The sequence below is a fragment of the Eumetopias jubatus genome, unplaced genomic scaffold (assembly GCF_037043125.1).
Source record: "Eumetopias jubatus isolate StellerSeaLion01/CBP00866 unplaced genomic scaffold, mEumJub1_p1.0 scaffold_5, whole genome shotgun sequence".
Taxonomy (NCBI): domain Eukaryota; kingdom Metazoa; phylum Chordata; class Mammalia; order Carnivora; family Otariidae; genus Eumetopias; species Eumetopias jubatus.
The window spans coordinates 2,403,021-2,546,257 of NW_028274811.1; the positions used below are offsets into that span (position 1 = coordinate 2,403,021).

At 43.8% G+C, this 143,237-nt stretch overlaps 6 protein-coding genes and 1 pseudogene across 11 annotated transcripts in view; 1 reads left to right on the forward strand and 6 right to left on the reverse strand.

Annotated features, from left to right (window-relative positions):
* Positions 1-671: 671 nt before the first annotated feature.
* ZNF354C (zinc finger protein 354C) lies at positions 672-16,681 on the reverse strand. Of its 3 annotated transcripts, none has more exons than XM_088023209.1 (5): positions 16,602-16,681; positions 15,100-15,186; positions 10,107-10,233; positions 9,536-9,631; positions 672-5,050 (listed from the first exon to the last, which is right to left on the reverse strand). In XM_088023209.1, the coding sequence occupies exons 2-5, from the start codon at positions 15,130-15,132 to the stop codon at positions 3,636-3,638; spliced, it is 1,671 nt and encodes a 556-aa protein (XP_087879335.1). In that variant the 5' UTR covers positions 15,133-15,186; positions 16,602-16,681; the 3' UTR covers positions 672-3,635. The 3 variants fall into 3 exon arrangements, with proteins under 3 accessions (XP_087879335.1, XP_087879334.1, XP_087879336.1); XM_088023208.1 differs by having other exon boundaries at positions 9,536-9,634; XM_088023210.1 differs by lacking the exon at positions 16,602-16,681 and adding an exon at positions 14,550-14,800 and having other exon boundaries at positions 9,536-9,634; positions 15,100-15,188.
* A 12,104-nt stretch (positions 16,682-28,785) lies between these two features.
* Positions 28,786-38,842, reverse strand: ZNF879 (zinc finger protein 879). The gene is made up of 5 exons (XM_028092605.2): positions 38,741-38,842; positions 37,448-37,502; positions 35,715-35,841; positions 35,279-35,374; positions 28,786-30,254 (listed from the first exon to the last, which is right to left on the reverse strand). Exons 2-5 carry the CDS (start codon positions 37,478-37,480, stop codon positions 28,807-28,809), a joined length of 1,704 nt encoding a protein of 567 aa, XP_027948406.2. The 5' UTR covers positions 37,481-37,502; positions 38,741-38,842; the 3' UTR covers positions 28,786-28,806.
* A 19,045-nt stretch (positions 38,843-57,887) lies between these two features.
* On the forward strand, positions 57,888-70,053 carry GRM6 (glutamate metabotropic receptor 6). The gene is made up of 10 exons (XM_028092599.1): positions 57,888-58,397; positions 60,812-61,028; positions 61,270-61,405; positions 62,098-62,252; positions 63,294-63,434; positions 63,539-63,739; positions 65,022-65,167; positions 65,269-65,892; positions 68,610-68,921; positions 69,856-70,053. The coding sequence occupies exons 1-10, from the start codon at positions 57,888-57,890 to the stop codon at positions 70,051-70,053; spliced, it is 2,640 nt and encodes an 879-aa protein (XP_027948400.1).
* Positions 70,054-77,239: 7,186 nt separating this feature from the next.
* ZNF454 (zinc finger protein 454) lies at positions 77,240-100,331 on the reverse strand. Of its 3 annotated transcripts, none has more exons than XM_028092601.2 (5): positions 100,174-100,331; positions 99,044-99,141; positions 97,930-98,056; positions 97,411-97,500; positions 77,240-80,305 (listed from the first exon to the last, which is right to left on the reverse strand). In XM_028092601.2, exons 2-5 carry the CDS (start codon positions 99,074-99,076, stop codon positions 78,990-78,992), a joined length of 1,566 nt encoding a protein of 521 aa, XP_027948402.1. In that variant the 5' UTR covers positions 99,077-99,141; positions 100,174-100,331; the 3' UTR covers positions 77,240-78,989. The 3 variants fall into 3 exon arrangements, with proteins under 3 accessions (XP_027948402.1, XP_087879339.1, XP_087879338.1); XM_088023213.1 differs by lacking the exon at positions 100,174-100,331 and adding an exon at positions 100,014-100,089; XM_088023212.1 differs by lacking the exon at positions 100,174-100,331 and adding an exon at positions 99,981-100,084.
* Positions 100,332-105,541: 5,210 nt separating this feature from the next.
* On the reverse strand, positions 105,542-126,422 carry ZFP2 (ZFP2 zinc finger protein). The gene is made up of 4 exons (XM_028092602.2): positions 126,363-126,422; positions 124,003-124,099; positions 113,175-113,317; positions 105,542-107,092 (listed from the first exon to the last, which is right to left on the reverse strand). The coding sequence occupies exon 4, from the start codon at positions 107,013-107,015 to the stop codon at positions 105,621-105,623; it is 1,395 nt and encodes a 464-aa protein (XP_027948403.1). The 5' UTR covers positions 107,016-107,092; positions 113,175-113,317; positions 124,003-124,099; positions 126,363-126,422; the 3' UTR covers positions 105,542-105,620.
* A 2,508-nt stretch (positions 126,423-128,930) lies between these two features.
* Positions 128,931-129,695, reverse strand: LOC114200478 (charged multivesicular body protein 5 pseudogene; annotated as a pseudogene).
* A 13,408-nt stretch (positions 129,696-143,103) lies between these two features.
* LOC114200476 (zinc finger protein 354B) overlaps positions 143,104-143,237 on the reverse strand; it is an 18,809-nt gene continuing 18,675 nt past the window's right edge. For both annotated transcript variants that reach the window (XM_028092600.1, XM_028092604.2), the window contains exon 5: positions 143,104-143,237. This exon is cut by the window's right edge and continues 2,010 nt beyond it. The gene's annotated coding sequence lies outside the window, so the exon portion shown is untranslated.

Genomic DNA, 143,237 nt, shown 5'->3' on the forward strand with positions numbered 1-143,237 from the left:
GCATACACAACTCTAGGAGACTACTTTTTCTCTCACCACCTGACATATTCCAGCTCCCAGGGGCTACTTCTTTTTCCTGGTCTTCCGGTTAAAAATCCAAGGCTTTGGGTTCTCTCTGCTCTCACTTCATGGATATATTTACCTCCAGGTCCAAGTAGCAGGAAAGTAGTGCCTCTGAACAGAGATAAGGGTTCCCCTCCCTCAAAGGTTTAGATGCCTGCTTAACCACTACTGTCCTTACCACAGGAATGTCTGGGAGTACCAGAGTGGTCTTACTTCAAATTCTGGTTTCCTTAAGTCTGTCTTCTACCATACTAGTCAGGGTTCTCAGATGGCTGCTCCATGCATTCTCTCTAGGGTTTTTATTTATATTTGGTGGGAGAGAAAGGTGGCAGGTGCATACTCCATTTAAACTGGAACAAGAACAGTTTAACTCAGTCGGTTAAGCATCCAACTCTTGATTTCAGTTCAGGTCTTGATCTTGGGGTCATGAGTTCAAGCCCCACATTGAAAAATAAAGTGGAACAAGAATGAACCAAAAGTTATTTTATTTCCAATGATTACATCCCCAGAAGATAAACTCTCAAATAGGAAATTTATGTGAGTACAAAGGAAAAATTCTTTTTTTTAATTTTTATTTATTTTTTAAAAGATTTTATTTATTTGACAGAGAGAGACACAGTAAGAGAAGGAACACAAGCAGGGGGAGTGGGAGAGGGAGAAGCAGGCTTCCCGCGGAGCAGGGAGCCCGACACGGGGCTCAATCACAGGACCCTGGGATCATGACCCGAGCCGAAGGCAGACGCTTAACCATCTGAGCCACCCAGGTGCTCCTAAAGGAAAAATTCTGACTGGAAGCTTCATCACATTATGCAATCACTTTTTGCCTCAATTTTTTATTAAAATTATAAGCATACAGAAAAATGTAAAGGATGACCAATGAACATCTCTATATCCTCCACAAAGTTGACTAATTTTTCACAACAGTTGACTAATTTTTTACATATTTATCTGAAAATGTGCTGCAGACACCATGACTTTTTAAACTTGAAAACTTTTACATGCATCTTCTAAGAATAAGGACATCATCCTAAATACCTCAAGACCACCATCACTTCTAGGAAAACTAAACATATGACATTATCTAAAACCCATTCCATCCTCATAGTTCCCCCAAGTACCCCCTCCCAAATGTCTTTTATAGTTGCTCTAATTTTTCTGAATCAGAAGCCAACTAAGGATCACAACTTGCTTATGACTCTTGAGTGCCTTAATCTAGAAGTCTCCTTTTTGTTCTACTATGTTGGCTTCTTGAAAAATCCAGACCAGTTGTCTTGTACAAAGTCTCAAACTCTGGGTTTGTCTATTTCCTCATCGTGGAATTTGACTTGTTGCTCTCTTGTCTTTCTTATGAATAGGAGCATAAATCTGGATAAGAGGTTTAATTAGATTTTCATTAAACACTCTTGGCAAGAATACATCACAGATGATCACGTGTGCTTCATACTGCATATCATCAGGAGCCACACAATGTCAGGTTGTCCCACCAGTAGTGAAACTCAGTTTGACAGCCAGATCTCTCCATTAGAAAGGTGTATCTTTTCTTTGCAATTGGTATTTGTGAACTTTGAGACCATATAATGTTCCTTAAATTTTTTTTCACCTAATGGGTTTATCATCCATTCAATTTACCTAGTTTAATCACATAAAGGGTTATAAAAGTGATTTTTCTAAATCTGTCATTCCATATACAGTTAAAAGATGGCATTCTTCGGATTAGTTTATAGAGAGCTTTCCTTTTTTTTCCACCATTTTTTTCATTATGGGCTCATTTTTACTTAGTATGTTATAACCAGTTACATTGACTGTTATTTTTGATGTTTAAATTATCTTAAATTTGACCAGTGAGAGCACCTTCAAGATGGCTCCCGTGTCCTTCTGACATTATCTTTTGAGTGCTTTGTCTTGAAGTGCTATCTTTTTTATCTGTTTCATAAAAAGATACCTCAGACACACTGAGGTCTTTTTAAAAGCTCATTTCCTTGTAAGTATACTTAAATATATAAAAAGATGTTTTCAAATGAGCTAAGGCAAGTCAAGAAACATGCTATGCTGAATGCCTGCATTTAATTCTAAAACCTTTCTCAGACAGAAGGTTCTAGCTACTTTTATTAGAACACTTTTTTAAATGATACCAATTGTGAAAGTGAGATATAAAATTGTGGGAAGTGCAATGTATGTTAAAAATATGGAAAATGTTTGGAAAGCCAATTTTAACTGATGACTAGAATGTTTAATAATAAAATATTCACATATCACTTTACACAAAAGAATTCCTAAAAGATGAATAACAAAAACAAACTAAAAGGCAATCTTATATGTGAAAACCCCAAAAGCATCACCATCTGGACCTAAGCTGAGTCTGAGGATTTATGTACAGTTATTATAAAAGCAGGTATAATTAGGGACATAGAAGAAAAAGAAAGAATGAGACTGTACGATTGCAGTTGGGGGAACCTGGTAAACATAGAAATAAAGCTGCTTAAATTACTGCAATTGTGCCTAACCAGTTTACAAAATAAACAGTGACTAGTACTCTTAGGACTTGAGGTTGGAAGCCAATGATTATAATTCGTATCTATAATTATCCTAGAAAACCAGAGCTGAAAACTTAGATTCTAGCCTTGACTCTGCCCAATAGGCCCAATTTTGTTAGTAAATGAAAATTCCTCCTGGCTCTAATAAGCTACCAGGTATACAGTCAGATTCTGCAAATACATACCCTTCTGCAACAGATGAGAGAGTATTTGCGCGACAGTCTCCCTTGCTTTCGTTCACTGCACCTTCTATAATACTATCCTAAGACTCTATTCAGTAGTGTCAAATCCTATCAAATTAAGAAATAATATAAGGAAAAGGAAAAGAGATTCCATTTGGGCAAAATTTTAATTTCCAAAACGAAATTCTAAATTAATTTTTTATTCATCAGAGACTTTTGGAAAAAATATACATATATTCTAAAGCTATGTGTGTATGTCTGTATGTCCTATGTCCACATACATTTATATATACAACCTGCCGCTGAGGCAGTTCATAAAAAGTGAGCTTCATTATTTCCACATGAAAATTTGAATTTAAAGAATTCCTTTTTACCTTGAGTTTCTCTTTACAGAAAAAAGCGTGTCCTATGCTTGCTTGCCATTTTAGCAAATACGGCCTCACGCTTATTCACATTAACTCAATGACTAATTTAAAAGAAAATTCATATCAAAGCTTGCTCTTAGAAAGGGAGTAAACTCTAATGAAACAAATAAAATGTATATGCCATTATTTTCATGTTTTTTTTGTTAGGCCTTTTATATTTTTTCTACGAATTAAACATTTTTTCTATGTTCTTAGAAACCTTATTAGCATTTAATGTTCTTAGAAATTTTGATAAATCAGTACTCTTCATAATCCTACTGATCAATTTCACCATGACTTAGTGGGAACTATCATATTTTCTCCAGAAGCAAAAAAAAAAACAAAAAAACAAAAAAACAAAAAAAAACAAACCCAAACATTTAATCTAATCCGGAGTCTGTGCCCTATTTATTATTCTTCGGTGAGGAGTCTTGAATTATTTGAGAGAAGAATTAAACTTCACCGGGCTTATCTGCTCTAAGAAATCTCTGATACTGAGTAAGGGAGGAGCTGTAGATAAAAGGCTTCCCATACTCCTTCCATTTATAGAGTTTTTCCTTCATGTGAACTTTCTTGTGTCTGCACAGGTTGGATCTGTAACTGTAGGCCTTCCCACACTCCATACACTTGTAGAGTTTCTCTCCGGTATGGATTCTCTCGTGTTCGGTGAGGAAAGAATATTGGCTGAAGGCCTTCCCACACTGATTGCACTGGTAGGGCTTCTCTCCAGTGTGAATTCTCTGGTGCCTGTACAGGTTGGATTTGCAACCAAAGGCTTTCCCACATTCTCCACAGGTATAGAGCTTTTCCCCGGTGTGAATTTTACGATGTTCATTGAAGGAGGAATACTGGTTGAAGGTTTTCCCACACTCGTTACATTGATAGGGTTTCTGGCCGGTATGAATTCGCTGGTGTTCGAGAAAGGTTGAGATGCGTGTGAAGGTTCTCCCGCATTCCAAGCACTTACACAGCTGCTCCCCAGTATGAAACCTCTGGTGTTCAGCCAGGGATGCAAACTGGCTGTAACGTTTCCCACACTCACTGCATTTATAGGGTTTCTCCCCTGTGTGGATTCTTTGGTGTCTATGAAGTTTTGCTCTACAATTGAAGGCCTTCTCACATTCAGCACATTTATAGAGTTTCTCACCGGTATGAATTCTCTGATGTACGGTGAGGGTTGAACACTGGCTGAAGGCTTTCCCACATTCCTTGCAGTGATAGGGTTTCTCTCCGGTGTGCACCCTCAGATGCTTGATCAGGGTCGAACTGCTGCTGAACGCTTTCTCACATTCATTACATTTGTAAGGTTTCTCTCCCGTATGGATTCTCTGATGGGCAAGAAGGGATGATCTGTGGCTAAAGGTTTTCCCACACTCATCACACCTGTAGGGTTTCTTGCCAGTATGAATTCTCTGGTGTTCAATCAGATGGAGACTCTGGGCAAAGCTTTTCCCACATTCGTGACAAATATGAGGTTTTTCTCCTGGATAAATCTGGAAGCATCTCATTAGGTCAAAATTCTGTCTAAACTCTTTCCCAAAGGTGTAATATACATTGGGTATCCTTTCTATAGGAACACTCTGCTGTGTAACAAGAATTGTATTTATAAGTAAGCCTTTCCCCAATTCAAGACTTGTCTGCTTTACATCTCCACTCACGGTTTTTCTGTGGGAGGCCACCATTTGCCTAAGAGGTTTCTTTTGTTGCTCCTGTTCTGTCCCGCTCTCAAATCCCAAAGTTTGTCCAAAATTGGTGTCCCAGAGACCACACTTAACGGACCTTTTCTTTATTATTCCCTGAGATGTTTCTTCTCTAGAAATGCCCTGCCTGGGAGGCAAGGCTTCCATTTCGGGCCGAGTCTTGAGACCTGGAATGAGTCAGAAGCATGAATGATGGCACCTCTAACGGGATAGACATGCATTGGTAGAACCCTAAAACTGGCAGTAGTCCATAAAAAAGAGCTCTGAAACCTCTTTTGATCTCAAATATGGTCTTGCCTCTGGGGAAAAAGAGAATGGGATGGAAAGAGAGGTGAAGAGGGGAAGGAGTAGTGTGGGAGAGTACAGTGGACAAATTAACACTGGAAACGGAAACACTGCAACTTGAGAGAAGTAAACACAGAGGCAAGAACTGGTTGAGCAGAAGGCATGAGGCTACAGAAAAATGTCGGCTCGTAAGCTCCAGTTGGATACCATGGGATACTTCAGTTAATCATTTTCTACTCTGTATATGGAGCAATGAAGCAGGTAACCTGCCTTTTTTTTTTTTTTGAAGTTTACTTATTTTTTTTTAGTAATGTCTACACCCAATGTGGGGCTCAAAATCACAACCCCAAGATCTAAAGTCACACGCTCCACCGACAGAGCCAGCCAGGTTTTCTCCTTTCTATTCACATGTGGCTTTTATTAGGTTTTTCCCCATGCTTTCACTGAAAGTCTATACACATTAATTTAAAAATCGCTGCAATGTTTTCCTTAAGTTTTGTGAATCTGTATGTGAATCTGACTTCATATCACAATCTGTGAAAAGAGGACGTTCAGCTTTTAAAACTTGCGGTGACCCTGAAGCAGGACTGTGTTGAGGATATCTGATCTAAATTCAAGATGCTGACTATAAAGAGGAGGAAAATACGGAATCAATCGGCCATGTGCAACAATCTATCCCTGGTGATTGGAGGAATAAGAGTTCTTCATACCACCCTGTCATCACTTTTCTCCTTCCTATTTGATCCCAAGGAGAAATAGATATATTTGTCTCTTCTAGTAAGCTGCAACCCAGAAGATTAACCTCCTTTGTAGGAATCTTTTTAGACTAATGAAAGTCTGCAAGAAATGTGGAGTCAGTATGCCCCAAGCCCCAAGCTCAGATCTAATGGTAAGTGAAAGGGTTTAGCTTGAGCTGATTCTAAGGAAGTGTGGGTTAAAATCTGGCTCTCTTTAATCAATCCATGATTGAAAATAGATTAAAACCAGGCCTTTGTAATGAGGTAATTGTTTGTACTTAAACAATAAAACAAAGTATAACTAGGTTATTTATATTAATAAAATCCATTGAGTTTTAGTAATAAAATATAATTTATTAAAATCAAATAGTAAGAGGAAGAAGACATACAGGCTATAAATCTATATAAAAATACAGATTTTTCTTCATGATGTTAATGGGAAACCCAGCAGTTTGGATTTTAAAGAATCAACCAGGGTACCTTCTCTCTTTTCATCCTTTGCCACAATATGGCATTCCCTGCCCATCCAGAAACTTACCAGTCTACTCTAATCTCATTTTTCTAAAGAAGTTTATCTAGTAAAGCCTAAATTAGCCATCTCTTTCTTAGAATTTCACAACGTTTTACTTATATATTCTAACATTTAACTAATATATATTTATATGAAACCTGAAAATAATTCAAGTATTTGTTCAAGGAGAACAGTGGATATGTCTTACAGTTATTTGTTAGTCCCCTACTGTGCACACAAGTACACAGGTACATTAATGCATGTACATTAATACATTAATTACATTAAAAAGATAATGCATGAATGGGCAGAAGAAGTTGGAAAAATTATGAAGGGCAGGTGACCTGAAAAATGAAAAGAGATTCTCTCCTCTCATGCTGGATTCCTGAAACCTAATCAGTCATTTATTGAACAAATAGTGAATAATCAGCAAGGATAACATGAAACAAACAAATGACTAGACAGGAATAGCATGTTTCCCCTTGGCATGAGAAGTCTTGAGTGTATAATTCAGGTCTGAGGTTCAGAGAACCAAGATACCAGCATTGACAGTATTAGCGGGGAGTGGTTTTATGAAGGAAGCTGGATAGTAAAGAGGGGATGGGTTTCAGCAGAACAAGAAAAGAGGACCCTGTGAGTCAGGACGCCTGATCAAAGTCATCTGGGGGGAAAGTAAACCTATTTAGGAGAGGGCTATTTACTAAGTTAGGAAATCTAGGAGCGCCTGGGTGGCTCAGTCATTAAGCGTCTGCCTTCGGCTCAGGTCATGGTCCCAGGGTCCTGGCGGGAAGCCTGCTTCTCCCTCTCCCTCTCCCCCTGCTTGTGTTCCCTCTCTCGCTGTCTCTCTCTCTGTCAAATAAATAAATAAAATCTTAAAAAAAAAAGAAGGAAATCCAGGTTGGAATTCATTAAAATTTTGATTCAACAGGATGAGGCCGAGCACCGGGTTCCTGAACAACAGGCCGAGGAACTCGAAGTATAAATACAGTTGTTGTACATTCTTCGGCAGGTAATAATAAGATGAAATGGTCATATTTGGGTTAAGTGGGCAGCTTGGACCAGCGCGAGGACAGAGTCGAAGCCGAGCAGTGAGGCAACTGCTGTAGTTTTTTTTTTTTTTTTTAAGATTTTGTTTATTATTTGACACAGAGAGAGAGCAAGCACACGCAGGGGGAGTGGCAGGCAGAGGAAGAGGGAGAAGCAGAATCCCCGCCGAGCAGGGAGCCCGATGTGGGACTCGATCCCAGGACCCTGGGATCATGACCTGAGCTGAAGGCAGACACTTAACGGACTGAGCCACCCAGTCGTCCCAGGCTGCACCGAGTTCTTAATTTTGAGCCTATCAGCACTGAGTTCATCATATAGGCAGCTCAATTAAATTCAAACACTCTTAGCTCAATGCAGGGTATTTGATGCCAGAGGCACAGAATTCAAAGAAAGACCTGGTCTCTTCCTTAAATATATACACTCCAGTTAGGAAAATAAATAATAACAAAGTAACTATAATTCCCTACAACAGATGCTGTCACGGATGCGTTCAAGGCATGGAAAAAGTGCCATATGAATGCGAGTGATTGAGAAATGAACAGTGACTGGGAAGTAGGAGAAATAAGGAAAACCGACAGGTCAGGGAGACAGGTGGGTCTTGCACCACAAGAGGGTTTCCGGGGGGACAAGATGGAGGTGGTGATCCAAGAAGGAATGACAGACAAACTTAATGAGTGTGCAGGTTTGGCGGGAACATGAGCTGGTGTGGAAGGGGTCACCAATTCCTGTAAAGCAACATGGAAACAGGCTATGAAGTAGGTTTAAGGTCACAGTAAGGAATGGGACGTGCCTCCGTGGATAACCAAGAAACAACAAAGTCTCCTAAGGCACAGGATTAATACACCTGAGTTTCGAAAAGATCGCTCTGTGGATGGTGCAGAGTGGGAGAGGAGAACAAAGCTCAGAGAGGGTGGGTAACTTTCCCATAGCGCAGACCACTTGCGAGCTGTGGCAGGCGTAATGTGAGCTTAGGAATGTCTAAACTCAAACCGTGATCTTAAGTTCTATCCTGTACTACTCACTAGCCTTTTGGAGAAAAATATATTTTAATAAAGGTGAAAAGTATTTGTGGAAAAAAAAGCCAATAAAGGCAAGAATCATAGATTAAAGGCCAAACCACAAAGACAGAAGCAAAATACTGCAAATCCATGTCACGAGGTGAACAGAAATGACAGAGGTGATCTAGGTTTCTGTCACTGCTCTTCAGCTCTCTGGCTCTGTGAGCAAAGTGTTTTACAACCTCCGATTATGCTGTTTCTTCTGATATAAAGAGCGGTATCTAAACTTGACTGTCTTCAAGTGATCCTTCAACTCCAATGACCTACAGTTTTAGGATCAAGACCAGTGAGGTTAGCCGGGGCTAGGAGTGTGCAAACTCCAGATCTCGGGGCCAACTCTAGCTCTGTTGCTGGAAGGCAGGCACACCTATCCACTTACCACTGTCTCTGGCTGCATTTGCATTACAAAAGGGGAGTTAAAGGGTTGCAGTAGAGACCCCATGGCCCCCAAGCCGAACTATTTACCATCTGGCCCGTTGTAGGACAAGCGTGCCAACCCCTGGTCTGGAAAGGCTACGGTGGTCAAGGAGAGCTGGTCAACTCTAACAGTGGGATGTGACAGCCCAGTCTTCAAGGAGATAAAAGGGAAATGTTGAGTTAAGAAATCAGAGACACGGGAGCATTGACAACACTCTGAAATATGTGGTTGGTGAGAGAAATTACAACGAATTCAAAACAAGACAGAAGGTGTAAAGTATTTAAAATCTGTCAGGCATGAACCCGTGTAAACGCAGATGGGAAGAAATACCATGAAGGCCAAGAGGCCAAGATGGCGGAAGGGAGTGGGCGAAGCCGCAGGAAAGGAAAAGAGGTAGAGAATGCGGGGAGTGTTAAGGAGGAGAAGAAAGAGGCCTACCTAAGGGCCTTCTTGATGCCAAGAAAACCGTTCCAAGCACAGAGCCTCTGGTCAGGAGGCCCTGGCTCAGAGTTTCCAGGAAGTTCTCCCAGCACTGCTTCCTCATGGCCAGCTCATGTATAAAAACCCCTGCACCCATTTCCCAGCCACTCACTCACCTAGACAGGCATCCCAAGGGAGTTCCCTGTCCACCACACAGGGATCTTCTCCTTCCTGCAACTGGCAGATCACCTTCGGCCTTGAGAACGGAATCCCTGCTCGTGAGGAAGGGAACGCGGGTTGAACAGGTGGCATGAAGGGCAACTCCAGAGCTCACAAAGCAGAACCCACAGTGCAGAGGGGGTAGCCTGGGGAGGCAGAACAGGTAGCACCGGCGCTTCTGAGGGGCCTGGGCTCTCAGGGGTTGGATCCGGAGGCGGGGCTCGGTTCAGAAATGAGGCGGGCCCCGGCTATGAATGCCTCTACCCTGGCAATCCTGTATGTTTCTCAGACTCTAAACGGGGACCCAGGGTTTGGAAGAGGAGGACACTGGTCAGGAGAGGGGGAGGTGGGAGGAAGGCAGAGGGAGAAGAGCACAGCGTGAAGGGTGGCCTGACATCAAAACACACACTTTCCACTCCACAGAGATTCATCCTTTCCCAGGGGCACAGCAGGAGAGAAGCTGTGGACTCTGAACCCCAAAGAGGTAGCTCCCCCGGCAGACTCTCCATCATGAGGAAAGGTCCTTACCCAGCGAGACGAGGGTGCCATAGTTCTCCAGCATCACCTCCCGGTACAGGGTTCTCTGCGCGGAATCCAGGCGCAGCCACTCGTCCTGGCTGAAGAACACGGCCACGTCCCTGAATGTCACAGACTCCTGCAACGGGAACCCACTCCTGCTCAGCGGGACCAACCTCACCACCACTAGGGAGGTGCGGGGCTGTGCGGGGATGGGTAGCAACTGATCCTGAAAATGTCCCAGGATGCCAGGTATTTCACATCGACTATTTATGTTACTTTGGGGACCACCCAGCAACTAGGTCACAAATATCTACTGAGAGCCCACTGGGAGCCATGTGCTGGGAGGGTAGCAGGGAAAAAGGCAAAGTCTCTGCCAACGGGTTTTTCAATTCCCTGCCTGGGACTTATCAGAGTAACTGAGCACATACATTCACCTCCCTCTCACTCAAAATCCAAATTAAATGAAAGGGGGAAAAAATCAGAATACACTTAGAGCAAATGCCAGAAAACTGTGGAAATGCCCTTAGCAGAACCGAAACAAAAAGGAATTTCTGAGCTGTAAAGCAAATGATAAGAATAATATTAGTTTATGTTTACTGGATACTTGTATGTTAGGGACTATGACGGGAGCTTTGTACACAGTATCTTCGCTGAGTTTCAGAGAAATCCTATTAAGAAGATATTATAAGTAAATCACTTTGCAGATGACGAAACAGCTCAGAAAGGTGACGTCACCTCCCAAGGTAACCCTGTTAGAAATTGGTGGAGATTGGAACTGAATTCAGGCAGACAGATGTCTAAGTTATACTGTCACATGGGTTTCCATGGTCTATGGAAACGAAAAGATCCAGAGGACCTGCAAGACTGTACAGGTGCCAAAGGGAACTGTGAGAAAAGGAAGTTCTTTCAAGAGAACCCCATTAAACCCCAAACTGTGAGAAAGCAGAGGTTGACCAGATGGCAACTCTTGTATGACAGAGCTGAAACTCACGAAAAATGATACATTTTGACCTTGTGATTCTACTTTTAGAATTCAACTACAAGAAATCCTCACACAACTGGGTAGGGATATTTGTTCAAGGATGTTCACCGGAACTTTACTGATAAGCCAACAGTTGAGGTAGGCTGAGTAATGAAACTGTGAACACTATATATATGACTAAAAGGACTCTGGGGGCACCTGAGTGGCTCAGTTCCTTAAGTGTCTGACTCTCAATCTCAGTTCAGGTCAGGATCTCAGGGTCGTTGACATCAAGCCCCACGTCGGGGCTCTGTGCTGAGCAGGGAGTCTCCTTAAGAGTCTCTCTCTCCCTCTGCCCATCCACCGCCCCACCCTCTGCTTATGCTTTGTTTTTTTCTTAAAAAAAATTTTTTTTTAATAAAAAAAGGACTCTGAAGATGTTTTTTTTTCAGTAGGTTCCACGCCTAGTGTGGAGCCCGATGTGGGGCTTAAACTCACGACCCTGAGATCATGACCTGAGCTGAGATCAAAAGTCGGATGCTTAACCAACTGGGCCACCCAGGCTCCCCTTAAGGATTTTGAGATGGGAAGAGCCTGGATTATTATCCAGGTGGATCCAGTGTAATCACAGTGATCCCTGTTAGGACCCAAGAGGAGTCACAGTCAGAAGAGGACAAGGTGGAGACATGAGGACAGAAACAGACTGAAGTCATGCACTTTGAAGACGGCTGAAAGGGCCCCAAGACAAGGCACGCAGGCTGCCACCCGAAGGTGCAAACAAGGCCTGGAAACAGATTTCCCCTGAGAGCTTCCAGAAAGAGCCAGCCCTGATAAGAACTTGACCTTAAGCCAGCGAAACCAATTTCAGCCTTTGGACATCCAGAACTGCAGGAGAAGAAATTTATGTAGTTTTAAGACACTGTGTTTCTGGCAATTTGTTACAAGAGCAATAGGAAACTAATAATACAATGGTGAAAAATTGAAGACCGCCTACAAATCTATCAACAGGGGAATGGGTAAGCAAATTATAGGACACTGATTCCATGAAATGTTTTATATATAACACCATTAAATAGAATGAGGTAGATCTGTATGGCTGACCTTGGAATTTGACCTTGACACACTGTTGATTCATATGAAAAATCGAGCTGCAAAACAATCCGTATTTGTTGAAAAATTTTTTACCTATCTACCTTCTATACAGATACATTTGGAAGAATACAACAAGCCGTCCACCCTCATTATTCTTTCATGTTTGTGGAGGGACAGAAGAGCAATCTTTTATTACTTTGTACCCTTACATTGTTTAACAGGGTGTGTGTGTTTGTTTTGAAATTTTCTCGATTCCATTTTCACTTGTGTATTGAGTTTTCAACTCCACCTCTTTGCGTTTGTAGTGGTTGCTCTGAGAATTATAATATACATTCTTAGTTCTTTGTGGTCTAGTTAGAGCTAACACTTGATTTCACACAGAATGCAAGAACCTGCGAGTATATGGGAATGTCTACCACCCCTTCCTCATGCTGTCCCTGTTAGAAAGATGCTTCCGGTTCAGACAGTTGACAGGACTCACCAGACCTCACCAGGTGTGCTCACGGGAGGCAGTGGGTACGATGCAACAAGATAGAGAGTGCACTGAGGCCCTGGAGGACCGAGAGATGTTCCACGAATCTCCCCTTATTTGCACACACGGATGAGGCTGTGTCCTTGGACTATATGATAAGAGTTCAAAGGCGAAACTGTGAGCAGGGGCCTTTTGTGTATCAAGCAAGGCTTGTCAAACCATGTAGGCCAGCTGCCAACCGTCAGTGAAGAAGATGACCCTGAGGGTAGCCAGGGGCATTGGGATCTTAAACAGTACATCCACTGCCTTTATCGTGCCCAGGGGTCAAAAATCAGCCATCCGGGCATCCCCAGAGATAAAGATAGAGCTTTTCCAGTCCAGACACAAATGAACTCTAGATCCACGGCTGTCATATGCACTATATTCACCTACATTGTAAACTCCATCATTCAGTATAGTTTTGCTCTAAACAATCGTAGACATTTTAAAGAAACTGAGAGGAAAAAGTATTTCTATATTTATATTTATAGCCTCCATTTCTAATGCTCTTCACTTGCTTGCCAACATGAGAATTCCCATCTGGTATTATTTCCTTTCAGCCTGAAGAACTTCCTTCTGTCTTCATTCTTAAAGACTACCTTTGTTGGTTATAGAATTCTGGGTTGACAGTTTCTTTCTTTCATATAAAATGTTATTCTATCGTTTCAAATGAGAAGCCAATGGGCATTCAGACGCTGATGCTCTGTATTTTGTATAGCATCTTTATTCTGTCTGCTTTCAAATCTTTGGTTTTCAGTAAATTAGTGGTCAAAAACAAAACAAAACAAAACAAAACAAAACAAAACAAAACACTGGCTCTGGGTTGCAAAGACCCTCCTCTCCAGCTTCCCTTAGCTACAACCAAGACTGTCTCTCCAGCTCAGACAGTGAAGAGTCCTCCCTCTCGGCAGAGGGCAGCCCAGTCATCGCTGGATATTGCTTTGCACTGTGTTTGCTGCTCTTTACATTCTGGTTTTCTGAAACACCCATCTCCTTGTAATTCGAGAATCAAAGCAAAGCCTAGCCTAGTGGGCAAGAGGCATACCAAATTTGGCAGGTCCTAAAATAAAGCTGTTGCTGCTTATGATGATAATAACAATCGTAGGAGCCAGTATTTACTGAGAATTAACATGCACTGGTCTCAGCATTTTACATATACTTTCTCGGAGTGTAATGTTAACTGTATAGATGACCTTGTCTGGGGTCAAGGCTAGCTGTGAGACCTTGGTCAAGTTATTTGCTTCTCCATGCCTCAGCTTCCTCACTTGTAAAATGTAAAAAAAAAAAAAGTAAAAGACAATGTAAAATTAACAGTCCCCTTGAACGAATCAAACAAGGTACGCGTATTATTAATCTCATTTACAAATGAGGAAATGAGGCACACTGAAAATGACTTGCCAAGGTCACATCCCTAAGCCTGGATGTGAACTTAGGAACTGAGGGTCCACATTTATAACCTGTAGGCCACCACTACTTTTGGGGAAAGCGGCCAATGAAAACAGAGGCTTTGGGGATGGCAGGATGGAAAATCCATGGAAGGAACAGGAGCTGGTGTTGGGGAGAAGCTGTGATCTCCATGTGGAAATATTCCCTAAAAGTTTGGGAATGACAGACTGTGTCTTTAAGGGAAAGCTCCGGCCTGAGGACAGAGATTTGGGAAAGATCTTCAGAAGGTTAAGGTAATGAAAAAGAATGTCAAAAGGGCAAAGAGCAAGAAGGGCCCAGGAGGGGGGACAGGGGGGCAAGAATCAGAGGAGACAAAGACATCAGTCGGGTCCAGAATGGGGACACGTGGACAGTGTGCCATCCTAGCAACCCCCAGCCCTCTGTCCTCCCCAGTGCCGGCCTCAGGGCCCAAGTGTAGCTGGACTCCTTCTGGGATGCCCACCACCAGCAGCTCTGGCCTTCAGTGTCAGCTCGAAATGACCCCGCAACCAGGATCTTTTCCTGCTCTTCTTGGATGTTGAATCATTTCCTAAGGTCAGTGCCATGAACTCCCCGGAGACAGAAATATCGCCTTTCCTCTTTGTGACTCCGGTGCCCTTGCAGAGCATCCTGTGCACAGTTGGTGCTCGATAAATGTTCGCTGAGGGTGTCTTTGCTCCTTCCATGTCTTTGTCCCAAGCGAGACTATATCTCCTGTGAAGACAAAGACTGCCTAATACCTGATACTCCACACCAAGCATTTACTCTAGCCAGAAGCATATATTTAGGGCTGACTCAATCTTGGGTCATAAAGTGAGGTTAGGGTGAATTAAGAGCAACCTGGAAACAGAGGCGGCACATTCCTCAGCACTCCCTCCCTGCATCCTGGGGAAAACTTACAAAGCTCTGGATTCCCCAGTTTTTCTTGGAGAGAAAATTACCCAAAGAATGGAAATACATCCACCATCCCTAAGCCCAAAAAGCAATTTATGAAGAAGACAAACTTCACTTACTGTCACCTTCGTGGGCAGCAAATCCACGGCCATTCTTTCCTTGTCGGTTTTCCTAGCAAGGGAGTGCAGACTGCTGACAAGGTAGGTCTGGAGAGGAAAAGGTGTCATGAGGAACTCTGGTGTCAAGGGATGGCTTGGAGAGAGCAAGTTCCAACCACCCATAATGTCTACAGGGTCCCAACGAACCAACAGCACATAAACCACGCAGACCAAAAAAAAAAAAAATGCGTGCTTACAAAGCCAATGAAGCTCTAAGACAATTCGCCCATCTCCGTCTCCTTGTATTAATGATGTTCTAATTGCTATAAAGTCACCTAAGGTCTTCTAGCTGTGACTCCACAAACTGCGACTCACCCCTAGATACCTGGAGGCCTTAGGGAAGCTTTAAAGGGTACACGCTGTAAAACCCACAATGAACATGAATTTTCCCAGCTGCCACTTTCCAACACAGGCAGCCAATCCTAGGTCGGCCTGCCCCACCTAGCCCCTTCCCCAAGAAATCACGCTACAGGCGCTTGCCCATATTTGCCTTGTCTCTCTGCCTAAAGACCCACCCAGGTGCTTTCCCTGAGTGGCCCCTGCCTGGAGTGCTGCATGGGTCCTCCATATAACACAACCTGCAAACCTTCCTCCTCCAGCCCCCGCCCCCGTGTCCGGCCAGACCTTACCGCACCCACCGGAACGTGGTTAAAACACTCCCTCTCGCACAGATGCACACCAGACTGTTGCTCGGCGGACCCTCTTAAACACACATCCCACAGGGGTCGCCACCGAGAGCACCCACAGCGGAAAACAGCCCTCCTTCTCACACACAAACCGCAGCTGGGAGGACACGGGAGGAGGGCGCCTGGAGCAGCCAGACCAGTGTCAGAGGGGGGCCCGGCCACAGCTGCCTGCCCTGGCCACCTGGCTTTGCCGAGGGCTCTTCGGGGAGCAGCACCTGGCGTGAGAGCTTGGCTAGCTGAGTGTGGGGTGTCATCTGGGGCTGGGGCGCCTCAGCCAGGTGGGGGAAGCTGCTGGAGGAGTAACCATAGACACTCCGTGATGCATACCTCCTCCACACCAGAATCGGGGGTGCTTTGCATGTATTGTTTCTAAACCTCACGAGGACCCTAAAAAGTATTGCTACCCCATTTTACAGATGCGAGGGAGGCTGAGAACTTAGGGAGTCGGACCGACCTGCCAAGAAACAAAAAATGTGAAGTAACGGGCAGGAACGGAATCCTTGTTCCGGTCCAGGGCCCTCGCTAAATGTGGCAAATTACCTGGCCGCTCTGCCCCAATTTCTCCGTCTGTAAAATGGGGGCAGTGTGCAGCCACCTTACAGGGCATAAATCCCGAAAGATGAAATGAGTTAATTCATCCAAGGCGCTAGCCCTCTGCCGGGGACACCGAGTGCTCGGCGGGCACGAGCTATTGTTTTCCCATCACAAAGAAGTCTCCCAGCAGACAGGCCCCCACCGACCCCCCGCCCGCAGCAGTCCCGGCACGCCCCAGCTCACCTGGCCGGGCGCTCCCTCCCCGCGCGTCTCCCGCCGACCTGCGACGCCCCCAACGCGCGGTCGCCCGGGCCGCAGGGACCGGCCCCTGACCCACGGGCCGCGCCGCGTCTCCCGGAGCCCGCGCGCGGCCCCGCCCGGCTCCGCGCTCCCCACCCAAGCCGAGACAGGCGCTGGCTCCACCGCCGGTGGGAAGAGGCCCCCGGGAGGTCTCCGCCCCAGGCAGGCCGCCCCAATGCAGCCGGGGCCACCAGCGCCACCGGCCCCAGAAAGGCCGGGGAGCAGTCCCGCAACCCCGCGAGCCCCAGGACTACCACTCCCGGCATGCCTCGGCCGCGCGCGGACTACATTTCCCAAAAGGCGGCTGGGCGACCCCCGGGAGATGGCCGCTCCCTGCCCCCGCGAGCTCACGGGACCCGCTGCCCGTCCCCGCGAGGTCCGCGGTAACGCGAGGGCGCGCGCGAGCCGAGTAAGGCGGGTGGTCTCCTGCGAGTGCCGGCTGCCTGCATCCGCCCGGGGGCTTGTTGGGCTAGGCAGGCAAGGTGATCTGCAAAAACAAAACCTGAATTTAGATGCCTTTAGGGGAATCCGTGCGCCACGGCCCCCCACCAGCTAGTTGTGATTATTTGTATTTCAGTGCGTACCATACCCATAAGACATGCATAGGTACAGTTTAAGCAAGAAACCAATACCCACAGACCCAACACTTTGCTTAAAAAAAAAAAAAAAAAAAAAGATATTTGACCAGAATTTCTGAAGCCCTGTCCACAATGCTCCCCTGTCATTTGTCTAAATTGTGCTAAGCATTTGACTTGCTTAGCTTGATGGTATTGTATTCCACAGTAGGTGTGGCTTTCTTTTTTTTAAGGTTTTTGATCTTTATATAAATGGAATCTGCTGTATGTTCTCCTGTGACATGCTCAACATGAACGATGTTTGAAAAAAAAAATCAACTATGTTTTAAAGATCTTATTGGCTTTATTCAGTGATTCATGAACCAGGTAGATTCATGAACCTACCCATCTAGCAGGTAGGAAGGAGCTCCAAGAAGTACTACATGCAAGCCTCTTATAGGCAGAAGGGAGCAGGAACAAGGAAGTTATACTTGGCAAGAAGTGGATTGGTTATTACAAGGTTAGTTTCCCTACAGAAGATGGCAAAGATTTATCAGCCAGATTGCTTAACTAATGATGATCACGGGGCTCCTGGTTGGCTGGTTTAAGATTCCATTTCTGGAAGAGCTGAAACTCTAAGTAAGTCTTTGTTTGGTGAAGGGGCAATTTGGCCTGAGAGATCCCTTTTTTGAGCCTGTTATCTTTAACAACTTTTAGATTCGCCTATCTTGATACATTCAAAGTTCATTCATTATCACTGCTGCATAAGATTCCATTATTCATTCATTCAAGAACAACAAAATATTCAACACCTCTCTTGCTCCTGGCATTGTTCTAGATGTTAGAAATACACCAGTTGAACAAAACTCTCAAAACCTCTGCATCTGTGCAGCTTAAATTCTCTGGGAGGGGAGAGAAGAAAGATGATAAACAAGTATGTTTTTAGTAGTGATGGGCACTAATAAGGACAAGAAAGGGGGAACAGCAACTCTGGGAGGGGGTACCGCAATGTTATACAAAGTGGTTAAGAAACGTCTGACTGAGAAGGTGACATTGAAGAAAGATCTGCAAAGATGAAGAGTGAGCCCGGTGGAGGATCTGTGGGAAGGCTTTCCGGCAGGCTGAAAAGCAGATGCCCGGAGGTGGGGGCACACCCGGCCTGTTGAAGACACATTAATACCGTTGCCGAAGCAGAAAGAAGGCAGAAAGAAGTATGTGCGAGATCAGAGGCAAGAGGACTAGAATGTGCAGGCTCTTATTGGTCACCGTCACTGGATCTTACTCTGAAAGAGAATGCTCTGAGCAGTGGAGATGTAGGAGTAGGCAGTTACCTAGGTGTTAATAGGATGCTGGAGGCCAGCAAACGGGGACTCAGGGTCAGCTACGGGGGGGGGGGGGGGGGGGGGGCGGAGTTAGAAACCTGTCCTGACAGCGCTCCCAAAACAAAGCCACAAAAAGCCGGATCAAGCCAGACAGGCCCAAGACAAAGAAGGCTGGAGACCCTGATCAGGTAAGGGAGAAAAGGCGGGAAGCCCCTCCCCAAGTAATATATATTCCACTCCCTAGCTAAGAACTGTCAGTAAAAGATGTAGAGACCCGAACCCAGCTTCCCCTTGAGCTCATCTGTTCCCACGACTGGAGAGCATACTCTCACTTGAATAAGATTTCCCACTTAACACCGCTCAACCGTGTGTCCCATCTCTCCTTGAATGCCTTCTTGCGACAAGACCAAGAGCCTCCCGCAGCATCCCAGGGATGGGCGGGACAGAGGCCTCAGAGCCCCAGGGTCTCCCCTGTCCCGCCTCTGATGTCCATTTCTAAGTGATCACTCTGACAGCTGTGCTGAGCGTTAACCGAAGGGTCAAAGGAAGCAGCCGAGAGACTGGGACTAGTTAGACATCCATGGCCGTAAATTCTGAGAAGACAGCAGTAGTTATAACTGCTTTGGACAGAGTAGTTATAAGTGGTTGGAAAAGCTCAAAACTCAAAATATGGAAAAGATGAGGATGTTAAGAACATTTCAAATATAATGTTTTTCAACTATTAAGTATATCTTTTTAAATAGTCCTGGCAATAGTGTTTTTAAAAATACTCTTTATGCCCCATTTTTCTGATGGTAAAAATCAAGAATTAACTTTTCCTTTGACTTCCTTTATTATACATTAAGCCAAACGCAAATTTATTCTACTTTGTCCCATTTAAAATGTTTACAGTATGAGCTAATAGGCCATGACCACCAGTATCCAATTTTAATACTTCCATATTCCACTTTCTCAGCTACGAATTTTGGCAATTTCCTCGACTTTTATCATCTATATTTATTTATAAGTAAATCTATTTTAACCTTTTTCTTTAAGATTATTTATTTACTTATTTGAGAGAGAGAATGAGATAGAGAGAGAGAGCATGGGGGGGGGAGGGTCAGAGGGAGAAGCAGACTCCCTGCCGAGCAGGGAGCCCGATGTGGGACTCGATCCCGGGACTCCAGGATCATGACCTGAGCCGAAGGCAGTCGCCTAACCAACTGAGCCACCCAGGCGCCCTAACCTTTTTCTTTTGTTCACGTCTGTGACCACTTCCTTAGGTTTCTCTTTGGGTCTTGGTATTTCTGTTCCTTTTTCACATTCTCACAACTGGTTTATATCAGTGCCCTCCCAGTAATTCCACAGCCTCCTGTACTTGGTCTTCTGAAGAAACCTGAGGCCGATTTGAACTTCTTCTTCCCTTGCAGGTAACTTTCATTTCTCTACTTTGACTTCTATATAAATCTCACCTCCTCAACCCCAGTTTCCTTTAAGTATTTCTATTTTTCCCCCCTGTATCTAGCAACTGGTTTTTCCATTGTTTTTGTCTTGGACACACACAAAAAAGGGAAAGTCTCAGTTCTGGGTTTTTTTTTTTTTTCCTGCTTTCTTCATTAACATCTTCATTAACATAACATTATTCTTGAAGTCTGGCTTTCATATCTCTGATAATCTCACTCTGCCATTCTGTGTCTTTTCCTCTATTTTCTGAGAGGATTCTTCAAATTTACCTCCAAGCTTACAGAATCCAATTTATAAAGTGTTATTTTCCCACTGTTTCTAATGTAGTTTATTCTTAAAAAAAAAAAAAAAAAAGCCCACGTGGAGCACCAGGATGGCTCAGTTGGTTAAGCACCGGACTCTTGATTTCGGCTCAGGTCATGATCTCAGGGTCGTAAGATCAAGCCCTGCGTTGGGCTCTGTGCTCAGTACAGAGTCTGCTTGAGATTCTCTCTCCCTTGCTCTCTCTCAAATAAAATTTTTTTTAAATAAAAATTTTAAATGGCCATGTATTTGAAAAAAAAATGTCTACACTACCTAGCGCACCCTTGAGGTAGTACAAAACCCACTGTCCCAATGCAGCAGGCTCCATGGAGCCCGTGTGGCGGAGAAGCACTGGAGATGCACTAGTCTTCTTCCCTCCCATCCTCCCTTCCTTCTTGCCAGCCTTCCTCCTTTCTCTTTACAGTGAGGAAACAAAAACAAAAACAAAATGATAGGAAAAGGAGAAATAGGAATTGCTCCTCCTGTTCAAGATTACAAAGGCTAAAGTGAAGTATATGCAGTGTTTAAAATTGCATGACGGGGGCGCCTGGGTGGCTCAGTCATTAAGCATCTGCCTTCGGCTCAGGTCATGATCCCAGGGCCCTGGGATTGAGCCCCGCATCAGGCTCCCTGCTCAGTGGGGAGCCTGCTTCTCCCTCTCCCACTCCCCTGCTTGTGTTCCCTCTCTCGCTGTGTCTCTCCCTGTAAAATAAATAAATAAAATCTTTAAAAATAAATAAATAAATAAAATTGCATGACAGCACCGCTTCAACCTTCCTCTCTCCAGCAGTGGATGATCTAAATGACGCCCATCCCTGTACAATGTGGAATGGAGGCTGATGGAGCAGCTGGATCTGGGGGACACTGGGTATATTGTGGAAAATGCCACCCACATCCTACTGTGAACCTGAATGTTCTCATAGAAACATGCCATAAAGTATTCACATCTTCTTGCCCTATATAAACTCCCTTAGAAGTCTGAAGTGTATTATAACATTCAAGAGGGATTGCAAACATTTGTTTAGGAAAAAGAACCCAAATGACCTAAGCGAAGAGGTGCGTGGGCAGGATGGTGTTGGAATAGAGTGGCCCAACGGGTAATTCCATCCGGGTCTTTCCATTACAACACTATAAATTTATGGAGTAATGAAAACGTTTACAATTTTTTTATTGTATACGATTTGCTTAAAAGAAATTGAAATCTTGCCAGCTTGTTTTCTTTTGCTCGTACCTTTTTTTTTAAGTAGGTTCCACTCCTAACATGAGACTCGAACTCATGACCTTGAGATCAAGAGTTGCATGCTCTTCAAACTGAGCCCGCCAGGCGCCCCTTGCCGATGTCTTTCCACTGAAACAGAGCTCACAAAGCAACCGCTGATGATCACAGAGCAGCTTTTAGACCTCTTGCCACAGGCGTGGGACAAGGGTTTGTTCTGTCTTGGGCACAATGAAGTTCTTGGGTATGGCACACAGTAGGCACTTAAAGATAGAAGTAAAAATGGGGTAGACATGATGTGTAGTTGTTTGAGAAGATAACCAAAATGTTTCTTCGGGTAGGTGAGGTGGTGATGGTGGTATAAGCCTGAAACTCCCAACATATCCTTTGGAAAAAACAACAAAGGATATGACAGAGGAAAGAGGCAGCAGTGTTCCTAAAATGGATATAAAACCACCATCAGGAAGAGAAAGTACGCTCTATGCGTGAAAATATGCAAAACTGTACAGGTGTGGAACAGAAGGGAACGTAAGTGCTTCAAAGTACATGCAGCATCGAAGCAGCTCCTGTAACTCGGCAACAGAACAGCCCATTCCAATCCTGGGCAAAGGATTTGAACAGACATTTCTCAACAAAAAGATATAAAATGACCAAAAAGCACATAAAAGAAATGTTCAACATCAGTAGTCATCAGGGCAATGCAAATCATGACCAGAATGAGACACCACTTCACACCTGTGTGTGTGACTATTAACGCAAGCCAGAAAATACCAAGCATTGGCAGAGATGTAGAACCACCCACATTGGAAATGGATCCTTTGCACACTGCTGATGGGAATGTAAAATGGTGCAGCCATGGTGGCAAAGGGTTTGGCTATAATATCCACTCCTCATATGACTCCACAATCCCACTCTTAAGTGTTTACCCAAGAGAAATGTCCACACAAACACTTGTATGCAAATGTCCGTGGCAGCATTGTTCACGATTGCCAAAATGTGCAAACGATCCAAATGTCCATTACCACATTAATGGTTAAATAAAATGTGGTGGATATTTGCCATGGAACATTACTCGGCCTTAAAAAGGAAGGAAATCCTGACACCTGCTATAATGTGGATGAACCTTGAAGACATCATGCTAAGTGAAATCAGCCAGACACAAAAGGACAAATATTATGTGATTCCACTTACGTCAGGAATCTAAAATAGGCAAATTCAGAGAGGCAGCAAGTAGAATAAGAGGTGACCGGGGCTGGCAGCCGGGGAAATGGGACATTACTGCCTAATGGGTGCAGAGCTTCTATTTGAGATGATGAAAAGTTCTGGAAACAGATTGTGGTGATGGTTGCAAAACATATCCTCAATACCGCTAAATTGTACACAAAAAAAATGGTTATAATGGTAAGTCTTGTGTATATATTTTATTGCAGTTAAAAAAAATACATGCAGGAGGTAAGGAGACATCCATGGGAAGGTAATGCTTTACGGGGAGAATCTTGTTAATGGAAAGATAGAGATGTGGAAACCATGTGTCAAGGGGGAAAGTAGCAAGAGGAGGAAAGAGAAGATCCTGAAAGAGAAAAAAAATCCCCCAAAATGTTTTTGATCCCACAATTTCTCCTCCACCCCCAAATCATCTAATCAAGAAATCATATTTTACTACACAGACAGAAGTAGGTGTACGTGACTGACAGATTTTGGATACGGACTCAAGCTTGTGACAGAAAGGACCAGAAATGAGCTTGCAGGGGCTCTCGAGGCCAAGTCTGGGACAATTTCAGCATCAACATACACAACGATATTAGCAGATTACAGTCCACTGACTAAAATAAGAAACCATGCTTCCAGTCATAAGAACAGAAAACACTTCCCTAAAGTGGAAAGCCAATTAATAAGAGTATAAGAAATGACAGAATTATGAGATCTCCATGTGGAAACCATTGTGATGATAATCAAGATGCTAAAACTGGTGGAGGTGAGTTTGTCTAGTACAGATACACAGGCACGCACTCATCAGATCACGTCTCAAGATACTAATGAATGCGAAGAGAAAAACCGTGACTTTAGAGTGGGAGGCCAGGCAGACACCACCTCAACCAAGGTAAAGCTGAAATTACCAACATCACAAGGCTCCCAATGTGATAAGACCATGAACTGAGAATACAATATTGCTTTGGTGGTTTTCTTACCAAAAAAGCACAGCATAAACCTAACTATATGGAAAACACTGGACAACGCCAATGGAGGGACAGTCTAGAAAAAAAAATGGCCTATTCGTTTCACAGAACTCTTCATGAGAAAACAGCTTTGGTAATGCAACAGCCAACAAGAGAAGGGCCGAACCCACCTGAAAAGGTGGACATTTTAAATAATAATTTAATTACTATGAACACCATAAATTCAATGTATCAGGCATGTCAATCATATCACAAAAGGTAAAGCATATTCTTTTTCAGGTTGTTTTGAAAATGGCCTATGAGGAAGCTATAAAAATGGACAGTATTCTCTTCTGCCTAGATTCTGAACAAGCCTCTGAGAATAAGAGAAACCAGGCAAGGCGAATATGTTCACAACTCAATGATGAGTCTTTCTTTGCCTAGTCCTCTTATGCACATGTTTTTAGTTTAGTTTGTTTCCTGACTCAGGGTAGGAACCAATCTCTCTTCTTCTGGTGATCTAGGGAGATGAATGAGAAGGGAAAGTATACACAGGAAAGGGAGGTGTTGATAGTTTTCTTAAGGAGACATGTTTAAATTCAACAGTGGCCTGAAGAATGTTATAACCTTGGGGGCACAGTTGGCTGAGCACCTGACTCTGGGTTTCGGCTCAGGTCATGATCTCAGGGGATTGAGCCTTGAGTCTGGCTCCACGCTGAGCATGGAGTCTGCTTGAGATTCTCTCTCCCTCTCCCTCTGCCCCCTGCTGCTCTCTCACTCCCTTCTAAAAAAAAAAAAAATGCTATGACCTTGAAATGGCCCTTGGATACAACCTCTTAAACTTGATGTGCACTTCACCTAGGGTGATCAGGCAGTAAGATCTGTTTTATCCTACCTCAAATGATCCAGTTTAGAGTTGGGCCAAAAAACTCTATAATCATTTTTACTGATATACACACACAGTAGGAATACTGATCCTCATTCTGGCTGGCCTGGGCAACCTCTTCCTGAGAAGGCAGGGTCTCTCAGGCATCAGGCAAGCTGAGGAACCCCGGGCTCCTCCCCAGGTCACTTTCTTGCCTCACAGCCAGAGGTAATCACCAACCTGAATTGTGTGGTCGTATGGTAGCTAGTCTCCAAATATGGTCCCCATGACGAACCACGACCCTGGTATTCACACCCTGGTTACCACCTTCTCCCCTTGAAATCTGGACATCTATAAATCATTTTTCACCAAGAGAATACAGAACTGATGTCATGTGGCTTCCAAAGCAGAGTTCTAAGATCTACACGTTCAATGTAGATCTTCTAGGATGCTGGCTCTTGGGACACTGCCTCTCAGGAACCAGCCACCCTTCTGTGTGAAGCCCAACCAGGCTCTCAGCAGCGGCCATCACTGGGTGCCCGCCACCCTGGACACCAAGCTCAGAGGAGCGGCAGCTGCCCACTGCAAATGCATTAGAGACGCCAAGTACGAATTCCCCAACTGAACCCAAATATGCAACCAACGGCATTAATAAATTGTTGCTTTAAGCCACTAAACTTGGGGATGAGTTGTTACACAGGAAGGGATACCTAGACTATCTTGTCATTCAACCACTTGCTATTTTTAGTATCTTACCACATGTATAAATCACTTAGAATCAATTTAATATTGCAGAACATCTTATACCATATGTTGTTTCCTCTGACTTTTGAAAAGTCAACAGGCTTTGAAATTCATCTGTGTTTGCTTATAGCTTTGGTTCATTCTCCCTGCTGCTCTACATTGTTAACATTCCAAAATTCTCCATTTTCCTATTAACATTCAGACTACTTCCAAACATTAGCTTCTATGATCAGTGGTGCTAAGAATATCTTTATATACCTGTCTCGTACTGCTCATATGCACACATTTATCTATCATATATACATAGGACATGTTCAACTTTATAGGATGCCAATGGTCTCTATCAATTTACACTCCCACAGTGATGGATTCCAGTTACTCCACATACATCCCAAAACTCAGTAATGTCACATATCTTTGTTTTTACTCATCTTAAAAACAAAACAAAACAAACCCATGAAATTTGGGGTGCCTGGCTAGCCACGTCAGTGAAGTGTGTGATTCTTGATCATGGGATCGTGCGTTCAAGCCCCAGGTTGGATATAGAGCCTACTTAAAAATCAAAAATAAATTAAAAAAAATAAGGTCTATTTAAAAAGTCATAAAATCTCATAAAATCCTGTGATTCTAATTTCCATTTTTAAGCATCTTTTCATGTTTTTTAAAAATCTGTATTTCCTCTTCTGTGAAATAAGTAGTCATGTATATTTGGACCACTTTTTTTCCTACAAGTTTGTCTTTTTTTTTTTAAGTTGATTTGTACAAAGTGTTTAAATTTTCCAGACGGTAAGCGTTTGTCAAAAATGTTGTGGAAAGATCTCCTGTTTTATGTCTTGACTTTTCATCTCCATTTTGGTATATTTTGATAACCAGATGTTCTTTTTTTTTAATGTGAGCAAATATAAAAAAAGATTTCATGGCTTATTTGTATCCTGTTTAAAAAAAATCCTTTCCCTATTGTGAGGTCACAAAGTTTTTCTTTACATCTTCTTCCAAAAGATATACAATTTTGCCTTGCACACAATTCTTTTTGTGGTGATGGTAGGCATCCAATTTTTCTATGTGGATGAACCATTTTTTCTCAGCCATTATTTATTATTGAATAATCTGTTCTTTCCGTATGTTCCTCCTGCCATGACTACTTCTAACATTAATATTTTTTCCAGCAGGTTTCTGGTAAAAACCCTTTTACCAGGTTAAGTAAACTATCTCCTCTGCTTAAGACTTTTTAAATGAATGGGTGCTGAGTATTGTGGTTGCTTTGTCTGCATTTACTGAGATGAACATATGGATTTTGCATCTTTAACCTGCCCAGGTGGTACACAGCATCTGTAAGTTTCCTAATGCTAAATAACGCGCCAATTCCCATGAAAAATCTGCATTTATCATGATGCATTAACTATGTTGAGGTACTTCTGGATTACATTTGCTTTGTTTAGGGTTTTTACATTTTTGTTCATGGATGATATAGGCCCGCATTTTTTAATTTCTTGTACTTTCCTTGTCAATTTTGGTACTGGGTTATATTGGAATCATTGTGCTTGTACACGATCTCCTCTGGAAGATCCTGCGTAAGACTCAAATGGCCTGTTACTTGCAAGTTTGAGAGACCACAACATAAACATAACTGGGCTTGATATTTTCTTCGTGTAACTTTATTCAGATTTATTTGGGGGGATTATTTTTAGGACTATATTGTTACTTGGAGATGCAATGGTCTGAATGTGTGCCCCTTCAAAATTCGTGTTGAAACCCTAACCCCAGAGGTGATAGTATTAGGAGGTGGGGCCTTTGGGAGGTGACTTTCATGAGGGTGGAGCCTCAGGAATTTGATCAGTGCCCTCATAAGAGGCCTCGGAGAGCTCCCTCACCCCTTCTGCCATGTGAGGTTCCAAAAAGGCACTGGCTAGGAACCAGAGGATCCTCACCAGAACACACCCATGCAGGCGCCATGATCTTGGACTTCCCAGCCTCTGGAATTTTAAGAAGTAAGTTTCAGTGGTTTATAAGCCACCCAGGGCTGTGGTATTTATTATGGCAAATAAGTGGAAAATTTCCTAGAAATTTTCTCAGAAATTAGAGAACTTAAAAGAATGGTTGTGGGGAAAAAGGCACAGCAGTGGAGGATTACATGACTCAAAAGTCTGTTCCTCATGAGTCTGGAACAGTAAGACTGATTAATTGGTCCCAGGAAGCAAAAGTTGAATTCGGTGATTTCTGCTTTAGCTCAGTCTCCACCCCCAATAGTACCTTTTCTGAGGTATTTTTATTATTTTTTTAACTCTTTGACAAAGAGAAAGAAACTAGTTGTTTGTTGTTGTTTTTTTTTTTTTTTAAACAAAATAGGTAGTTCAGTCCTTTAGTGCTTGCCCACTCTTGATGATACTGGACAACACTAAAGGATGTTGCTCCATAAAGTTCAACAATTTTAGTTTGACTTGGGAGATAACTTTTTACATGGCCGAATTATTATTCACATTTTAGAAATGCTGAAACGTGCTAACTTGTTGAAGCATCTAACAGCCCATTTACTGAACTTAGAGTCTGAATTTCTGTCTCATGGCCCTCAAACTGTGGGAGGGAGTGAAAGTTACCTGGTTCATTTTACCAGCAGCTAGGACGAATGGTGATCCACACTCTTCCTGGGCCTTCCTGGATGATAACCAGGGAGCTCAATGAAGCAGGCAAAGCCTTGGGTGCCAAGAGGCATGCTCCCATCTTACACTGTAAGGTCATCACTAACATTTACCAGTGGAGTAACTTGCAAAAGCAGTAGTTGTCTGAATAACCTTTAATTCTCAACCTCACACAGCAAAGGTAATCACTTTATGATAAAACCAAGTGAAATACCATGCATTTTGTGATTTAAAATAAAGTGACTTTAGATCTGCTTCAGAGTTGGGAACAAGTCGTCAGGGAGAAAACTCACAGGCCCGTATGCCTGCAGAGTTTACAGAGTGATTTTCTTTTCAGGTAAATGGCTTGGAAAGCAAAGAAGAAAGAATCCAAAAAGTTTTCACAACCACCAAGTACACGATTTGCCTTTAAACTATTAAAGAACACATTTTAGCAACAGTGAGGTAGCTACAGGTCACCTGCTTACATTTCTTCTCCAAAACATTCTTCTTAGGATAACTGGCTTGCATAACACTTAAATGTCGTTTCAAAAAATAGATTCCTAGATTAAACTAAAGTCTGGATTTTATGGCTACACTTTTACACAAATCAACACGCTTCCCAGGGACGCTTGCAAAAGCTGGGGGCTCTTACTGCACGTCACCAGGGAGAAGATAAAAGAATCTTACACATTCTCTACCTTATAGTCAGTAATAACTTAAAAACTATGAAAAACCCATTTCATAGAAGCTTTCCTAATACACCTAATGTTACCTGCATCATGAAGTCTCTGATGTCTGAGGAGGTCTACATTCTGAAGTTTAACTCACAATTAACTACTCTTCATCACTTCCTGCCCAGGATGAATTTTTCGAAATTGAGTATGGAATGAACTTCAGTTGGAAGACTTTCCACCACATGTGTTTTATTTATAGTTTTTCTCCAGTATGAGTCCTCTGATGATTGGTAAGGGATGAGCTCTGACTAAAAGCCTTCCCACATTCTTTACATTTATACGGCTTTTCTCCCGTATGAATCCTCATATGCGTCATAAGGGATGAGCTTTGTCGGAAAGCTTTCCCACATACTTTACAGCTAAATGGTTTCTCTCCAGTGTGAATTCTCTGGTGCTGAATGAGAGCTGAGCTTTGGTTGAAGGCTTTTTCACAGTCATTACATTTATAAGGTTTCTCTCCAGTGTGAATTTTTCGATGAGTATTAACCGCTGAGTGAGAACTGAAGGCTTTTCCACATTCTTTACAGTTATACGGTTTCTCTCCGGTATGGATTCTATTGTGTATATTAAGCCGTGAAATCCAGGAGAAGGCCTTCCCACATTCGTTGCATTTGTAGGGTTTTTCTCCCGTATGAATTCTTTGATGCTGTATCAGAGCAGAGCTTTGGCTGAAGGCTTTCCCGCATTCCTTACATGCATAAGGTTTCTCCCCAGTGTGGATTCTCTGATGTATGATAAGGGCTGAGTGATAACTGAATACTTTCCCACACTCATTACAATTAAAGGGTTTCTCTCCAGTATGAATTCTATGGTGTCTACTTAGCCGCGATATTGAAGTAAAGGCTTTCCCACACTGACTACATTCGTAGGGTTTCTCTCCAGTATGAATCCTGTGATGTTGAATAAGAGATGAGCACTGGCTAAAGGCTCTCCCACACTCGTTACATTTATAGGGCTTTTCTCCAGTATGAATTCGTTGGTGATTATTCAGGGATGAGCTTCCTTTAAATGTCTTGCCACACTCGTTGCATTTATAGGGTCTCTCTCCGGTATGCATCCTCTGATGTCCGATGAGGGATGTGGTGAAACTGAAGGCTTTCCCACATTCGCCGCAGATGTAAGGTTTCTCTCCCGTGTGAACTCTCAGGTGCTGAGTGAGAGAGGAGCTTTGGCTGAAAGCTTTCCGACATTCCTTGCACTTGTACAGCTTCTCTCCGGTGTGGATTCTCTGGTGTTTACTCAGGGAAGAACTGTGGAGGAAGATTTTCCCACAGAGGTTACATTTGTAACATTTGCGCACCGTATTGACTCCCAGTTGTTTAAAGAGAACTGAATACTGCTGGGAATGGGGTTTCCTTCCTCTGGAAACGAGTCTGGGTTTTCTAATAAGGGATGATTTCAGACTGACATTTTTCCCGAGCTCAATACTTGTAAAGCTCCTCTCCCTCATGTGGGTGTTTTTGATGGTGACTAAGACTTTCCTGAAAGGTTTGTTCTTTTTGCCTTGTTGCTTCTCTAGTTTGTCCTCATTTATATAGGCTTTCCCTGGCTTGAAATCAAAAGGACTGTCACCTAGGAGTTTATTCATTACTTCCTGATTTTCTTCTTCAGAAACTGTAGTTTCAAACAAGCGCTCCCAACCTAAAATAAACAAAATGGGTAAGTCTCCCTTGCACTGAGAGTAAAGAAAAGTGACACCAAAATATACAAGGACTGCTGACAAATAGTTCCCGGATTCTTAAGAAAGGATGGGGAGAAAAAAAGAGCAAGAGATGGGGCGCCTGGGCGGCTCAGTCAGTGAGGCGGCTGCCTTCAGCTCAGGTCGTGATCCCAGGGTCCTGGGATCGAGCCCTGTGTTGGGCTCCAGCCCTGTGTTGGGCTCCCTGCTCAGCGGAGAGCCTGCTTCTCCCTCTCCCTCTGCCTGCTTGTACTCTCTATCTCTCTGTCAAATAAATAAATACAATCTTTAAAAAAAAAAAGAAAAAAAGAAAAAAGGGCAAGAGAAAGAAGCAGCATGGGAGACGTGCCTGGGAGGAGAGGGTCTGAGGAAAGCTCGGGTGAACTCCGAGGGAAGCTCCTCCAACAAGGGCAGCCAGGCCTGCTCTAGGAAAAAGCTCAGGTCAGCAGGGGACAGAGCACTTCTGAGTTCAGCGGGTTGTGTTACTCCTCAACTCCCTCTCCTGCATCAGTCACCAGTGCACTCAAGGTAAATCCACGAGGAAACTGCAGAGGAGCTACAAGTAAAACCTGGAAGAGCTGTGGGTCTTAAAAAGCTCTCTGAAACCCAGGGCCTCGATTAGTGCTGTTTTAGAACTCCTCCAAGTGCCGTATGTGGTGTTATGATGGCCATTCCCTCACTTGTTCAGGCAATTATTTACTCAGTAGCCGCCATGCAAAGCTCAAGATTAGGAGTATGGGGAACATATCAGACAGGAATCCAGTTTTTGCAAGGTTTACATTCTAGCAGCAGGGTGTTAACAGTGACCAAGTGGCCAAATAAACTAGGGATGATGAGTCCTGGGGGTGACAAGAATGAGGAAAACAAACAAAAACAAGGTGGTGTGCAGTATGAGTAAACGAGCTGACATTTTAAACTGGGTGATAAGGAAGTAGAATTAAAGATGGGATCTAAATAATGAGAGCTGGCCAAGCAAAACTGTGGGTGTAAAGAGGATTCCAGTCAGAAAGAACATAAGGCAAGAGTCAGCTTCGAGTTGTCCAGGAACCCAGATTTGTCCAGTGTGGCCTGAGCAAGAGGGAACAAGCCAGTGTTACGAGGTGAGGCCAGGAAGTAGGCAGGAGCCGCGTCACGCAGGGTCTTGTAAGATACAGGAGGACATCTGGAACTTCTTCAGAGGATCACTGCGAGTTAGGAAGGACAGCACAGGTCTGTTTAAAGAGGATCGCAATGGCAGTGTGACAAATGGACGGTAATTCGGGGTGGGCAGATGCAGAGCAGCCACTCAGGGGACTGGATGGAGGCGATGGCGGTCTGCACTGGCATGGCAGTGGAGGGGGGCACATTTGGGATTTCTGAAGACAGAGATGACAAGTACCTTCACCTATGAATGGGACGTACAGAGTACGTGAAAGAGAGGACTCGAGGATGATGTCCAGCTTCTGGCCTGGGCAGCTCGATGGAGACGGGTGCCATGTGACGATATGGGGACTACTGGGGGAAGAGCACATTCTTGAGAATAATTTTCAGTCCACTTTTTAATCACTCAGAACACAGTGCAAGGAATGGTGTCATTGCTTCAAAAAGAATGAATGTATTTTCTTAAAGAGTTTTTATTTTCTTAACTAAAAAAGAGATATATAATCATTGTAAGAAAAATAAAGAATACAGAAGGCTGTAAATATGAAAATCGAACTTAGCCATACACACGACACACAAATATAATCATTGCTAGATGTGGAATTTAGCTCACCAGAATTTTTCTGGATATTAGAAAACACTTTTATTTAGAAAATAAAAATAGGTTGAAACTACGCTTCCCCCTACCTACTGTGCACTTACAAAAAAACTGTGGGCTTCTCGCCATGACAACAAATGAAGGTTGACACCATCATTTTAATGGCAATGTAAGATTTCAAAGCACAAACATAATCATAATTTAATAAATCCCCTTCTAAGAGTCACTTAGCTTTCTTCTTCCCAGTGATCCCTCATGTTATAACAAACATTCTTTATACCACCTTTGCAACTCTGCACAATTATGGAATTATTGCCTTAAGATAAACTTCCAAACCTGGACCCGATTTTAATAAAGCCAGACCATCCTGCAGAAAGATTACACCCATCAACATCCTACGAAAGATACTCAGGTATCAGAGCGATAGGAAAACACTGGATATGTATTTCTTAATTTGGGGTAATACAGTAAGGGGAAAATGGCATCCCATTGCTTTAGTTTGTAATTCACTGATTATAATGAAGTTGAATCGTTTTTCAAAGAATCCTGGGTGAATTTTCAAATTCACATTCCTTGAGTTTTTAATGGTTATACTCATGCCTTTGTACTACAATTATATATTCTCTGGACCTTTTCTCTGTTTCTCTTTATATTATACCTTTGTATTCTAGAGCCACTACAGCTATCTTAATAACAGGAAAAAAACTAGAAATTAAAATTTCCAGAAGATTATTTAATAAGATATGGTTTAACAATACAATAGAGCTCTTTCAGAGACACAGGCCTCTATTTAATGAGTGCTGAATAACTGAGGAACATTCACAATTTAAAATAGGTTTGAGAACAGTCTGTATAATCAATCTCTCTCTCTGTGTCTCTCCCTCATGCACAAACACACTCAAATACTCACAATCTGAGAAGACAAATAGTAAAATATCAACAAAGGTTCATCATGGTTGGTTGGCAAAATTTCACGTGAATCTCTAAGATTTTATTTATTTTACAGAGAGAGAGAAAGAGGGCACAAGCAGGGGGGTACCTGAGGGAGAGGGAGACTCGATGTGGGACTCAATCCCAGGACCCTGGGATCATGACCTGAGCCGAAGGCAGAAGCTTAACTGACTGAGCCACCCAGGAGCCCCTCTTTTTTTTTTTTTTAACAATACTACACATACCTTGTATTAATTAAAAGTAGCTAATTTTTTTTCAAATGCTTGCAAAAGAAGAACAAGTCAATTTGATACTAATGATTTCTTTACCAACCAGAAAGCTCAGAGCCAAATTCGAGACTCACCCATGGCTACACTGCTGGCCCTTACCACAGATATATTCACTTTTTGAGGTTCTGACCAAACTTCTATTTTATTTTACCATTAGTCTTACAGTTAGCTTCCTCGGATTGTTGGTGGAATGTGGCAGAATATATGTTAGTATGTAGTAGAAAAAATATCCCTGAAGTGAAAATGACTTGGCTCTTCAAAGCAAAGGGCCCCGTGATGCCAAATAACAATATTAAACGAAAACTCCTTGGTATCTGATACAACCTAATGAACCTTCTGCATTCCAAAGATAAAGAAAATATCCTATAATATTCTAGACAGAAAACAAAAAAAAAGGGCGGAGGGACTAGATTTCTACACAGAAGATAAAGGAAAAAGAATCATGCTAATGGAGGACTTTTTATCAACGACACTCAATGCTCAGTCACTACAGCCAAGTGTGAAGAAAAAAAAATTGATGCTAGAATTCTAGATCCATAATTCTCACCAGAGAGGTAAAAGAATTGATTTTATTTATTTATTATTTATTTTTAAAACCTTTAAAGGTTTTCAATATTTGACAGAGAAAGAGAACACAAGCAGGCGGAGTGGCAGAGGGAGGGGGAGAAGCAGACTCCCCACTGAGCAGGGAGCCCGATGCAGGGCTCAATCCCAGGACCCTGGAATCACAACCTGAGCTGAGGGCAGACGCTTAACCGACTGAGCCACACAGGCATCCTAAAAGAATTGATTGTAGACATGTACAAATAGAGCACACATGAACCTTTCTGAAAATATTATTCAAGAAAACACTCTAGTCAAAACAAAGGGGAAAATCTGAAGACAAAGCTCATGAATGGAAACACAGGATTGAGCTGACCCAGAAAGCCTGTGTCCTGCCATTGAGAGAAATAAATGCTGGATAAGTAGCAAAACTCAAAGGAAGAGAGCCACCCTCTGGTGTCTCAAAGACAAAACAGAACAAAAGCAAACAAAGACCAAAAAAAAAAAAAAAACAAACCCAGAGATGACAACAACAACAACAAAAAACAAAGACAAAGCAGAACAGCAAATGAGAGCTTATGGACCCAGCAACCCAGAGGAGGTTTAGAGATTGAGAGATACGTCCTAACAGCCAGGGTCTGGAACATATTATTTTGAGTATTTTCACACAAAAGATTTAGGAGAATGCCATGTTGAATATCTGTGAACCTTCTGCATAAATTCTATTTATCACCATGTTGCCACCCCTGCTTTCTCGCTCTCGTGTAGTATGTAAGTGCACACACATGTGCGTTTTCTTGTTAGCTGAACCATATGTAATAAGTTGCAGACCAAAAAAGTCAAATAAAAACCCAAGCTGGAACAATGAGGGATGTACTGTAGGGATAGAAGGTTTGTTCAAACCACAAAGGGAAGATAATTTAAGAAAATAATCAGTCCAAAAAAGGAACGGGAAGTCCTCAGAGAGGGAGAAAAACCATGAAAGACTCCTAGCTATAGGAAACAAACTGAGGGTTGCTGGAGGGGAGGCAGGTGGGGGGATGGGATAATTGGGTGATGGGCAGTAAGGAGGGCATGTGACGTGATGAGCACTGGGTGTTATATGCAACTGATGAAATACGACATCTGAAACTAATGATGTACTATATGTTGCCTAATTGAATTTAAATAATTTTTTTTTAAAAAAAGGAAAATAATCAGTCCAGAAAAACAGGGGAAGACATGACTCACAAACCTTTACGCATTATATACGGTGTCACATTTTCTGCATTCACATTACAAAGGACATCAGAGACAAGTGGGCCTTTCTTGGGAGAATTCAACTCTCCCTCTGAACCTGCCGTATCAAGGACTCAAGGACTCAGAAAGGTAGAGAGAGAGGATATGCCCTTCCCAGCCTTCCCCAGGCCCTGCTCAACATCTCCTGATCAGCAGCACCAAGGCAGTGAGAAAACGCTCTGTCCACTTCCCAATCATTGTCACTCACCTACACATGGGCCTTGAGAAACTCCATTTTCCACCATCCAGGGGTCTTCCCCTTGCTGTAACTGGAAGATGACCTTTGGTTTGGAAAACAGGATTCCTGTTGGTGAACAAGAAGAAGAGAATGAGTCCTCTGTGCAGACAATAGAGGGGTTAGGCTCCTAGAGGATGGCCAGAGGTGGTCTCAGGAAGAAAGTCAGGGTGCTGGTTGTGCACGCCTCCGAACTGGAACCTCTCATGAGAGAGGGACAGAGTTTGGGGACAAAGAACAGTAAAAGCACACAAAGGCTGCCCATCACCGACTCTACCAACCCAAGGCCTTTCTTGGCAGTGGACGGGGGGAGCAACTGCCACCCTGTGAGCCCACCTGCGGGTCCTCCTCAAAGAGGGCCCCACAATGCTCCCCCGGCAGACTCTCCATCATGAGGAAAGGTCCTTACCCAGCGAGACGAGGGTGCCGTAGTTCTCCAGCATCACCTCCCGGTACAGGGTTCTCTGCGCGGAGTCCAGGCGCAGCCACTCATCCTGGCTGAAGAACACGGCCACGTCCCTGAATGTCACAGACTCCTGCAACGGAAACCCACTCCTGCTCACCTGGGACCATCCCCTTGGGGATGTCGCCTGTCGCCACACAAGGTTGCAAGCATCTCCAGGCGAGTCTCTGTCCTTTCCAAATGTACATACAGTTGTTCCCACTTCTGCAAGGGGATATGTTCTAAGACCACCCCCCCAGAGGATGCCTAAAACTTGGGGAGTACCGTACCCTATATAAACTGTTTTTTCCTATAAATACAATCCTATAATAAAGTTTAATTTATAAATCAGGCACAGTAAGAGATTAACAACTAATAATAGAACGATTATGACAATATACTATAGCAAAATTATGTGAATGTGGTCTCTCCCTCTCAAAACATCTTATTGTGCTGTACTTACCCTTCTTCTGCTTGTAATATTGTCACCAGCTAGACCCCAAGACCTGACCTTTACTGCCCACCTGCTTATACTCACTGACCTTTGTTCCACATTTTTCCTTAAGCTCTTCTTCCCAGTTTATCTCTTAACTCAGGCAAATGGAAAGTGAAACTGCCCCTCCAGAATATTGCACCCCCTAGTTAACAACCGTCAATAAAAGATAGCAACTCAAACCCCAGGGCACAAAGCTCGCTCGCTCTCTCTTTCTCTCAAGCTCATCTGCTCTATCTTGAGAGTATAATTTTTGCTTTAATAAACTTCCCTGCTGTGTCACTCATCTGCTGTGTTGTGTGTCCGTCCTTGAATTCTTTCTTGAGACAAGACCAAGAACCTTCAGCAACTCCTTCAGGACAGGCTTGGTCGAGGCCCCAGGGCCTCCCCAGTTCACCCGGCAACACTGAAACCCTGCATTGTTCAAGAGTCAACTATACTAGAAGTACCTCTGATAACACTTGCTGATTCAGAGGTCTTCTTTCTTGGATCTTCCTAGACAATCACCTGGACTCCTATCAGGTACTACTCTAGTTGATTGGTCCTCAATTCCTTGAGGGTAAAGACCATACATTTTCTCTTTGAATTCCTAATGTTACAGACAGAATTACCTGATTCCCCAAATTTCCAACCTTCACAGGGGAAAAAACATACCTAGATCCCTCACAGAGCCCTGGGTGTGGCTCTAGCACAGGGCTGGGGAGGGGGGGACATTCAATTCCTAATCAACAAGAACTTAGCTGTTAGGTGGGGGAATTCCCAGTGAGACTAGCCCCAAGCACTAGGGAAACAGCTTGATGTGGTCCATATATACAATGGATTATTACTCAGCCATTAGAAAGGATGAATACCCACCATTTGCATCAACATGGATGGAACTGGAGGGAATTGTGCTAAGTGAACCCTAATCCAGGACCTAATCCAGAACTACTTGGATTTCTTCACATGCTTGAAGAAAAGAGCTAGAATCACAACTAACGAACCCTTGAATACTACATTGAAAACTAATGATGTACTACATGCTGAACATAATAAAAAATATTAAAAAGAGAGAGAGAGAGAGAGAAGCAGCTTCTTTCCTGAGTTACCCTACCAGGCCCTCAGGTCCCTCCATGGGCTTCACTGCCTCGTAAAGCTCAACAATGGCGTCAGTGTGTTCACAATCTCTGAACCGGGAAGGCAGGTGAAGAAAGAAGGCTTCACTCACCTGAGCTTGGGCTGGCAGCAACCTTGTGGCCATTTCTCCCTCCTGGAGAAGGCACCTGAAATGGAGAGAGAAACTGTGAGCAGTCTGTCTGTCCATCCTGTCTGTACTCCCACCCTCATGAGACCTGACTAAATTAGAGAGCTCCACACGCTGAGCCGCCTGCAGATGGAAGCCAGAGGGAAACTGGGAGCCCAGGCATCCCTGAGTTAGAGGGTCCGTGGGCATGGCCACCCAAACCAGGAGTGGGCAGCAAGCATACTTCCAGTCACTGGCCTGCTACCTTTCAGCCAGTGGTTTCTGAATAAAGATAAATCAGACTAAGGAATTAGAACCAACTGACGTACATTAACAGAGTAAAGGGCCGTCAGGCCGTGCTCACAGAGATGCTCAATGAAAGAGAAATAACATAAATATTCCGCACATCTATACTTAAGTATTTTGTGCTATATATAATTATAATTATATTGTACCTAACATAGTAAATAATTAGATATAACATATGACAACAAAGTATAATAATACGATAATTATAATAACTCTTCACATAACATTCGAAGGAAACTGGTGTCCTTTTCAGGAAGAGCCAACCAAAAATTAGTCTTCTCTTCCCCTTGGAAATGGTGCTTCCTTTATGAAGAAAGAGTTATCAAATCTCCTTAATATAAACAAAAACATTACCCATCCTCTCCCTGCTCCAAAAAAAAAACCCCACAAGGCTCAAAAGAAAGAGCATCATTGGCTAAAGATGAATTTAAAATTTGGAGAAAAGGGAAGTAACTCAGCAAAAGGACGAAATTAATCCAAAAAAAAAAAAAAAAAGAATAGTCAAATCACTCTAGGATTCACTCACTCTGGGAGAACAGGGCCACACAAGCTCAATATAGCAAGGATAGCAAAAACTAATACACAATAAAATAAAGTTGAAACTCGGGGCGAGGTGGGGGTGGGGTGAGACCCACAAACGCTACCAGCCAAAAACTGCCCCAGGGTGCATGAACCCTCCAACAAGGCAGAGCTCCCTGCAATCTCAGTTCTGGGGCCGCTGCTCCAGGAGCCCTGCCCGAGGCTGGCGCCCGGGGCTCAGGCGGTGACAGCTCCGATTTCCGGGGCTGCGGGACCGCGGGAGCGGAGAGCTCCCGGGGCAACGCCCCCTCCCCGGACCGCCTTCACCTGCCGAGGCCGCAGCCGCCGCTCCGACGCCCGCAACTGGGATTCGCGCGGCGGCCGGCCTTCTGCCCTGGCCCCGCCGCAGGAGCTGCACACCCTGGGCCCGCTCTCGCCGGGGGCCTGTACCTGTGCCCGCCGCGACGGAGACGCCAAGCGGCGGACCGCACTGGAGACAAGCAGGATACCTAGCCTGGGGACATTTTTCGCCGCCACCGCTAGGCCGCCGGGCGCAACTGCGCCTGCGCACGAGAGGTATTCGGGTGCCTCTGCCGAACCGCCGCACTTTTCCTTTCGAACTCTATTTCCCAGACGTCGTCGGGGGACGGCGGCCTACGGTGTCCGAGAAGAGCCAATAGCTGTAAGGCTAGAGAACGCCATCTTGCCGGGAGCCCAAGAAGGCTGAAGCCTCGTCTTTCTGCCTCGCTCACCACTTGTCCTGTGGAGCACCCTTTTTGGGAAAAGTGAGTATGTATTTAAAAATATGGAAAATTCGCCACTCGCTGCTGGTCGTTCTTGATTCAGCAATTCCTCTTCTGGGTATATTCCCAATGGGATTGAAAGCGATGACTTAAACTGGTATTTGTACAACGTTAAGAGCAGCATTATTTACAGTAGCCAAAAGATGGAAACAAGCCAGTGTCAATGGACAGATGAGTGGATAAACATAATGTGGTGTGTGCGTACAATGGAAAATCATTCAGTCGTATAAAGGAAAGAAATTCGGACACATGCTCCAACATGGATGGATCTTGAAGACATGCCAAGTAAAATAAGGCAGACTCAAAGCGGACAAATATTGTGTGATTCCACTTATATGAGATATTTAGAATAGTCAGATTCATAGACAAAGTAGAAAAATGGTTACCAGGGGTTTGGGGAAGAGGGGAATGAGAATTTATTGTTTAATGGGTATAGAGTTTCAGTATCCAAACTGAAAAAGTTTGGATGAAAAAGTTCTGGAAATGAATGGGTGTGATGGTTGTAGAACAACGTGAATGAACTTAGTACTCCTGAACTGTGCACTTAAAAATGGCCAAAATGGTAAATTTTGTGTTATGTGGCTTTTACCGCGATAAAAATAATAGCAATACAAAATAAAGAAGTAACACTTGTGAACTGTTATTGGCAAAACAACATAACATTGAGATTTACAAAGTATAAATAAAGTGACAGACTGAGTACACATGATTGCCTCCTTTTTTCTCTTAATATTCCTTAAAATGACAAAAACACGTACATATTTAATTTTCAAAGGAATAGATCCCTTACAACTCTAGAAAATACCATGAAACCCCCAGAAATTGAGAGAAAATCTTGGAAGGCATGCAGCAGTGTGCCCTGAGGTCCAAAATCCATCTAATAGATTCAGAAGAAGAAACCAGGAAATGAAGAGAAAGAAAAATTACAAATAGATTACAGATAAAGCTATGGAAACGTTCGAGCTGAAGAAGGCTTGGGTCTTCAGATTAAATAGAATATAAGGTGTTGAACATAATGATGGGGTTGGGCCACGGGAGGCCTACAAAAAATATATCCTGGATGAAATTTCAGAACTCTTAAGGATAAACAGAAAATCCTAGGAGCTACCAGGATATAAGAATGAAATAAAAGATTACCTATGTGTCCCTTGCTATAATAGAAGATGGGACTGCTTCAGTTGTCTTAGATGATAAAGGCAGAATGAGAAATTCTTGGGTCGGACTCTAGATCCCTCAGAATGAGTAGTTCAGTGAGGTCATCAAAAAAACAAGTTTCTTCCTTCCCTCCTCTCTGCTGCTCAGGAGTTGGGTGCAATGTGGACATGGATACAAAATCGAGTTCTGTTGGGAAATAGGAAGAGGGGGTTGAATGGATATTGGGTCATCAAGAATGCCCACTATTCCAGGCAAAGCAAAGAGGCTGATATCAGACTCTCAGCAGCAGCACTGGATTCTCGAAGACAGCACAGAGCAATAGTGTCAGATTTCTAAAGTAAAATGACTTAGGACTTGTAATTCTATAAACTTTTAATCTAGCATTCAATTGTGAGTGAAGTAAAGGCATTTGGAAGATGGAAGTATTTGCATAGATTGTAATCCCTAAAATGTCTCTGATTGAATTAATGATAAATATAATCCATTAAAAAAATCAAAGAGGGGCGCCTGGGTGGCTCAAGTCAGTTGAATGTCTGACTCTTGATTTCGGCTCAGGTTATGATCTCTGGGTTGTGAGGTCAAGCCCCATGTTAGTCTCTACACTGGCCGTGGAGCCTGCTTGGGATTCTCTCTCCTCTCTACCCCTCCTCCACGCTTGCGCGCTCTCATTCTCTCTCTTTCTCAAAAAAGAAAAAAATCAAAGAAAGTATAACTTGTGTGGATTATAGGAGAATGTAGTAAGTACATTAGTAAAACATCGGGGTTCAAAATGATTCTTGAGCATATTGTGAAGATAATAGGATTAAAAACACAGATGATGGGGCGCCTGGGTGGCTCAGTTGTTAAGCGTCTGCCTTCGGCTCAGGTCATGATCTCAGGGTCCTGGATCGAGCCCTGCATTGGGCTCCCTGCTCCACAGGAAGCCTGCTTCCCCCGTCCCACTCCCCCTGCTTGTGTTCCCTCTCTCGCTGTGTCTCTCTCTGTCAAATAAATAAATAAAATCTTAAAAAAAAAAAAACACAGATGATAACAAAAGGGAATGGCGGAGAGGGTATGATGACAGGCTAAGGTTCTTGTCTTTTTCAGGGGGATGACACAGATACCAATTGACTTCAGATGTAAATTTCATGTATATTAAGTATTTAATAGAGACCAGTAGGCAAATGGAAACAGGGTATATGACTTCCTAACCAGCTGCAGAGTAATCTTAAACTATATTCTTTTAAGTCAACATTCTTTTTTAAATATAAATTGTTTTATTTTTGTAATTAGATCTTCACAAAGTTGTCTTTTCAACTTTTCAGTTTGTTTTACTAACATGAAATTATACTGTAGTACACAAAAGTTGGTCACCTGGGGAACAATAATTGTATATTCAGCTTAACAGAAATAAAAGGATATTTGTCTTAAAATGCAAGATTTTATCTGCTGCAAAAGCTTTCGTCATGTGATCACATTATAAAAGTTTTGAAGTAACATTTTTTTTAATTTTTAATAAGATTGTTGTGTGGCTACAGGTCCCAATCAGTGTAGTGGAGAGAGACCTGCAGCCCTGTTCTCCATCACCCAGCTCTGGATATTTCTTCCTTCCCTACACATCTAGCGTGTCCTGAGCCTCGGCATCAACCCGTTCTGTGTAGGAATGTGGACCCAGGGCCCTGGGCTGCGCTAGTGGGGAGGAGAGCGGGGCTTGCACCAAGCTGCCTCATTCCCCAGAGTCTGAGTGCCCGCTCACCAGCACTGCCTGCACCTTCTAGCCCACTGGCCATCAGTATTTGGAGTCTTGGACCTGACACATTGGGAGGTAATGCTGGCTCAGCTTTGAGTATCTTGGGGAGAATGAAGACAGCCCCCAAAAGGAGGGCTTTTCTACCAGGACCAAATGCACTAGTGGTCTGGACCACAGAGAGACACTGGCCAAGGATGGAATTGCCACTTTAGCTGTTGGCAGCTCACCTTCCAAACTGTCTAGTATGTTTTTTGCTGTCTGCATCTCTTGGAGTAGTGTTACTGCCTACTTATCCACCAGTATCAACAAGGAGACTTAGAACGAAAATTTAGAAATCTAGCTTACTGTATTTTATTTTGGATTATGCATATGTGGGAATCTGTACTTCCATGATGTTGCCTTACCAGGTCCCTGCAAAGCAACATATAGGACTTCATCAAAATGAAAAGTTTCTACTCATCAAGTGACAGTTTTAGGAGCATGAAAAGACAAGACACGGGTGGGGAGAAACATTTGAAAAGCATATATCTGATAGTTTTGTATCTAGAATATATAAAGAACTTTCAAAAAACTCTGTTGTACTATACCAAACAGCCTAATTTTTTAAATGGGCAAAAGATTTGATCAGATACTTCACTAAAAAGTTATAAGAATGGCAATTAAGCTCAGAAAATGTTGCACAACATCATTAGTCATTAGGGAAATGCAAATTCAGACTATAGGGAGGTACCACTACATACCTACTACAGTAGAGGGAAACATGGCCCCTCAAATACGTCCATTTTTAATCCCCAGGATGTGTGACTGTTACCTCATATGGCAGAAGGGACCATGCCCATGTGATCAAGTTAAGGACTCTGAGATGAGGCAGTTATCCTGGATTATCTAGGTGTGCTTGACATAATCACATTGGTCCTTACAAAAGGTGGGCAGGGAGTCAGAATGGAGGTTAAATGATGATGGAAGCAGGGAGACAGAAAAAAAGAATTGAAGATGCCAAACTGCTGCCTTTGAAGATGGAGGAAAGAGGCTGTAAGCCAAGGAATGTGGGTACCTACCACAAGCTGGAAAAGGCAAGGAAAGGGATTCTCCCTTAGAGCCCCAGGAGGAAGCAGCCATGCTGTCATGTTGACTTGGGCTCAGTGAAATTGATTTTGGACCTCTGGCCTCCAGAATTGCAAGGGAATAAATGCATGTTTTAAGCCCCTGAATTTGTGGCAGTTTGTTACAGCAGCAATAAGAAACTAACACACCTACTAAAATGATTGAATAATTTTTTTTTAAGATTTTATTTATTTATTTGACAGAGAGAGACACAGCAAGAGAGGGAACACAAGCAGTGGGAGTGGGAGAGGGAGAAGCAGGCTTCCCGCTGAACAGGGAGCCTGATGTGGGGCTCGATCCCAGGACCCTGGGATCATGACCTGAGCCGAAGGCAGATGCTTAACAACTGAGCCACCCAGGTGCCCTGATTGAATAATTTTTTAAAGGATAATACAAAATGCTGGTGAAAATGTGAAAAAAGCAGAACTCTCACGCTTTGGAAAACATTTTATCAGCTTCTTATAAAGTTAAACATGCACTTTCCATATGACCGAGCAATCTCACGTCTAGGTATCTACTCAAGGGTAAATGAAAACATATGTCCACACAAAAACCTGTATGAACATCTTTTTTTGGGGAAAGATTTTATTTATTTATTTGACACAGAGAGTGAGTGAGAGAGAGCAGCAGATGGAGAGGGAGAAGCAGACTCCCTGCTGAGCAGGGAGCCTGACATGGGACTCAATGAACCCTGGAATCATGACCTGAGCTGAAGGCAGATGCTTAACCAACTGAGCTATCCAGGTGTCCCTGTAAGAAAATCAATAGATTTTGATACTTTCATGCAGTAAAAAGAAACAAATTGCTGACATTGGTCAACATAGATTCATCTTTTTTTAAAAAAGATTTTATTTATTTATTTGAAAGAGAGATAGCGAGAGATAAAGCATGAGCAGGGGAGAGAAGGAGAAGCAGGCTCCCCACTCCCAATGCAGGTCTCAATCCCAGGACCCTGGGGATCATGACCTGAGCCAAAGGCAGATGCCTAACCAACTGAGCCACCCCAGGCGCCCCAAGATAGATTAATCTTAAAAGCATTATGCTAAGTGAGAGAAGCAGGACACAAAAGGTTACATATTGTGTGCTCCTTTATATAAAATACAAGAAAGGGCAAAGCTAGAAGGGACAGAAGTCAAATCAGTGGTTCCCTAATGCTGGGGATAATGGGGGGAAGGGATTAACTGTAAAGGAGCACAAGAGAGAGGGAGTTCAGTGGTGAAGAGGCTGTATAAACAAACCTTATTCTTTACTAATTTAGTACCCAAGCCCAAACTTCTTTGTCTTGTCCACTTTTCACAAATTTATTATTGCTTTGTCTAAAAGCTGCCTGCTTTGGTCACTTCTCTGAGTCTTATATTTCTATGAGCTCCTGTACATGCAAATTAATCTGTCTTATGTCAATTTAATATTGATTTATTTACTTATTTTAGGTGGGAGGGAGAGGGAAAGAGAGTCTTTAAGCAGACTCCATGCTGAGTGTGGAGCCTGACACAAGGTTCGATCTTATGACCCATAAGATCATGACTTGGGCCAAAACCAGAGTTGGATGCCCAATTGACTCTGCCACTGAGGCGCCCCATGGTCAATTTAATTTTTAGAACAGCCAAAAGAATCTAGAAGGGTAGAGGAAACTTTTTCCCTCCCCTACAATTTGGCAGTTCTATTTTTAATTTAAGGAAACTCCGGGGGCGCCTGGGTGGCTCAGTCATTAAGTGTCTGCCTTCAGCTCAGGTCATGATCCCGGGGTCCTGGGATCGAGCCCCACATTGGGCTCCCTGTTCAGCGGGAAGCCTGCTTCTCCCTCTCCCACTCCGCCTGTTTGTGTTCCCTCTCTCACTGTCTCTCTCTCTCTCTCTCTCTCTGTCAAATAAATAAATAAAAATCTTAGAAAAAAAATTAAGGAAACTCCCTACTGTTTTCCACAGGGGCTGCACCAATTTGCATTCCCAGTAACAGCGCACAAGTGTTCCCTTTTTTCCACATCCTGGTCAATGCTTGTTGTTTCTTGTCTTTTTGATAATAGTCATTCTAACAGGTAGGTGATATCTCATTGTGATTTTGATTTGCATTTCCCTGATGATGAGTGATGTTGAGTACTTTGTCATGTACCTGTTGGCCATCCATATGTCTTCTTTGGAAAAATGTCTATTCAGGTCCTCTGCCCATTTTTTAAATCAGACTGGGGTTTTTTTTGCTGTTGAGTTATATGAGTTCTTTATCTATTTTGTTATATTAATCCCTTATCAGATATATGATTTATAAATATTTTCTCCCATTCAGTAAGTTGCCTTTTCATTTGTTGATAGATTCCTTTGCTGTGTAGAAGCATTTATTATTTTTTTAAATTAGGAAATACTTGATATAAGGGTTGGGAGTTATAACTCAGTTTCCTTCTTTGTAGTGTTAAAAAGAAGACAGCAGGCCCAGGATGGAGTCACTTGTGCTAAACCCCACATCAGCAAACCAAGACTTAATATCCAATCTAATTAGTTTCAGCCCTCCAGGAATGTGACCTTTAACCAGTTAATCTGAAGTTACCTGGTCAGCACTAGTTAGGAGGTCCACCTGGCCTGGAAGAATGCATTCATTCTCTGTTAATAATTTCCTTTTCTCTACCCCCTCTCTGCCTTTACAAACCTTACCTTTTCTGCAGCATTTTGGAGCTCCTCTGTATTTATTAGATTGGATGCTGCCTGAATTATGAATTAATAAGGCCCATTAGACCTTCAGACTTACTTGGTTGCATTTTTATTATTTAACAGATTTGGTGGCAGTGATGGGACTGAAGGAGGCTTCCGATGGCTTCAGGGACAACAAAAACATAGGTGTGGTATCCCGTAAACCTTTTGAGTTTAGTCTTTCTCATGGTTTCCAAGGACCATAGGCAGATCCCCTTTCTGTTCTGAGCTCCACTCTCTGCATTGAGTTCCTGATCTAATTGGCTTTCTACTCCAGGATTTAGCAGGTCAGTTTAAGCAGGTCAGTTTGACCATTAGTTCTGGAAATTCTTGCCCGGTTCAGTTTTATGATCTTAAAATTACCAGCAAAGCCCTTTCTATGAATCTCTCTCAAGATGAAACACTTTTGCAAAAGCATCAGAGTAAAATAATAACTCTGTGAATGACAAAGACTGAAAATTTCCATGGTTAGAGATCTGATTAGGGTTCATTATGAGGCAGTTGACAAGGAAATTTGGTTATTTTTGTGACATACAACTTTTAAGATAATAACTAGGATTATGATGAGAACAATATTTAGTTATCCATTTAACCATACTGACAAAAGATTTCGCAGGCAAATATAGAAGCTTACATAGTCCTGAGCAAAACTTAGCTCTTTCAATGATGAGTGTACCAGGTTTAATGTCAGTGATTATTTTTGACAAGACACAGGCCTTTGTTTTTTCTAGGCAGACTACTTAAAAGGTAAATAAATAAGCAACCTTTCATAATCCCTTATTATCGAGAGCAGACCAATAGTCCAAGAAAATTTTGTCCTTTGAACTAAGAGAAAACCCAATTCTAACTTTGCTCCCACTTATTTTTAATATAAAACTCATTTACTTAAATTTGTTCCAATCTTATCTAATCCAGATTATGTATAAAATTCCTTTCCCTTAGCTTTTCTAGTAGTTTTAATTACATATATTAGAATTGTTATCCTTTACAAACCTTAGTTTTTAGTGAAATAAGTAAACAATCATGAACTGTCTTTAATATTAGCATTCTGTGTTTTTGCAAATGTATTAATACATTTCATAATTTCTAGCAACATATGCTTTCTCATAGTAAATGTTTCAATGGGGTGTCATATATGTTTACTAACAGACCCAAATTTATTTGCAGTTCCTCTGTAATAAGCCAGAGGTAAATAAACATATATTCAATAATAAATGTTTCAGTATCTTATTTGGAAAAGATCTAGCTATTTAATGACCTCATCATTTAATTTAACTTAGCAAAACTTTAAGGTTTTAGGTGACTGAAATTTTCAGGGAAACTAAAAAGTTCACCTAAAAACTTTTATCCCCCTTACATCTATTTAAATCACTTGTTTTCAACAATTATGTTTGGAGTACCTACAGAAACCTCATTAAACATTAGACAAAGTTAGCCATTACCCCCAAGCTATTTTTCTTGCTGACGTATCTTGTAAGAGATAACATGAACTCACTTGGCTAGTCAGCTCAGGTGGAATACAAGTTTTATGTTTAACGTTGATTGAATAAACCAACAACCTTAAACTAGCTTTAATGCCAAATCTTTTTCCCAGATCACATGAACCTGAAATTCCCTTGGGTTAGTTTCTATTATATTCTTGAGAATTTTTATGAAGTTTATATAAGTGCTTATTTGTTTAAACCAACGAAAGAGAAGTCTAATGCAAATTAACTTTAGTAGTACCGTCTGGAGGTAGAAAATACCACACATCCACAACACACATATAGAGACACACATAAACATGCAGACGGAATAAACAGAGACTTTATAGCTTCCGCTTTCCTTCTAAAAGAAGTTGGATCTCAGTTGTTTTTCTGGCAGGTGGAGTAAGTTAAAGCCGCCTGCTCGGATGGCTGAAGCTAAGTTTCAAATGAGATTTCCCCCATTTATTTTTCTTGTGATAGGAATGACCTTCCCGAAGTTTGTGCTTTAACCTTTGCCTCCCAAAGGCACAGGGAGAGAATGCAAGTTACAAGCCTTTTAAGAGAAATAGGGGAGGTTTCAGGATGGGCAAAAAGGAATAGGTGGACTTTGAACTGCCTCTGGAGCTGCATCTCTAGCTTTGCAAGGATTTGTGAGGTCAATTGCTCTCCACTCCCCAAAGAATGACCTCTGAAGTTTATTTCACCCGCCCAACCGCATTATCTTCTATTTGCTTTTGGGGGGGGGGCTAAAAATTTTTCTATCAGTCTCTGAATGTCAGCTTTCAATTTGGCCAGATTTCTGATGGTAGAGTTTTAAATCCTTTTAAATACCTTGCCAGGTTTCAGCGTGGCCAAGCAGTCAATATTTCGGGCAGCATTAAACAACCCCATGGCCCCAGGAGGCACCCTCAAAGAGGGTGCAAGGGATAATGTCTTCACAAGATCCAGAGCCACTCCCAAAGATCAGTAACCAACGTCCTGGATTTGGAAAGGTAAAGGACAATGGGAAATTTGATTTGTCTCTCCGGGTACTACAGACAGAGATCCGGGCAGGAGAGCTGATTCTGGCCCGAAGTCTCCCATCAGCTGGCTTCTGCCAGTTTCCCCAGGATCCCATCTGCAGGCTCTGAATGGGGTTTAAAGAAGAGGATGTAACTCGGCTATTTACCAGAATTTGGCAAGATATTTCATTAATGTTAATTTTATTTTTCCTTGGCTCCAGAAAAATCCCCAAGTCCTATCAACTCCTGAGAGGGACCCTCACAGGGGCCTTCCTTTGGGGATAGATGTGGGGATGTCCATTAGGCCACTAACTGGGCAGACTTTTGTTGACATCTCGTAGATGCAGTTCAGACCAAGGATTACTGGAGCTGAGTATTCAAATAAAGGAGGGTGGAGGGGAGCAGGAGGAGGATGTCAGGCTTATGGCCTTTTGTTTTAGGTACCTCTTAAGTCTTCAGTTTTTCATTAGCCTTTAGCAACAAATCTTCCAATGAAGCTACTTAGGAATTTCGAAGCCCTTTGGAGACTTCTGCATGCCAATTAAAATAGTTACCCCATTCTGTCTATTGATTCGAGAACCCTTGCTTTCAAGTGCACCGCCTAAACAATCTTGTCTGATTGGAATATTCCTTGTAATAGCTGCTGTAATTTTCCCTGAGGGCTGGCGGCAGTTTGCTGGGACCCTGAGCTGCAAACTGAGTTCACCCCAAGTTTTTGTTGAGTCCTATCTGGCTGTAAAGGGGGTGCAACCCACATTTCTGTCTGGCCACATTTTGGGGTCCCCCACTCTGACAGTTACCAAGCCAAGTTCTTGGGACACAAAATTCTAGGCTTTCTTTGGTCAGATGGTGGCCATTTTTATAGAGCTTTATAGCTTCTGGGAGCATAGTTCTTAAGCAGGTGTGGTGGAAGGGGGCATCCTGAACTCTTTAGAATTTTAAGGATCCCATTTCTCTGACTAAGCCTTTGGGTCTCTGGGAGCCGAATTGATCCCCAAGAGGGATGTGCCGTGGGGTCAGAGATTGAGTGGTATTTTACAACGCACCTCGTTGCACGGGAATTTTCTTGAGGTCGGCGGGTGACCTAGGGTTAATCTAACCCTATTCCAACAGATGGTGCTATTGCCCACGTAGCCAGGATTAGAGGACCCAGGAATCAAGGGGTAGAAAAAGAGGTACCACTATTACCCTTAGAGACCCGCTAGAAAAATGTTTGCTTCTGGTTCCCACAACCTCGTGTTCTGCTGGCGCAGCGGTCTTGAGTTCCAGAGGGTGGAATTCTTCCACCTGGAGACACAGCAATAATTACCCTCAACTGGAAGTTAAGGTGGTCACTTTGGACTCCTCGTGCCTCTGAATCAACAGGCAAAGCAGGGGGTTACCGTGCTGGCCAAGGTGATTGATCCCGAGTACCACCCAGGGGAAAGTAGAAAGCTGTGCCACAGTGGAATACAGGAGACCCCTTTGGATGTCTGTAGTGTCACCATGCCCTGCGATTAAGGTCAACAGAAAAGTATAACCACCCAACCAGGCAGGACTATTGATGGCTCATAGTATTTATGTTACAGTATATCAAGGAGACGCATAAACATCACTCAAAAACATTACCTCCCCTTCTGGGGAAGAGGTTAGTGAGTTTTTGGTTGTATGCAGGAGAGTTGTATCACGTTAAGTGAAGTGACCTTGTTATTGCCCTTATATGGGGCTTAAGTGTGGCTTAAGGAGATGCATATGTGTGCCAAGTAGACAAGGGGTGATGTGGTGATGTTTAATTGCATATGTCAACTTGACAAGGGCCCAGGGTGCACAGATATCTGATCAAACATCATTCTGGGTATGTCTGTGAAAGTGTTTTCCAGAGGAGATTCACATTTGAATTGGCAGAGTGAATACAGCAGATTGCCATCCTTAACATAGGTGGGCCTCATCCAATCACCAGAAGGCCTAGACAGGACAAAAAGACCTACCCTCCCTTCTTCTTTTTTTTTTTTTTTAGTTTTTATTTATTTGAGATAGAGAGAGAGAGAGCACATGAGAGGGGGGAGGGTCAGAGGGAGAAGCAGACTCCCCGCTGAGCAGGGAGCCCGATGCGGGACTCGATCCTGGGACTCCAGGATCATGACCTGAGCCGAAGGCAGTTGCTTAACCAACTGAGCCACCCAAGCGCCCAGACCTACCCTCCCTTCTTTGAGCTGGGACATTGGTCTTCTGCTGTTGGACTCGAACTGAAACATTAGCTAGCCTTCTATCTGGAACCTACACCGTGGGCTCTCCTAGTTCTGAGGCCTCAGGCTGAAACTACATGTCTGTCTGTCTGTCTGTCTATCTGTCTGTCTATCATCTATCTATCTTCTGTTTCTCTAGAGGATGCTGACTACAGTAGTTAATCACATCTGCAAATGATGAGAGTGTGTGTCTTTAATTCAATCATGCTTATTTTTTTCTTGCATTGACTAGTGCCCCCAAGAGGGAGTGATGATTGGAATTGTTGTCTTGTTCTGAGTTTAAAGGAATAAATACCTGAAATGATTTCATCACCAAGTATAATATTTTCTGTAGGCTTTTGGTAGCTAACTTTATCAGGCTAAAGAAGATCCCTAGATTACTAAGTTTTTAAAATCATGAATGAATATTAGATGTTATCAAATGCTTTCTCTGCATCCATTTAGATAATCTTTTTTTTCCTTTAATCTGTTAATGCAATGAATTACATTAATAAATTTTAAGTCATTAATCTGCTGAAGTGCATTTCTGGGGCAAACCAGACTTGCTTATGAGGTTTTTAAGTATCTCAGTTTGCAAATGTTTTGACTCAGATTTTGGTCTCTGCACTCCTTAGTTTGGCTGAAAATTTTATTTCTTATTCTAGCTATGTTTTGGCTTCATAAAATGAATGATAAAATACTTTCTTTTTTCTACTCTGAAAACTTTTTGTGAAGAAATGTGTTCTACTGCAGTAATGCGTCTGTATTGTGGATTAATACGGTGTTATACGGAAGGTTTCTTGGTTTGTATGAGTTTTTTCCCCAGAAAATTAGTATTTTACACTTCAGGCAAGAGGATCTGAATGCAGGCAAGCCAGCGCAGCTGAGAGCAGTCCAGCTGGGGAGAACAGGACTATTCCTGACACCACTGTCTCTCATAGCTCAGTGTGGCCACCTGCTTTCAGTCTGAAACGCTTCCGTGTGGTCTTCCTAACTCAGTGACACAAACTTTCCATCATATTCCTTTTCCAAGGTCCTTTCACCATTCCTAATAAGTGAAGCACCCTCGCTCTTTCTCTGTCTCGTGTGTATGTACTTATGTATCTAATAACTTACAACATCTTTTTAACTATGCGATTACTTTTTATTAGGATTGTGGTTTGGCGGGCGCCTGGGTGGCTCAGTTGGTTAAGCGTCTGCCTTCAGCTCAGGTCATGATCTCTGGGTCCTAGGATCAAGCTCCACATTGGGCAGGAAGCTTGATCAGCAGGGAGTCTGCTTCTCTCTCTCTGCCCCTCCACACCGCTCGTTCTCTCTCTCAAGTAAATTAAATCTTTTTCAAAAAAGGATGGTGGTGGAACGCCTAGGTGGCTCAGTCCGTTAAGTACCTGCCTTCTGCTCGGGTCATGATCCCAGGGTCCTGGGATCGAGTCCTGCATCAGGCTCCTTGCTCAGCGGGGAGCCTGCTTCTCCCTCTCCCTCTGCCTGCCTCTCCCCAGCTTGTGCTCTCTCTCTCTGACAAATAAAATCTTAAAAAAAAAAAAAAAAAGGATGGTGGTTTTTGTTAGTGTTCTGGTTCTAAACCTGCTTATGGTTTGAATGGTCTGTTCCAATCCCATTCTTCCCACAGTAACTCCAGTTATCTTTCGTCGGCATTTTTACATGACACAAGTTATCAGGAACACATACACTGTGCTCCAGCAAAAACACCTGCATGCATTCCTTGATTCATTTGTGCCACCTGACTATATCTGGAGTCACTGGGTGGCTCTTCTCTCTGCCTGGGAGACATTGCTCTGTCACACACTTCATTCAGGTTCAGGTCTTTGCCCACATATGACCTACCATAGAGGACGTCTATGCATCCAACTGGATGTCCATGTGCAGAGGGATGCCCCCTACCCACACATCATACACAAAAATTCACTCCACGTGGATCAAAGCCCTAAATGTGAGAACTAAAACTATCAGAATCTTACAGTAGAACCTAGGTGTAAATCTTCGTGTCTCAAATTTGGCAGTGGATTCTTAGGACACCAAAAACATGAGCAATAAGACGTATATGTTATTTGGACTTCATCAAGATTGAAAACTTTTGTGTATCAAAGGACACTATCAAGAAAGTGAAAGACAACCTAGTGAATGGAACAAAATATTTGCAAATCATATCTCTAATAAGGATATATCCAGAATATATAAAGAACTCTTACAACTCTTAAAACCACAAAAAGATTAAAAAAAAAACCTAATATGAAAGGGTCAAAGTATTTTTTTTAAAGATTTTATTTATTCATTTGAGACACACAGAGAGAGAGAGAGAGAGAGAGCATGAGCAGGGGGAGAGGCAGAGGGAAAGAGAGAAGCAGGCTCCCCGCTGAGCCAGGAGCCCCATGTGGGGCTCGATCCCAGGACCCTGGGATCATGACCTGAGCCGAAGGCAGACACTTAACCATCTGAGCCACCCAGGCACCCCAAAAGGGTCAAAGTATTTAAATAGCCATTTTTCTAAAGAAGATCTACAAACAAAAAGCCCATGAAAAGATGCTCAAGATCATTAGTCTCTAGGGAAATGCAAATGAAAATCACAGTATCACTTCACATACGCTAGGAAAATAAAAAATATGGAAAAAAACAAGTGTTGGTGAAGATGTGGAGAAATTGAAATCCTTATGCATCGTGGGTGGGAATGTGAAATGGCTCAGCCACTGTGGAAAACATTTTTGTAATTCCTTAAAAAGTTAAACATGGAATTATCATATGATCCAACACTTCTGCTCTTAGGTATATGCCCAAGAAAATTGAAAACATACTGTATTAGTCAGGGTCTTCACAAAAAACAGAAATCTGTGTGTATGTGTGTGGTGTACAGAAAAGAATGAGAAAGATTTACTTTAAGGAATGGCTCACAGAGTTACGCAGACTGGCAGGTTCAAAATCTGTAGAGTGGGTCAGCAGGCTGGAGACCAAGTGTGAAGGCTGTCTGCTGGCAGAATTCCCTCTTGCTTGGGTGAGACCAGCCTTTTGTTCTATTCAAGCCTTCAGTTGATGGGATGAGGGCCGCCCACATTATGGAGGAGAATGTGCTTTACTGAAAGTCCACCAGTTTGAATCTCATCCAAAAAAATACCCTTACAGAAACATCCAGAATAATGTTTGACCCAGCCACGTGACATATAAAATTAACCATCACCAATCAACCCCTTGTCAACACCCATTTGGGTCTCCTTAAACCATACTTAATCTTCAAATGAAGGTAATAACAAGATTATACTTCCACCTAACATGATACAACTATCCCGAGTACAACCAAAAATGTACTAATCTCTCCCCAAGAAGAGGAGGTGAAGTCCTTAAGTGATGTTCACTTTTCTCCCTGATATCTGTAACTTCAATACAATGATATAAAGTAAAAAAAATACTTAACTATTATGATATAAAGTCAACAAATCTTCTGTTACATGATAAGGGAATAAGAGAAGTGGGGCACCTGGGTGGCTCAGTCAGTTAAGCGTCTGCCTTCAGCTCAGGTCATGATCCCAGGGTCCTGGGATCGAGTCCCGTGTCGGGCTTCCTGCTCAGCGGGAAGCCTGCTTCTCCCTCTCCCACTCCCCCTGCTTGTGTTCCTGCTCTTGCTCTCTCTCTCTGTCAAATAAATAAAATCTTAAAAAAAAAGGGACTAAGAAGAAAGAAAACAAAGCATATAAACATACTCATATCACAAAAAATGAACTCATGATAATCACAATCCTTGTTTATGTTAACTGGTCACGTGGTCGTAGCTGGTAGTTATAACTACCTTCTTCCACTACCCATTTTATAGTCCCTTTGCCCTCAACAAGTTGCTCTTAATATGGTGACCTTCAAGGGTATAAGCCACTAGCAGTCTTGTCTGGATTGGGTTGTTTTCCATTGATGATAGTCACAGGTCATTCACAGTGTTGGACAACTACCACCTCTATATCATTTCAAAACGTCTGACTTATCCCCAAAGAAAACTCTTTGTCCCTTGAGCAGTTACTCCCCAATCTTTCCCCCCACCCAGCCGTGGCAACCACAAATCTACTGTCTCTCTGAATTTACCTATCTTGGATAGTTCACATAAATGCATCTATGTAGTATGTCCGCTTTGGGGGCTGACTTCTTTAATTTAGCATAACGTCTTTGAAGTTTATCCACACTGTAGCCTGTGTCAGTATTTCATTCCTTTTACAACCAAATAATATTCCATTACATGAACCTATCCTAATCATTTCTTTCAGTCACCCACTGATGGACACTTGGGTTGTTTCTAACTTTTGTCTATTAGGCATAATGCCGCCATGAACATCTGTGTAGAAGGATTTTTGAGGGGGTCAGGTGCAGAGGGCCAGGCCTGGCAGGGCAGCAACGGAATGGGAGGCTTCTGAAGGCACATGTGCCTCACATTTGTCCACACAGGACATTCAGGGAAGGCTCAGGGGGATGTCCTCAGATACAACCAGGTGTTTCAACATAGTCGTGCCACAGACCATGCCATTTCTCTCACAAACCATGTCCCCCACTCTCTTTGAACAAACATGAAGGTGGACTGTGTATAATCCAACCCAGGGATCAGCAGCTTTGAAGCTAAATATTAAGTGAACCCCGGGAACACAGAGTTTTAAATGAATTTTGCAATAAAAATCATCTGGTGGTTCAGTCGGGAGGCTAGCCTAAAAATATAGATATATTTAACCTTCCAGCTTTGGGGTTAGAAATGTGAAAACATACTGAGAGTAGCAGCCCGAGCCTTAAATTTCATTTAGTCTTGTCAGTTGAACTAGCTGGAGCTGAAATTATGGACTCAGAAGTAAAAGTTGTTGAAGACCCATTTTATGATGGGTTGTGTGAGCAGCCCCTAGTCTCCTGTGCTGTGTGGACTTGGGGGAGTCACTGTGCCTCGCTGGCTAGGTATGTCGTCTGTTTAAGGTGAACAAGGACCCCTTTGCCACTGCATGGGGCTGAATTAATTATAATGAATTTTCCTTTCTTCATTGGTCCCTGTTTCTTGGCCTCTGTGCCGCCCAATTTTCCATCCCCTCTCACCTCCTTGGCCCCTCCTCCCAGCCTCCTCTCTTCTATTTTACTTCCTACTGTTGGGGAGCCTGGGGCTCGGTCCTGACCCTCTGTCCACATCCTCTGCCTGGGTGAGCTCATCCATCCATGACTTTAAATACCACACATTTGCTGATGCCATCCCAGCTTCATCTCCCACCCTGGCCTCTTCCCTCAATTCCAGACTCACGAATCCAACCATTTGAATGAGATTCTCGGCGTTCCTGTGTCCCAAACTGAGCTCTTGATTTCTGCCCTCCACGGATCTGTTCTGCCCTGGTCCTGGTCTGGACGTTCTCAAGGAATGCTCCCTCTTCCTCCCAGATGCCCCAGCCATGACACCTTCCTCTTCCTCACGCTCAGAGCCAGTCCTTCCCCATGCCTGGAGCCCACCCACTTCCCTTCCCTTCCACCTCCAGCAGCCTGGTCACAGACCCTCCCGCCTTCCTCTGCACCATTGTTTGGGCTCTGCCCCAGTTGCTGATGGTCTGTCTTGCATTCAGGAGCCAGTGGGATTCTGGAACCTGCTTTGTGACATCGGCTGTGGCCTCATCTGATCCATTCTGAGCAGGGGAGGGCCGTGAGGGGCTGTGTGAGCCCAGGCCATCCACCTCCAACATCCAGTTTGTATGGATCTTTGTAATGTCAGGCTTGGGACCTAGCGCCAGCTAAGTGCTCCATCCTTCCCAAGTTGTACAATGGGTAGAGCTGGACCCCGTTCTCCTGGCTCCCAGCCTCTGCCAGAGAGAGGTGCCTGGACAGCTCTGGGAGCAAGACTGGCGGGGCCCTTGGATGTGGTAGGGGAGGAGAGGCTTCTGCTCATTCCCTCTGCCAGCTTTGCCCAAATCCCTGCGGCCACCCTAATCCGCCCTGCCTAATGGAGCCCAAGCCGGCTCAAGCCCCTGTGGGATGAGCCTGCAAATCCCTGGGGCTGGGAGCTCCCCACCTGTCTCCAGGATGCCCTTTGCTCTCTCTCTCTCTCTTTGCATCAGGGAACCAAATCCGGGGCCTCAGACAGGAATGATGGTAAAAGCATATTGTGGCTAAAGCCCCCTCACCGTAGCCCTCAGTGATGAGATGGGGAAACTCAAGTCCAGAGCCTCACGCTGTGGAAGTCACTGCTTCAAGACCCCAGAGCCCAGGAAGGCTTTCCACATGACCAGAAGAACAGTTCTTTAGGGTTCCATCATCAGATGAGAGGGGTCAGGGCAGAAGCTGTAGGGTGAGCTGGCCCTGTCCCTCCAGCCTCCTCCATCAAAGGCAGTGTGGGCGACTGGTGTCATACCAGCCTGAGTGCAAATCCTGATGCTGACCCATGCCAACTATGTGACCTTAGATGAGTCATTTAATTCCTTGAGGTCTCTATTTTCCCATCTGCAAAACAAGACTCATGGTAAACGGCTTCTCTTTGTAGGGTTGTTGTGTGTGTATTAAGCAGAGTCCTTGCTAAAATTAAAGGTCTGCTTGCTGGTGCTTCCTTCCTGGCCAGCCCCGTTCTCCCTCCTGCTGCTCAGATGTACTTGGCTCATTCAGCCTGAGCTCTTTCTCGCTCCATTCCCCCGGGGTACTGCAGCGTTTTGCAAGGACAAAATTGGGGACCGCCTTAGGCAGCTGGAACCAAGGCCCTGGTGGCTAGGAAAGAGAGGAAGAGAGGGACAAAGAGGGAAAGAGAAATTGGCAGGGACAGAAAGAGAAGAGACAGAGATGGGCAGGGGGCAGAGACAGAGATAGAGAAATAAACCAAGAGACAGAGAAGGACAGTGTGGGTGTCAGAGACAGCCAGAGAGAGCTGGGGTCAGACACACACCCAGAGAGGAAAGAAACAGCCCCAGGGGAGTAGGGCTCCCTCCTCTCCCAAGAGGGAGGGAAAGGAGATGGAGAGAGCGCCCCTTCTGCGCACACCCCATGTTCAGGAGGGGTCTCCACCCTCAGGGCGGCCTCTCATCCCTTTCCCAGAATCCCTAAATCCTCTCTGGGCCCTGCACATCTGTCACGGCCCTGTCCTGACCGACAGCGGCTGGCGCAGGTGAGTGTGGCTAGGGAGTGCATTTGCGTTTGGTTGTGCGCTGAGGACGAGGGGCCCGGGGCTGTCCGGGAGAGGCAGGCTGGCGCGGTGGAGTCAGGGGTCGGGCAGGGGGACCTGAGTGATAAGATCCAGAGGGTGTGTGAGCGCGGTGGAGGCTTGGGAGGGCAGGGCGAATTGCTATCCCATCTCCTCCCCAACCGGCTCAGCCAACATTTATTGCGCGCCTCCCCTTCTCCCCGGGACCCGGGGCTCCTTCCCCTTCCTCGCGACCCGGGGTTCTCCCTGTGCCAGGCGCTCAGAGCGTTCCCGCGTTCTGTTCCCCTCCCGGCCCTGTCTTCCTCCCGCAGCGGGACAGCGGATGGCCCGGCCCGGGAGCGCCCGCGAGCCGCGGCTCCACCCGCCGCTGCTGGTGCTGGTGCTGGTGCTGGCGCAGGCGGGCGCGGCGGGCGCGGCGGGCTCGGTGCGCCTGGCGGGCGGCCTCACGCTGGGCGGCCTGTTCCCAGTGCACGCGCGGGGCGCGGCGGGCCGGGCGTGCGGGCAGCTGAAGAAGGAGCAGGGCGTGCACCGGCTGGAGGCCATGCTGTACGCGCTGGACCGCGTGAACGCCGACCCCGAGCTGCTGCCCGGCGTGCGCCTGGGCGCGCGGCTGCTCGACACCTGCTCGCGGGACACGTACGCACTGGAGCAGGCGCTGAGCTTCGTGCAGGCGCTGATCCGCCGCCGCGGCGACAGCGATGAGGGGGCCGTGCGCTGCCCCGGGGGCGTCCCCCCGCTGCGCACCGCGCCCCCCGAGCGCGTCGTGGCTGTGGTCGGCGCCTCGGCCAGCTCCGTCTCCATCATGGTCGCCAACGTGCTGCGCCTGTTTGCGGTGAGGGCACTCTCTCCCTGTCCCCGTCCCGTCCTCGGCCTCCGGGTGGCTGATGTCTGGTCTCCTGGCAGAAATCCTCAAATTCGCAAAGATCAACCGCTGCTTCCCAGAGAAACCCTGTCCCGTGCGCCAGATGCAAGCCTGAGCCACATCAACCCAACCGGTGCACCCTTCCTTGTTTGCTCTGGGCCCTGCCAGAGCTGCCATCTGCACTCACAGCCCTTTGTGAGAATTAAGGAAACCCACCTTCTGCACGGTCAAGGCGGTCCCCTCCCAGGGGAGGCTGCAGCCTTCTCCTGGGGGCCGATTGACTAGAACAGGGCAGCCTCTAGTTTAGCCCCTACTCGGTCGTTTGCTTGGGTGTCCTCGTTTGGGACACACTGCATCCGCCTTGTGTGGTGGTCTCGCCCCGGGCCCTTGGGAGATCTCTGGGTAATGAGGTGCAAGTTTTTCCTGGAACCAGGGCCCTCCTTCTGGTGGGGCAATTAGGACATACCCCTGACTGCTGGGGTGGGGAGAGGGTAATTCCCTCATCTTTAGGAAACCGTCTTAAATGCAGGGCAGCCCCTTCCTTGAACCCTGGGGGACAGTGACTGGGCGAGGGGCATAGGAATCAGGAACTGGGGGGCCTTTGGCATTAAAGTTTGGGGGTTTTCTGTAGTAGTCATTCACTGGGGTTCGGTGGGGGGGGGTGGGGGCATGTCTGTCCTTCGATTTTTCTGTGAAGAGAGGAAGGCTTTGCTTCCATCTGGCTAGGGGAGGGGACTTCTGTTTCTTGAGAGTTTCTCTGATTCTCCCAGGCGTGGCCTCTGTTTCTACCATGCTGGGTAGGGGTTTTATCTGGGCCCCCCTCCATCATCTGCATCCATGTAATTCCCCCCACCCCGGTTCCCACTGAATAACAGCTTGTCGTACAGACAGTACCTTCTAGTTGGGACAGGGAGAGCTTATGTGTGTGTTGCGGGGGTAGTCTCTGTCTCACACGCCTGCCCATGTCAGTCTGTGTTTGTACCTCTGTCCCCTGTCCTGCCTGGAGCTCTGGTTTCTGTCCCTTTCCCTGTGTCTGCCCCTCTAGACTGAGTGCAGAGATCTCAAACTCAGGGGCCTTCAGGGGCCAGGTTTGGGGTATAGATGAGTGAAGCAGGATCCCGCGAGTCCAGGGCTCACTGCCGCCAGCTCAGCCCAAGACTGGGGTGGTGCCCCACTCCCACATTTTAGACACTGGGTGCCAATTCAAAAATTTAGAAAAATGAAGACATTGGTGCATGAAAGGCAACCGGGGGCCAGATGTGGCTCCCTGGGGGGCCTTTTTGCAGTTCCTGGTCTAGGAGCCGAGCTGAGGGTTTCCGAGTTCACCTCCATACGTGTGGGCATCACTGTGATTGCAGGCATTTTAGATGAACTTCCCGGAGGAGGGTCAACCTGTACAGGAAAGTGGTTCTGAAGATCAAACTTTAGCGTCTAGAGTGCCCACAGTAGCTACGCTGTCCATTAACTGCTCTGGGCCTTTCTCTGACCTTCCCTCCTTCTTTGTGGTTCTTCTTGTTTTTCTCTATCTCCCTTTCTCTCTTCACCCTTCCCTCCTTCCCTCTTTCCTTCTCTCTCCCTCTTGCTCTTCCCATCACGTCTCCACACTCCACGCTTTCCTTCTGCCTTGCTTCAGATATCCCTGTCTCCCCTAGACCAGCTCAGCCCACTCCTTCCGGAACATTCCCTCTCTTCTGACCTTCACACAGGCTCCCACCTCATCCCTCTTCTCTGCTAGCCTCCCTCTCCCTGACTTCCTCAGCCTTCTGCTACCACTCTCCATTCTTCTTTCACACTTGCTCTGCCTCCCCACCCCCACCTTCTCCAGGATCAGCTCAGCCCATAATCCCATGGAACTGGACACACAGACAAACCCAGTTCCATGCGGGCTGCTCCATTAGGCCAGAAACAGCTCTGAATCAAATAACCTTTTCCCAGCTCCCCTGCCCGCTCTGACCCTGCCTGGGGCTGCCGCTTCCCTACACAGACTTGTCCCTTTGTGTGAATTAGGAAAATAGGTTGTCCCCTGGGGCTGACAAGGAGCCCCATTCCCCTTGCCATTGCAGCGTGTGCCCAGCAGCTGGATTCCTGCAGGCTGGACTTGAGGCCCCACTTCCCCTCTGCCTGGACACACCCGGCACCTATGTATACGGTGCCTGGCCCTCTCCCCTAGACCCTCATACCTCCCACATTCCGTCAGATCACGTCTCAAATACAGAGCACTTCCCACACCCTTGGGCCTCTCCACCTGGCTCTCCCACATTGGCCCCTGGTGCCCTCATCCCAGACTTCCGTGCCCCGACCTGTGTCCTGGATCCCCACTGCCCTCCCTCCTCCGGGGCTCACTGGCCCTCCATCCGTAGCCCAGGTGTCCTTCCCTATTCCAGATACCCCAGATCAGCTACGCCTCCACAGCTCCTGAGCTCAGTGACTCCACGCGCTACGACTTCTTCTCCCGAGTGGTGCCACCGGACTCCTACCAGGCCCAGGCCATGGTGGACATCGTGAGGGCACTGGGATGGAACTATGTGTCCACACTGGCCTCCGAGGGCAACTATGGCGAGAGCGGGGTTGAGGCCTTTGTGCAGATCTCCCGGGAGGCTGGTGAGCTGGGAGCGGGGGTCCAAGGCATCAAGGAGCCTACAGAGGGCTGAGCCAGGGGCCACTGAGCAGGGCCAAAACCAGGAGATGGGGCGCTGGGTCCATGGTGGGGAGCCTGGATGGTGCCGCTGTGGACAGGCGCCCCTTTCCTTTGGAGCACTCAGCCCCTGCCACAGTATGCGTGGCCACAGTGGGTGGGTGCTTGGGTAGAACAAGAGGTGACTCTGGCATCCCCGACACCCAGGGGGGCTCTGCATTGCCCAGTCCATCAAGATTCCCAGGGAACCGAAGCCAGGAGAATTCAACAAGGTGATCAAGAGGCTCATGGAGACGCCCAACGCTCGGGGCATCATCATCTTTGCCAATGAAGATGACATCAGGTGGGACAGTGGGCACATTCAATCACTATAGTTATCAGAGGCTCTCCTTGAAGGCCCTGCCCCCTCTTCTTACACATCCCCCAGCTGTGCACATCCTCCCTTCCTCCTCCTCCCTCTTCTTGACCGCCCCCCCCTTCTGCCCTTACACACTTTTCCGGCTGCCATCTGTCTGTCTGGTGCACCCAGAAATGAACTGGGCCCAGCCTGGGTGGAGATGCTCCAGGACTAGCCAAGGGGAACACACAGGAATAGCTGTCTGTTCTTATCATTCACAGTGGGGGAGAGACCCATGGGCAGATCTAAGGGCCGAAAATGAGCTGTCAGGAAGGAGGCCCGGGGGCAATTCAGGGGGTATCAGCAGGTGGCCATGGACCCTGACCTGAGGTCTGTGTGGCTCTGAGCAGCAGGAGCCTCTGCAAGAGAAGGGAGGTCCTTCTTCCAGGCACGTGAAGTGGGCTGCAGTGCACCGAACAGGAGGGCAGGCCTGGGGTCAGAGCCTGGCTGGAACCTTTACTACCTGAGAAGCCGGGCGCAAGTGTCCAGAACACCCTTTGCCCCACTTTTCCTGATAAACGAGGGTCTGATGAGTGGTTTGGAATGGGATAGAAGGAGAGAGAAGAACAGGAAGTGGCCAGAGGGAAGTCGGAGGAGGATCTCAGGCCCTTCCTCACCCCTCGCCCTGTTCCTACCAGGAGGGTCCTGGAGGCCGCAAGCCAGGCCAACCTGACAGGTCACTTCTTATGGGTTGGCTCAGACAGCTGGGGAGCCAAGACCTCTCCCATCCTGAACCTGGAGGACGTGGCTGTGGGGGCCATCACCATCCTGCCCAAAAGAGCTTCCATAGATGGTGAGTGCAGGGATGCCCACCCCCACCACGTCCCAGGCCCCTGCTTGTCCTTCCCCACGATGCCCTCTTGGGGGTGCGCGTTTCCCCCATCCGTAAAATGGTATCCTGCTCCACGTCCCTTCCGGGATTCCCGGATTCTAGGATTCTGAGATTCTGTGAATACATCCCTCCAAGCAGTGTTTGATTTGGCAAAGGAGGAAAAGCCCACCCCACTGTACAGGGTCAAGAGTTAGCTGTGTCTTTTCTGTTTTTGTTTTTGTTTTAATTCAGTGCCTATCTTCCTGGTATTCCTGGTTCTGCAAAAGACACAGTAATTTGACGGTGGGGGGAGAGGGAGCAAAACTGAGGATGCAGACCTATTGTCTTGTTGATCAAATCATGAAGCCTGCTTCCCCTCCCTTCCTCCACCGTCCTTTACAACAGGATTGATCGTTTTCCCAAAACCTGAACTGAAGATGCCTTGACAAGGTGCTTCAGGGCTCTTTTATGAAGCTAAACCTTGTAAAGACTGAGAACCCTGACTTTCAGGGGCTCCCAGCCTCCTACCCACCCTTACACTCTTTCTTTCCCTTAGAGTGCACTTGGTTGCATTTGACAGATTAGAATGAGAGTGGGTTTAGCAATAAAGGCATTTCATTGCCAGATTAAGACATCTGAAAATAGGCCACTTCAGGTCTGGGACAGTGAGTTAATGATGTTCTCAAAGTCCCGAGCTCTGTCCCCGTTTCTGTTCCACCATTCTCGGTGGTTGCTCTGTGCCTTCCTGACTCAGGTATCCACAAAGTGGCTGCTGAAGCTCCACCCATTACATCTTCACCGAAGCATCCTAACGAGGAAAAAAGGAGCAGCATAAAAGTCTTCGATGTGGCAAGGCTCTGAGTTTACAACAGGATGCACATTCTACCCTGAGGCCCCCAGGCGGCTTTGAAGTCATGGGCCCAAAGCTGGTCACGTGGCCAGTCCTAGCTGCAAAGTGAGCAAGTGGTGAAGGGACACAGAAGAGTTGTTCAGATGGTTGCCGTCCTCTTTCCTCCCTCTCAGGATTTGACCAGTACTTCATGACCCGCTCCCTGGAGAACAACCGTCGGAACATCTGGTTTGCCGAGTTCTGGGAGGAGAATTTTAACTGCAAGCTGATCAGCTCAGGTACCCAGTCAGATGACGCCACCCGCAAATGCACAGGTGAGAGCTGCCCAGGGTGGCACGGGAGATGAGGGAGAAGGCGGGAGGCCAGGCGGGGCACCCGGGAGGGCCAGGCACACTTCCTCTGGGCATCCCTAGGACAGGCGAGGAACGCATCGGCCGGGACTCCACCTACGAGCAGGAGGGGAAGGTGCAGTTTGTGATCGACGCCGTGTACGCCATTGCCCACGCCCTCCACAGCATGCACCAGGCGCTCTGCCCCGGGCTCACTGGCCTGTGCCCCGCGATGGAGACCACCGATGGACGGATGCTGCTGCAGTATATTCGAGCCGTCCGCTTCAATGGTGAGCAGGAGCCAGATCTCCTCCCACAGGGAAGGGACATGCCTGGGATGGATCTCTCTGCTGGACCTGGGTGACTCAGGATCAAAGGGATGGGAGAAGCAGAGTGGTATCGTGTCCCCTGGTACCAGCAGAGGGCCTGGCACACAGGCAGGGCTCAGAATAAGATCTGGAGAAGGCCCAGGTGGACTCAAGCCACACTCATGGTTTGTGCGGAGAGATACGCTTCTTGTTCAGTGACGATCCTTTATAAAATTAAAAACTGTTCTCCCACCAAATATTGAGCACCTTCTCTCTGCCAAGCTCTCTGCTAAATAGCACAGCTTAACATCACCCCAGACCAGCTTTACGAGCTGGTAGAACAAGCCTCTAAAAGAAATAAGGCTGATTGTTCTTTGTACAAGTCTGAACCCACCGTCTCTCTTGGCCAGCTAAGCCCTTTCTTTTTCTTTTTAAATTGTGGTAACATACACGTAGCGTCATATTTACCATCTTCATTTTTAAGGGTACAGTTGAGTCATGTGCACTGTTGTGCAACCATTCTTGAGAAACAGAACTTGTTTTATCTTCCAAGACTGAAATTCTGTCTCCATTAAACACTAACTCCCCATTCCCCCTCCTGCAGCTTCTGGCAACTTCCATCCTACTTTCTGTCCCTATGATTGTGCCTACTCTATGTAACTGCTACGAGAGGGATCACGCAGTATTTGTCCTTTTGTTACTGGCTCATTTCCCTTGGTATAATGTCCTCAATCTTCACCCATGCTGTGGCCCATGTCAGAATGTCTTTCCTTTTTAAGGCTGAAGAATAACCTTGCACGAATGAATAGGCAACATTTTGTTTATCCATTCAACCCCCATTGCATCCACCTTTTGGCTACCAGGAATGATGCTGCTGTGAACATGGGTGACTCATCTTTGAGAGTCCTGGAGCTGAGTCCCTTCTTTGGGGCATATGCCTGGAAGTGGGGTTGCGGGGTCAGGTGGTAATCCTACGTTCAGTTTTTGGAGGACCTGCCACACTATTTTCCACAGTGAGGGCACCATTTTCCATCCCCACCAGCAATGCCTTGGGGTTCCAAGTCCTCCACATGCTCCTGAGGCTTGTTCTTTCCCGGAGTGGAAAGTTAAGTGATGGCCACTGTTAAGTGGCCATCCTAATGGGTGTGAGGACACTGAGTGTCTTTGTGCATGCTCGTTATACTCTTCCTTTATCCTGGCCGGGCCCTGGGCCTCTCCGGGAGGGGCTGGACAACCAGCTGAGGGTGCCGGGCTCTCGGTCCAGGCAGCGCGGGGACCCCCGTGATGTTCAACGAGAACGGGGACGCACCGGGGCGATACGACATCTTCCAGTACCAGGCGACCAACGGCAGCGCAGGCAGCGGCGGCTACCAGGCGGTGGGCCAGTGGGCAGAGACCCTCAGGCTGGACGTGAGTGGGCGCGGACACACGAGCTCGGGGCGGCGGGGGCGCGCGGGGCGCACCGGTCCCGCGGATGCAGGTGCCAGACCCGCGCGTCTCCGGTGCTGCAGGTGGAAGCCCTCCAGTGGTCGGGGGAGTCCCGCGAGGTGCCCGCGTCCCAGTGCAGCCTCCCCTGCGGGCCGGGTGAGCGGAAGAAGATGGTGAAGGGCGTGCCCTGCTGCTGGCACTGCGAGCCGTGCGACGGGTACCGCTTCCAGGTGGACGAGTTCACGTGCGAGGCCTGCCCCGGGGACATGCGGCCCACGCGCAACCACACGGGCTGCCGCCCCACGCCCGTCGTGCGCCTCAGCTGGTCCTCGCCCTGGGCCGCGCCGCCCCTGCTGCTGGCCGTGCTGGGCAGCATGGCCACCACCACCGTGGTGGCCACCTTCGTGCGCCACAACAACACGCCCATCGTCCGGGCCTCGGGCCGCGAGCTCAGCTACGTGCTACTCACCGGCATCTTCCTTATCTACGCCATCACCTTCCTCATGGTGGCCGAGCCCGGGGCGGCAGTGTGCGCGGCCCGCCGGCTCTTCCTTGGCCTGGGCACCACGCTCAGCTACTCGGCCCTGCTCACCAAGACCAACCGCATCTACCGCATCTTCGAGCAGGGGAAGCGCTCCGTCACGCCCCCGCCCTTCATCAGCCCCACCTCGCAGCTCGCCATCACCTTCAGCCTCACCTCGGTGCAGGTGGGTCTCGGGTTCCCAGGGCCAGGTTGGGGTTGGGGGTGGGGGTGGGGGTGGCGGCGGGATGGACGGCGGCTGGGCTGGGGGGTTGTCCTCCACTCTGAAAATCAGAGAAGCGCTCTTCTATTTTGGCTCCTATGTTTAAAAAAAAAAAAAAAGGTCTGCAGGAGACAGGGCCCCACTGTTCTCTAAGCGGAACTCCTCCTCCCCACCCCCCCATCCTGCTCCATCCTGGAAGGAGCTGGGTCAGTAAGATGGGGAGTGCCAGCCCTCAGCTCCATTTCCGTAAAAAAAAAAAAAAAAATGAGCTCTTCCACAATTTGGCTCCCAAATAAAAATAAGGCAAAGAGGGGCGCCTGGGTGGCTCAGTCGGTTGAGTGTCTGCCTTCGGCTCAGGTCGTGATCCCTGGGTCCTGGTATTGAGCCCTGCGTAGGGCTCCCTGCTGGGCAGGGAGCCTACTTCTCCCTCTCTGTCTGCCTGCCACTCCCCCTGCTTGTGTTCTCCCTCTCTGTGTCAAATGAATAGGTAAAATCTTAAAAAATAATAATAATAATAAGGCAAAGAGTTATCTGACAATTTTTCTCAAGCAGAAAAAGAATCAAGTCTCCATAAAGGGAGCTCCTGCTGCCCGGTCACTGGGGTAACCTGGATGAGAGGCGCAGGCTCCAGCGATTTTACTGTGGAGTGGGGCGTCGAACTCCATAAATGGCCAGGACTTCACAACATGTGTACAGCAAAAGCAAAGTTCCTTCAGGGGTTTCTCTAAGGTAGTAACATTATAGCATTGGAAATTATTCTCATGATCTGGGAAGCACTGGATGTTTTCAGTGCTCAGGTGTGGGTGACACTGTGGCTTTGTAGAACCAGGCCAGTTCTCAGGGCTACGCGGAGGGCCTTCGCTCAGTCTGCTTTGGACATAGCACACTCTGCACTCCAGGAAAACCCCTCCCCCTACCTAGCTCTGCGTATGCCACATTCATTCCCACCTGCAGGCCTTTGTCCGTGCGATTCTCCACAACTGAAAGGTGTTGCCATCTTCCCGCAGAAAGCAGGGCCCAAGCTATCCCTGTGAGGGCCAGAACACCAATGCCCAGTGCATCCCGACCTCTTACCTCCCTGCTTCCCTGCCTGAAACCCCTGTGGTGCCCCTACCCCCAGGACAGAGGTACTTAGACTACAGTCAGTACTTCCTGGCTCATCTATGGACTCCCCACATTATACTTTCCTTTCCGGAAATCCCAGACCCTTCAAAAGAGGCACACCTGCAGTTTTACTAGGTTATTTATCAATATGGTGCACACGAAATGGCATCTCATTGTTTTAATTTGCATCTACTTAGTTACGAGCGCAGCGGGCCTTTGAAATTTCCTCTTCTGTGATGTGCCTGTTCCTGTGCTTTGCTCATTTTCTATTATTTTGTAGGAGGTGTCTTTTTTTAGTTTTTTGGTTTTTGTTTTTAATAGGTACTAAATGCTAGTTCCTTATCAATTACAGGGGTTGTGAAATTGGCAGGGTCCATTTTGGTTGCTATTCCAGTGTACCTCAGGCCTTGGATAGGTTTCTCATAGGCAACTTTTTTCCCTATCTAGAAGCTTGTTCTAAGAGGAGCATCCAGACTGCCTTCCTGGACATTGGGTGGGGTGTTATTAGTCCGTTGTCCATGGAGCTACTGCCTCTGGAGAATCACAAAAAGGTTCTCCTTCTGGGTGTACAAATTATTAAAAAGCATTCCTTACTCCAGGATCACACAGCCCCACTTTAGGTACATAGTATGGCACTGAAGTGTTGGCTAAATTCCAGCCCTACCTGTCCCACAACACACACACAGACACACACACACACACACACACACGGCAGTCTCGTACAGTGAACAACCTGCACCAACAAACTGGACAGCCCTTCCAGGGTCCTGCCTTCAGGCAGGTGTTTAAGTTCCTGCTCCCCAGCTTCCCTTGGCTCAAGGTCATGTCTCCTGTCACTATGAGGGAACTGCTACTCCTTCTTCTCCCTGTTAGTGCTTGCGTTTGACTTTTTTTTTTTAAGATTTTATTTATTTATTTGTCAGAGAGAGAGAGAGAGAGCACACAAGCAGGGGGAGCTGCAGGCAGAGGGAGAACCAGGCTTCCTGATGAGCAGGGAGCCCGATTGGGGCTCGATCCCAGGACCCTGGAATCATGACCTGAGCCTAAGGCAGACGCTTAACGACTGAGCCACCCAGGCATCCCTGTGTTTGATTTTGATAAACTCCCGAGCCACCTGGAATCACCTCACATCCTTACTACTCTATTTCATGCCTCATTCTGAGCTTCACTCTGCATTCCCACATGATTTCATTACATTATGTTCAAAAGTTCTCTGGATCTGGAGAAGGAAGGGGTCCTCAGGAATGAGGTTTGCCATGTTGCTAGACAGGGTTAAGCTAGTGTTTTCACATCTACAGAATGGAGATGGTCCTGCCTACCTGGGGGGTAGAACACAGGAAAAGGACATCCAGGGGCCTGTTACCCAGCCAGCCCTGACATTGCCAGCACATACCTCACTGTCCACCAGCCTTTGCATGGGCAGTCCCCTCTTGAATGGCCCGCCCCTCTCCATGGGGGCTCTCAGGCCTGAGCATCCCACTCAGTAGGCCAGGAGCCTCAAGGCGACCCTAACCTGCCAGAGACATTGGTGGGTGGCCAGGCTGGGTATGTCCCTGATCTGGTGTTGGCTCCTGCAGGTGGTGGGAGTGATGGCGTGGCTGGGGGCCCAGCCCCCACACAGTGTGATTGACTATGAAGAGCAACGGACAGTGGACCCAGAGCAGGCCAGAGGGGTGCTCAAGTGTGACATGTCGGACCTGTCCCTCATTGGCTGCCTGGGCTACAGCCTCCTGCTCATGGTCACATGCACGGTATATGCCATCAAAGCCCGTGGCGTGCCTGAGACCTTCAATGAGGCCAAGCCCATTGGTTTTACCATGTACACCACCTGCATCATCTGGCTGGCTTTTGTGCCTATCTTCTTTGGCACCGCCCAGTCAGCTGAAAAGGTAATCTGGGGTCCCCTGTTGGTTCCACTGCCTCCTTTGTTTCCTGCCTGTCCGAGGAAGGGCTCAATTGTCCCAAGAGCTGGGCCACCCCACATGCATGATTGCTTGTTGGTTAATTCATTCATGTACTTAAAAACTCATTCACTTGTCAGTCTCCCTTTGCTGCTTCAGTCAGTCCCATTTTCCTTCATTTATTCATGTGTTCATCCATGCTTCTAACCATCCATTAACTTGGGTGTTTTTTTTTAAAGATTTATTTATTTATTTTAGAGACAGAGAGCGAGCATGTGAGCCAGGGAAGAGGCAGAGAGAGAGGGTGAGGGAGAATCTCAAACAGAGTCCATGCTGAGCATGGAGCCCAACACGGGGCTCAATCCCATGACCCAAGATTATGACCTGAGCTGAAACCAAGAATCAGATGCTTAACTGACTGAGCCACCCAAGCGCCCCTCCATTAACTTATTTTTATTCAGTTACTTCTTTATATACTTTATACCCATCAGTCCATTAATCTATCAGTCCATTTGCTTGCTCATAATTCAGTGATTTATTTGTGTGTATAGTGGAACATGTTTATTCACCCCTGGCCTTCATATGTTTGCCCACTTGCTCTTTTATTCAATGTGTTCACTCATTTGTACATTTGAAAACATTCATCCATTCATTAACATGCTCTAGCACTTTTTAGGCATATGGACCATTTCCCCAGGTGTCACTTCGCTTCCCTTGGTCACTTGTCCACTTGGTCCTGTGTTATTCATCCTCCTTCCTGCCTACATCAGAGCCACACCATGACCATCACTTCTTCATACCACAGGGCCTTTGCTTATATGGTTGCTCTTTCCATTCACCCGATGCACACAGACTTATGTGGGGGTGGAGGGTGGGAGAGAACAGGGCCGAGTCCCACCCAGTCCCTTCCTCCACGGCTCAGATCTACATCCAAACCACCACACTGACTGTGTCCTTGAGCCTGAGTGCATCGGTGTCCCTCGGCATGCTCTATGTGCCCAAAACCTACGTCATCCTGTTCCACCCGGAGCAGAATGTGCAGAAGCGGAAGCGGAGCCTCAAGGCGACCTCGACAGTGACAGCCACACCCAAGGGCGAGGACACAGAGGCTCCCAAGTAGTGAGTGGGGAAGGAGTGGGGATGGTTGTTCCCTCCCTTCTGTTCTTTCCTTTCTCTTGCTTCACGGTGGAAGCTGTGGAAAGTCCAGGTCTGCAGTGAACAATCAGAAGGAGAGAGTCCACGAAGTCCATGACCACCAGGATGGGACTGGCCTCCAGAGAGACCTGCACCCACACACCACACTTCATCCCTGCTTTTCCGTGCCTGTTGGCATCATGTGTACTTGCGGCAGACCAGACTTTCTACTCATGGTGGGAAACAGCTACCAAGAGGATCCTACTCTAGGGAGGGACTGAACTTACACCCCTGCTCTGAGTTCAGAGAGTGTGATGAAGCCCCTGGGCATGGCCCAGCGTGAGTGAGATTTCTACCCAAATCGCCATCAGAACGTGGGGATTGGGCAGCACACGAAAATGTGTAGGTCTCACTCTAGAAATACAGGGCTGGATCTGGGGAGGGGCGGTTTCCACAAGAGACCTGGGGTTCTGTCTTCTGGCCTGAGTAACTCAGGCTTGGCACTGAGGGATAGAACCTTGGGTGAGAGAGCCCTGTGAGCAAGGATGGACCTGGGACTGGACGTGGGAACCAGCAGAGGAACTGGGACATACCCCGTGGGGTTACTTGTGTTGAGGTCTTTTTCTTGGGACCTTCGCCCATAGGGTCTGGGGCATGTCACACTTAGACCATAGATTTTTGCCTTTCCCGTGCACACCCCCTTAAATGACCCCCAAACACTTGTGTGGTGTTAGTGGTGTGAGAATAAAGCAACAGGGTGGCAGTTGCCCTCTTCTGATGCCTATGAGGGATTATGGTCAGGAGTTTCAGGTTGTATCCCTGGTGATGATTAATTCCAAGTAGACATCTTAGGATGACTATCAAAACTTTCCCAACATTTACTGAGAGGTCCCCTTTGAAAGGCAAACATGAAGCATGGGGAGGAAGATACTTGGACTTCAGATGCATGGACATTATTTTTCAGGGTTTTTTTTTTTTTTCCAAAAAGCTTGGTTTCAGTTATGGAATTGTATTTCCCTGTGGTACAATTTACATTTGTTAAATTGGCTCTTTTCATTTATCAGTTTGAATTCTCTAGTATCTAATGTCCAGAACTGATTCTGAAGGTCAACCACACTTCATACATAAAAGACTCTTTCCTCTTCCTCTCTGTTGCATAAATAGATTTTGACCCTGGGACCAGGTGTTTCTGTGTTCCTTAAGTTAATAGAGCTTCTCAGAATAACATTTTTGTTGTACAGATGCTCCTTCCTCACATTTTTTGCATTCCTCTGGTTTCTCCACAGTGTGAACTATGAAGTTTTATCTGTTGCTCAGTGCTTTCCAAAATTCATTATTTCATAGGACTTCTTTCCTGTGTGGGTTTTCTGATGTGTAATGTGATGAGGTGTGTTTTCTTGCTGAAGGCTTTTCCACATTAGCACTTTGATAGGGTTTTTCTCCTATATGAACTCTAAGAGAGTCGGTGAGCTCTGATATCAGAAGGAAGGTGTTCTTGTGTTTTTGTTGTTGTTGTTTTCTTGGTGTTTCTCCCAGGATGAATTCCCTGATGTGCAGTAAGTGTTGACTTCTAGTTAAAAACTTTCCCACATATTTTATATATTTGTGGTTTTCCCCTCTTTGGACTCTGTGACTTAGAGTTTGGAGGATTTCTTAGTATAACTTTTCTACATTTAGAGGATTTCTCCCCAGTGTGAGGTTTCTGCCTTAGAGTCCTGGCTTCCTACTGAAGACTTTTACACACTCCCCACATTCGTTCATACCAGTCTCTCTGATGTGAAAGCTTTGCCACAAGCAGGTTCTGCTTCCTTCTTACGAGCGTCTCATATTCAGTCCACTTGTAATGATTTCCACAGCAGGTGCCATTTTGTGCGCAGTGGGGAATCCTCTATTACTAAACGTGTTATCATATGTAGCACACTTGTGAGGTTTCTCTCCTTTGTGAGTTCTCTAATGTATGCAAAGTTTGGACTCCCAGGAGAAGGCTTTTCTACGATCAGTGTGTACCAAGGATCATTTGATATTCAGTGCGGGGTTGACAACTTCCTGAAGGTCTTCCCATGCTATTTACAAGCGTAGTTTTGCCTTCTCTGAGGTTCAGTCAATTTGAACTCCTGAATAAAGGCTTTTTTTCCCCAAATTTGTGAAATTTATAAGGCATTCTGCCTGTGTGGTTTCTTTTATGCTGAATAAGAACTGGGCTATGCTTGTTGGCTTTCTCACATTCATTGCCCATGAATGATTTCTTCCCAGTATGAATTCTGTGTTCCAGTGAAAATGGGGCTCTGGATTGGAGGCTTTCCCACATTATGATCACAGTGTTTCTCTCCAGTATGAGTTCTCTAAAGCAGAGGAAGATTACATTTTGATATAAACTTTTATTCACCTATTCGTAAGGGTATCATCTGTGTCCAATGTGTGGAGAGTTGTATAAGGATGGCCTCTCTCATATTAACTATGTGCTCATATCTTTTCACTAGTGTGAATTTTTCAACACATCTATTACATTTATTATAGCTTTGTCACATTTACTACATTTTGTAATTTGGAAATTTGGAAATTTTGGAAATTTTCCCCAAATTCATTACTTTCATTGTATCTCACTCAGTGACTTCTTGTTGAATAAATATACATTTTTCCAGAAGTTTGGCTTGCATTTTCTGCTGCCTTTTTATGTAGTCGCCAATTTGCAAGACTCCTTCTAAACTGGAATAAAGTGCACAATTCCAGGTGGATCTTTCCGACGTAATTTTGTAGGATAAAACCTCTTCAGAAATACTGTTCTATTGACACCCTTTTTTCTAAATATGAAAAATTCCCAAGTGTAAGTGTTTTCCATTTCCTGAGCTTTGAGGAGGTGGGAAGCCTGCTGCCGTGTGGACAGAGCACTGACAGCTATAGGAGGCTGGGAGTTTCAGAGATGACCTTTCAAGAGCAAAGGGTAGGAACCAAGATGGGGTGCAGCTCTGAACACGGAGACACTGAGGGAGGCTTGGATGAAAGGCAGTCGAGTGTGTGGAGAGGCAGATTAGTGAAGGGACTGGTTTTGGACACTGTGAGCCTCATCGCTTCATTTGTGGATTACTCTGGTGGGATACTAACTAGTCTCTGCTTCCTGTGTCTTTCCCCTCCATCCCACACACCAGTATCAAAATCATCATTCCGGGGCACCAGCTCCCCACTCTCATAGGAATGCTGCTATGGGCCCTGCCCTCTTCTGGCACCTGTATCTGGCTGTGATTCATTCTCATATTTGCCTGCAGACTCAGAAATAGAAATAGCAGGAAGGACACATGGGTCCTGCCCCACATGCTGTTCACTGATATAATCTGGCTGATGAAATATTATTAGCTTATTCTACCAGGGCTCCTCAATGTTGAACTTACCCAAACTATCAACTTCTGAGTTATTTTTTTTCCCATCCTGATCTGCCAGACAGGAAAATTTCCAGGGCCCACAGGCTTTGTCTTACCCCAGACACTGTAGACTTCCTTGTCAGCTTTTGTATCTAGAACTTGTACAGTGTCAAGGTTAAGACTTCTTGAGATCAATACCAGCTCTGCCACGTTAGGAAGTGACCTTGGACAAGATGATTAGCCTCTCCCACAGTCGCTGACAGTCAGAGTCTCTTTGATCCCTGCAGATGCCCACACCACTGACCCCATTTCCCAACATCCACCCTCCCAGCCCTATCAGTCACTATCCACGCAGACCCCGCTCATTACACAAACCCCACAGCTGACCGATCCCAAGACCCCCTCTCAGACCCCCCAAATAACATTCCTTCTTCAAAACTGCTCTCTAGAGAAATGTGCACTGTATTTCCCTCACAAAAATATGAATTCTACACGGGTCTGGCTGTGAAGGGTCTTGAAAGGCTTTGCTTCCCAAGGTTGGCCAAGGGGAACCATGGAAGCGTTTACACAGGTGAGTGCCATGACTGGATCTGTCGGGTGGACAAAGTCACTGGTGGCTGGAGTGGGAGGTGGCCCAGAGGGAACCAGAAAGATTGATGAGGAGCCTGAGGCAATGCACCAAGGGGAATCTGGTGTATCCTCATCTGTAAATATTTATAACCCCATTTCCCCCCCATCACAATGACTAGAAATGATAACATTACATAACAGTGAGCAATGCTGTACCTTGGTTGAAGTATATTGCTGAAATAAATTAGCAATTGAACCTTAGGTGGTTTTTAAGTTCCCATATTTAAGTTCTTCCAATTTTGGAATTTCTTATTCACTGCAAGGAAAATTAATTGGGAAAGAACAAACTAATTGGAAAACTTCCCAATAGTTATGCTCTGGTAAAATTTATTCATCAATAGCAACGACTTGAAGCTTAGAAATTTAAAGTACAAAACCTGACACCTGGCAATCACTTGTGCCAAGTTCACTGCAGTGGCTCATTGGGCTGTGGTCCTGCCTCTTCCTGTGGAACCTCATCTTGCTAACGCCAAGTCCTCACTCTGGGTTCCACCCACACCTTTTTAATGGCACATAACTAGCCCCTGATAGTTCCTGCCTTGTGTGTCCAAACCTCTTTCCCTGTCTCACTGAACTCAACATTTTTGTGTCTGTTGTTAATTCTAGAGAAGTCCGATGCAACCACGCAATCTACAGCTGGGTCTCTCACACTCTTTCCTGGTACCCCATCTGTGGAAACACGCATCCCACAAACTACAATTATTTTGCTAATTATTTGTGTTTCATTTTGCAATACCTGTCTTCCGTATTTAAGTTCCATGAAAGCAGTACCTAGATGCATGCATACCATCTGTGTATGTACTATGCTTGACAGAAACTATTAATGGTTATTAAGGGTTATTGCTGTTTCTCTAGCTACTAGCTTTGGCTTTCTGCTTTTGGAATACCTCCAGAAGGGCACTCCTAGTAATTGCTCTCATTTGGCCTGCGTCCCGGACCCACCATGGTTATCAGGCCGTGCCCATGAGATATCCCAGGGCTGATAGTTGTGAACCCATGGTTCTTGTACTCAAGCTAGAGGAGCACCTGAACCCTTTCCACTTTGCCAACCCAGGGCTGAGGAAAGGTCTTTTTGTGAAGGAAGTGGGTATGGAAAACCATGCTTGGAAGATAGTTGCAAGGCTGGGGACTTGCTACAATAGCCCTCCACCCAATAGCCACATCAGCCCCACTCCAATGTCTGGAGCCAAGCGGCCCTTCCAGGGTGACCTAGAATGTGTCCATGAAGGAGGGGGGTGAGTGCAGCAGGGAGGCATGTGTGACCTAGAGCTACAATGACTGGGTCACATCCTCAAATCATGCATGTTACCAGCTGTGCAACTTCCGAAATACTTGTAAACCTCTCTGTTCAACTTTCAAGTGGGGATGGGACAGTCTCACATAATTGTGAGGATTAAATGAGTTATTATGTGCAGAGTGCTTACAACAGTACCTGGTCTGAAGGATGTCCTCACATAGTAGCTGCTGTGCCCAGCAACTGGGGATACAACTCTTTCTATTGCACAGCCTGAACTATGGTTTCTGGGACCAGGTAGGTTTGGGTGCTCATTGTGGGCAGCTAGGACCAGACTGGCCATATAAAGATAAAAACACCCAGAAGCACTACTTTTGGCCATGTCTTAAGAGATAACCAGGTAACACAAATGCAGTTTGTACCTCTTAGAACACTGTGTACTTTCCTCATTTATTTTCAGAAAGACACACTGATGGATCATTCTATGGCAACAATTTTTAAGAACAGTGATGAGTGGCAGACAGGGTCATACACAGGATGAAGAACATGCCCAAGCAACCAAATCCTGGCACTGGCAGAGAATGGTCATTAGCACAACTGAGAAGTTCATGAGTGATGGGAAACAATCAAACCTTGTATTTTCTTTTTCCCTTCGCAAACTGGTATAAAATTACTAAAAGTAAAAATATTACCAAAAATATATTTAGCAGGAGTTGAGGCTGGGACCTCTCCCAACTGCAGGCTAGCATAGGGTGGGAGTGTTTTCTGTGTGCACATCGCCTTGCTTTCTAATCCAGTTAAACGGAGGGGAGGGCAAAGTGCAGAGGGAAGAGGAGTCAGACAGCTGGAGGCTATGCACTTAGACTAAATTCATGTTCAAGGGAATTAAGTTGTTTTCTCGACCAAAGATGAATGCAATTTAGGGCTGTTTTGTTCCAAGACTCTGAGGCTCAGGCACCGTCACCGTCACTGGGAAGCCCTAGTCCGCTGAGGGTCAAGGTGCCATTCTAAAAGCTGTTGCTGAATGTGGAGGAAGGCAACGTCTTGGGCAGACACTGCTGGCAGAGCGAGGCAAGCTCAGTCGGCGGGGGAGAACCCAGGCGCCCAATCTATCACCTGGAGATGGGACGACCTGACAAGAGAGCATTGGAGGAACGTGAAAGAGGAAACTGGAGCAATTATTTTTCCCCCAAGAGCTGGCAGTTTCAGGGGTATTCATGGGAGCCCACAGACAATGATGATTTTTAACAAAGTTTACGGTGCTAATCCTCTTCTCAAACCCTTCCCCCAGGCAGAGCGGAATTGGCCCTTCCACCGGGTTTGCCTACTGGGCGATTCCACAGTAGGCCAGGGGAGCTCTGATGTGTCAGATGTGGGAGGTGGGGTCTAGGTCTGCTTCTCTGGCTCCTCTCTCTCTCTAGTCCCGGCAAAGGGGTGGGGAGACTGGCTCAATCATTATCCTGCGATGGCATAGTCATGGGTGCGCTGACAGGGCAGGGAGCAAACCCAGACTGAGGGCCTCCAGGCTGCACGGACTGTGGTGCAGGAACAGAAGCTGGAGCCGTTCCTGGGATGGAGGAGGCTCTCAGAGGGCAGCCGGTCTTGGCCCTGGCTCAACTGCAGGCACAGGCCCCGTGGCATCAGCTCTCATTAAACACAAACAAAATGAACAATGAACTCAGCTGAGCAGTGTTCCACAGGGATTCAAGGTTTAGGACCAGGCAGGCCCTATGGCTAGTACTGAAGGCAAGGATCTGTAGCAGCAACCGGGTTTTCGGGTTTCTTGTGGAATCTGGGGCCGCCAGCCCTGTGAGGCTGCAGATGAACACGTGTGGGCCCAACGTACAAAGAGCTCCAAGTCACCCCTTGAAATGCTGCTTCACCTGCAGCTTGGTAGGGGAGAAAGTATGAGCTGCTGATCCCCCCCCCCCAACACACAGGAGATGCCTGCCCACACTGGCAGCCTTTATTCAATGGAAGCTGAATTTAGAGAACTTAGGCTTTAGAGTGGCTGGAAGCTTCCAAGTCTGTGTTCAACCTGGAGCCTACTGATTCCACCACGATTCAGACTATCCTCTTCTGCACCTCCGTGGGCTAAGAACTTGCCACTCCGTCTCCCAGAACAATGGTTGACTTGCTCTTCCGTCTTCATGATGTGTGTGTTCATGGTGTGTTCCAGTTTGCAGTAGTGTGGGCTCCCCATCCTTTGGGGTGGGGAAGGGGACAGCGCTACCAGTGGCTGTGTGTGTGAAGGCACACATGTTATCTCTGTGATTTCTACTGAGCAGTGAGGAACCAAAGATGGAAAAGGAACCGTACCTGCAGGAACAGAGTATCGCTAAAACTTTTGGGCATGGATAATGCCCTGCCAGAGAATGTCATGATGCTCTCGACTTCTTCACCCATGGAATTACTCTACAGATAGCTCACCACTGTCAGAATGGGACAGTCTCTAAATAGGAGAATACCCAGATGGAGGAGAGGAAATGCCCACTTTCAAATGCCAAAGCATAAATTCCAAGCTGTTTGTCCTGTGAACACAGTCAAGACCTTCAGAAAACTGGACAGGTCAGGGACCAGGATGCAGCAGTTAATATTCTGGGGTTAACGAATATATACTCTAGTGCAGTGGACACAGAGGACTGCCAGCCAAGGGCAAGAGAGGGGGTCAGAGCCTTTGAGAAGTGGCTTTGGGGCTCTAACTCGTGTCAGTTGCATGTTAAGAAATGACAAGTCACAGAAGCTGAGGGGGCCTAGAACACTGCTAGGGGGTTGGATTGTCACATCTGAAGCCGAGCAGTCCCTTGACTGGGGTAAGTACAGCGAGGAACAATTGGAGGTAATGTCTACACAAACTAAGCCCCTACTTTAAGGTTCCATCCCAGTGTCAGAGTCAAGGTGAGGCCCAGAGGAACTGGGGAACTCAAGAAGTTTGATCGACCTCTGCCTCACAGGGGTCCCGAGTTCTGAATGCTGGGTCTGGGTGCGATATCCCAGAATCACGGACTGTTTATATGAGGCCACATTCCCCAAGGGCAAATGGGGTGATAAGTGACATGATGTCACCAGTTAGGAGGTGGTAAATCAAGAGGGGCACACCATTCAAATGAGTTGTCCCAGGAGGAGAATGTGGGTAAGCAGCCAGTGGACACCTAAGTCAGGGAAATCTGAGAAGATGGTTTGAAGCATAACGTGGGAAACATAATTTAAGTAACTCCGGGGCCAATGCATGGTGACTACACTTTCCTTACACCGGGAAAGTGGGTGGGTGAGAACAAAGGGTTCCATTGAAAGTAGAAACCCTCTTATATAAAAGAAGTGAGTGAAATGCTTATAGAACATTTTCTTTTTTGTTCCTTTGCTTCTCAACCTGGTCTTTTACAATTTTATAATTTCTCTTAATAGTAAAAATGTAAATTTGATCATCTAATTTCTATGTTGTTAATGAAGCCTCATTTTGGTTATGATATTTGATAATTCAGACTAATTAAACATGACCGGTATTCAATCGAGGCAGTTCTGAACTAGGAGGGCATGCCATTCTTAAATTCTTAAACCCACAATACCGTGAAGCTGGATTCTCCATAAATAAAAATTCCATCTTCGGGTAGGCTTTCATGGCTATTCTCTGGAATGGATTCTCTTACATTCAATAATTAATATATTCAGTCTCAAAGCTCTGCCATTTAAACTATAATCCTATCACTTTTCTCCAATATGATGTCTCTGATGCTGAATGAGGTTTGCAGTCTGGTTGAAAGCTTTCCCGCATTTATTACATTTATAGGGCTTCTCTCCTGTGTGAATCCTCTGATGTTGAGTAAGGTGTGTGCTTCGAATAAAGGCTTTCCCGCAGATTTTACATTTGTAAGGTTTTTCCCTGGTGTGGATTCTCTTATGTTGAGTGAGGGCTGAATGGTCACTGAAGGCTTTCTCACACATATTACATGTATAAGGTTTTTCCCCAGTATGAATTCTCTGATGTTGGGCTAGGGCTGATTGATCCCTGAACGCTTTCTCACACAAACCACATCTGTAAGGTTTCTCTCCAGTATGAATTTTCCGATGTCGAGCGAAGGATGAATTATCCCTGAAAGCTTTCCCACATTCACTACACTTATAAGGTTTCTCTCCAGTATGAATCCTCTGATGCTCAGTAAGGGAAGAGTTCACCCTGAAGGCCTTTCCACATTCGTTACATTCAAAGGGCTTCTCTCCAGTGTGAATTCTTTGATGCTGAAGAAAACTTGTACTCTGATTAAAGGCTTTCCCACATTCATTACATTTATAGGGTTTCTCTCCACTATGAATATTCTGGTGTTTGGTAAGATGTGCCCTGCACACAAAGGCTTTGTCACATATGTTACATTTAAAAGGTTTCTCTCCAGTGTGTATTCTATGATGGTGGGCAAGGTGTATGTTTCGGATAAAAGCTTTCCCACATAGATTGCATTCGAAAGGTTTCTCTCCGGTGTGAATTTTCTGATGGTAAGTGAGTGAGGAGCTCACGGAGAAGGCCTTGCCACATTCCTTACATTCGTATGGTTTCTCGCCAGTGTGAATTCTTTGGTGATGGATGAGGTGTGTACTCTGGTGAAAGGCTTTCCCACATTCTCTACATTCATATCGTTTCTCTTTAATAACAGTTTTCTGATTTGCATTCAGTTTTTCAGTATGAACTTTCTGATGTTTATTAAGGGTTGAACTCTTAGTGAAGACTTTTCCACACTCACTACACTCGAAGGCTTTTTTGCTAGATTGAAATCCCTGACTCTGAACAACAGATGAGCTCACAGTGCAGTGCTTCCCAGGTTCATCCCTGGTCTGAGCACTGAGCAGAGAGGGGGTTTTCTGGTGAGCAAGTACCCCCTGGCCTCCATGCTGCCATTCCAACAGGCTATCGTATTTCCAGTGACTATCTCTAGCGAATCCGTTCTTTATCATCCACTGATCCAAGTCTTCATCAGTAATACCCTCCTTGAGAGGAGAGTTCTTACTCACGGGCATAGTCATCCAGTCTGAAAGACATCAAACATAATCATATGTTTTATCTCCTTAGGGTAAGAAGATAAGCCTGTTTATAATGCTGACAAAGAGGCTGCAGTTTTGAAGGCATCTTGAAGGGAAGATAGGGCAGGAAAGGGGAAGAGAGGTGAACAGAGGACGCGGCAGGTAGGGGTTGATTTAATGGAAGATGTCTGAAGCAGGACAGCTTGGGAACTTAGTCAGAAGTCACAGGCTTGGGTTGGGATCCTGAGTACAATACTCATTTTCTTTGTGATTACAGAGAAATTACCTGACTTTCTAAGCCTCAAAAAGCCTATGCAGACCCTACTATGCTAATAGATTAAAAAAAAAAAAAAAGTACCTTGTCTATCTTAGTGGTATGGTCTTTATTTGTTTTTAAAGATTTATTTATTTATTTATTTGACAGAGAGACACAGTGAGAGAGGGAACACAAGCAGGGGGAGCGGGAGAGGGAGAAGCAGGCTTCCTGCGGAGCAGGGAGCCCGATGTGGGGCTTGATCCCAGGACCCTGGGCTCACGACCTGAGCCGAAGGCAGACGCTTAACGACTGAGCCACCCAGGCGCCCCAGGGGTATGGTCCTTAAAATAACCTAGATAACCTAGGCCTTAGGAAACCAGGGAAACTAGAGGTCAACACTTGATAGAGAAGCAATTCAATTCCTTTAACTACTAAAAGCAACATTTTTATGTTTTATAGACTCATTTTAGCATTCAGATGGCTAATAAAAAGGCCACTATAAAGGTTGTGTGAGGGTGCCTGGGTGGCTCAGTTGGTTAAATGACTGCCTTTGGCTCAGGTCATGATCCTAGAGTCCCTGGATCGAGTCCCGCATCGGGCTCCCTGCTCAGCAGGGAGTCTGCTTTGCCCTCTGACCCTCCCCCCTCTCATGTGCTCTCTCTCTCTCTCAAATAAATAAATAAAATCTTTAAAAAAAAATAAAGGTTGTGTGAAACACTCTGCTAATAAAATTAGGACCTCCTACTACTGATGAGGAAGTAAAGTCTTTAAACCTATACAAATAATGTAACATCTATATGAGGAAAATGTACCATGAGGACGTATATGTGAGGATGGAAAATTAGAAACAAAGCAGCAAATCTGCCTGGATAGATGCAGTACATCTTAGAGAGTGAGGCCCTGACTGGGGAAAGCAGTATACTAATCACTAGAAATGGGACTCTGCTACTGGGATATGAGCCCTGGTCCCATGCATTATCTGACAGAATCACTTCTCTCCCCACAGACAAATTCTGTACTTACTCAACAATTGTCTCACTTGGTTTCATGGTACAGGCAGACCTCAGAGATACTGCAGGTTCTGCTCCAGACTGCTGCAATACAGTGAATTTTGCAATAAAGGGGGTCGAATGAACTTTTTGGTTTCCCAGTGCATGTAAAAGTTACGTTTACACTACATTGTAGTCTATTAAGTAGTGCAGCCTTATGTCTAGAAAAACACTCTATATGCCAAATTATAAACCACTTTATTGCTAAAAATATGCTAACCAGCATTTGAGCTTTCAGCAAAATCTTTTTGCTAGTGGAGGGTCCTGCCTCAGTGTTGATGGCTGCTGAATGACGGTTGCTGAAGGCTGGGGTGGCTATGGCAATTTCTTAAAATAAGACAACAATGAAGTCTGCTGCATCGATGGACTCTTCCCTTTCAGGAATGATTTCTCTGTGGCATAAGGTGTTGTTGATAGCATTTTACCCACAGTAGAACTTCTTTCAAAATTGGAGTCAATCTCTCAAACACACTGCCTCAGTTTTATCAACTAACTTTATGTCATATTCTAAATATTGTGTTGTCATGTCAACAACCTTCACAGCATCCTCATCAGTAGAGTCCATGCCAAGAAACCACTCTCTCTGCTCATCTGTAAGAAGGAACTCCTCATCTGTTCCAGCAATTCAGTCCCATCTTCAGGCTCCACTTCTAATGCTAGTTCTCTTGCTCTTTCTACCACATCCGCAGTGACTTCCTCCACTGAAGTCTTGCACCCCTCCAAGTCATCCATGAGTGTTGGAATCAACTTCCAAACTCCTATTAATATTGATTTTTTGACCTGTGACCATAAATTATGAATGTTCTTAATGGTATCTAGAATAGTGAATCCTTTCCAGAGGTTTTCCTATTTTATTGCAAGAATTACCAAAATGTGACACAGAGATGTGAAGTGAGCCAACACTGTGGGGAAAATGGCACCAATAGATTTGCTCGACGCAGGATAACCACAAACCTTCAATTTGTAAGAAATGCATATCTGCACAGCACAACAGAATGAGGTATGTTCATATTAACAAGCAGAGTTCTGGACTGCATACTAGTTTTTCCTATGTATTTGTGAATATCTGCCTTTGATGTTAAGTCTATTTAAGACTTTGTACTAAGAAAAGAAACGATAAGAGCTAGATACTACTGTGGCAGTGATGCAAAGATGCCTGGAAAATCCTATCAAGAACAAGCCTCCTCATCACTTTTTTTTCCTACACACTCCAGAAAATCTACAAAGAGCTATAATCAACAAAACCAAACTAAACTAACCCCTTTACTTATCTGGAAAAGACAGTTAAACAGGTGCATTTTAAAGCTAAAATCCTGGTGAGCTCACAATAATGTTGCTCAAAACAAAAATCGTCAGTTAAATGCCAGGATTGCCAAATCTTAACACCTTAAGGGCTGGCTTTCACTTCTGGACCTGGTAAAGTAGCCTGTGGCAGACATTCCTGCAGAAAACAACTAGAAAATCTTAAACGATAAACAAAAATTCTGTCTAAAGGCATATGTCACTCGAGGCCAATCTGATACTCTAATATTTGAGAGAGAAGGGAAATATAGAAAGGTAATCCCAATACTTACCAGTTTTTTCCTTATAGAATTTGCTGAATTCTAAAACTTCTCAGGGCAAGAGACCAAAGCTAAGCAGAATTTCAAACTTTTCTAATCTTAAGAAAATATGGTGCCAAAAACTGAGATCAGGATCTTCCAAAGAAGGGGGTAGTGGTCACAGTAAACATGTAAAGCTCTCAGTAGTCACTCCTGGAGGGCTACAACCTAGTAGCAGGGCAAACAAGAGATAAGCAAAGCTTTATAAACACCACAACCTAATCGCCAGCTAACACGTCCCTGGTTGGATTAAGGTGGTTCCCGTACACTCACTATCTGCCAGAAGAAAAGGTAAATCTTCTCTGGACGAATATAACATCACCCAGAGCCTCTTCACTTCTTCAAATACAGTATCAGGGATTCAATCAAAATTTACTGGAGTACTAAGAAATTAAGTCAAGAGAAAAACCAGATAATACACAAAGACCCACAGAACCTGGTATCAGATACCAAAGTTATCAAACATGGATTTTAAGATAACCGGGATTAGTATGTTCAATAAAACAAATAAGAATGAGAATTTCAACAGAAGATTGGAACCAATGAATCAAATGAAAGTTCTAGAAAAGAATAATTGAAATTAAGAACTGAAGAGATATATTTAATAGTATATTAAACATAGCAGAAGGGAGCAATAGTGCACTGGAAAAATACATAAGCAGAAAACATCTATGGTAAAACTTGCTGAAAAAAATTAAAAAGAAACATAGAAGACATGATGAGGAGACTGAACATATGTGTGACGAGTTCTAGAATGGAAGAAGGAAAGAAATGGGACAAAAATACTATCTGAAAAATATGAAGGCTGAAAAATGAATTTGAGAAGCACTAGAGATTCCAAGCAGGATAAATACAAAGAAAATCCATCTAAACACAAGACTACTGAAAACCTAAGTTTAATCTTGACAGTTACTTGAGAGGAAAACAAATACATTACTTTTAAAGAAGAAAAAAGTAAGACTGACAGCCATCTTTTCAACAAAATCAATGGAAGCCAGAAAAAAAATGAAACATCAGGAAGTGTTGAAAGAACCTAATTGCCAAACAGAATTCAACAGAAAGAAAATATCCTTAAAAAGTGAATATGAAATGGGTGTTTCTATACAAATAAAAACAAGGGACTCTGCCACCAGCAGATCCATATTTAAAAAAAAAACAGTAACAAGTATGTCTAGGCATAAGAAAATCCCAGGTGGAAACATGGAAATGTAAGAAGGAATGAAAAGCTATAGGAAAAGTAAATATGTTAATACATGTATTATTGCACACAATAATTATGTCTTGAGAGGTTGAAAATATATACATAATTAAATATACATAGCAAAAATAACACGAAAGAGATGACTGGATAAAGAAGATGTGGTATTTTTTTTTATACAATGGAATATTATGCAGCCATCAAAAAACCTGAAATCTTGCCATTTGCAACGACGTGGATGGAACTAGAGGGTATTATGGTAAGCGAAATAAGTCAATCAGAGAAAGACACGTATCATATGACCTCACTGATATGAGGAATTCTTAATCTCAGGAAACAAACTGAGTATTGCTGGAGTGGTGGGGGCTGGGAGGGATGGGGTGGCTGGGTAATGGACACTGGGGAGGGTATGTGCTATGGTGAGCGCTGTGAATTGTGCAAGACTGATGAATCACGGACCTGTACCTCTGAAACAAATAATACATTATATGTTAAAAAAAAAAGAAGATAGCAGGAAGGGAAAAATGAAGGGGGGGCGAATCAGAGGGGGAGATGAACCATGAGAGATTATGGACTCTGAGAAACAACCTGAGGGTTCTAGAGGGGAGTGGGTGGGGGAATGGGTTAGCCTGGTGATGGGTATTAAAAAGGGCACGCACTGAATGGAGCACTGGGTGTTATATGCAAACAATGAATCATGGAACACTACATCAAAAAAAATAAATTAATTACAAAAAAATAACAAGAAAGGTGGGAGGAGTTAATATTTTAAGGTACTAGCAAAAAAGTGTAATAGAGAAGAATATATTAACAAGCATTAGGATGAAAATAAAGCAAGAGAAGGCAAAACGAAAGACAAAAGATAATTTAAAGTAGGTGAGTAAAACACAAAATAAATGTGAAGATAACAGATATCCAATCCCATACATATTATTATTATTATTATTTTAAAGATTTTATTTATTTATTTGACAGAGAGAGAGAGCACAAGCAGGCAGAGTGGCAGGCAGATGGAGAGGGAGAAGCAGAATCCCCGCTGAGCAGGGAGCCGGATGTTGGGCTCGATCCCAAGACCTCAGGATCATGACCTGAGCTGGAGGCAGCCACTTAACCAACTGAGCCACCCAGGCGCTCCTCCCATACATATTAGTAACTGGTTTAAATATCCTATTAAAAAACTAAGATTGTAAGACTGGATTAAAAATAATCCAACTAGGGCGCCTGGGTGGCTCAGTTGGTTAAGCAACTGCCTTCGGCTCAGGTCATGATCCTGGGGTCCTGGGATCAAGTCCCACATCAGGCTCCCAGCTCAGCGGGGAGCCTGCTTCTCCCTCTGACCCTCTCCCCTCTCATGCTGTTTTTCTCTCTCTCTCAAATAAATAAATAAAATCTTAAAAAAAAAATCCAACTAGATGCTTATTAGAAGAGAAATACCAAAACATAGACATAGAAATATAGAAAAGAATGAAAAGGATTTATCATGCAAGCACTAACCACAAGAAAGCTGATATATGTATCAGACAAATCTTATAGTTTTAGAAAAAATAGACTTTCAGATACTTCATATTGACAGAAGGGACAGTTCTCTAGGAACATATTACAAGTCTACATTTGCACATAACTTCACAATGTGTAAAGTAGAAACTGAGAAAATGAAAAGCAAAAATAGAGAAATCTTAACAATCCTAGTAATGTATGTTCACACACCACTCTCAATAACTCAGAAATCAAACCTTTAAGAATGGAGATGATCTGGGCGCCTGGGTGGCTCAGTTGGTTAAGTGACTGCCTTCGGCTCAGGTCATGATCCTGGAGTCCCAGTATCGAGTCCCGCATCGGGCTCCCTGCTCAGCGGGGAGTCTGCTTCTCCCTCTGACCCTCCCCCTCTCATGCTCTCTCTCTCCTATTCTCTCTCTCAAATAAATAAATAAAAATCTTAAAAAAAAAAAAGAATGGAGATGATCTCAACAATCTGATAAACAAATCTCAATTAATAGACTTGAAAATAGTATACCCAACAATGACAGAGTATGTATTATTAGTGCGTACAGAACATTTACCAAAACTGACCTATACTGAACTGTAAATGAATACATTACACAGGACTGAGAGCATTCAGAATATGTTCTCTGAACTCAGAATTAAGCTGGAAATGAACAACAAAATACCAAAAAGATACTTAAAAAATCCACAGATATTTCTAAATTAAGCAATACATTTCTAAATAACTGATAGAGGAAAGAAAAAAAAATCATAACAAAAATTAGAAAATAATTTAAATGATAATAAAAATATTAAATGAAACTGATGCAGCTATAGTCATGTGTAGAAGGAAATGTACATCTCAAGAAATTAGAAAAATAGCAAATGAAACACAAAGGAGAAGGAAAGAAATAATAAAGACAACAAATCAATAACTTAATAAAAACTGATAGACTTCTAGCAACACTAATCAAGAAGATAGAACGCACACAATAACTATGTATGTGCTTTACTAATTACTAATTATCATTAATGACTAATTATCAATAATGATTACTAATATTACTAATTAATTGCTAATATCAATTACTAATATCAATAATGATAAAGATGACACCAGGACAGATTCCACAGAGACTTATAAGACAATAACATAATAAGGCAACTTTATGCTAATAAGTTTGGGCACTTAGACAAAAGGCTCAAATTCCTAGAAAGGTACCAAAAAAGAAACAGAAAATTTGAATGGTCCTACATCTAATAAATAAATTGAATTTCATTTTAAAACTTTCTCACAGGGGTGCTTGGGGTGGCAGAGTAGGTTAAGTGGCTGACTTTTGATTTCAGCTCAGGTCATGATCTCAGGGTCCTGGGATCAAGCCCCGTATTGGGCTCTGTGCTCAGTGGTCAGTCTGCTTAAGGATTCTCTCTCTCCCTCTGCCCCGCCCCCCGCTTGTGCTCACGCTCTCTCTCTCTCTCAGATAAATAAATCTTTAAAAAAATAAATATATAGAAACTTCTCACAACGAAATTTCCAGGCAGAGCTGCCTTCACTAGCGAATTTGTCTAAACATTTAAAGGAGAAATAACACCAATCTTACACAAGCTCTTTTAGAGAACTAAAGAGAACAAACATTTCTAATTGGTTTTATGAAGTTAGCACAACCTGCCAGAATCTGATGAGGACAATTAAAAAAAAAAAAGAATCACAGACCATTCTTTCTTATCAACACAAATGCAAAATTCCTAAAAGAAATACTCAGCAAAAGGAATATAAAAAAGTGATGTAAAAAAGGATAATGGAGGGGCACCTGGGTGGCTCAGTCGTTAAGCATCTGCTTTCGGCTCAGGTCATGGTCCCAGAGTCCTGGGATCAGCCCCGCATCGGGCTCCCTGCTCAGTGGGAAGCCTGCTTCTCCCTCTCCCACTCTCCCTGCTTATGTTCCCTCTCTTGCTGTCTCTGTCAAGTAAATAAATAAAATCTTAAAAAAAAAAAAAAAGGATAATGGATCACAAATAAGTTGAAACTCAACATTGTTTTCACATTTCAATCACCCAGTGTCATTCACCATATTAACAAAATACAGGAGAAAAATGGTATCATTCTTTCAATAGATGCTGAAAAGGCACCTGACCCAATTCAATACCCAGTCATGATAAAACTCAGTAAAGTAGGAGTAGAACATAACTTCCTTAATCTGATAGAGAGTACCTACAAAAAATCTACACAAAACATCACAGTTAATTGCAAAATACTGAAAACATTGCCCTGAGACTACAATGAAAAAAAGTGTCTGTTATCAAAATTTCTTTTTTTTTTAAGTTTATTTATTTAAGTAATCTCTACACCCAAAGTGGGGCTCGAACTCATGTCCCTGAGATCAAGAGTCACATGCTCTTTGACTGAGTCAGCCAGGCGTCCTGTTATTACAATTTCTATTTAAAGTTGTACTAGAAGTCTTAACCAGTGCAAGTAAAGAAAGAAAAAAAAATCATTATTCTCAGATAATATGATTATATTCATATAAAACAACAAAATAATCTAATCTATTAGAATTAATAAGGGAACTTAGTAAAGTTGCTGGACATAAGATCAATATATAAAAACCAATAGTCTATCTATATATCAGCAACAAATAATTGGAAAAGAAAACTTTCAGAAGATTTTATATCAAAAACAAAAAATACTCAGAAATAAATATAATGAAAGATGTGCAAGAACCATACAAATAAAATGACAAAAAATTTCAGAGAAATTATAAAGAAAACCTAAACAAACATAGGGATATAACATGTTCACAGGATGGAACACTACCAATTTTCCCCATTTAAGCTACAGACTCAGGCCAATTCTTATTAAAATCCCAGCAGAAATTTTGTGGAAACTGAATAGTCAATTCAAAAATTCTAAAAGCAAAGAAAAGAATAAAGCTGGAAGACTTATATCATCAATTGTGAGACTCATTATAATGTCAGAGTAATGAAAACAGTATTGTATTGGCACAAGATTAGACAAAAAGAATGAAACAGAATAGAGTCTAGGAACAGTCCTATATTCCAACAGACCAATGCAAGAGATTATAGAATTCAGAATCAGACCCATGCACATGTAGTCGCCATATGACAAAGGAGATACTGCAATACAGTGAGGAGAAAGACAGTCTTTTCAGTAAACCATCCTGGGTCAACTGGATACCCATATGGAAAACAATGAACGATAAATCTTCCATGTTGATTTCAGACCAAAGTACGAAAGACAAAAGAATAAAGCTGCTACAGGAAAACAAAGATCTTCATGGCCTTAAACGTCTTATGTAGGACACAAAAAGCATTAACCACAAGGGGCAAAAAGACAAAACAAAACAAAACCACAAAAACCCACACCCTGATTAACAGGACTATCTTAAAAATTTAGAACTTACTTATCAAATGACACTATTATTCAAAGTGGGAAACAACATTTGCAATACACATACATATACATGACATTTGAGGATTCAAATCCCAAATATGCAACCTTATCAATCAATAAGAAAAGATAGGCGTCTGCCTTCGGCTCAGGTCATGATCCCAGGGTCCTGGGATCGAGCCCCACGTCGGGCTCCCTGCTCAGCGGGAAGCCTGCTTCTCCCTCTCCCACTCCCCCTGCTTATGTTCCCTCTCTTGCTGTGTCTCTCTCTGGCAAATAAAAAATAAAATCATAAAAAAAAAAGATTAGACAACTATATAGAAAATAATGGAATGACTGATAGGTACTTTACAAAAGAGGATATTAGGGGCACCTGAGTGGCACTTAAATGTCCGGCTGTTGGTGTTGGCTCAGGTCATGATCTCAGGGTTGTGAGATCAAGCCCCAAGTTGGGCCCTGCGCTCAGCGTGGAGTCTGCTTGAGATTCTCTCCCTCTCCCTCTGCCCCTCTCGCTTGTGCTCTCTCTCTCTAATAAATCAATCTTCAAAAAAAAAGAGGATATTAAAGAGATTAAAAATAAAGATCATTTTCATCAGTCGTAAGTTAAGATACAATCTGATACTCCATAAACCCTCTAGAGTGGTGGGAAAAAAATTTAAATGGTGATACTAGGTCTATAGGAGAATATGGAACCCTCACATACTGCTGGTATACCCACTTTGGAAAACTACTTGGCAATGTCAACTAAAGCTTGCATACTCATGAACATAGTACTCCTAGCTATATACCCAAGAGAAATATTGGAATATAGAAATATATTTTCTAAAAGACGTATAGGCACGTTTAAAGCAGTACACTTCATAATGTACACTCCAAGCTAGAAATGAATCAAGTGTCTAGCAACAGTAGAAAGTAGAAATGTTGGTAGGTTTACTGAGTGAAATACTGTAAATCGGTGAGAATGACCGAACTATTGCCAGACATGGATGAATCTCAAACATACTGTATGCACAGAAGAGTAGATACTGTATGATTCCATTTATATAAACTTTAAAAACAGGCAAAACAAGCCTATGGTCAGGGTAGTAGTTATCTTCAGAACAAAAGAAAGAAAGGGGATGGGAGGTTTCTGACATGCTGGTAACATTCTATTTCTTATTACAGGTGCCAGTTATACAATATTTACACTGCAAAAATTTGTTGAGTTTTACACATTACTACAAAACATTTTTACTTAAAAAAATCCGGCAGATGGCTTTCAAAAAGCATACTGTGGCACAACAAAAATAACCAATTGCTGGCTTTCTTTTCTAGCAGCTGCTGGATAGTTTTATCTATTAAAGCCTTTTCTTGATTGTGATAATAAAATCACATCATCTACATTTAAGAAAATATTTGTCTTCTGAATGTTTATAGTGTTCCAGGAGAACACTCATCCAATCAAGAGGGGAGTCAAATGCACCCCGGTTTTCCCACACTGAAGATGAACTGAGGTTAGGAGAGACTGGACCCCCACTGAAGATCTAAGCCAGCAGGATCTGCTCTCCTTGGGGCTCCCAGGTCACTTCAGGGTGGGCTGAATTAAGAAGCAATACCCTAGATGCACTGTCCCATGTTACAAAAAACAAAGTATGGTCTTAAACTATGTAACTCCAGGGTTTCATGCAAGGTATGCAAGTGGTGTGATCCAAGCCCCCTTTACAATGTACTCAAAAGGTCACCCCCTTGGGAGGGATCAGAAACTAACTCGATTTACTTCCAAATCACCTAGAGTTTCAGGAACTGGCACCATCACGTACATGCGGAAGTGGGGAGTGGATTATGGAGCACTGGTTTAAGGTCAGTTTACAAAAGCCGTTAGGCCCCCACATCCCTTCCCCAACTCAGAGGAGCTCAGGGACTCCCCTCTCCCAACTTGGGAGAAGACTGGAGGCCTTTTCTCTTTGGAGGGAGTAAATCGAAGGTGCTCTGGACTGAAGACACCAGGGCAGCTGGTGGCAGGAGAGCGGTGTTAGAGACTCAAGCCCCACTCACCCATGAAGAGTTTCCAAAAAGGACCTTGATCCTCCCACCATTTACCTGGGTAGACAATCGGGGACTACCAGATAGCGGAGGAAAGCTTCTAACAGGAAAGAGATATCAAAAGAATCAAAGAGAAAAATTTGAGAACACAGAGCTTATGAAGGGAGAAGAAAATGTTTTTAAAAATCATTTATCTTTAGAGGTAAAAAATTTTAACTATAAAATGTGAATATCAGCATACAAATAAAGCAATATCCAGAGGAACAAGAGTTCTTGGAAATTAAAAAAGGATGGCAGGGGCGCCTGGGTGGCTCAGATGGTTAAGCATCTGCCTTCGGCTCAGGTCATGATCCCAGGGTCCTGGGATCGAGTCCCGCATCGGGCTCCCTGCTCCTTGGGAGCCTGCTTCTCCCTCTGCTTCTCTCTCTCTCTCTCCCTCTGTCTCTCATGAATAAATAAATAAATAAAATCTTTAAAAAAAAAATAAAAAATGATGGCAGGATTTGAAAACTCTGAGAATTCCCGCTGTTAAACAATTAGAAAACCAGGGGGAAAGAAAAGAGAGAGAGAGAGAGAAACAAACAACTTTTTAGGCAACGGACAAATGACAGGGAAAGATGGAGATCCTTGGAAGAAAGGAAACAGACAAGGGAAGGCCTAGGGATTCAGCCCATGGGGACAGTGTCCAGGTCACAGCACAGGGGCCAAGACAGCCCAGGAGGCTCAGTGAATTGAAGTGACAGAGCTCAGTATTTGGGGAGGCTGAGGCAGCTAACATTTGTGGCCCACTGAGGAGAAGCTGTGGAAACTGAATTTGCAGTTTAATACCTTCCCATGAGGAAAATACCTGGCCTAGGAAGCTTCACTGAGTTGACCAAGCATTTAATGAAGAAATAACACCAATTCTAAACAGATTTCCCCAAAAAATAATAGGGAAGGGGAAATGTCCAAATTCATTTTATGAGGCTAATGTTACTCTGATACCAAAAACAAAGATATTGCAAGGAACAGATCAGACTAATCTATCAGGAATACAGATGCAAAAATTCTTAACAAAATGTTAGCCAATTTAATCCAACAATATTTTAAAAACAATAAATCAAAACTAAGTTGGGGTTTTCCGGGAATGCAAATCTGATTTGATATTTTAAAACTAATCAATGTAATTGATCAACCCATAGCAGCAACATAATGATTCAGAAAAGCATTTGAGAAAAATGCAATATCCAGTCATGATAAAACTCTCATCAGATGTGTCAGCTTCTTCAACCTGACGTCAAAAGGGCATCTACAAAATAATCTACACCTGACATACTGAATTGTGAAAGATCGAGTGCTTTCCCCCTAAGATAGGGGACAAGGAGGGATGGCCCCTCGCACAGCTGCTGCTCAGCGTGGTGCTGGAGTCCTACCCAGTACAGTAAGGAGCACCTGGATCTTGCATCTACTGAAAACAGTTTCCCAGTTTAAACACACAACTAGTACACAACACGGGATTCCTGCTTCTAGGCACGTACCTTAGTGAAACCATATGTCCGCAAAGAGCATATGAACTAAAATACATCCACACGAAGAAGCCTTGTACTGGAATGTTCATAGCAGCTTTAGCCAAAACCTGGAAATAGCCCAAATGCTAATTAACGATGACTGAACAGAGCTATTGCCATATGACAGGGCGCTAACTCAGCAACAGCAAAGAATTTCTGACACGTGAAACGGCAAGGAAGAGTCTCAGAGATACTGTGCTAAGTGACATAAGTCAGACACAGAAGGCCACGTGTCCAATCCTATGAAATCCTGGCAGATCAGGGTTGCCTGGGCTAGGGATGGGGGGGGATTAACTGCAAAGAGATCAGAGGGACCTCCTAGGTTAGGGATAGCAAAAACCTGATTATTTGGAAGCAAACACATCAAATAATCAGCTAAAAGAAAAGTGGCTATCTCTCCAGAGGGGAGAATGGGGAAAAGGGGGGACAAAGGGGCCACTCATCTTTTTGTATTAAACACTGTAGTTTCATGAAAGGCATGTATTAGTGTGATAAAATTTAATACCAAATATAAGAAGAACAGAATAAACTCTAAGAAAGTCAGAGATAAGAAATAAAGGGCAAAAAAAAAAAATCAATGACCTAGATCAAGGTAAAATAGAAAGGATCAGCAGAGTCAAACATTCATTAAAAAGTCTATCAAAGGGGTGCCTGGGTGGCTCAGTCAGTTAAGTGTCCGACTCTTGATCTCAGCTCGGGTCTTAATCTCAGGGTTTCGAGTTCGAGCCCTGTGTTAAGTTACTCAAAAAGAAGAAAAAAAAGAAGTCTATTAAAAAGCAAACCTCTGACAAGATTTTATAGAAAAAAAAAAAGACAAAAGTTAAGTACTATTAGAAATTCATGCTTCCATTCAACAAATACACACTGGGACCCGGTGCGCTGAGGAAAAAAGAACAAGCAAGACCAAGTCCTTCCCTCGTGGGTCTAAGGATAGAAAGGACCATTTCAACACGACACAAAAAGCATGAAGATAAAGACCATTAAGGCAAAAGACTGATACATTTTACTCCATTAAGAATTTCTGTTAGTAAAGAGAAAAGAGAAGCTATAGGGTGACACACATATTAACTGATAAAATACTGGATTCGTGAATACATAGAACTTTTTACAAATGAGTAAGACAAAGATAAACTATAACAGAAAAACGGGCAAAGAATATGAACATGTAAGTCACAGAACACAAATTAGCAACACACGAAAAGATGTTCAATTTCACCAGGAAACAAGGAAATGTAATTTAAAACCACAGGGAGATACCGTTTCGTAGGAATGGGACTGGGAAAAAAGTCTAACAGTTCCCAATTTTGAAAAGAATTAAAGTAACAAGAACTTGCATCAACTATCAGTAATCTGGGAAAATCTAGCAGAGTTGAAGAAGCATCTACTCTCAAAGCCAGTGTTTCTACACCTATGAAGACACCTAAAAAAGACTCCGAAAGAAGGCCCGTGTGTATGAGGAAACGTGTATAAGAATATTCAGTCAGCAAAGTCCGGAAACAACCTACAGGTCTACCAGCAACAGAATGGAAAAACTGCGCTATCGCCATTGAGGGAGTATCAAAGTGCAGGGCTACGCATCTCAACAAGGGCTTAAAAAGTGTAACCTGTGGAAACGGATCTATTATACACTACATGGGTCAAACGTTAAAGCATGCAAAGCTGAACATGACTGCTCAGAGCTACAGAGAAATGTGGAAAGACCATGACGAGCAGCATAGGGCTGCCGGTACTACTCAAGCAAGGGGCTCTGGCTGGGGGCGGGGGGCAGTGACACGGGGTGCACACGACTCCACGGGTGCCCCTACATTTTGTTTCTTCAGCTGGACAGTGGGGGATGGGTACTGTTGCCTTACTCTTCAAACTGTCAAAAGATACCATGGATTCTCTTTTGTATACAGAACGTACAGCCATCAAAATACATTTATTTTAAAGTAAAACAAGGAAATGACCACAAGCGTAGAAATAAAATCACAACCTGTAAGAGATATAAATAAGAGCTGGATCTCTGAAAAAAATACCCAACAAATTTAAGAGGGGGGGAAAAACAGCAGATAAGGTTGGAAATGAGGAAGAAGACACAATAAAAAGTGTTAAATTTTTAGATGAATGCTATGCCCAGTTGTAAACGAATACACTTCAAGGCTCAAAAAAAAAAAAAAAAAAAACCCAAAAAACTAAAATAAAACCACCAACAGTTTAAAGCTAATTGGTAAAATGTACAACCAACGTAACAGAAAGAAACCTCAAAAGATTAATAAATATGTAAGAACTATAAAAAGTTATTAGCACATGACCCAAATTAAGGGACCAGGTGGTTATCTGTAGCTTTACTGAGTAAACAATTTCTAGGTGACTGAAGCTAATTTGCAGGAGGGGAGAAAAAGAGTTTGAGGGTCAGATGGGTTTCAATGCTGGCTTCACCCCAATCCTGACTTGCCAGGAAATAGCAACATTAAATCTGTCCAAATGAGTTAACCATGCTGAGGCCTGGTTTTCTGTAAGTGGGGTTGATGTGACTTGCCTCACAGGTTGTAAGAACTGAATGGGGCAATTCGCATAAATTCTCTGGGAAAACACTCACATGGTGATGGTCCCCAGGGGCTCAAATGCCAACACTTTTCTCCCTCCAGTAGTGCATGGCCCAGAGAAGAGAAACCTATCAGAAGGACTTTCTCTTCCTACGACTGAAAATAAGTATCTGTTCTAAACCAAGGGTAGTTGGTGCAACAATGGAGAAATTCTAGATGGGTTTTTGAAGTCCCAGTCAGTCATTATGAAGTGAAACAGAAATAAGAAAAAAACCAAAACTAAAAATGATCTAATGAATGCTTTAAGAACAGTAATAATTAGAGAGTGACAAGAGGGCAATAAGTATTTGGAAATGACTACCATTTCTCTATAGCAGCAATTTCTGGCTCAAAAAAAAACAAAAGAGAAGATGGTTCTATTCAAAAGTAAAACTATATCTTCAATAGATAATGAGAGGAACAGCTATAAAACTTCATTGGGAAGTGTAAAATAAGACTTCTTCCCATTCCTGATCAGTGCTAACTAACCACTTATCATCCCTCAAGAATCAGCTCAAGGTTTGGGGTGTCCAGGCAACTCAGGAATGCGAGGTGCTGGACCCTGAGGGTCGGGAAAGGCACCTGGGAGGGCCTGAACCATGACCACCTGGTTTTTTATGTCATTACCTACACCTGACTATCAAACTGCTTCTAGGCATAGAACTCCTTCATCTTCATATTCCCCCCACCCAAGTGCAAGAAAGAACTAGTGGTAATGATGAGTAATGGAAGAATGGATGATGTTATGCTAGAGCGGCAGGACAGTGGATGAATTTCTCTTGCTTAATTCCCCCACCCCTCTTCTTTTGTTAGAACACTGCTTGCATAATACAGAATGAAATACTAAAAATGCCTTAGCTTGGGTATAATAGAACATACAAATTCAGAATGCTACTGGGGTAAGTTAGAAGATATTTTTTTGGATAACTGAGTTTTAGAGTTAAGACATTTAAATTCTGGGGCACCTGGGTGGCTCAGTCGTTAAGCGTCTGCCTTCGGCTCAGGTCATGATCCCAGGGTCCTGGGATCAAGCCCCGCATCGTGCTCCCTGCTCAGCGGGAAGCCTGCTTCTCCCTCTCCCAGTCCCCCTGCTTGTGTTCCCTCTCTGTGTCTCTCTCTGTCAAATAAATAAAATCTTAAAAAAAAAAAAAGACATTTAAATTCCGTAACAGATTGGATCCATAAATCCCTGCCTGTTTTGCTGACTGAAAAATCAGTACCAAAGGTTTTAAAAAATACTTTCCAGCCTACAAAATGCCAGCCCAAAGGGAAATGTCGTCATGTCTCAGATAAGGCAATACACTCCCTACAATATTCAGGAGCAAGGGGAGGGGCACCCCTACTCCTGCTCTTAAGCTACCAGACCCACAGGGCTCCTTGAGACAAGTAACCACCACCAAACTGTCATGTTCTCCATATCCCCAGGCTACAAGTCTACGCCACCCAGCAGGCGCCAAGTGAGCGACCCGGCAAAGTATAAACCTGGCCACATTCTCATGGTGCTTCCAGCCCAGTGTGGTGCTGACAACAGGCAGAGAATAATTAAATGCTGGCTGAATATATGTACATATGGATGAACAAATACGAAGGCGGTTGAAGAAGTGTGCAACGTTCAGCCGGAAGGGCTGCCTCAGAAGGCAGATGGTTAGCCGGCCCATCACACCCTGCTGTGTGTAACCTGGCACGGTTCCTCACCACCGAGAACCGTGAACAGAGACTGCACCGTTAAATGCTAAAAGAGACATGGGCTGGTGGGAGCGGCCCGGATTACACTGGAGGCCTTTTCCCAACTGGAGACTATTAATCTATGCCCAAGAAGGCAGAAGAAAATTCATGGAGAGGAGAGCCCACATGCACACGGGAACCAGTGTGGCAACCAGATATTGCGGTGAATGAGAAGGGAAAAGACGTTGTTTCACAGTCCATGGGCCTGGAGTGTTTGTGGGGTCCCTCCAGGTGCCTCCCACATGCAGGGCTCTTACCAAGACAGAAGCTTCCCGATGCGTCCTCCAGCATCCATTCTTCTCCTTTTCCCAGCTGGGAAAACAGCTCTGGTTGGGGTCCTAAGAGTCCTGTTTTTGGGAGAAAATGGACCACATCTGTTCATACCAGCGATAAAATCATTGTAAGGAGGAGACCTGGTCCTCGGGACTTCCTGGGAAAGGTGACCCGATAGGAAGGCCAGGGGACAGGTGAGTCCCCAGAAGGAAGAACAGACGGTTGGGGCCTGACACCGACCATCTGTTCCCATGTCCTTCTCCCCGAAGGTCTGCAACGGAGAGAGGATTCAACCTCATCGCCTTCGAAGCATCTGCACTTAAGACTCCAAAGGGGTCACATCCCCAGGACACCAGGGGTAGGCATGTAGCAGCCCTGAAGAGAACATCCTCCATCAGCCCACTCCCAGCCCAGTCTTCTGTGTGGAACCAGTTTAAGAGTTTATAAGGGTCCCAAAGGGATCCCCAGATGTGAAGATCAGCCTTCGGAGGCCCCCTGCTTACCCAGTGAGACCAGGTTGCTGTAGTTCTCCAGCATCACATCCCTGTAAAGGGCCCTCTGAGTGGGGCTTAGCTGTGCCCACTCGTCCCGGGTGAAGAGCACGACCACGTCCTTGAAGGTCACTGATTCCTGTAACAGCAAACCCCATCCCTGGTGACCTGCGGGGGCCCCCTCCCATGGCTCTCTGGGAAGTGCTGAGCCTCGGGAGTCCCCAGAAGCTGGCTGAGAGGTGTGGGACTTTTAGCACAGAGCGGGCCGGCCGGTGTTCTGTGACAACATAAGCATTTCCTCAGGGTGTCCTAGGGGCCGAATTTTTATCAGACCTTACTTCCTGTCTTGAAGAAACACGTATTGTGGAGAAGATATGCTTCCTCAGCACTGAGACTTCATACTTGCTGTTCATTTTGCCCTGGACATTTTCTCCCATCTCCCTCAATCTGCCCCAGCCCTGCTTCCACCCCACCCCATGACCAAATCCTACCCAGGCCTCAGCCTCCATATTTCCTCCCGGGCAGAGCCTTCCTCAACTCCTGTGCAGGCCTAGCAAAGCACCGTCCCACTTTATCGTGAGTTCTCATTTACTTTCAGATTCCCCCCACTAGACTGTTAACTCCAAGAAGCTAAGGACCGTTTCCCACATCTCTCTTGTCTTCCTGGCATGTCTTGGAGAACATGGCCCAGCACCTATTACTTGTTGCTTAGCAGCTCCTGCTTGTCTTCGGCTGCTCACCTGCTCACTCCCAACACACATACACGGTTCCCACAGGAATAGTCATTCTGAACAATATGACCTTGTCCCCTCTGATCACAACTAGTGCCTGCCCTGGAAACTCTTGGCTCAGAAGCCAAGAGAGCTGGTGTGCCCTGAGAAAGAGTTAAGAAGCCCAGAGAAGAAAGCTAATATACATATACATATATAAACATATACACACATATATCTCTCTCTTTATCTATATACATATAGGAGCAACGGGGTCAGGCCTCCAACTGAGACTGATTAAGAGACAAGCTCTTGGTCAGGGTGAAAAAATAAGCCCACCCTTTTCAAACCTCTACATTCAAAACTTTTATAAGGCAAATTGGGGGCGGGGAACCCTGCAGCAACTCCCCACTCACCTGGACCATGGTTGGCAGGTGCCTGACGGCCATTCCTTCTCTGATAAGCCCTTTCAGGGACTGGCAGAGCAGGATTTAGGCTAGAAACTTCTACACACCTGTTATGAGGAGAACTGGGTTAAAAGAGATCACAGGACAGTCCAGACTGAGGCTGTGAGCATTCACATCCTGGGAGTCCTCCAGTACCCCGAAGCAGTAGACTCTTAGTCCCTATTTGCTCCCAACTCTCTCTCCTCTCTGAGGATAGTTCTGCTGGCCTCCACTCTAAAGGGAATCCCTCGGCATGCAGCCATTCCCAGCCCGACACTTTCCCCCAGCATCTGAATCAAATCCGCCACATCTTCCCTTCTTTATCTTAAATACGTTGGCTTCTCCTTGCAGAAAGCACCCTTCAGTCCCAGATCTCAGGCTTTCTACCCAGCCTCTGGCCTTTGCCCTTGTTACCCTGACAGGTCTCAACAGAACTTTCCCCCCTGCCTGGGAGGGGAGTGGAAGCAGTGGGTAAGGATGGTCTTCTTTCTCCTCCAAAGGCAAACTAAGAGGGCTGGATATTCACTGTCAAGGCCTCTCAGGCCAAGCCCTTCTCCGACCTCAGGCCTCTCCCCCTCAGGGGCCCAGTCTGGGTGACAAAGAGCCAGAGGTGGGCGAAAGGCAGTGCATTTGTGTGGCTGGGTGGCGCGAGGGGGCTGGGAGTCTCATTCATAGAACCCACCCTCCGGCCCCCTGCCCGGTCCCCCGCGGGAGCTGCTGCTGCGGCTGCGGCTGCCCCGGCCTCGGCGAGGTCGGCAGACAGGGCTCCGACACAGCCCGGAGCATCCACCCCTGGAGCGTCCACCGACCTCCCGGAGTCGGCTCCTCCGAGACACACGCAGAGGCCCGGACCGCATCCTCCTGCCATGCTCTCGCAAATTCCGACCCTAAAACCAACAGCCCGCACCTGGCCGTCCTCCCCTTTCCTCTTGAATCAAACCTCAGCCATATGTCCCGGGAAGTTTGGGGCATCCGATCGGCGTCCTCCGGAACGGACTACGACCCGTACCTACTCGGCCTTCTTTCCCCCCGCCCTTGCCCCCCCGCCCGACCACCCCACGGCCGCTCCCGCTCTCCCGACGCGGCTCTGGCCACCGTGCCTGGTCACCACCGGATTGCCCTTCAAGGAGCCTCTGCCGGCGCCGAGGAACCGCAACCGCCACATCGCAGGCGGAACACAATGAGCGGGAGTCGGCAGCCCGGGTCGGAACTGCGCTTGCGCGTTGCCGGGGGGAGCCGCGGAGCCGAATACCCGCGAGTCCGAGAGCCGCAACCCTTTGGCTTCCCAAGACTCCACTTCCCAGAGGGCGAAGCGGCGGCGAGCGACAGCCGCTGCGCAGGGCGGAGAAAGTGATATCGTGCGCCTGCGCAGACAGAGCCTCGCCCTTCAAAACGACTCCTGGGTGCTTTGCGTGCTGAAACTACATTTCCCAGAGGCCACAGCAGGTTCGTCGCGGTTCCCCTTAGTGCAGCTCTCCCCGGTGCGCTAACCGGCACGTGAGGCTTTCGTTCCGTTCTAGTCAGACTCGGGGTCAGCCTCAGCCCTGAAGTAACGCCCGGGATAGGTAGAGACCAGCGAGAAGTTGACGACGGCATAAAGTCTGTCGGTCGCCGTGGGGAGCGGATCGGGGGCGGTCCCCGAGGACGGAGTAAGAGGTGAGAAGCCGCAAAAGGCTCCTTCCTGAAGGAGGACCGCTCGGGGACGACTTGAGAAGGCGGCGGACGCAACCCATTGTAGCGGTGTGGCCCGGGGGCCGGGCGGGGGCGTGAGGCAGAGGTGCGGGGCCGGCGGCGGGAACCGAGGCGGCGGCCACGGCGCCCGGGAGAAGGGCCGAGGAGGTGGAGCTGACCTGGGGGTCGGCGGCTCGCCGAGGGGAAGGAAGGAGCCAGGAGCCGGGGGTGGCGTTCATTTCTACGGGGGCGGGGCAGGAACGGGGTGACCTGTGGAAAATGCCCCTGGGGGTGTTGAGTTGCCTTTGAATACACGTTTTCGCGGAGCTCGGGGAGGAAAGAGGAGGTTTTAACTTTGTCGGTGGTGAATTGGGGGAAAAAAAAAGTCAAAAATGTGACCTGAGGTTTGTCAGGGAACTGTCAGCTTAGGAAGCAGCGTCAGTGACTTACGTGACACGACGGCCTTCTGTTTGGGGTTTTATGGAAGAGTCCATCCTCTTGACAGTTTGGGAGCATCTGTGTGTCAGGCACTGCCCTAGGGGCTGGGAGAGACCAGGGGAACCTGCACTTAGTGTTTGTCAGGAAGCCTGTGACGGTGGGCGTGGGGGGGGTGATGTTAAGTCGTGTTTTGGAAATCCTCTTTTGAGGAGGGAACGCGTGAGCAGGGATTGGACTCCGGCGAGGGAGGAAACCGTGTGAATACGGGGGGAAGAGCCGTCTAACGGGAAGGGACGGCGATGTCCCGAGACAGAAGTGTGTGCTTGCTGAGCCCGAGGCCTTCCAAGCCTGGAGGGACTGGAGAGGGCATAGTGAACTAGCGAGAGTTGGGCGGGAGGTTAGGGGGCTGGGGGCCTTGAAGGCCATCGGAAGACCTTGGCTTCGTTCCGTGTGTGATGGGCAGCCACTGAAGGAGTCTGCGCGAGAGTGACGTGGCCGAGCACATTTTGATGGAATCGCCGGTCAGCTGGTGGGGGCGGGGGGAAGAAGAGACTCTGGTGGGGCCAGAGGCAATACAGGGAAACCAGGTAGGAGGCTGTTACAGCCGTGCCGGGGAGGGACAACCTCCTACAGTGATAGAACCTGCGTGTGTACACGGCGTTGGTTTTGAGGGCCTAGTGACTCTAAGATAATTTTCTGGATGCCGTGCTAAGGAGTCTGGATGTTATTTTGTTTTCAGGTATATGAGGATGATGAAAATATATTTATTTTTTATTTTTTTAAAAGATTTTATTTATTTATTTGACAGAGAGAGAATGAGAGACAGAGAGCACGAGAGGGAAGAGGGTCAGAGGGAGAAGCAGACTCCCTGCCGAGCAGGGAGCGCGATGCGGGACTCGATCCCGGGACTCCAGGATCATGACCTGAGCCGAAGGCAGTCGCTTAACCAACTGAGCCACCCAGGCGCCCAAGGATGATGAAAATATATTTATGGAGCACTGTGTGTTGGGCACTTTTATAAGCACTTTACATGGGGATCTACTGTAATCCGAAGCTGTGCAGTTTGCACTACTAACAATAAGAAAAGTGAAGCACCGAGATGTTAAGTGTCTTGCCCGAGGTTTCATGTCTAGTAAGTGGAACCCAGAGTCTTGGCCCTGGTGATAGAGGAGAGGTGCAGAGACTGTCCTCCTTACTTGTTGCCCAGAATGACTGAGAACTGACATATAAGGGCCCAAGGCTTCCAAAACTCCTGAAAAAGTACTGCAACCTCCATGTTAATGACCCGTTTCTCCAGCTGCTTCCTCTAAAGGTTAATATTTCACCAAGTTTTGAGTTATTGCATCTTCTTAGGCTTCAGTATGTTTCATTCTTCCTCTCCCCCTTGTCCTGTGCCATCCTTCTGACCCTTTATTTTGCTTTATCATTTTCATCTACTTTCTATCCATCTCTTCTCTCTGCCTCCTCTAGAAAAAAAAATATGTGAAGGCAAAGGAGGAAACTAGGTATAAGGGACAAATATTAAAGATCTAAGTTTCCGAGGATATGGTTGTTTCATTCCCCTTCCGTCTTTGTTCCAGCTCCCAAGAGTGAGAGCTTAGGGATCACATAGCCCAAAGAGCCTAACCTGCCCGGGGACCCAGCATCTATGGGGAGCCTCTTCCATCGCCACCCACAAACATCTTCTGTACCCATCACTTATTGATTCCCACCTCTCCCAATGAAAAATTTCCTTCCTTTGAAAAATGTTCCTATAGGGGTGCTTGGGTGGCTCAGTTGGTTAAGCGGCTGCCTTCGGCTCAGGTCATGATCCCAGGGTCCTGGGATCGAGTCCCGCATCAGGCTTCCTACTCAGTGGGGAGCCTGCTTCCCCCTTTGCCTGCTGCTCCCCCTACTTGTGCTGTCAAATAAATAAATAAAATCTTAAAAAAAAAAAATGAAAAAGGTTCCTATAGTTTCTACCTCTGCCCCAGTCCCGTTTTCCCACTTTGAGCTGCCCGTCCCCCCCATGCTGCACCTTTGACTCTCCACACCTTTCTTTTCAGTGGTCATGTAAACACACTCATGCCAGACTGTTCATTGGCCAGATCAACACCTTGCTCAAACCTCCTTTGTTTTGCCTACCTCCACTTTAGAGGCTGGAAGAGTATTTATTTTCTCAGCCTCCTTTTCTACTGGCCTCCACATAACGCAGCTGTGGTCAGTGAGATGTAAGCTGAAGTTTGCTGAGGGGCTTCTGGGACAAACTTTCTTGAAAAGCACAGATGTGCTGGTGCTTCCCACCCCCGTTCTTCCTACCTTGAATGCACATACTTTACCTGAAGCAGAGCAGCCATCATGTGACCGTGATGGAAAAGCCACGGAACTAAAGACATTGAATTAATTTTGTCTTTGAAACGATGCCACCCACCTCCCGATTTGTTATGTGAGGAAAAAAAAAATCCCTGCTTGCTCGTAAGCCTTGTTAACTGGACTTTCCAGTACTTGTAGCCATAAAGCTCTTCTGATAGATACACCTGCTCTCCATGCTGGTCTCCCTCTAGTTATCTTTCTCAGTGTCTCCTTTCTCAGGCAAGTGAATGAGTCCTTTTCAGCCTTTAACTCACTCTTCAACCCACTAATATTTAACAGAGGTTATCAGTAACCAAAACCAAAGGCCATTTTTAATTATCTTACTTTAATCCTCCATGGCATATGAAAATATTAACTATTCTTACCTTATGTGAAATTCTTTTACTTTTGTGCCACCATCTTTTTTTTTTAAGATTTTTATTTATTTATTTATTGAGAGAGAGAGAATGATAGAGAGCATGAGAAGGGGGAGAGTCAGAGGGAGAAGCAGACTCCCTGCTGAGCAGGGAGCCTGATGCGGGACTCGATCCCGGGACTCCAGGATCATGACCTGAGCCGAAGGCAGTCGTTTAACCAACTGAGCCACCCAGGCGCCCTGTGCCACCATCTTCTAATTTTTCCTTTTGTGTTTCATTTTCCTTTTGGTTGCTGTTTCCTCTCAGCTCTCACTGGTTCCACTTCCTCCACTTCCCCCGTTCAGTAACAGTACTCTCAGAGTACCCTTCACAACTGTCCTGCCACTTAGTCTAGTGTCTGTCAGGAATCTTCACTTGGATACCCACAGACTCATTAAAATGCCCCCAGACTGAACTTATCATTTCCCCACAAAATTGGTCAACTTTGTGTGTTCTTAATTATGGTACTCCATCCACCCAAATAAATTCAAGTTCCTACATTTAATCAATTACCACGTTATCTAGATTCTGCCTCATTATTGCTTGAATTCTTCCTTTCCTCTCCCATGCCATGGCCAGTGTTTTAGTTTAGCCCTTGAAAAGCAAAGAATATATCTTATCCATTTTGATCTTCTCATCACGTCTATCACATATTTAGCACTTATTAAATATGTATGAAATAAATGAAATTGTCTTAACTACTGTCATCACTAGAGATCTATAAAACCTACGATTGTTTTGAATATGTTTTGAGTTGCAAAGATTTTGTTAATATGTCACATTTTCATGTCTATTAGTGTTTAACCTTTTCTCCTTTTCACTTTGATACAGAGTTTGGTACAAAGATACATATTTGAATCCTATGTACTTAGAGACTATATTTAAGTTATACTGTTTTCTAAATAATTAGCTTACTTAACAGTAGTTTAATGACTATTAGTTGAGAACTCAAAATAGCATGCTATTGCATTAAGATCTGTACAATTGTTTCATCACCTGGGTAGCAACCAGCCTATGTTTTAGGGGAGAAAAAAACAGTGCAGGAGGAGGGGGAGGGACATGGATGGATAATACTAGGATTTGGTAGAGGTAGAGAATTTGGCTGAAAACATCCAGGGAAACCAGACTGTGAAATAGGAGCATCTAGGTAACATATATAACATGGTAAAAGATCAAAGATTTCCCAGTACTGGTTATATTTATAGGTTTATAGCATTTTAGAGCTAATAGGGATCCTGGAGACCTTTTAAATTCAAAATCCCTCATTTACCAAATAAGGACACTGTGACCTGGTGAAAGTAGGTGACTTGTCCAAGTTAGTGGCAGATCAGGACTACATACCAAGTCTTTCGGCTGTCCAGTTTAGCACTCTCACCTTTTCTCTCCAGTGTGAAGTCTCTGATATCCAAAGAAGATCTGCAGTATGACATAATAGAACTTACCTTCAGCATGAATCGTCATTGTTTAGAACATTAGCTATTTAAACCTTCTGGTGTAAAGGAATGTTTTACATTCTGAATTAAGATTTCTCTATTTTATATGGTTTCTTTGCGGTGGTATTATCTGATATAGAAACTTAAACTTCAATTAAAAGATTCCTACAATCATCACATTTATTAGGTTTCTATGTTACATGACTTATCTGATTATCACCAAAGAGTTAATCCTGGTGAAGGGTTCAATGAAAAAACTCAGGTATGAGTTCTCTGATGTCGTGTAAGGTTTGTACTCCGACTGAAGGCTTTTCCACATTCGTTACACTGATAGGGTTTCTCTCCTGTATGAGTTCTCTGATGCACTATAAGGGATGAATTTTTAATGAAGGCTTTTCCACACTGATCACATTCATAGGGTTTCTCACCAGTATGAATTCTTTGATGTTCAATAAGGTATGCACTCTGGCTGAAGGCCTTTCCACATTCGTTGCATTCATAAGGTTTCTCTCCAGTATGAATAACCTGATGTACAGTAAGGGAAGATCGCCCAGTGAAATGTTTTCCACATACCATACATTCATAAGGTTTCTCTCCAGTATGAATTCTCCGATGTTGAGTAAGAGATGAATTCTTGCTGAAAGCTTTTCCACACTGATTACATTCAAAAGGTTTTACTCCAGAGTGAAGTCTCTGGTGTTCTATAAGGTATGTACTTTGGCTAAAGGATTTCCCACATTTGTTACATTTGTAGGGTTTTTCTCCAGTGTGATTTCGTTGATGCAGAGTTAGGGTTGAGCTTTTACTAAAAGCTTTTCCACATTCACTACACTCATAGGGTTTTTCTCCAGTATGACTTCTCTGATGTACAATAAGGTGCATGCTCTGACTAAAGGCTTTCCCACATTCATTGCACTCATAGGGTTTTTCTCCTGTGTGAGTTCTCTGATGAACTGTAAGATTCATGCTTTGGGTAAAAGCTTTCCCACATTCGTTACATTTGTACGGTTTCTCTCCAGTATGAATCCTTTCATGTTGAATAAGGGATGAATTCTTACGGAAAGCTTTTCCACACTCTTTACACTGATAGGGTTTCTCTCCAGTGTGAGTTCTTTGATGAACAGTAAGGTTCATGCTCTGGCTGAAGGTTTTCCCACATTCGTTACATTTGTAGGGTTTCTCTCCAGTATGAGTTCTTTGATGTACAGTAAGGGAGGAGCGTTCAATGAAGTGCTTCCCACATACATTACACTTATAGGGTTTCTCCCCAGTATGAATTCTCTGGTGCTTAAGAAGAGATGAGCTCTGGCTGAAGGTTTTCCCGCATTCATTACATTCATAGATTTTCTTTCCTACAAACATACTTTGAGTTTTAATTAATTCAGAATTCTGTTTAGTGTCTTCTCCATGTGAATTCTGATTATGGGGCCTTTGTCCCACAGGAATACTTTGTTGTATATCAAGGACTGACCCCTGACTAGAACATCTTTCAAATTCATGACCTCCACATGCCCTCCTCTCAGGGAGGGTTTCCTTATGAGTAACGGCCGCTTGGCGCAGATGTCTGTCCTGGTTTTTCTGTTGCCCATCTAACCAATTATCAGGTTCCCAGGCTTCCCCTAAAGAAGAAGGCCAGAGATCTTCCCTTTCCATTATTACCCCATAGGATAAATATTCAGTAATGCTGGGCTTTATAGTTGATTCTTTGGTTTCAAGTCTTGTCTCCCAGTCTGAAAAAAATAAAAATTCAAATACACATCGGTTTCTCTGCTGGAAGACAAAAAACTGTCTAAGGTGGAGAGGAGAGAAAGAAACTGAGAATAACTGTGGGGCACATGTGAGAGCTTTCAAAGATGACCCTACAATGAGGAAGAAAACCAGAACGGAGGGAAATAACAGTGAACCAGTTCATAAATAATGGGAGAACTAGAGGAGGCAGTAAGCAGAGAAAAGAGTAAGCCTGTCTATGCAGGAGGGATGGACACTGAAATCACTGACCTTTGGACAAGGCTGAATAATGAAGATGGAATGAAGGGAAAATATACAGACAAGCTGGGATCGGGAGAGGCAGATCAGAAAGCCCTGGTATTCCCACCAGCAGTTTCTTCTCCCCTGCAATGCTGCCTCTAATTCTGACACTAAATCTTTGTACAACACCACAGTGTGACACCGTGAAAGATTGTTGGCTCTGGAATCAGACACACTTGGGTTTAAACCCTGGCTGTTAACTTACCCTCTTAACTAGTTGTTTCTCTGGGTTTTAGTTTTCACAGACATAAAATAAAGATAAAAATAATCTGATGAGGATTAAGTAAGATAATGCATATAAACTACCCTTCAGGAATATGCTTGTTTGGAACATAAAATACCACAACCTACTTGAAACTTAAGGGAGGATGGCACAATCTAAAGGTTCACCCCACCACCAACTTTCAACAGGCTATAAGTTTCTCATTCTCTTTAGGTAAGAGGGTCCTACAGGGCCTTACCGTTTCCTACTAAATACCCATTTGTTAGAGATGTGAACTGCCCTCATTCAAAGATAAATGATACACAGAAAGTAACAAATTTGGAAACTATGTAGAGGTTCAAAAAATAAAATTTTAAAGTAATAAAAACAGGCAGGGAGAGGCAAAGCAGGATCTGTTAGCTGCTTGAGATGGGGCTGAAGGAAGGACCTTGTGACCACTCTGACTTTCTCAGATCCCACTTCTTATCCTAGACAAAGTGGCTAGGGGTGGGGGCCGGGCAATGAGAGGCAGAGGACAGAAAACTACAATCTGAGAATCAGCTGTCAGCGTGATCAAAATTACCAGAGCCAAGATCAACACTGAACCAACAAACCAAAGGCCTGTGAGCAGGAGGCTTTACTATGAAGCATGAGGTATGCATTAACTGGACCACCTCCTTGCAACCTGACCTGCTTATGTGAAAAAAGAGAAAAAGTGGAAAGCCACGCAGGCTCCACTTCTAAAACCACCAGGTAACCCCAGAAAGGACCTATCCAATTGAGTGTGAATATCAACAGGCAATACATGAACTGGAGGCTACCTCCTGTACTGTCACTGTATCACATCCAACTGTCCAACCAAAGCTGTACCCAATAAACAACATAAAGGGCAAAGGAGGAGCCATTCACACTGTTAGACAAATACAAACTCAAGACAGAACTGCCCTCATTCAAAGATAAATGATACACAGAAAGTAACAAATTTGGAAACTATGTAGAGGTTCAAGAAATAAAATTTTAAAATAATAAAAACAGGAGAATGAAGAAAAAAACATAAAAACCACCTGGAAAATAAACACTGGAAGAATAATGAAATGCTTCCAGTCATCAAAAGGTGTCAAAAAGGAAGTAAACAAAAACAGTGACATACTGGAAGGAGATCTTTGCAACACACAGCCCATACAGGAGGACTAGAACCTAGATCTGGAAAACAGTGTCGTGGAACACTAAGCCCACCAGAAAAATGGGCAAAAGACTTGAATAGGCACTTAAGAAAAGGAAACGGTGGTGGGGAGTAAATAAGCAAAGATACCCAATCTCAACAGTAACCAGGAGAAGGGAGATTAAAGCTCCAATGAGTAACATCCACCTGAGTAAAAAAATAAAAAAGTGCAAACTGATAGCTTCAGATTTTAGAAAGATGTGCTGTAATGCAAACTTTGGCATACTGCTGGTAGAGATGTAATTTGGTTCCGGTGTTTGAAAAAGTTTAACACTACCTAGTAATGTAGAACAGGCACACAGACTGTGATTTAGCAAACCCACTAGTAGGTACATACACTTAGGGAATCTGCTTTGCAGAGGTACACCACAATTCATAATTTTTAAGGTAACATCATGCACAAGAGCAAAAAACTGGAAACAACCCAATTGCTACCAACAACAGAATGGATAACTAAGTTGTGAAATATTTATAACAACAGGATAACTGAAAACAGTGAATGTTAAGGATGTCATGTTTGTGTCTCCCCAAAACTCACGTGTTGAAGCGTAATCCCCAATGAGATAACATTAGGGGGAGGACCTTTGGAAGTCATTAAGTCATGAAGGTAAAGCCCTTATAAGAAGTGACAGATGACAGAGCTTGCTTCCTTTCTCTCTGCTCTCTATCATGTGCAGATGCAGTGTGAAGGCAGCTGTCCATGAAGCAGGAGGAGAGCCCTCACAAGGAAGCCAACCATGCTGGCCCCCCATCTCAGACTTCCAGCCTCCAGGAACTATGAGAAATAGATGTCTGATGTTAGAGCTACCAAGTCTATGGTGTTCTGTGATAGCAGCCCGAACCAACAGAGAACATTAACTAAAGCTACGTAGAATAATCAGAATTAATAAATAATTTAAGCAAAGTCACACAAAAATATATATAGTAAGAGGCCATTTAGATAAAGTTTAAAAACAGGCTAAAACTAAATGTATTTTTTAGAGATTCCTTTATGGATGGCAATACTGTAAGGAAAAGCAAGGAAAGAGAATTATCACAAATGTGGGAAGAATGGTTATGTCTTGGGTAAGAGGATGTGAATGAGAAGGCTCAAACAAAGCCTTTCTAAGATACAAGCAACGTTCTGTTTCCGAATCTGGGTTCTAGTGCCTGGGTGTTTGCTTTCCTTATTATTTGTTCATCTTTATCATCATGAACTATAGGGAAAAGCTGTATGGCATAATGGTTAAGACAACTTTGGAGCCAGGCTACCTGGCTCCACTTAGCTGGGTGACCTTGGTTCTGTCTGTGCTCCTGTTTCCTCATCTGTTAAATGGCACCTATTGTATAGTGTTGATATACGAACAAAAATTAGTTAATACTTATAAAGAGCTTAGAATATGTAGATTTTTGCTAAATAGTATATGTATTTTACATATTCTGTATATATGACATTTCTTAAAATGAGAACAACAAAATATTTGCTATTTTGGAAAATATTAACAATTTTAAGTTGAAACATCACTATGTACTAAAGAAAAGAGACTTAGTATATCTTCATGGAATTTGGAGATCTAATTTAAAAGTTAATTCTGGAGATTTCCTGCAGGAAATGAAAAATATCCATGCCAACAATTTTTTTAAAAACTGACTGAAGTGATCGCTCCAGGTACATGGGGTGCCAAAAACAGGGAAGCCATGTCTCCAAGGGACTGAGGAAAGACCAATGTGACTCCAGAATTGCACACGGCCAGTACTCTATACATGTGTAGAGAAAACCAAAACACATTCTTAAATATGAAAGATTTAGTAATTATAGAACTCCTATGCCATTCCTGAAATACTGCTTAGATAGTCGATTTGAACAAAGGATTTGTCCAGGAGTTCCAGAATGCTCAATATTAGGAATCTATTAATATATTAATGGGACATGGGAAAAAGGACCTGTGACCAACCCAAGGGATGCTTCAGAAGTATTTGATAATATCCAATGTTGGATCCTGATTCAAAAACAAAATTATAAGCAGTGTACCAAGCATACACGTAAAACTCTAGAATTCACACTAGCAACAGAATCAAGGAAAGGATGCTTACTATCTAATATTGTTCCCAAAGTGTGACCAGTACATTAGACAACTTAGAAGGGAGGAAATTTTACTTTTCTCAGATCACATGACTGTCTCCCTGGAAAACATAAAAGTGTTAAGGTAGCTGTACTCAGAATTAGTGAAGTGTTGAAGGGCTGGGACCGGAGCACTAGGGATCAAAAACTGTAGCTCTTCTAGGATTGGATGAGGTTTCAGATGCTTGCTATTTCGCTATCTCATTAATCACGGACCCTGTAACGTGCACAGCAATGTGCCTGGCCAGGATAAGGGTTCATTGATTGTTAGCTTTTATCATTACCCTTATTATTTTGTGTTAAACAATATACAGCCCCCTCTTCCTTTTTTCCTACACAGGACTTTGGAGTGATAGCCCATTCTCTCTTTTTGTCTTAGAATGTCTAGTTATAGGATTTATATAATTTTGGTACTCATCAGGACATCAACAAGAGCCCCCAGGACTGAGGCATCTGGGAGAACACAGATCCTTCAGTCCTTATGGCTGACACTGGCCATAGTAGAGGCCAAGAGCCTGCAGAGAATTGGGGTGGGTACAGCTCTCGGGCAGCAGGTCCTGCTCTTCCTATGGCAAGGTTGATTTCTTTCTTTTTGTCTTTCTTCAATCCCCTGTGTAGTAGGTAAGTTACTCCTTCCACTCCACCACTTAATTCACCTGACTGGACTTCCTACCTAACACTCTTGCTACTGTACAATGCATTCTCCATATAGCAGCCAGATGGATCCTCTGAACAAGAAATATCTCTTTAAGAAATATCTATTGAGCCAGGTGCTGATTAGGGTGCTAACAATGAACAAAACACATTTCTACCCTTAAGGAACTTATATTTCCATGAGCGCAAGAAGAGCAATCAACATAATAAGTAAAATACTTAGAATGTAAGTGGCATACCTTATGGAAAAAATAAAAGCAAGCAAATGGAAATAGGGAACATGATAGGTGAGGGGAATGGTTTGTAATTTTCATAGAGTCTTCAGGAAAGGCCACAATGAAAAGGTGATATTGAAGCCAAGACTTTAGGGGCTAAGGAGGGAGTTACAGGACTATCAAAGGGAGAGCATCCCACACAGAAGGAAATACCAGTGCTGAGGCCCCGAGACAGATGTGGGCCTGCCCTGTGTAAGGATCAGTGAACTGTGGATACTTCTACATTTATTATGGTCTTTTAGATTAGTTTTCCTACTAATGGAGGCAAAGACATGTCTGTACTATACATGAGGGAGGCTCAGGTTAGCATGAAGGTAAATAGGGACTCTGTAACAATATATAAATTCTGTGTGTATGTGTACATATATGTTAACACACACACGTGCACACACACACACAAGAAGTCACCCAGTACATTTCTGAGAATGATACAAAGTCGTGTATAAAACACAAATAATAGGTTTCTGTGTTTGGGGTAGTAAAGGGTGGCTTCCTGGAGAGCTTAAAATGTTACAGAATCCCTAACTGTATCTTATTTTATAGACATAATCTTTGGTAATAGATTTTAATACTTTGCACATGTTCTTGTTTGTTTCCTTCATGACTGTACTTCACCAACAGATTTAAGTCTAATGACCACTGACTAGAGGGTGAAAATTCACTGCTTTCCATGTTACTAATAATTCCCATCTTTATTTCAACATTAACAAGTTTCCTAGCAATAATGCTGTCTCTAACAGAACTTCTATCTCTACATTTTCTACTCAGCTTTTATAAAATAGAGGCAAAATCTAATGAAGCATTCAAGAACTATACACATGAAAACCTTAGTACAGAAAAAGAAAACAATCATCCAGGGCGCCTGGGTGGCTCAGTCGGTTGAGCATCCAATTCTTGATTTTGGCTCAGGCCATGATCTCAGGGTTGTGGGATTGAGCCTGTGCTGGGCTCTGAGCTGAGCATGGAGCTTGCTTAAGATTCTCTCTCTCTCCCTCTGCCCCTCCCCTCTTCACTCCTCCCACAAGCTCACAAACACACACTCTCTCTAAAAAGAAAGAAAGAGAGGAAGGAAGGAAGGAAGGAAGGAAGAAAACAATCATCTAAAAGAAAAATTGGGCCAGGATGTAGAGGTTCTATTTTTGCTAGATGTACTTGGAAATAAGAAGTCACAGCAAGGCAGGTTAAGAAAGTTATAACTTTTTTGTTTCAGAATTAGCATTAAACTCGAAGGCAGAAACAAAACAAAATAAGAAACGTGTGTTCAACTACCGGCATGTCGTTCCCCCTCTGAACCCATCTGTCCCACTGAGTGGGGGCTGGCAGTACCTACCCCATAGGATGGTTATGAGGAGTATGTCATGATGGCTGGAGAAGAGCTGAGCACAGCACTCAGTCCTCCACGCTTTCTTGTCTTGGTTTTGAACAGAAGAAGACTAAATGGTAGCTTAATCTGGCAGTTACGTCGAAGAAAATCTGGAAAAAACAAGACCCGCAGTTAGGACACCACCAATTTTCCGGGCTTCATCCTCTGGCTCCACTTTTCTGGGTCTTTGGTTTCTCCTCTCTGCTCCCATAAATACACTTGAGTCTCTCCGCTGGTAAACAAACCAGAGATACTCGACCTCCGACTTGTCTCAGCTCTTGCCATTTCTTCCTTTTCCTCTAAAGTGAACCCCGTTGAAACAACTGTCTGTAATGTCTTTACTTGTTTGCTTCTTTACTCATCTACCCACAGCACATTTCCTTCTGCACCAGGAGTGCTCTTCCTCAGGCCACATCCTTAGCATCCTTCTGGCTAAGGCCAACAGCACCCTCCAGTTCTTGGTTGGCATGCAGTACTCTCCCACTGCTTCTCTCTTCCCTTGGCTCTCCCTACATTCTCTTCTCCTCCTTTGACAACTCTTTCTGTCCTCTTCACTGGGGCATCTTTGGCCCCAAGTCAATCTTATTGTCCTTTAGGGTTCCATCCTTGCTGCTTTGCCCTTCTCATTCCCTCTCCCTGATAATTAATAATACTCATTGATATGAATGTCAAGGATAGGATTATAACTTTCAAATCTGTATTTTCACCTAATGTCTAAAAATTCTACTTGATGTCATTCAATATTCATTTAACAAACATATATTAAATACCTACTCTGGCAGGCAACATGCCAGGCAGGGATATAAAGCAGTTAGCTCAATCATGACAATTCAGTGAGCCTGCACACTAGTGGCTAGACAGACGTTCAGAGAGACAAGGCAAATATAATGTGAAATGCAATCATAAACAAATGAAGAATCTTTAGATTTAGCCCAGTTGGAGAAGCCTGAAGACCAGTAAAGAAGATAGAGGAAAACCCACAATCAAGAATATATGTGTTTGCCTCTGCTGCCTCCAGAAAACCCACCAAAATGACAGTAGGATAATTAAATAGGCATATATAAACCTACTAAAATAATCTAGAGAACAAGGGAAAAAATGCTGCATACATATATCAAAAAAACAAAACAAACAAATAAAAAATATTCTCATACAGACAAGAGAAATTAATGCATGCATTAAAAATATTGCTGTTAAGAAAGAAGGAACACTCAGAATGAAAAGAAGGCTCATAGAAATTTAAAAATATAATAGAAATAAATTTTTTTCAGAGAAGGACTGAAAGACTTTAAGGAATTTATTTAAGAAATATTATTAAGAAATAATATTAAGAAATATTAAGAAAGAAAAATTCCTTTAAGGAATTTATTTAAGAAATAAATTTAAGGAAATCTTTACATCTCCTGGCACTCTTCCCTTCAAACAAGACCATGCAGTCGACCACAGGGTCTTTGCACCTGCTGTTCCCTGGACCCAGAATGGTCTATATAGCCTATCACTTTGTGAATTATCTGTTCAACATCCACCTTCAAGGAGAGGCCCTCTCTGATCACTCCCTCTAAAATAAAGCTTCTGTTAACTGATCCAGTTCCCTTATTCTGCTTGCTTTTTCCACATAGCACTAGGACTCTACACTATTCATTCCCTTCCTTTCCTTTCCCTTCTTCCTCCATGCTTTCTTTATTAATTTATAGTTTCCCCCACTAGACTATAAGCTCCATGGGGAAACTGCCTGTCTTGTTTATTCCTATAGCCACAACTAGGAGCAGGGCCTAGTGCTCACAAAATGTTTGTTGAATAAAAAGATTATTTACATAAGAATAAATACAAATAGCAATAGTAATCAAACCACAGAATCTATAGTAAAGGCAATTAAAGCTACCTTAAGGGATCATTTTATACCTAATAAATTACCATTAAAAGGCATAAAAATATCCAAAGTTGTGCAATGTGTACAAGAGCCATAAAAAATACATCTTTTGACCCAGTGATTCTTGTAAAATCCTGTTCTTTAGAAAGCTTACTAGAAACTAGCAGCAATGTTCGTAAGATTCTTTTTTTCCTGTCAATATGGTTTTTTTTTGAGAGAGAGAATGAGAGATAGCATGAGAGGGAAGAGGGTCAGAGGGAGAAGCAGACTCCCCGCTGAGCAGGGAGCCCAATGTGGGACTCGATCCCGGTACTCCAGGATCATGACCTGAGCCGAAGGCAGTCGCTTAACCAACTGAGCCACCCAGGCGCTCTCCTGTCAATATGTTCTTTTACTGATTTCTTTTATTGCTTTATACTTAGGTAGTCATACACTATTCAGAGATAAAAATATGTACCTACTATCTCTTTAATTTAAAAGATGTGTAAGAAGAAATGGTGATCAGTGCTTTCATATTGAGAATATAAGGCTGTAAAGTGTTATTTTTTCAGAGGAAATTCAGCGATAACCTCTAACAGAAATTTCATTTGTGAGGGGGGTTGGAAACCAGTTAACAAAGATTGAGAGGCATTAAATGCTTAGAGTAGAATGGGATGAAGACTGAAAGTTTAGGAATGAGAAAGGGAATGCATAAAACATGAGGTTACTAGTGAAAACAACAAGGCTAAAGTCTTCATTTGTTTTTAAATGAAGACTATAAAACATGTATACAAGTTTGCAACTCAGGGAGAAAAACATTAGTTTCCTTTAAGAAAGCTGACAAAGGTTTAAATGAATGAGGGAAAGAAAGCCATGGATACAGGTTATGGCCGACAGGAAAGACCTGTGAAACAGGAAAGAGAATATAAAGTGGAGGAAGACAGACAGGGATTCAAAATACAGATGAAGACAGAAAAGCAATAATAATTGGTAACATTTACTGATATTCACAGCAGTTAATAAGTGCTACAAATGTAGTAACTCATTTAATCCTCCTACACTATTCCCTCCATGGTGAAGACTTTTGCAAGACCGAGGGAGGAGCAGTGACATGAATAATGCCGAGGCCTTTGAGAGAAAATACGTTGGGGGGTGCAGGTCTCTCCAGGAGACCCAGGGGGGGTCCGTGGCGATTTCTCCCTAGGGGACACACTCAGGTAACAAGTACCTGCTGCCTGATCTGTACCTGGAGAGAGGCCCACTGGAAGTCCTTTTGTCATCCAGCTCAGTTCTTCGAGTTCCAGCTGAGAAATCACATTTGGTTTGGAAAGCTGATGCCCTGCTCGGGAGGAGAGCCACTAAATACGGGTTCTGAACTGAGTATAACAACCACTCCCGGTACCTGTCCTTGTCCCTTGGCCTTCAGAAGGTTCCATTTTCCATTCCATGTCCAGAGAGGACACCAAGCAACCACCCTAAAACAATGACCTATCATATCAGGATTGCAAGTGCGAATTCCTGAATTTCTGCGGTTGTACAAGGTGTCAGTAGGTGGGGAAAGATGTCAGTAGGGAGGTTTTGAGTTAGAATGAGAGGTCCTTACCCACTGAAACCAAGTCCCTATAGTTCTCCAGCATCACTGTCCCATACAAGTTCCTCTGAGCAGAATCTAGATGAATCCACTCCTCCCAAGTGCAATCCACAGACACATCCCTGAATGTCACTCCTGAAACTATAAATTCCTGCTCAGAGGATTATGCCAATAAAACCTCCTGAGGGAAGTGAAAACAAACAAACAAAAACAAGCAGCATTAGAAGGGAAGGATAAAGAGATCTGTGTGAGAAAAAAGTCTTATCTGCCTAAAGAAACTAAACAAAAATGTACATTATCGTGAAATAATCAGAGATAAATGTAATAATAGAAAGTGCTTTAGGTCGCTTAAGCGTCCGACTCCTGATTTCGGCTCAGGTCATGATCTCAGGGTCCTGCGGGCATGGAGGGCATGGAGCCTGCTTAAGAGTCTCTCTCTCCCTCTGCCTCGTCCTCCCCCCCCAATCATATGCTTTCTCTCAAATAATTAAATAAATGAGTAAATAAAAAGAAAGTGCTTTGACATGTAGGACAGGAAGAGGAGGAGGTATTAGAGAGTAATAGGGAAGGCTGCTCTAGATTACCACTGGAGAAGAGTAGGTACTATTCCCATGGCCTCCCATTTACCCCATTGGTGAAGGAGGGATGGTGCGCCTTACAGAGCACAAGATGACTGAACACACGACACCCAGCACCAGACAGAGGAGACTGACAGCAGTTTACCAGTCACATATTCTCATAGCCTGGGCAAGCCTACCCACCATGCAGGGCCACTCAGGGACTGCACTTGTGAACCAGCAGGGGCTGCGGGAAGCAGGCTTTGTAGTGTCAAGAGAGTGAGGGGACCCTTGGTTACCATGGGAAGATGCACTCGGCTTGTCTGAACAATTTCATGGGCTGGGAGGCAGGCAAAAGCTATTAGCTTGAGTACTGGGAGGGCTGCACCTGGTTTGGCTGATAGGAGGGCTAGCTAGTAGGGTGCTTTTCCTGCTGGGCCGGGGCAAGGAGACCAGGGGAGCTCACAGCCAGGTCTTTGGAGCCCTGCGAGGCTCAGCGTTGTCAAGGCGGCACATGGAATTTCAGGCTTTGCAATATAGGCGGAGTCCCAGGTAATGGAGGGAAAGCATGTACAAACAGGGTACATGCAGAATATGGTTAAGAGGACCAAGAAAACACCCAGCTTGACCTGAGAGTGGCATTTTGAATTTACAAGCCCATTTCAGCATTGTTCTTCTAGCCCTCAGACTAGGAAGTAAAACACAATAAGTATTCAGTATCTGTTTAATGAGTGTGATTGTTAATTTTATGTGTCAGCTTGACTGGACTAAGGTATGCCCAGATAGCTGGTATAGGGTTATTATTTCTAGGTTTTTCTGTGAGGGTGCTCCCAGTGAGTCAGGAGACCGAGTAAAGATCAGCCCGCAGCAATGTGGGAAGGCATCATCCAATCCCTTGAGGGCCCAAATAGAACAGAAAGGCTGAGGAAGGACAAATTTGCTGGCTCTGCTTGAGCTGCGGCAGCCCTCAGACAGTGCTTTTAGCTCTTGAGCCTTCAGACTCGGACCAGGACTTACCCCTCAGTCCCGGATCTCAGGCCTCTGGGTTCTCTTTCTTTGAAGAAGCCTGACTAGTACCAGGAGGGGGCACTGATGGGGTGCTCACAGTTATACTGAGTTTTGCACTAATCGGAGAGTCACACACCTCACCTTATTTAATCCATATGACAACCTGCTAGATTGTTAGCACTAAAGTCATCATTTTACAGGTGAGGAATCTGAGGATCAGAATGGCTAAGTAACTTCTCCACGATCACACAGCTGGGACTCAAACCCAAGGCCATCTATCTCCTGGTGTTGTGAGAGAAAAAGGCCAAGAAAAGAACCCTTGCAGCCAACCCCCATCAGAGCAAGTGAGAGTGTGGGCTTGGGGGTGGGAGGAGGGAAGGAGACTCAGGACTGAAGGTCCAGGAGGAAGGAGTGGGTCAAACAGAATGATGACTGAAAAGAGAGCTGCTGGTTGGAAAATGAGCTAATTTTAGCAGAGTGGTGAAGGCAGAAGTCAGCTTACAGTGGGTAAAAGGCTCAATGGAAGATAAGGAATCAGAAGCAGCTAGATGAAATTACTTCAGACTTATGTGGAAAAGATAAGAGAGGATGATATGGAAAGAAGTAAGGACAAGGAAATGGGGATAAAGCCATGGAGGAGGCTTTCATTTAAGGTCAGAGAGCGCTGTGCTATGTAAGTGGGCAAAGGGAGAAAAGTAATGGAGAGAAAAGGCCTGGATACCAGACGTGGGATGAAGCCCACGCCCAAGAAATATGCGTATTTTACATCCTGCTTGCTGAGAACTTCTAGAAAAAGTGTCAGCACTGAGGCAGAGTTCATTCTTTCTGCCTCATTATTTTCTGCTAATATTTATTTAATCAATGTATCAACATAATGTTAAAAATCACAAATATTGTCAAGAAATGTAAAGGTAGCTTCTAGTAGGACATCATTATATGGCTGAATTTCCATTTTATGAAAGGAAAAAAAGGAACCAAGAGAAATCAGTTTAACAAATGTAAAGAAAGGAAACAAGAAAGCATAATAAACATAAATCATTAAATAATCAGAAAAAGACATGATACTTGTATAACAACATATGTGAATGAGTTGACTTTCTCTACTAAAAGACAAAAACTCTAAAATTGGTTTCAAATCTAGCATATACAAGAGATATATCTAAAGCACAAACCAGAATGTTAAAAAGTAAGGGGGGGAAGGGCGGGTAGAGACAAGATACATTAGGCCAGTGTAAATAAAAAGAAAGCAAGGAGAAAAGAAGAAAGAAGAAACTGGGAGGAGAACATATGAATATCAGATAAGGTAGAATGTATGTTGAAACAAAGCATAAGCCCCTTCTTTGGGAAAAAAGGTATCAGGAATAGGATATTCTGTTTCCAAAAATTAATCTACTTTGTTTTTTCAATAAATTGCCTTGTTGGAATATATTGAGCAAAATTAAAAGCCCAGATTCAGACTCCTATGGGCTGTATGCCGGTCTTTCCCACTTCCCTGGATTCTCGTGGGCTTCAGTGCAGAGCTTCCAAGAGTGTCCCAGAGCTTGTCTCTATTATGAAACATCCTGTGGCCTCCTGAGCTATAGAAGGGCTCCTGATTTAGACTGATTTAGAGAAGTACAGAAGAGCACTTTCCCAAAGGCTAATGTGAAACTTAATGATACTGTTCACAAAACTTACTTGTTGTTAATCTCTGTTGTCCATAAAACATATTTGTTGTTTATCCCTTCAGAGGTTTTTCCCTTTCGCCTTTCCACTTAGTATGGTCTTTTCTCCCCAGCGCTACATTAAAAGCACAGGGTAACTCGTGGTGTTTGAAATAAGCAGCTTCATGGGTTTGTCTCATTTGTGCAAAAACTTTTCTTAAACCTAAAGACATGGGTTTTTTGGTATTGTTATCCTTTGAAAAGGTTGAGGATCAAATGGAATAAATCGGGATATTTTAAATGATCACAGTATAATTTATAAAGAAGGTATGACGGTGATGGACTTTGAGGCACCACAGCAACACAATGTCTTCAGATATAATTCTTAGCAATCTGATTTTTATTTTATTTTTTTAAGATTTACTTATTTGAGAGAGAGGGAGGGAGCACACACACAATTGTGAGAGTTGGGGAGGGTACAGAGGCAGAGGGAGAGAATCTTAAGCAGACTCCCTGCTGAGCACGGAACCCAACATGGGGTTCAGTCCCACAACCCTGAGATCATGACCTGAGCCAAAACCAAGAGTCGGATGCTTAACTGACTGAGCCACCCAGGTGCCCCAGCAATCCAATTTTTTTTTAAATCTCAATTATGTTTAAATCACAATCACAATAGCAACAAAAAATGAAACACCTCAGAATACACTTAATATGAATATGCAAGATCCTTGTGATCAAACTTAACAAAAGCCATTATGAAGAATCTGAATAAAATGAAGGGTAGTTTTTTTATTCATTAGGAAGAATAAACACTGTAAAAGATGGTAGTCTTCCTCATATTGATATAGATTTAATGGAATTCAAATTGGAATTGCATACTTTTTAACTGTTACTGTTGGAACTTGGTGATAGTTAATAAAATTTAACTATAAGGATAAATGTAAAAGAAAGGTACAGTAGGGGCGCCTGGGTGGCTCAATTGGCTAAGCGACTGCCTTCAGCTCAGGTCATGATCCTGGAGTCCCAGGATCGAGTCCCACATCGGGCTCCCTGCTGAGCATTTCCAACCTGTGGAGAAGCAGATTATTCAGGAGATTACATCGGTTGGAATGCCATGTCCTCTGCGGTGCCACTCTGGCTCTGCCCAGCTAAAAGAGATGTCACACTCCACCATGCTGCCCTGCTGTGTGGCCTTCACAGCAGCTAACAATGTCCTCAGGAATTATTTCTTCTGTGCTGCCTCCCCTTTCTGTAAGACAGGATCTAGGAGAAAGGAACCTAGCCTGTCTCACTGTCATCTTCCCAGCGTCCAGAATACTGCCTAACACATGGTAAGCAGGTGCTCAGTCCCTGCTTAGTGAATGGATGGATGATGAAATGCTACACCACGTTAAATGAAGTTAGAGTCTGACCTCACTTACATATGATAAATTCTAGATAGTTCAAGGATGTCAATTTAAAATAATAAAATAGAAAACGGAGAAAAATATTTATATAATCTTAGGGTACAGAAGGCCTTTCATAGCATGATTCCAAAGCCAAACAAAGGAAAAGGAAAGTTAACTGCATAAAACTTCAAAACTTACTCGTAGCAGAAGAGGTTATAAACAGATTTAAGAGAAATGACAGGGAATAAATAATATTGGCGATTTACGGCAAAGGATTAATGTCCACACTGCATAAAAGGCTTCTTTTATATACAAACCACCCAATATAAAACTGGGCAAGGATGTAAACAGATATTTCAAAGGCCAGAAGAATGTATGTCCATGCTTATTTTTGAGGGTTTAAGACTTGCAAATATATATTATAGTCTTAAAAAAATTTTTTATGACAACACAGCTAGTATGTATATTCAGAAAAAGAAGATATAATTTAAAGGCAAACACAAGTCCTGCTTGGGCGATTCATAGTCCCATGACCAGCCTAAAAAGGAAAGATGGAGAAAGGGGAACAGCTCCAGTGCTTCACTGATACATCCCAGGTCCAGGTGTCCAGGTCATCCAAAACAAAGACTGAGGAACTGTTCCAGGTTAAGGGAGGCTAAGGACATGTGACAGCTGAATGTTAGCTGTGATCCAGATTGGGTCCTGGACCAGATAAAGGACCCAGTTTGTGGCAAAATGTGTGTAAGGTTTGTAGGTTAACTAACAGTACTGCGTCCACGTAAGTGTCCTCATTTGGTAATTGTATTCTGGTGATGTAAAACGAGAGCTTGTTTTTAGGAAACACATACTGAAGTATTCAGAAATCAAACGAGTGATTGCCTGGGGTGGGGGATGTGGACTGGAAGGGGGTGACGACACTTTCTGGGGTGAGGAAAATGTCCTATAGCTTGATTGGGGTGGCGACTATGTTAGTGCATAAATTTGTCAAAACTCAATGAATTATATGTTTAAAATGGGTTATCTTATGTAAAATTACACCTGGGAAAAAAGCTGATTTAAAAACTTAATTAACACTATTTTAACTAAATAAAATAAAATCAAGACTCCTGATAGCCAAACCACAACCTTCATCAACCAAAATCTTCTGAATGCTCCCCCTTTAAACTTTCTTTTCTGGAAACTCCCTCTTTCTTCTGCCTATTTTTGTGAGTTATGTTGCCTTTTATAACTAAGCTGATAATACTAAGGAGAGAAAGTAGTACAAACAGAAATCACAACAGTTAGTACTTGTCTTCATGAAGCCTTCTTTAAACTGGTTCTGTTGATAAATAAACCAATGACATATCTGAGAGAACCCTAATACATGGTCTTAGAAATAGAGAAAACACCACGAGTCCCGTGGGATAGGAGACAAAGTTAAATAAGCCTAACCTTAAAAAACAAAACAAAACAAAACGCAGGGTCTTCTGGGGCCAAGTCCCCCTGATACCTTATTTTTCCAGAGAAGCAACAACTCCAGGTTCTAGTAAAAACTAGCAAATTCCATTTTCTTTTCTTTTTTTAAAAAAGATTTTATTCATTCATTCATTCGTTCATTTATTTGAGAGAAGGAGAGGGAGAAGTAGACTCCCCACTGAGCAAGGAGCCCAATACCGGGCTTGATCCCAGGACTCTGGGATCATGACCTGAGCTCAAGGCAGACGATTAACCCACTGAGCCACCCAGGCGCCCCTAGCAGGTTCTATTTTCAAGCCATCTCTCAGGGCAAAAAAACCCCTGGACTCCTCACTACTTTTACACTGCATGAATTTCTTTAACTGATGGACACTGCTTCTTTCTTGGAACATCCCAGCTTCCTTATCAAAATTCCTCATCCTCCACCCCCATGCCTACCACCCAACCAGAGGCACAAACTCCTCCTTCCTGGAACTTGACCCCAAACTTTGTATCTGATTCCCTCTCATCACCAGTCACTGCTACATTTGCTCCACCTCTAAAACTAAAATACCAAGCTAGAATAATGCTAAGAATGCCTTACTGAGTACCTCTAACATTCCAGTAACCATGCTGGGCACTTTTTACATATGTTATTTCACTTGAACTTTCAACAAACCTATCAAGTATATTATTAAATGAAATAAGCCATGTGGAATGCTTACTAATGTCATGTAGGTGGCAAACACTCAGTTAATGCTCTTATTTCTATCATCACCATGAGGAACTTCAGGGAAGTCAGGTTACTTACCCAAGACAAAGCAACTATAAATGGTAGAGTCGGGATTTAAACTCGGGACACTTTAACTCCATTAGAGCAAATCTTCTCCAGTTATCCCTATCTAACCCTACTTCTGGTTGCCACGAGTCTTGGAACACTGACAATCTGAGTACCTGGCCATACTTGTTCTTATTATCATGTTCACATATAATCCTCATGACTGTATCTTGTAGAGATATAACCTCTCTTAAGTTCCCCGAGGGTCCATAAACCCTATAAGCACCCAGATCATCTTTCATATGATTTTTATTATTCCTTTGATGATGCTTGAATGGCACCAAAAGCTCAGGAGGCCAGGGCTCCCAGCTGAATAAGGAAGCAGGCTGCTGAGGACAGAGCTGAGGGACAGTAAGGGGGGCTGTATGGGAAATACCCAACATTCCGAGATCTTAGTAGCTCCATCCTCTGCAGTGAAGCCCACATATGGTACAGTAATAAGTGCTAAGGAGTAAGGGAGAGGGTTCAGTGAGAAATATGAGCTCACCAGAGCTGCCAGTGGCAGAGGCCCAAAAGCCATTGCCTTCCCTTTCCTTCCTGCATGGTCCTTCCTAGGGGGTGGGCAGGATCCAGAGGAGGCAGAGCTGACGGAAGGAAAAGAAGCCATGAGAAATGAGACTCCTGCAGCAACAACAAATAAAATACCCACAGATCAACCAAATAAGAAATGTATGGTACCTACCTAAGGAAAACTGTATTTTTTATTCATGAATAAATTTTGAATAAATTCATGAATAAATTCATGAATAAAATTTATTTTGCTAAGCTTATTTAGATATATAAAGGATGAACAGAGAGACATACCATATTTCTGGATAGGCTGTCACAATATCTAAGTTGTCAATTCTTTGAAATGAATTTATAAACTTAGCACATTCCTAACCAAGTTATACCTAAGTAATAGTATTTTAAAGATAATTATGGAAAAGATCTTATTTTAAGTTAATTGTGTCATTTAACGATAGCCAGGAAGCATTTGAAAGGGAAGAGTGGTGAGGGAGAGCCTGCCCACCAGATATCATAAAGCTACAATAATTAGAACATAGTGTGATGGAACAGGCTGAGTCATTCATTCACCAGATATAATGCTGACACCTACTGTGTACCTGGCACCATTCCTAGGGGAGAGGGTAAATACAGCTGTAAACAAAACAGATAAACAAGTTCTCCATGCCGTCATGGATTATAGTCTAGCAGAGAAGAGGATCAGTAGAAAAATTAAAATCCTTCCAACACAAACAATTCAGAAAACATTTTGTATGTAAGAATTCAGGATATGAAAAAGTGACATTTCACATTAGTGAAAAAAGAATTAGTAACTTGGAACAAGGACTTACCATTTGGAAAAGAATAAAAATTTGCACATTAAATCAATTAAAGTACTAGAAGAAACTGCAGATGAACCTTTTTTTGTGATAATGGGATAGAAGTCCCCCTAACAATGATGTCAAAGACCCAAACGTGAAGGGATGGTTTTCATGTCTAACCACGTAAAAATGTAACATTTCTGCCTAGTAAGAAAACACTGTATCAGATACAGAATTTAAAAACAAAACTCAAAATTGCATAAAATATTCATTAGTGTTCAAAACACATTTAAACAACCCTATTGCTCCACCTCACAGGAAGTTGGAGAATAGGAACACCCAGACTTGGTTGTGGGTCCATCAGGCACCCTTATATTGCAAATGTTTATAAAAGACTGCTTTTCTGGAGAGAATAAGATGGAAGGGTATCAAGTCTTACAGTATGACCCAGAAATTTCATCTGAAGAGATTTAAAGAATGAGACAGGAATGCAAAGATGTGTGTAGCCAAATGGTCTATATGGTTTATAACATGAGGGGAAAAAAAAAAAACCTGAGAAGGGAATGTAAAGGCCTAAAGGGAGGATTGAATTTCTCACGCTCTTTAAAATGACAATTGTTTTTAAAAATTGGTATAACTATATGTTTTCAAAATATTGTTTTTTAAAAAAGTTTATTCTCTACCTGGTTCGAGTGGTACTTAAACCAGATAAAAACATTTGTAAAAAATCATGGAGCTTAATATTTGTGCACTTTAAACCCTTTCCAAATGTATTTCAAAGCTCAGTTTTAAAAGTAAATGGAGAAAAGGACACTAATATCCACATCTTTGTGTAAAAACAAACCCTTTCTCTGTTTATACGCCAACATGCAGATTTTGACAGTTTTCAAATAATTTTTTCTTTAATGCTGCTCTGAAATTCCTAGTTTATTCCTATTGTGAACTTATTCTTTTTGGGGGGCTGAAGCGGAGAAAAAAATTGCTTAAAAAAATAAATAAAAGGAGTCCCTGAAATAGAAACGTGGACGGGGTCGGACTCCCCATTCTTAGATGGGTGAAGGGGAGTCCACGCCAGCGCCTCTCGGCATCGGAGATCACAGAGGGCGCGTCCGCGAGATGAGGCGGACACAAAGGGCAGGTGCTGGAGCCCCGAGACCGCGCACCAGGTGCAGCATCCCCCGAGACTTCCGGAGCGGGGCCCTGGGAAAGCCCGCGGCGGGGAGGAACCCAGGATCTGAGCGACTCCCAGAGCCCTCCGGCCCGGGGCCGCCGTACCACGTCCCCCGCCCTCGTCGCTCCCGACAGGTGGCGGCCCTCAGCTCTCGGTGTTCCCACCCGGCCGGGCTCCCGGGGCGAGAGAGGGCGCACCTGGAGCGAGCGGCCCGGCGCCGCGCGGGTACGGAGAGGACGCGGCCCCCAGCCCGTGCACCGCTGGCCCCGCCCCTCAGGGGCCTCGCCCGGCCGTCCGGGCCTCCTCCTTCCTGGGCCTTCGCCTGGCGCCAACCCGATACGGTGCGTCTTACCGCGGCCCAGCACTCACCCTCTCCCAGCTGGAGCCGGAGCAACCAGTGCGGAGGCAGCCCTGCCCGGCGCCTACGCCCTGGGCACCGGACTACATTTCCCACAAGGCCGTAGGGGCGCGGCGCGGCCGTCGGAGTGCGCAGGCGCGAGTCCGCGGGAGGGCGGGGCGATCCCAACCGTAGGACCGTGGGGGCTTCTAGCATGGCTTCCTGTCGTTAATCGGATGTTGTCTTGGGAAGCTGGGAGGGTACTGGGTAACGACCTTACCCCGGCTACCCGAAAGAAGCCCCTCCTCGTTAGAGCCTGTCGGTGCTTAACCCATGCGGAGGGGAGAAGGGGCAGAGAGCCTTAACTAAGCCTCACTTTTCTCTTGTGAAATGAGTCCCCTGCAAAGTTGTCAGAAGAAGGTAGTAAGGTACCGTATACGTAGTGGGCCCTCCATGACTGGTGATTACTGTACCCCCACCGCTAGCTCGGTGTCGGGCGCTACGCTAGGTGCTCAATATCTGCCCAGTGTAGAATGCGGCGAAAGTGTCGAATTAAACGTATGGCCAGGGTTGTTTCAGCTGTATCTGCCGCCAGAACTTGGAGAAATACGTGACATTTGGGACTTACATGGTATCGTATGATTGTGATACTTGTTTTTATCAAGATAAATGCTAATTTTCTCTGCCTCTTTTTATAGCTGTGACAGAGTTGACCACAAATTTCAGACAGTTACCTCTGAGTCCTCTTTCTCCTAGGCCACGTTGGGCCCAGCCCTAGCCTGCGGTGCCCTAGTTTTAGCAAGAGTCCTGCGAAATCAGTTTAGGTAGAAACCCATTCTTGGTATCTGATCAATTTCCTTATCCCCTACCCTTGATGTCTACATCCTTGGCCTGCCTTTAACAAGAATCCTATTGAGACAAGTTTGCAAGAATCCCCCCAACTTGCTGTCTCCTTTTGGTAATTTTCCATCCACTGATCCCAACTGTGTTACTGTAAATCCCCAGCTGTCTTTGCTGTATTGGGAGTTGAGTTCAGTTTTACTAAAGCCTCTCTCCCCTATTGAAGTAGTCTTTTAACTAGTGCCTTAATTTATTTAACTAACTTTATTTCCTCTTGAGAGCTGGGTGAACTATTGCAAAGTATTGAAAAATATGAAAGTTTTCACAATTCATTTAATCAAGCTAAAGTAACCCAGATAGCACCAAACTAAGTAAAAATATGGCTCTACAGTAAGACAAATACCTTGAACCAGTTTCTCCACCACTACAGGTCATTCTTACATTAGAAACTACATGAACATATTCGTCATAGTTGTTCTGATAGAGAAATGGCCCTTGATAAAACTCACAACATAGAGTGTGCAGTTTCCAAACAAGCAGGCAGAGGGAATGGGGTAGGGGAGAGGGAGGACAAAAAAATAAAGTAAAATAAAATAAAATAAACCACATACGCAAAAAACCCAGAAACAAAAATTTGGACAAATTAAAGATACATGAGGAGATGGTAGCAATAAATCCAGGTCTATCAGTAATCACTAGATAGGCACATGGACTGAACTTTCCAATTAAAAGTAAAATACTGTAAGACTAGATTTTTAGAAACATAGCTATATGCTAAAATAGGGATACACACATCTTAAAAGTAGAATGTTGGAAAAAGATACATCTGGCAAATATTAACCAAAGAAAATTCATGTGGCTACATTTAAATAAAAAATAACACATTGAGAAAAAAATATTACTAGAAATAGGAAAGGTAATTACATATCAATAAAAAGTTAATTCACCAAGAAAAAATATTAATAAACATATATTTAACAATGTAGCTTCAAAATATATAAAGCAAAACTTGACAGGAGAATTGACAAATCTATTACAGAGGTATTTTTAACCGGTCTTTATCAGTAGCTGGTAGAAAAGCTGACTCCTCCCCCCAAAATGTCACTAAAGATACGGAATTTCTGAAGAGCAAAATAAACAACTTTGATTTAATGAATAGACATACAGGATACTGCATTCAAAAATTAATGAAAACACATTTTTATTACACTTTTTTAAAAAATGATCTCACGCTAGGCTATGAAGTAGTCTTTTTTTTTCCTTTTGAAAAGTATGTATTGAGTATAAATAAATGTCCTATACATTAAATATCAAGAAATAGTCATTATTGTTTACAAGTCAGGCTGTAATACTGAGGGAACCACAGAATCAAAATATCCACTCATGATAGTAATGATTTACTCACAAGACACAACAAAAGCCATCAAAAAAAGGCTATCACTTTAACCAACCTATAATACCACAATAGAAAATGGTTTGAATCATAATATTAACGGTTCCAGTAATCTCATCTTTGTTTATCAATTTGTCAGGTCAATTTGAGATTGTGGAGTTACACGATCATATAATTTCAAGATTCCATTTCCTTGGTTTTATTTCAAATTATTATTAATAAATGAAAACAAGTCATACATAGTCGCTGATACTTGTAAGTTAGTTTTTCATAATAGAAAGGAAATAAAAATTTAGTATGAAGAAAGCATCCCCCAAACAATCTCTTTACAGAAAAAAATGAAAGAGCAATATAATTAAACTTTCCTTTGAACAAAGGAAAGAAACCTAAATCTGTTATGGTAAATTTGGAAAAATAAATATTTCCTAGTCCCACAATATGTGCTTATTTTACATGATGTACTTGAATGACGCAAGTCTATGAAGCAGGGATCTGTGGCAATCCAAATTCATCCACCAGGACTCCATCCTTATTCTTTGTGTCAGTGGGAACACCTTCTGGAATTGCAGGTGCAGATGCTGCTTCTCATCCAAGTAAGAGCTGTTTGTCGGCCAGAAGCTCATCACCCAGTGCATCCAAATCTGCTTCCAGGTCATCTTCATCTAATTCTGGGGTACCATAACTACGGCTCAGCGCTTCTTGGATTTCATTGGCATCTTCCATCATATCTTCTAGCTGGTCTTGTAAGTCCTCAATCTGGTCGATTTTCACTTGCTTATATGCTTTCTTCATTTCCTTACTCCCAGTTTCATAGCATCAACCGTGGTCTTGGTGTCCTTCAATGACTGGATGGTGTAATTGGCTTGTTCCATGTTAAATAAAGCCCGAGATTGTCCCGCTGCTGCTCATACATCCGCTTTTGCTTTAAAACCCTCAAGGCTTTCTGTTTGACCATATTCTTGGCAGGACCCTCTCTCATCTTTTTGATCTGATCCTTATACTTCACGAGCTCAGCATCCAGTCGAGAAATATTCTTGTCGATGGATTCTGCCCTGCTGTCCACCGTGCCAATGCGGTCAGTCAGGCTGGGTGGCGGAGCCTTGGGTTTCACTTTTCCGAAGAATAGGTTCATCTTGGGCAGCCACGAAGAAAACCCAAACACTAGAGCAAGACTAGAAATGGAAGCACTATGAAGTAGTCTTAAACATTTCAAAGAATTGGTATCATAAAAGCCAAATAATTTCACAGCGACAATTAGATATTATTTAAAGATTTATTTATTTATTTTAGAGAGCACACAAGCAGGGGAAGGGGCAGAAGGAGAGGGAGAGAATCTCAAGCAGGCTACAACTCTCTGTTGAGCATGCAGAGTCTGATGCAGGGCTCGATCCTATACCCCTGAGATCATGACCTGAGCAGAAATCAAGAGTTGGCAGCTTAGCTGACTGAGCCACCCAGGCGCACCCCAATTAGACATTTTTAAAAAGACTAGAAACTTCTTTAAAAATTTAGGTAAAGGGAACTATTTAGAGATTGGGACAGTCATGCTAACAGATTCTTTTACCAAATTCTCATTGGACTCCTCTGATTTTTTTTCAACTGCCCCTCATTGCAGCAAGTACCTTCTTGGTACTTGGACCTGAGGCTGCCTTTCCCTCCTCAAATTATCATCCCTGTTTCCTTAACTCAGGGGGACCCCCACTCTCTGCCTGGGGCCCTTCCTCATTGCATCCTGGAAGCTCTGCAGGCTCTGAGCTGGGACAGCCTTGGGGCTCCTGTCAGTTGGTTCCTGCCTCCAGACGCTGTCCTGTTCTCCTGTTGTTGCATTTCATATAGTTCATCTGTCTCTGTACTCATTTGGTGTTGGAAGTCGGGATCTTATGCTTTCATCACAGGCAGAAGGGGAAGCTTGGGACTGTTTATTACTTTAAAATGACACGATTCTAGAGGCACCTGGGTGGCTCAATTGGTTAAGTGTCTGTCTTCAGCTTGGGTCATGATCTCCAGGTCCTGGGATCGAGTCCCACATCGGGCTTCCTCCTCAGCAGGGAGTCTGCTTCTCTCTGCTGCTCCCCTGCTTGTGCTCTCTCTCTCTCTCCCTCTGCCCCTCCCCACTGCTCATTCTCTCAAATAAATAAATAAAATCTTTAAAAAAAAATGACATGGGGCACCTGAGTGGCTCAGTCAGTTGAGCGGCTGCCTTCGACTCGGGACATGATCTCAGGGTCCTGAGATCGAGCCCCGCATCGGGCTCCCTGCTCAGTGGGGAGCCTGCTTCTCCCTCTGCCTCTGCCCCTGCCGCCCTTCCTGCTCGTGCTGTCTCTGTCTCTCTTTCTCTCAAATAAATAAATAAAGTCTTAAAAAAAATGACATGATTCTAGCTTACTTCCTAGAACATTAGATTATTTTCAATACTGTGACTTCCCATATTTTAACAGGTTCGCAGGTAAGACATTAATAGATTGCCTCATGTTAAAATAACTTTTATCATTAAATTAAAAAATTTTAAAAATTAATTAAAAAAAGGTGACTCCATTGAGATATTAAAAATCTTTTTCTTTTTTTCAACTCGAGTATAGCTGACACAATGTTATATTAGTCTCAGTGTGTAACATAGTGATTTGACAAGTTTTTACACTTGTTCACCACAAGTGTTCACCACAAGTGTAGCTACCTCTGTCACCATTTAATGCTATTACCTTATCATTGAGTATATTCCTTATGCTGTACCATTAATTTATTCCTGTGACTTATTCATTCCATAACTGGAAGACAGTATCTTCCACTCCCCTTTACCCATTTTGCCTATCTCTCCACTCCCCTCCATCAGTTTGTTTTTTTGGTCTGATTCTGCTTTTTGTTTGCTTATTCTTGTGTTTTTGTTTTTAGATTCCACATACAAGTGAAATCATATGGTATTTGTCTTTCTCAATCTGACTGAAGGAACCTTTGTACAATGTTAGTGGGAATATAAATTGGTGCAGTGACTGTGGAATACAGTATGGAAGTTCCTCAAAAATTAAAAACCATATGATCCAATATTTCCACTACTGGGTATTTACCCGAAGAAAACAAAACCACTAATTTGAAAAGATATATGCACCCCTATGTTTATTGCAGCATTATTTATAAGAGCTAAGATATGGAAACAGCCCAAGTGTCCATCATTGATAGATGAATGGATAAGGAAGAGGTGGTATATAAACACAATAGATTATTACTCATCCATAAAGAAGGATGAGATCATGCCATTTGTGACAGCATGGATGGACCTAGGGCATTATGTTAACTGAAATATTAAAAATCTTAAGGCAGCAAAGGAAGCTTGGGTGGCTCAGTCGTTGAATGTCTGCCTTTGGCTTGGGTTATGATCCCGGGGTCCTGGGATGGAGCCCCACTTTGGGCTCCCTGCTCAGGGGAGAGCCTGCTTCTCCCTCTGCTTCTGCCTCTGCCTGCCTGCCTGCCTACTTGTGCGTGCTCTCTCTCTGTCAAATAAATAAATAAAATGTTAAAAAAAAAAAAAAACTCTGGGACAAGAGCAGCCTTCTGGTCACAACAGTTTAACAGCCACTTTTCTTTTTCTCCATATTTCCCACCTTAGCCTTAGGACCTTCACCAGCCCTAAGTTCCTGTCCTGGCCCACAGGGCAACTCCGTGGATGATAGGTGTGACTCTGGTACCTGGAGCCCTGTCTTTGCCCACAGAATCCTGGTGAGTGGAAGGTAAATGAGGCCCCTTACAAGGACAGGTACCACATTCCCTAAAACAAAGGAAGATCCCCCTTCCAGGCCAGGAATTCCTTAGTTAAAATTCTTTTGTTCAGTCAGTTTTCAGATTTTCTCATTCATGAACTTGAATAATATCCAGACACACAGATGCCTCCTGACAGGTTTATGAGTATGGGGATTGGACATTACTTTGCCCAGTGATACTGGTTCCTGACCTTCCCATTTAAGGATTTCTCATCTCCCACCAGCAGACATAAAGGCATATATGGGTCTTATCAGCATAGAAGGAGAGTCTCTGAAAACCACTCACATATCAGGAGTGAGTCATGCCAAGGAGCATCCACATTTCTCTGTTCCTTCCAAGCCAGTCCTTGGAGAGATCAGGAAATCCAGAGTTTCCTACAAGAATGGGGAGTCCTTGGAAATGAGTTTCATCTTGAGTCAAGGAAGAAGAATCACATCCTTTTTTTTTTTAAGGTTTTATTTATTTATTTGACAGAGAGAGACACAGCGAGAGAGGGAACACAAGCAGGGGGAGTGGGAGAGGGAGAAGCAGGCTTCCCACTGAGCAGGGAGCCTGATGTGGGACTCGATCCCAGGACCCTGGGGATCAAGACCTAAGCCGAAGGCAGACGCTTAACCGACTGAGCCACCCAGGTGCCCCGGGATTTTTTTTTTTTTAAGATTTTATTTATTTATTTGACAGAGAGAGACACAGTAAGAAGGGGAACACAAGCAGGGGAGTGGGAGAGGGAGAAGGAGGCTTCCTGCCAGGCAGGGAGCCCGATGTGGGGCTCGAACCCAGGACCCTGAGATCATGACCCGAGCCGAAGGCAGGTGCTTGACGACTGAACCACCCAGGAACCCAAGAATCACATCCTGACAAGGACAGTCGCTTTGTGCCCAAGCCCAGGGCCATAAAGAAGAGCTGGCAACAATGTCCCCAGATGCTGATGAGTTTGCAGGACTTACCTTGGACTGACTATACATGTGGCCAACAAGTGAACCCTGGCCTGTCCTTGTGGAGAAGCCCTGAAGCAGATGCTGGGGCCAGAACTGGGAGGAACATATCTCCTCAGGTAGGTCTCTTCTATATTCGACTTTATGGCTCTTAAATGACCAACGTGGGCTGGCCCAGCCACCACATTGTGCCCTGAGGAGGGTGGAGAATTATGAGACCATCTTCTGCCCATGGTCCTATCTGCATGAGACTGGAAAGGATTTAACACTCTGAGCTTGTCCCTGCCTTTCTTTCCTGGTTCCTCCTCAACAACTTGGGCCCAAAGCAATGGTGCCATGGGATTCTGCTGCCAGCCTGTTCAGAGTGGCCATGATCCCAATGGAAGGCAAGTTTTGAGGCAGTAATCCAGGGACAGAGGTCTGGGCCGCCTAACCCAGCCCTGAAAGTGTTCCATATAGCCTTCCCTGTGCACATGGCCATGTCCCACTTCCCAGGACCAGCTCCAGGCCTGGCCCGTTTCTGTGTTCCTGAGGGTCAGTTTGAGGTCCCTCCCACAAAAAACTATACTGAGGACACCCAAGTACTGGGATGGGTTCTGGGAACCTTGGGTCCTGGCTGGTCACATCTATACCCATTTTCTGTACTTCTGCTTGGAGACCTCAGGCCCCAGCAACAGTGGTGGTCTGACTCTGAACCGGATCTAGGACTTAAAGATGGGACTTAAAGTCATTTAAACCTGGATCCCACTTCTGTTTGAGAGGCCAGGGTTGCACGCATTGAATTGCAATATCAGAGGTTTAACACTGTGTTGGGTAGAGTTCACTAAAATAATCTAGCCAGTTAAAAAAATAAACCAGCAAATAGAAATAAAGATCTTGTGGGAGTGGTAAGTACTCAGATTTGCCACAGTATTATCTACCATATTGCCACACATTATGTACAATGTCCAGTTTCCAACAAAAAATATAAGACAGGAAAGGATGCCCCGTATGTACATTGGGAAATAAGCAGGCCCCAGAAACTGCCTGTTAATAGATGTTGGATTAAACAGAAAAAGACCTCAAAATAGCTGGAAGGTACAATCGAAATGAAAAATTTACTAGAGGGTCTTAACAGATTTGAACTAGTAAAAGAAAGAATTAGCAAACTTGAAAATAGATTGATGGATAGAAATTATGTAATCTGAAAGAGAGAGAAGAAAGAATAAAGAAAAATGAAAGGAGACTCAGGGAAAATGTAGGTCATGGTTAAGCACACCCACATATGTTTAATGGCAGTACCAGGAGAGAGAAGGGAGCAGAAAAATATTTTGAGGAAATAATGACTGAAAATATCCAAAATTTATTGAAAAACAACAACTCACAGAGTCAGGAAGGTCAACAAACTCCAAGTAAAATGAATCCAAAGAGATCCACAATTAGATACATCATATTAAAAATACGAAGAGCCAAAACCACAGAGATAATATTGAATACAGCAGGAGAATAATCACTCATCACTTAGGAGGGAAACTTAGTAAGAATAACAGCTGTCTTCTTATCAGAAACAATGGAGGCTACAAAGCAGTGGGCTAACATATTCAAAGAGCTCAAAGGAAAAAAAATCCGTCAGAGAAGAATCACATATTCAGCAAAGCTATCTTTTTTTTTTAAGATTTTATTTATTTATTTGAGAGAGAGCACACATGCATAAGCATGGGGAGCGGGAGAGGGAGAAGCAGGCTTCCCACTGAGCAGGGAGCTTGATGTGGGGCTCAATTCCAGGACCCTGGGATCATGACCTGAGCCGAAGGCAGATACTTAACCGACTGAGCCACCCAGGCACCCCTCAGCAAAGCTATCTTTAAAAAATGAAGACAAAAATAAAGACAACCCCAGATAAACAAAAATAAAATTTGTTGCTACCAAACCCATCTTGCAAAACATTAAAGGAAGTTTTTCAGTTGATAATTTAAATTGGCATGATAAAACAGAATGCTGGAAAAGGTAATCGTGTAATTATAAAAGTGTATATTCATATTTCTTACCCTTTGCTTAACTGATTTAAAAAGTAACAACATAAAGCAATATGCATGTAATGTATCGTCAGGCCTAACATTTAGAAATATATATTTGTCGGTAACAGCACAAAGAAGGTAGGTGGAAGTAAAGCTGTTTGGGGCTAAGAAAATTACTCAAGGGTGCCTGGGTGGCTCAGTTGGTTAAGAGACTGCCTTCGGCTCAGGTCATGATCCTGGAGTCCCGGGATTGAGTCCCGCATCGGGCTCCCTGCTCAGCAGGGAGTCTGCTTCTCCCTCTGACCCTCCCCCCTCTCATGTGCTCTCTCTCTATCTCATTCTCTTTCTCAAATAAATAAATAAATAAATAAAGTCTTTTTTAAAAAAAAAAGAATATTACTCGAGATAGTGTCTCATTGTGGTTATAATTTGCATTTCCCCAATAATTAATTTTGAATAGCTTTTTATGTACTGGAATGAAGAAAACCAGAAATGGTAAATAATGAGGTTAATATAAAAAAAAGCTATAAATATTTACTTGTTCTCCTTTTCTCAGCTTCTTCAAAAGTCATAACATTACATAATAACTATAACAATGTACTTGTTGGGTTTGTAACATTTATAGATATAGTATGTCTAACAATAATACCACAAGAAGGGGTGAAGGGGAATAGTTATATAGGAGTAATGTTTCTATATCTCACTGGAACTAAGTTACAATAAATCTGAAGCTGATTTTAGTAAGTTAAGATGTAGAAGGTAAGCCCTAGAGGAAACACTAAAGAAACAACTTTAAAAATTATAGTGAAAAAATCATAGAAATTAAAATGTTATTTTGTAAAATTTCCGCTTACTGTAAAAGAGGAATAGAGGAACAAAAAATACATAAGACATACAGAAAACAAAAGCTAAAATGCAGTTGTTAATAAAACTATGTCAATAAAAGCCTTAAATGTGAATGGAATACAACACATTCAAAAGGTGAGATTGGGTGCCTGGGTGGCTCAGTCGGTTAAGCATCTGCCTTCAGCTCAGGTCATGATCTCAGGGTCCTGGGGTAGTGTCCCGTGTCAGGCTCCCTGCTCAGTGGGGAGTCTGCTTCTCCTTCTACCTTGCCCCCTGCTCATGATCTCTCTCTCTCTCTCTCTCTCTCTCTCAAATAAATTAAAAAAAAAAAAAGGTGAGATTGTCAGTCTAGATTTAAAAAAAAAAGATTGAACCATCTGCTGTCTACAGGAGACACATTAGATTCAAAGATACAAATAGAAAATAAAAGGACAAATAAATATATTTCATGCAAAGAGCAATCACAATAAAGCTGGACTAGCTATACTAGTAAAAGACAAGTTAGAATTCTAAACAAAAAATGTTGAGGCACCTGGATGGCTCAGTCGGTTAAGACTTCAACTCTTGATTTTGGCTCAGGTCAAGATGTCAGGGTTGTGAGACTGTGCACCACGTTGAAAAATAAAGTGCAACAAGAACAATCCAAAAGTTATTTTATTTCCAATGATTACATCTCCAGGGGATAAATTCTCAAATAGGAAATTTACGTGAGTAAATTTTGTTCCCTCCCTTTGTCTCTCTCTCCCCCCCAAAAATGTTACTAGAGATGAAGAAGGACATTTTATAATGATGAAAAAGCCATTCCATTAAGAATATGTAATAATTCAAGGGGTGAACCATTCTGCATTCCTTTCAGTAATGTGTGACTGTTCTACTTGTACTGTATCCTTGTCTGCACTTGGCATTGTCAGTCTTCTAAATTTTAGGCATTCTGGGCTCTGTGTGTGTGTGTGTGTGTGTGTGTGTGTGTGTGATGCTGTCTCATTGTGGTTATAATTTGCATTTCCCCAATAATCAATTTTGAATAGCTTTTTATGTGCTTAATCTACATTTGTGTATCTTCTTAAGTGAAGGGTCAAATCTTTTGGGGGGCCTGTTTGTGAATGTTCTTTATATATTCTGCATTAAAGCCCTTAATCAGAAAAGAAGGTATAATAATTAAAAATATAAATGCACCTAATAACAGAGCACTAAAAACATTAAGCAAAAACTGACAGAAAAGGGGGCACCTGGGTGGCTCAGTTAAGCATCCCACTCTTGATTTTGGCTAAGGTCATGATTTGGTTTGGTAAGTCTTTTGTGGAATCCTGCACATTTTGAATATTGCTGTGAAACTCTGGATCTTATTTGAACCTTCTGTTTCACCTGGCTTGCTTTGATACTGCTCTAGCAAAGGAAGAGGAGGTGCTACTTCATTATGGCCATGGAGGGTAGAAGCCCAATTTCCCCATTTGCTCCCTCCCCACCTCCCCAAATACCCAAGGAGGTAAGGGTCTCCTTTTTATTGCTTTGGTAAGTGGGATTTCTAGTTCTGCACTAGGCCTTCACTGACATTATTCTGGCTGAGGGGTTAGAGTGCCTTGTTACTACTCTTTTGGCCTCCACTGACACCATAAGGTGGGATTGTGGCTCATTACTCCTGGGCAGGAGTAGAAGTTGTGGCTTTGCACTGGGCCACCTCTGATACCACCCCAGAAGGGAGGGGGGAGGGGATGCTCTCTTACCACTGAGTGGGAGTGGGGAATGTCCAGGTTCCCCACATGGTCTCCACTGTCATTGCTGAGAAAGTGGGGTGTTTATTGCCAGCCAGCATGGATGCATGTCCTAGCACTTGGCCTTTTCAGACACCACCCAGCAGGGTTTTATGAGCTCTTTTTACAGCCTCACAAGCAGGGGGGACATGTAGACTCCCCACTCAGCCTTTGCTGGTGTGGGTAGTGATAGGACCAGTTTTTTCTGTGTTGTTTGGCTAGAGTAGAGTGGTTAATGTCTAAGAGTTTTTTGTCTTGCTAGGGGTACCCCTTTCTTGGCCCTTTGGTTAAAGAAAGCAGGTTCTTGTTGGGGCTTTGCAGTATTTTTGTGTGTCTAAGTTCCTGCTTCTTCAGCTCCAGGTCTGGGGCATATGAGGCAAAAAACTCCACAATCACATCACTCCTCTTTTCCTGAGGTTCGTACCTGACATGCCTTCTCTCCACTTTTCAGTCTTTTTATGAGTTTTTAGGTGTACTTAGTGGGGAAACCAGGGAAATCTGTCTACTCCATCTTCCTACAACAATTCATTTTTAGGTTGAAATTTTTAGTTCATAATGTATAATTTAATTATTTTATCCAACAATATGTGCTAATAGTATTACAATTTGATTGATGAAAATAGGATTTCTTTGTTGTTCTTTTTGTGCTCATCTCAACATTTCGACACAAAAATGCATAAAATAGAAATATAAAATTTTGAGTTGATCTACACCATTAGGAACCATAATGAAAGTAGATGCAGTAGATGAAACAACACAGTGGACTTTGTAGAGTTGAAAAGGCTGGAGACTATATAACTTGAAGCAGAATGGGGACAGACAAATATGCAGGTCTCTTGACTCTTTGTCTTCCAATAGGAAGTTATCTCTCAAAATGAAAAACTTTTTCTTAGAGCTCTTAGAAAATGTATACCTGAAACACTTGATTTTATAACCTGAAACATACTGGCCTACAATACTAACTGGATTGTATCTTCTGATTTTGAAAGTATAACTGCACCTTGATTTTGAAAAAATCAAGGTCAGCTTTAAGAGTTTTGTCATCTGTGGCATTTGACAAAAGACCAGGACAATTGTCAGGCACCAAGAATGGAGCTACCCTCTGTTCTCTTTGTACTACTCACTGAGAACATTTTTCACAGACCCTCCCAACGCCTACTCCCAAGAACCTGTCTTTCAGCCAGTTTCACAAGCCAGAAATTACTAAATCATCCTTCAGTCCCATCGGACAACATAGTCTTCAAATTGACCATTTGCTCCTCAGATATAGTGATTTAATATCTAAAGGATCATACCCCAGCTATTATAGTCTCAGACAGCACTCAGGGTCTCTGATAGCCTAATTCTAGCTTTCATTTCCAGTATCATTTTTTCTTTTGTCCTATCAGGAGCCCTCTACACCAGCAAGGCTAGTTTCCCTGCTGGTCCCCACAGATGCTGTATTCACTCTCCCTCTGAGTCTTTTGTTCCCATAGGACACTTGTCCTTGCCTTTTCTTTCCTCTCCAGGTATTATGATTCCATCCATTCAGATCTGAATGATAAAAATTCTGCTCTGAATTCTTAGAATACAGTCTTGGTCGATTCTTCAGGCTTCTACTTATTAAGGAAGAAACCTGATCTTACATACACATACACATATATGATGATATATTATGACGAAGTAGGATTTATTTCAGGAATATGACGTTGGTTAACATAAAAATTCAGTCAATGTACTTCTCTATTCAAGTGTGAAGAGAAGCCGCCTGGGCGGCTCAGTCGTTAAGCGTCTGCCTTCGGCTCAGGTCATGATCCCAGGGTCCTGTGATAGAGCCCCACATTGGGCTCCCTGCTCAGCAGGAAGCCTGCTTTTCCCTCTCCCAGTCCCCCTGCTTGTGTTCCTTCTCTCGATGTCTCTGTCAAATAAAGAAATAAAATCTTTAGAAAATAAAGTATGAAGAAAAATAATATGGTCATTTTGATCCAATGCAGAAAATGAATATGACAAAATACTACCTTTTTTAAAAAAAAGATTTATTTATTTATTTATTTATTTATTTATTTATTTATTTATTTATTATTTGACAGTGGGAGAGACAGCAAGAGAGTGAACACAAGCAGGGGGAGTGGGAGAGGGAGAAGCAGGCTTCCCGCGGAGCAGGGAGCCCGATGTGGGGCTCGATCCCAGGACCCTGGGATCATGACCTGAGCCGAAGGCAGACGCTTAAGGACTGAGCCACCCAGGCGCCCCAAATACTACCATCTGTGATAAAAACTCACAGCACACTAGGAATTCAAGGGAATGTCCTTATTCTGATAACAGATAACCACAAATTAAAGGTAACACATTATATGGTAAAATACTGAATGTTATTATTTGTATTCAACATTGCACTGGCTTGTGCCATATAGTACTATAATGTAAGGAAAGAATTTAAAAGGTATTACAAGTAGAAAAGAAAAAATAAGATAGCCATTTGTGACAGATGATGATATGCAGAAAATCCAAAAGAATACACAAATAAGCTATCGGAAAAAAGTGAATTTATCAAGGTTACTGGATATAAGGTCAATATACAAAAATCAGTTGTATTTCTATGTACTAGTAACAAAGAATTGGAAAATGAAGTTTAAAAAATGCTGTCTACAGTAGTACAGTGAGCACATCGTGCCCTCTCATGATTCCTCATCATTGCACAAACTTTTCCTCTGATGTGAATGCCTTTCCATCTACCTCCACACACCTGTTGAACATTTTTTTCCGGTCTCCAGGCTTATCACTCATAAAGAATTCTTTCTTCCCCTTCCTAAGTCGTTTTTTTGTTTTTTAAAATTTTATTTATTTGAGAGAGAGAGAGTGAGAGCACAAGTGGGGAGGAGAGGGAGAAGCAAGCTCCCCACTGAGCAGGGAGCCTGATGCTGCGGGGCTCGATCCCAGGACCCCGGGATCATGACCTGAGCTGAAGGCAGACGCTTAACCGACCGAGCCATCCAGGCACCCACCCCTTCCTAGGCAGTTTCTAAACTCTAATTCACAAGCAAATTTTTTCTTAAAAAAAAAGTAACACAGGTGCCAGACATATAAAAGCGATAAAAGCAGAGCTTTTGACACAAGAATATAGAATGAACTCAGAGCCATGACTTTCTAAGAACATCTGCAAATCACAGATCAAAACTCATTAACATATTTTAGGCACCCAAAGACCCCAAAATTGCTACTATAATTAACATCTCTAAAAAATGACATCTTTCTCCTGCTTTACAGAAGGTCTGCAGGAGGAAATTTCTTCACCTCCAAATCAAACAGAAACTTAATCTGCATTCCCATCTTTCTGTAGGCTTTTCCCTCCAGCCTAAGATAAGGTTAATTTCTTCACCTGTGCTCTAACTCTAATTCCCTTAGAACATCGCAGAAAATTTGTCTCACCTAATGGTCTCTTCTTTAATTCACCCTCAGCATGTGTATACAGTTGTCCCGTTAACATGGAAATCATTTTCCCCCCTCTAAATACAGCCCTCTTTTCTTCTCTTCCTTTAAGCTTCTTGAAACATGTCTAAAACAGCCCACTAGTTCTCGCCTTCCTAGTAATAATACAACCTAGAATAATCTGGCTTCCATTCACTGTAAATCACTGAAGTTGTCTCCAGTACTCTCCTGGTTACTATTCCAGTTTACTCCTTCTTACTTGATTTGTAACCTAACCGTCTGACATTCATTTCTCCTTAGGCTCAGTGACATCACTCTTCTGGCTGTAGAGCCATTCCTTTTCATCTAGTTCAATTCCTCTTTCACCAACTCCTTATATGTTGTTTTCCTGAGTTTTATCTGTGACTCCTTTGTTTCTCATTCTAATCTGTACTCTGCTGACCAATTTCACGTACCATGGTTTTGACTACCCACTCTATTTTAATTACTCCTAATTCTAGTCTACTGACTCATAATTCCCTTTTGGATCTGAATGATCAACTTAACGTGTGCCAAATCACACTTGTTCACTCCTGTATTTCCTGCTTAGCGAATGGCACCATCATCCATCCAGTTAACCAGGAAGAAGCCTGGGAGTCAACCTATCTTCCTTCTTAACTCACCTCTTCCAATTATTTGATTGTAAAAACCATGCCATATTTTACCACATTAGTATCTGTCACATATTCTTCACTTCCACTGCCCCTGCTTGAGTTTAGAGCCTCATTTACCAATCATTCAAGTTACTGTAACAGCCCATACTTCTAGGCTCCAGCTGCTCAGTTGTCCTCAACCTCCTAAACTCATTCTCCATACATTATTGTCAGAGCAATTTCCCTTATATATCATCTTTCATCAGTTCCATAATTTCAGAATCAATTCAAGTTCCTTAGAATGGCAGTTAAGACCTTTGGTTATCTGGTCTCTGCCTCCTTCTCAAGCTTCAACATCTGTCATTCTCATTACTTAGTAGATATTCTACAAATGCGCCATGCTGTCACCCACCTGTACCTTTACATATGTGGCTCCCTCTCTTTTAAGTATTTATCTCAATCTCTGGAGAATTCCTGTTCTTCCAGTGTTGGCCCTGTCTCTGGGACACTATATCTGGTCAAGCTCCCTTGGTTAGGCTCCATTCCCTTCTTTCTGAATCCTGTGCAAATCTCTACAAGATGTTTTGTAACACAGTATCATTGTAACATCTCTTTCTCCATGAAAACTTCAACACATGATGATAATTTGCTTAATTACTCTCTATTCCCTTAACCCCATCCTCTCAGTTCCTGACTTCTTGAAGATTAGGACCTGTTTCTTCTGTACAATTTCCAGTGCCCGGGATAGTACCTGGCTCAACCCTAGGATTAAGCAAATATTTACTGAGTGAATCATTTCTAAGGCTTAGAATTATTTCCTTTATTTGCTTTTGCAGTCTGAATTTTTTTTTAAAAAATTTGAAAACCTCAAATAGGGAAAACATGCTTTTATTTCATGAAACGGATTTCTTTTCAAGACTTTGCCACAGTGACATGTTCTTTAAATTATTTCTTAGGATTTCTTTTGCAGCCAACTAAAAGAATATTAATAGCTTTAACCTTGAAGTGACTGCCAAAAAACTGTATTTTTTCTACTTAAATTAACATGCTGTTCGGAACACAGCAAGTACAGTTCAATAATAAATGACTTCAAGGCAACAAAAGTAATTTTGAAACAAAATGAGAAATTGTGCAAAAAATTTTGGGAGACTGTTAGATGTAGTTTGGAAATAACTAGAATAAAGGAGTAAGAGAACTCATTTTTTTTTCTTTCTCTTTTTTAATGAAAACCATGCACAAAGTTTGACAACAGTTTAGGAAAAGGCAGATTCCAGAGACTGAGGTAGTTTGCAGGGTTTTTTTTTTTTTTAATCTATTATTTGGTCTACATATGCATATATTTTAAGATCAGT

Excerpts from the sequence above, each read along its gene's own strand:
- ZNF354C (XM_088023208.1), bottom strand. The coding sequence starts at position 15,132 with ATGGCCGTGGATTTGCTGCCCACGAAGGTGACA. Across the intron at positions 10,234-15,099 it reads TGCTGCCCACGAAGGTGACA|GAGTCTGTGACATTCAGGGA; the intron begins GTAAGTGAAGTT and ends TTCCCGTTGCAG. Across the intron at positions 9,635-10,106 it reads TGGCACCCTCGTCTCGCTGG|CAGGGATTCCGTTCTCAAGG; the intron begins GTAAGGACCTTT and ends CTTCCTCACGAG.
- ZNF879 (XM_028092605.2), bottom strand. The coding sequence starts at position 37,480 with ATGGCCACAAGGTTGCTGCCAGCCCAAGCTCAG. Across the intron at positions 35,842-37,447 it reads TGCTGCCAGCCCAAGCTCAG|GAGTCTGTGACATTCAGGGA; the intron begins GTGAGTGAAGCC and ends TTTCCGTTGCAG. Across the intron at positions 35,375-35,714 it reads CGGCACCCTCGTCTCGCTGG|GAATCCTGTTTTCCAAACCA; the intron begins GTAAGGACCTTT and ends GTTCACCAACAG.
- GRM6 (XM_028092599.1), top strand. The coding sequence starts at position 57,888 with ATGGCCCGGCCCGGGAGCGCCCGCGAGCCGCGGCTCCACCCGCCGCTG. Across the intron at positions 58,398-60,811 it reads ACGTGCTGCGCCTGTTTGCG|ATACCCCAGATCAGCTACGC; the intron begins GTGAGGGCACTC and ends TCCCTATTCCAG. Across the intron at positions 62,253-63,293 it reads CAAAAGAGCTTCCATAGATG|GATTTGACCAGTACTTCATG; the intron begins GTGAGTGCAGGG and ends CCTCCCTCTCAG.
- ZNF454 (XM_028092601.2), bottom strand. The coding sequence starts at position 99,076 with ATGGCCGTCAGGCACCTGCCAACCATGGTCCAG. Across the intron at positions 97,501-97,929 it reads CAGCAACCTGGTCTCACTGG|GACTCTTAGGACCCCAACCA; the intron begins GTAAGCAGGGGG and ends TCCCAAAAACAG. Across the intron at positions 80,306-97,410 it reads ATCGGGAAGCTTCTGTCTTG|ACTGGATGACTATGCCCGTG; the intron begins GTAAGAGCCCTG and ends GATGTCTTTCAG.
- ZFP2 (XM_028092602.2), bottom strand. The coding sequence starts at position 107,015 with ATGGAAAGGGAAGATCTCTGGCCTTCTTCTTTAGGGGAAGCCTGGGAA.